This window comes from Microtus oregoni, unplaced genomic scaffold (genome assembly GCF_018167655.1).
Source record: "Microtus oregoni isolate MIOR12 unplaced genomic scaffold, Mior012 000006F_ref0000085, whole genome shotgun sequence".
In the NCBI taxonomy this organism is placed as follows: Eukaryota; Metazoa; Chordata; class Mammalia; order Rodentia; family Cricetidae; genus Microtus; species Microtus oregoni.
This window is the reverse complement of record NW_024543065.1, coordinates 46559727-46692510: the sequence shown is the minus strand read 5'-3', so window position 1 is coordinate 46692510 and position 132784 is coordinate 46559727. Positions and strand designations below refer to the sequence as shown.

General features: G+C 47.9%; 8 protein-coding genes across 24 annotated transcripts; 2 read left to right on the top strand and 6 right to left on the bottom strand.

Annotated features, from left to right (window-relative positions):
* The first annotated feature begins 18560 nt into the window (after nucleotides 1-18560).
* On the top strand, nucleotides 18561-23508 carry Zbtb45 (zinc finger and BTB domain containing 45). Of its 3 annotated transcripts, none has more exons than XM_041653766.1 (3): nucleotides 18561-18789; nucleotides 20866-22177; nucleotides 22885-23508. In XM_041653766.1, the coding sequence occupies exons 2-3, from the start codon at nucleotides 20866-20868 to the stop codon at nucleotides 23139-23141; spliced, it is 1569 nt and encodes a 522-aa protein (XP_041509700.1). In that variant the 5' UTR covers nucleotides 18561-18789; the 3' UTR covers nucleotides 23142-23508. The 3 variants fall into 3 exon arrangements, with proteins under 3 accessions (XP_041509700.1, XP_041509703.1, XP_041509702.1); XM_041653769.1 differs by lacking the exon at nucleotides 18561-18789 and adding an exon at nucleotides 18955-19026; XM_041653768.1 differs by lacking the exon at nucleotides 18561-18789 and adding an exon at nucleotides 19157-19294.
* Nucleotides 23509-25421: 1913 nt separating this feature from the next.
* Nucleotides 25422-36580, top strand: Slc27a5 (solute carrier family 27 member 5). Of its 2 annotated transcripts, none has more exons than XM_041653761.1 (10): nucleotides 25422-26218; nucleotides 27078-27287; nucleotides 28201-28359; nucleotides 30020-30144; nucleotides 33275-33469; nucleotides 33556-33646; nucleotides 35350-35559; nucleotides 35771-35890; nucleotides 36055-36185; nucleotides 36260-36580. In XM_041653761.1, the coding sequence occupies exons 1-10, from the start codon at nucleotides 25531-25533 to the stop codon at nucleotides 36434-36436; spliced, it is 2106 nt and encodes a 701-aa protein (XP_041509695.1). In that variant the 5' UTR covers nucleotides 25422-25530; the 3' UTR covers nucleotides 36437-36580. The 2 variants fall into 2 exon arrangements, with proteins under 2 accessions (XP_041509695.1, XP_041509696.1); XM_041653762.1 differs by having other exon boundaries at nucleotides 25427-26218; nucleotides 35350-35548; nucleotides 35793-35890.
* A 9500-nt stretch (nucleotides 36581-46080) lies between these two features.
* Nucleotides 46081-51254, bottom strand: Znf446 (zinc finger protein 446). 6 transcript variants are annotated; one of them, XM_041653780.1, is made up of 6 exons: nucleotides 50499-51254; nucleotides 49760-50140; nucleotides 49486-49687; nucleotides 49130-49224; nucleotides 47106-47190; nucleotides 46081-46902 (listed from the first exon to the last, which is right to left on the bottom strand). In XM_041653780.1, the coding sequence occupies exons 2-6, from the start codon at nucleotides 50099-50101 to the stop codon at nucleotides 46337-46339; spliced, it is 1290 nt and encodes a 429-aa protein (XP_041509714.1). In that variant the 5' UTR covers nucleotides 50102-50140; nucleotides 50499-51254; the 3' UTR covers nucleotides 46081-46336. The 6 variants fall into 6 exon arrangements, with proteins under 6 accessions (XP_041509714.1, XP_041509717.1, XP_041509715.1 ...); XM_041653783.1 differs by having other exon boundaries at nucleotides 50962-51254; XM_041653781.1 differs by having other exon boundaries at nucleotides 51183-51207.
* A 4430-nt stretch (nucleotides 51255-55684) lies between these two features.
* On the bottom strand, nucleotides 55685-61651 carry Znf324 (zinc finger protein 324). Of its 2 annotated transcripts, none has more exons than XM_041653763.1 (4): nucleotides 61180-61651; nucleotides 59559-59727; nucleotides 59035-59157; nucleotides 55685-57735 (listed from the first exon to the last, which is right to left on the bottom strand). In XM_041653763.1, exons 1-4 carry the CDS (start codon nucleotides 61261-61263, stop codon nucleotides 56321-56323), a joined length of 1791 nt encoding a protein of 596 aa, XP_041509697.1. In that variant the 5' UTR covers nucleotides 61264-61651; the 3' UTR covers nucleotides 55685-56320. The 2 variants fall into 2 exon arrangements, with proteins under 2 accessions (XP_041509697.1, XP_041509698.1); XM_041653764.1 differs by having other exon boundaries at nucleotides 59601-59727.
* Nucleotides 61652-81884: 20233 nt separating this feature from the next.
* Rnf225 (ring finger protein 225) lies at nucleotides 81885-83881 on the bottom strand. Its single transcript, XM_041653787.1, has 2 exons — nucleotides 83045-83881; nucleotides 81885-82960 (listed from the first exon to the last, which is right to left on the bottom strand). Exons 1-2 carry the CDS (start codon nucleotides 83879-83881, stop codon nucleotides 82802-82804), a joined length of 996 nt encoding a protein of 331 aa, XP_041509721.1. The 3' UTR covers nucleotides 81885-82801.
* Nucleotides 83882-84983: 1102 nt separating this feature from the next.
* On the bottom strand, nucleotides 84984-89392 carry Rps5 (ribosomal protein S5). The gene is made up of 6 exons (XM_041653790.1): nucleotides 89245-89392; nucleotides 88387-88495; nucleotides 86085-86294; nucleotides 85830-85958; nucleotides 85179-85277; nucleotides 84984-85100 (listed from the first exon to the last, which is right to left on the bottom strand). Exons 2-6 carry the CDS (start codon nucleotides 88492-88494, stop codon nucleotides 85032-85034), a joined length of 615 nt encoding a protein of 204 aa, XP_041509724.1. The 5' UTR covers nucleotide 88495; nucleotides 89245-89392; the 3' UTR covers nucleotides 84984-85031.
* A 13137-nt stretch (nucleotides 89393-102529) lies between these two features.
* Zscan22 (zinc finger and SCAN domain containing 22) lies at nucleotides 102530-128080 on the bottom strand. 8 transcript variants are annotated; one of them, XM_041653772.1, is made up of 4 exons: nucleotides 111899-112556; nucleotides 111298-111569; nucleotides 106829-107309; nucleotides 102530-104573 (listed from the first exon to the last, which is right to left on the bottom strand). In XM_041653772.1, exons 3-4 carry the CDS (start codon nucleotides 107229-107231, stop codon nucleotides 103498-103500), a joined length of 1479 nt encoding a protein of 492 aa, XP_041509706.1. In that variant the 5' UTR covers nucleotides 107232-107309; nucleotides 111298-111569; nucleotides 111899-112556; the 3' UTR covers nucleotides 102530-103497. The 8 variants fall into 8 exon arrangements, with proteins under 8 accessions (XP_041509706.1, XP_041509707.1, XP_041509708.1 ...); XM_041653773.1 differs by having other exon boundaries at nucleotides 111298-111380; XM_041653774.1 differs by having other exon boundaries at nucleotides 112051-112061.
* Nucleotides 116561-132174, bottom strand: Znf8 (zinc finger protein 8). Its single transcript, XM_041653765.1, has 4 exons — nucleotides 131978-132174; nucleotides 128405-128531; nucleotides 128063-128158; nucleotides 116561-121158 (listed from the first exon to the last, which is right to left on the bottom strand). Exons 1-4 carry the CDS (start codon nucleotides 132041-132043, stop codon nucleotides 119729-119731), a joined length of 1719 nt encoding a protein of 572 aa, XP_041509699.1. The 5' UTR covers nucleotides 132044-132174; the 3' UTR covers nucleotides 116561-119728.
* Nucleotides 132175-132784: the final 610 nt, after the last annotated feature.

The window sequence follows — 132784 nt, the reverse complement described above, 5'->3', positions numbered from 1 at the left end:
TCTTTTTTTTTTTTTTTCATTTCTTTTTCCTAGACAGGGTTTCTCAGTGTAACAGTCCTGAGTGTCCTGAAATTCGCTCTGTAGCCCAGGCTGGCCTTGAATACACAGAGCTTCTCCCGCCTCCTGAGTGCTGGCATTAAAGGCCTGCTCGAACACACCCGCGGCAATCTAAATATTTTAAAGAGTTAATTGGTAGAAAGCACAGAAGTAACTATTAGACACTGTCCACAAACAGTGAACTAGAAATAGGTGCTAAAGCCCACAAGGAGGACGGACACAGGTGGGAGCCCAGTGCATTGGTAGGTACCAGTGCTCCCAGCACTGGAGAAGCAGACAGAACTGGAGGAGTTCAAGGACAGCCTGTGCTATGCAGTAAAGTCAAGTTGGGATACATACTACTCTGCCACAACAACCAAAAAAGTAAAAGTTACACACAGTTAATTGAGGCAGGTTTATAAAGTAAATCTGATGTCAGTGTGGGTTACATAATGAGTTCCGGTCAGCCTCTTCTACAGAATGAGGCTCTGCCTCAAAACAAAAGGATTAAGAGCTCTTGCAACTCGTGCCGAGCCCCAGAGGTCCCAGCACCCACACGGAAGCTCACAACCATCTGTAACACCAGTTCCACAGGATCTAATGCCCTCTTCTCACTTCCCTCTAGCACCAAGCACAAATGTGGTACAAATACATACATGAAGACAAAACTCTTCTACACATAAAATTATTTTTTAAAAAAGAAAAAAATCCAAATACATAAATAAAACAAAAAGTAATAAATACAAAGAAAGTCAATGTATGTATATAGGACCCATCATCAGATAAACTCGGATAACTGGGCGGTGGTGGCGCATGCCTTTAATACCAGCACTCAGGAGACAGAGGCAGGCGGATCTCTGTGAGTTCGAGATCAGCCTGGTTTACAGAGTGAGTTCCAGAACAGCCAGGGATACACAGAGAAACCCTGTATGGAAAAACAAAAAAAAAGAAAAGAAAAGAAAGAAAAGAATACTGAAATCAGACAGACACCTAGACAGAAAGAAGGACACCAAAGCCTTCAGGATTACTTATGCCAGCAACTGTTCATCAGATTCCCAGGCTTAGGACATGTGAACAGCAGCATTGATTGTACCATGTTGCCTTTCCGTCCCACAGTGGAACCTTGTTTAAATATTTTTTAAGGGGCATAGGATGAGGAATCTTATGCATTCATTTGGACAGAAGTAGCTAACAAACCCACCTCAAAATTCAAACATGATGGATGGAAAGGAGACAATCTATGGTGGCTGTGAACGTCAATGCCATATAAATCAAATCAGCATTTGATAGTCTTGACTGTACTATGAGGAGAATACTCATTAAATCAGGTATATCAAAAACCATGCTCGGACTAGAGAAATGGCTCAGTGGTTAAGAACACCGCCTACTCCTTTGGAGGTCCTGAGTTAAATTCCCAGCAACCACATGGTGGCTCACAACCATCTATAATGGGATCTGATGCCCTCTTCTATCTGATGCCCTCCTCTGTCATGCTAGCATACATGTAAATAGAACACTCATATCCATAAATAAATATTTTTTAAAAAGAAGCCATGCTCACACACCAGGCCAGTTTGCTGGGAAGGAAACCAATGATGTCAGAGAGCAATGCCTAGCAAAGGCAAGCAAGCACTTCAACTATAGGACCAGTCACACCACTCACGTCCCAGCGACACTGACTGCAAAAGGCCATGGCCAAATGCTTCCTAGGTTGCTAAATGAAATAAATTATTTATATAAATTATAAAAAAATAGTAGCCAAGTGGTGGTGGTAGTAGCACACACCTTTAGTCCCAGCACTCGGGAGGCAGAGGCAGGCAGATCTCTATGAGTTAGAGGCCAGCCTGGTCTACAGAGCTAGTTCCAGGATAGCTAGGACTGTTACACAGAGAAATCCTGTCTCGAAAGTCAAGTATATATGATTGTGTGCGTGTGTGTGTGTGTGTGTGTGTGTGTGTGTGTATGTGTATGTGTGTGAGAGAGAGAGAGAAAGAGAGATAAATAGACAAATAGAATGACAGAAAGGCAGATCTCTCACTTTTAATCTCAACACTTGGGAAGCAGAGGAAGGCAGATCTCTGTGAGTGTGAGATCAATTTGGTCTAAATATAGTACAGGTCAGCTAAGGTTGCTTATTGAGACCTTGTCTCAAGGTAGATGGGGGGTAGGAGGTAGGAGAGATGGCTGAGAGTTTAAGAGCATTTGTTGTTTTTGCAGAGAGCAGGGTTTGATCCCAGCACCCACTTGGTACCAAACAGCCATCTATAACTCCAGAGTTCCAGGGGATCTGATGGCCTCTTCTGTCTTTCAGTCACCAAGCACACATGTGGTACCCATACACATACAGACAGGCAAAACACCCATACACATAAAATAAAATTTTTTTAAAAATCGGCCGTGCGGTGGTGGCGCACGCCTTTAGTCCCAGCACTGGGAAGGCAGAGGCAGGCGGATCTCTGTGAGTTCAAGGCCAGTCTAGTCTACAAGGCTAGTTCCAGGACAGGCTCCAAAGCTACAAAGAAACTCTGTCTTGAAGAAAAAAAAATCTTTAATGCCAGCACTTGGGAAGCAGAGGAAGGCAGATCTCTTTGAGTGTGAAATCAGTCTGATCTAAATATAGTCCAGACTGTATATTATAAATTATACTCATATAAATATAAATGAATAAATAAAATCAAAGCAGCCAGGTGTGTTGGCAGATTCCCAGCATTAGGGAGGCAGAGGCAGGTGAGTCTCTGTAAATTCAAGGTCAACCTGCTGGACAAAGCAAATTCAAAAACAGTCAGAGCTACAAAACAGAGGTTCCGTCTCAAAACAAAACAAAAGGAAACAAAAAGGTGCAAGGTGGCCAGGCAGGGTGGCACTGCCTTTAATCCCAGCACTCGGGAGGCAGGGGCTGGCAGATCTCTCTGTGAGTCTGAGATCACTCTGGTCTACAGAGTAAGTTCCAGGATAACCAGGGCCACAGAAAAACCCTGTCTCATAAAAAAAGAAAGAAAGAAAGAAAGAAAGAAAGAAAGAGAGCCAGGCGGTGGTGGCGCACGCCTTTAATCCCAGCACTCGGGAGGCAGAGGCAGGCGGATCTCTGTGAGTTCGAGACCAGCCTGGTCTACAAGAGCTAGTTCCAGGACAGGCTCCAAAACCACAGAGAAACCCTGTCTCGAAAAACCAAAAAAAAAAAAAAAAAAAAAAAAAAAAAAAAAAAAGAAAAACCAAAAAAAAAAAAAAAAAAAAAGAAAAAAAAGAAAGAAAGCAAAAGAATTCACAGAAGCTGAGAGGGTAAAAGCCTCAGGTCAGCAAACATAACAATTATTGGAACCCACTCAAAAAGCAAAAGGAGGAAAATGGTTTCATAAGGTTGTTCTCTGACTTCTGTGTGAACATTGTGGTACATACACACATACAACATCCATGTTATACATATACGTTTATATAGACATGTACATACATACGTGTGTCTTTAAAAATATCCACAGAGCCAGGCAGTGGTAGCTCACATCTTTTTTTTTTGTTTTGTTTTTTTGTTTTTCGAGACGGTTTCTCTGTGGCTTTGGAGCCTGTCCTGGAACTAGCTCTTGTAGACCAGACTGGTCTCGAACTCACAGAGATCCGCCTGCCTCTGCCTCCCGAGTGCTGGGGTTAAAGGCGTGTGCCACCACCGCCCGGCTCTTTGAGTTTTTTTTAAATACTAGTGAGAGAAACAACAGCTGTAGAGAGACATTGGATAGTAGGAAAAACTATGGAATGAGATCAGCCAATATTCTTAAAAATGTACTGAGCTCAGAATGGAAACAGGGGCATAGGGTTGGAGAGATGGCACAGTGGTTAAGAGCATTACCTGCTCTTCCAAAGGTCCTGAGTTCAATTCCCAGCAACCACATGGTGGCTCACAACCATCTGTAATAAGGTCTGGTGCCCTCTTCTGGCCTGCAGACATACACACAGACAGAATATTGTATATATAATAAATAAATAAATATTTAAAAAAATAAAGAAACCGGGACATATGTTACATTGGGGAAGGGGTTTTGCTTTTGTTTCCATGGGAGAAAAAGCTATGGATACCATCAAAACCGATAAAGATTCGATTTGAACAAGAGACACCTCTTATTTAGAAGAGATAATAGTTCACCAAACAGCATGTCCTTTTAATCTAAACTAAGCTATAAAACCAAGAACTGCTTTTCATTTGATCAGATATAACTTGTCCAAAGAGAATCTCCCAAAAATTAGGGTTGGGGAAAGGTTTTGTTTCTGTCTTTTCAGGAGAATAAAGGTATCCAGCTAAGGGATCTGAAGACCACTGGACAAATGAGACATCTGAAGAAAAGGCACAGCCGGGTGGTGGTGGCGCACGCCTTTAATCCCAGCACTCGGGAGGCGGATCTCTTTGAGTTCGAGGCCAGCCTGGTCTACAAGAGCTAGGTACGGGACAGGCTCTAAAGCCACAGAGAAACCCTGTATTGAAAAACCAAAAAAAAAAAAAAAAAAAAAAAAGGCACAAACTATCCAGAAAAAATGTCCCAAGGAAAAGAGCAAATTGATCTATTGGTATGTCATTTCCAACAGGATAAAATTTCATAAATGTTCCCAATGTTTGTTTCTCCTGTTCTCTAGAGACACATAATGCAAATGGTCTTTTTTTAGTCCCTGTCCAGTTAAAGATTAAAGCTGGCCACAGAAGACTGCTGTTCTGTATCCCCATGGCTTGCTCAGCTTTCTTTCTCTTCTTTGCTTATTTACGTTGCTTGTTTTGTTTTTCAAGACAGGGTTTCCCTGTGCAGCCTTGGCTCTCCCTATCCTTGGAACTCTCTCGTAGACCAGGCTGGCTTCAGACTCAGAGATCTGCCTGCCTCCTGAGTGCTGGGATTAAAGGCCTGCAGTTTTGTTTTGTTTTTTTAATACACCCCAGGACCACCTACCAACCTAGGAACAGAACCACCCACCTGTGCTCTTTCTCTCATTCACTAAGGTTACAAATGCCCCATGAGCTGGGTGTGGGGGTCCACACCTTTAATCCCAACACTCCCCAAGCAGAGGCAGGCAAGATTTCTGTGAGTTCGAGGCCAGCCTGGTCTACAAAGTGAGTTCCAGGACAACCAGAGCTACATTATAGAAAGACTTGTCTGTTTCAAAAACAAAACAAGGTTTTCCTACAGGCCAGTCTGGTGGGGACAGTTTCTCAATTGAGGTTTCCTCTTCCCAAATGACCTCAGCCTCTGTAAAATTGGCATGAAAACTAGGCAGCACAACCACTCAATTCACCACTTGGCGCAATGAAGCCATGGTTCCCTATCCAACTCTAAATAAGGGAACTAGAGAGAAGGCTAAATTAGAGTGCCTGGGTAGCGCGAGGAAACCCAGGGTTCTGTGTCCAGTGTTGGAGGAACCGGGTACAGGACACACGCTTGTGATGCCAGCACTCACAAACCTTGAGTTTGAGGTTAATGTGTGCTACACATTAAATTCCATACAATTCTCAGCTACATAGTGAGGTATGAGCTCCAAAGAAGAAACTGGAGGTTGAGGCAGGAGGATCCTCAACTGGAGGCCAACCTGCACTCTATCTAAAAACAAACAAAAAAACAGAGGAGCAGTCTTTAGCCCTTGGAGCAGTGGGGACAGAGGTAGGAGGATCACTCCCAAGTTCAAGTCAGCTTGAGCTAAGGAGTTTGTAAGCAGTAGGTACCTTAGCCTGGGTTAGAGTGAGACCTTGGGAAGTGGGGGAGGGGTGGTGTGGTGGAGTTGGGTTCCTAGAACTAAAACTTAAAAATAAATGATAAAAAGAAGTGAGCCAGAAAAAAATTACTCCTTTTGTCACCACAAGGTACTTGCTAAATTGAAGTCAAATGCACTCAGAGAATTTGGCACCAATCTTGCCTTCCCTGAGGGAACAGAATCTCAGAGACACATGGCACTACAGCTTGTGCACAGAACACTGCCTGACCACCAGATGTTAGAATGTGAGAAACAGCATCTTTTAACTTGCAATGAAATCCCTGAGCAACAGGATTATCTGTTTCTGCTTACTCAAGGAGATGCCCAGGGGTATGTAGTGTGTCAGTGTGTAGAAGACAGTCAAACTGGCAACTGCCTACACTAGGGCACACACTGGACGCAAGGGACTTAAAGACAGTGGTGGCGCACGCCTTTAATCCCAGAACTCAGGAGGCAGAGGCAGGCAGATGATCTCTGTGAGTTCAAGGCTAGCCTGGTCTACAGAGCGAGTTTCAGGACAGTTAGGGCTGTTACACAAAGAAACCCTGTTGAGAGAGAGGGGGCAGGCAGGCAAGGAGAGAGGCAGAGAAGCGCCATGGGCAGTCAGTACACCTACCAAAGGGTGCATGTCCTACATAAGTCAGTCAGGATTTACCATCCTCCATCAGTCCTCACAGAGGAGGCCGTAAATCTTTGTAGCCTGATGCCAGATCAGTGACTTTGGGGCTTCAGTCAGACTGAAATGGATACAGACAACACCAAGGAGGTTTCCAGTTGGAAGGAACAGCTCCAAAGCTGGACTATGGTGACTATGAATTCACTAAAAACATTGCAAGTTTATACACCTTGAATCCCAGAGGCAGATCTCTGTGAATTCAAGACCATCTTGGTCTAAATAGTAAGTTACTGGACAGAGAAAACTACACAGAGAGACCCAATCTAAAGCAAACAAAGAACAAGACAATGCAGGCAGGCACAGTGCCATGCATCTGTAATCTCAACATTCGGGAGCAGGAGGAAAGAGGATCAGGAGTTCAAGGCTAGCCTCCCTAACATAGCCAGCTGCAGGCCAGCCTGAGATACATTAAATCCGGTTTCAAAAAGCTGGACAAAACCAGGCTGTGATGGTGCATGCCTTTAATCCCAGCACTCTGGAGGCATCGGCTGGTGGATCCCTGTGAGTTTGAGGCCAGCCTGGTCTACAAAGTGAGTTCTAGGACAGAGGACAGCCTGAACTGGAACTGGAACACAGAGTAACCCTGTCTTAGAAAAGAAAAAAACAAAACCAGAAACAGAGCAAACTTGATGTGGTGATGCACATCTTTAATCCTAACACTGGGAAGGCAGAGGCAGTCAGATCTCTGCAAGTTTGAGGCCAGCCTGTGTACCTGAGTCCTTGTTCTGGTGGAAACACCATCCCAGTCCCTCCCCACCCCCATCTTTCTCCCTAAACCCTGCTGCATCTCAGAAAGCCCGCCAAATGATGACTCCTCCCCCAAAGATGCTCAAGACCACTCCCACAGGGTACTTAAACTGTCCCCTAGAAAACAGACACGTGGTTTTCCAGTCTTTCTTTCCTGTTTCCTCTCAAGGAGACTGGAAAGTCATCTGGGAATGTTCTATCCATTAAACCAGGGCTTTTTCTAATGAGGTTTGATTTAGTCTAATTTGTCTTGCTGTGACGGCGGAGAAGCTTATCAGGGTGCAGAAACGTTTTACTTGTCTTAAAAAAAAAAAAAAGACAGTCATCTAAGTGATTAAAGACACCCTGTTGCTGAATCTCATGACCTGAATTGAGTCCCAGAATCCCATGTAGTAGATAAAGAACCAACTCCTTAAAAATGTCCTCTGACCTTCACAGGTGCTTAGCTGCATGTGTGGTCCATCACACACAAGCAAATAAATGTGGTTAAAAGTATATGTGTGTGTGTGTGTGTGTGTGTGTGCACGTGCGTGCAAACATATCTATGTATATATACAAATGTTTATTTTATATGTTAGTTTTTGCCACATGTATTTCTGTGCACCACTTGCATGTTAAATATCCAAGGACACCAGAAGAAGCCATTTCTCCAACCCTGGTGAAAAGTATTTTATTTATTTATTCATTATTTTATTTTTTGGTTTTTCAAGGCAGGGTCTGTCTGTGTTGCTTTGGTGCCTGTCCTGGAACTCACTCTGTAGACCAGACTGGCCTTGAACTCACAGAGATCTGTCTGCCTCTGTCTCCCGAGTGCTGGGATTAAAGGAGTTAGCCACCACTGGCTAAAAAGTATTTTTAAAAATATTCAAGACTAGGGCTAGAGAGATGGCTCATCTGTTAAGAGCACTGTCTGCTCTTCTAGAGGACCCAGGTTCAATTTCCAGCAACCACATGGCAGCTCCTACCTGTCTGTAACTTCAGTTCCAGGAGATCTGACATCTTTATACCAAAGCATGCAAAAAAAATAATCATAAAAAATATTCATGACTAGGTCAGGCAGGGTTGGTGCTCACCTTTAATCCTATCTCTTGGGATGCAGAGGCAGCAGTATTTCTGAGTCTGAAGCCAACCATAGTCTACAGAAAAAGTTCCTAGACAACCAGGGTTACTCAAAAAAATTCTGTCTTGAAAAACATTAAATAAATAAATAAATAAATAAATAAAGATTCATGACTGGGGATATGACTCAGTAATAGAATGAATAATTGTCTAGCATGTATGAGGCCTTGGATTTAACACCTAGCACCACATAAACTAAGTTTCTTAGTTTCTGGAGAGATGGCTCAGTGGGTAAGAATACTGGCTATTCTTCCAGAGGACCAGCGTTCTTTCCTAGCACCCACATGGTAGCTTGCTAGATCTGTAACTCCAGTTCCAGAGGACCCCAAGTTCTTTTCTGGCCTCCAGAGGCCACTAAGCATGCTTGTGGTGCACAGCTATACATGCAGGCAAACACTCATAGATATGAAAAAATTTTAATTAAAAAGAAATTCTTAACAGGTATGTGGGAGGTATTGGGAGGCAGAGGCAAAGGCAGAAGGATCTCTGTGAGTTTGAGGTCAGCCTGGTCTACAAAGTGAGTTTCAGGCCAGTTAGAGCTACACATAGAAACCCTGTCTTGAAAACTTAAAAAAAAAAAAAAATTCAAGTTTGGGGATTTGAGGAGCACAAGGGAAGGTGACAGGTACTTCAAGGGTAGTTACCAAGACTTTATATTATGTGACTAATGCCCAAAATTACCAGTCCAAAGTGATTTTAGATTAGTGAAAAATCAGAGTAGTGCTGGGCCGTTTATGGAAGTGCACGACTTTAATCCCATCATTTGGGTGGGAGCTTGAGGACAACCTGGTCTTCAGGGTGAGTTCCAGGATAGTTAGGCTACACAGAGAAACCCTGTCCAGAACCCCCCCGCCCCCCCAAAAAAAAAGAAAAAGAAAGGGGGCTGGAGAGATGGCTCAGAGGTTAAGAGCATTGCCTGCTCTTTCAAAGGTCCTGAGTTCAATTCCCAGCAACCACATGGTGGCTCACAACCATCTGTGCTGAGGTCTGGTGCCCTCTTCTGGCTTGCAGTCATACACACAGACAGAATATTTTATATATATATATATAATATATATTATATATAATATATACATTATATATAATACTATTATTATATATTATATAATATATATTATATATATTGTATATAATATATTATATATAATATATATAACATATATATAATATATATTATATATATGTTATATATATATATAAATTTTTTTTCAAGAGAGGTTTCTCTGTGGCTTTGGAGCCTGTCCTGAACTAGCTCTGTAGACCAGGCTGGTTTCGAACTCACAGAGATCTGCCTGCCTCTACCTCCCAAGTGCTGGGATTAAAGGCGTGCGCCACCACTCCTCGGCTATAAATATTTAAAAAAAAAAAAAAGAAAGAAAAAAGGAAAAGAAAAGAAAAACAGTGCTGAGACTGGGGCTCAGGGGTTACCGGGAAAGACAAAACAGCAGGGGGTAAGGTCACATTCCTTATTAAACTTTCTTTTTTTTTTTTTTCCCTTTGGTTTTTCGAGACAGGGTTTCTCTGTGGTTTTGGAGCCTGTCCTGGAACTCGCTCTTGTAGACCAGGCTGGTCTCGAACTCACAGAGATCCGCCTGCCTCTGCCTCCCAAGTGCTGGGATTAAAGAAGTACGCCACCACCGCCCGGCCCTCCTTGTTAAACTTAAGGATAACTTGAATTGAGCAAGTAAGCGGTGGGGTGGGGAACTTGCAAGGCTAGGGCTTGCAAGAGGAAAAGTCAACCTTTGGATGCATGGTGCAAAGGCTTGGACCAGTATCTACTGTGTGTGAAAATATCTCACCTCCATCCTATCCCCAGATCCAGCTGTGAACTGGAACCCTTGAGAGATAATTAAGGAAGGGCCCTTCCTTAAATTATGGCCCTTACCCAGGGCTACAGGAATGTTTTTTTTTCTTTTTTTTTTTTTGGTTTTTCGAGACAGGGTTTCTCTGTGGCTTTGGAGCCTGTCCTGGAACTCGCTCTGTAGACCAGGCTGGTCTCGAACTCACAGACATCCGCCTGCCTCTGCCTCCCGAGTGCTGGGATTAAAGGCGTGCGCCACCACCGCCCGGCCAAGGAATGTTTTTACATATAAAAGCTCCTCCTGTAAACCTTTTCCTTGACCAGCAGACCAGCACACATTCCTCATCTCCACCCCCCTTTGTTGGTCTTTAATCTTGGTCTAGGCGCTATTATTTTTCTGGTAAACCTTGGAGGCAAGGGCCAAGACCTATTTCCAGCTTCTACGATTTCTCAAGCCGTGTTTGGGTCTCCTGTGGTCTCCACACCTTAAACTGCAGTCCTAGAGGCTCTTTCAGGGGGGTACAAACTGTCCTTCCTCAACTCAGGAGCACCCATTTCCTCTCCGTCCTAAATTGCCCCTGCTTGTTTGTACTTCCTTATCTTGCCTGGGTTTCCCCTGCCTCCATCCTGTCTTGTACCAGGAAGCAAATTCCATGGGGGGTACTGTTAAGTGTCTGTACCTGGGTGGAATGGAAACAAAAGGAACAACGTGGGTGTCTGGATCTTGGGGGATGGTCTAGGCCCCTTAGGGTGGGGCTTTATTTGTGGAAGTAGCACCTGAGTTTTGGATTTTGCTCCTGAATAGTTGCTATCACAGTGAGAGACGCTAAATGAGGACCTGACTTGATGGAAAAGAGGAGGTTAAGATTCTATCTAGCAGCTCTACTAGTGAGTTCCAGGGCAAGCTCCAAAGCTACAGAGAAACCCTTTTTCAAGACGGAAAAACAAAACAAAGCTGGGTGGTGGTGGCGCACGCCTTTAATTCCAGCACTCAGGAGGCAGAGGCAGGCGGATCTTTGTGAGTTCCAGACCAGCCTGGTCTACAAGAGCTAGTTCCAGGACAGGCCCCAAAAATAAAAATTAAAAAACCAAAGAAAAACAAAGCAAAGCAAAACAAAAGATGTTAATTAGCAGTAGCCCATAAGCAACACCCCTAACTAGCAGGGCCCAAAGGATCTGTACGCCTCCATCCCTTTTATTTCTTTTTTTTAAAATATTTATTTATTTATTATGTATACAATATTCTCTCTGTGTTGTGCCTGAAGGCCAGAAGAGGGCACCAGACCTCATCACAGATGGTTGTGAGCCACCATGTGGTTGCTGGAAACTGAACTCAGGACCTTTGGAAGAGCAGGCAATGCTCCCAACCTCTGAGCCATCTCTCCAGCCCCCCCCCCTTTTATTTCTTATTAATATTTTTGAAGATCTGGTCTCTGTAACCTCAAAGTTTCTTCCCTTAAGTGTCTGACCCATGCTGTCTGCTTCTTCCCTCTCTTCCAGGGCCTAGAATTTTAAAAATATTTGCAGACCATGTAGGCTGATAAAGCTGTGTTCAGGGCCAGAGAGCTGGCTCAGCCTGTAAAGGCACTCACTAGCTGGGCGATGGTGGCGCACGCCTTTAATCCCAGCACTCGGGAGGCAGAGGCAGGTGGATCTCTGTGAGTTCAAGAGTAGCCTGGTCTACAGAGCTAGTTCCAGGACAGGCTCCAAAGCCACAGAGAAACCCTGTCTCGAAAAACCAAAAACAAAACAAAACAAAACAAAAAACAACAAATAAAGGCACTCACTAGCCACCAGGCCTAAGCTCCTCTCACTTGGTGACATGGTGAAGAGAGAGTACTATCCCTAGTAAGCTGTCCTGCAGACCTGGACATATACACACACACGCATGTATACACAGAATATACAAGTAATTTAAGAAACTGTCTTCAAATATATGCATCTATTCTTTTGTCGTTGTTTTGTGAGATAGGATCCGCTCAGTAGACCAGGCTGCCCTGGATCTCTTGGTAGACCAGGCTGGCCTCAAACTCACAGAGATCACCTGCCTCTGCCTCCAGAGTGCTGGGATTAAAGGTGTGGGCCTTCTGGTTGCTGGAACTAAAGGTGAGCACCACCGCTGCCCAATACTTTTTTTTTTTTTTTCCAAAAATGCCTTCACAACTGTGATAAGGTCTTGAAAGAAACTCCACAAAAGTTTTCTTGAGGCTATTTATAGCTAGGTCCGCCTTTTTAACCCACCCTACATTTCCAGTCTCAACCCTGTCTGTCTGGTATTCAGGTCTCTTCCTCAGGGCTGAAACCTTTGTGCTGTAGGTTGTTCTTGTTTTGTTTTCTGAGACCAGTTTTCTCTGTAGCTTTGGAGCCTGTTCTGGAACTAGCTCCCCCCCCCCCCCCCCCCCCCCCCCCCCCCCCGCCACCCGCACCCCCCACAGGATTTCTCTGTGGTTTTGGAGCCTGTCCTGGAACTAGCTCTTGTAGACCAGGCTGGTCTCGAACTCACAGAGATCCGCCTGCCTCCCAAGTGCTGGGATTAAAGGCGTGCACTTTTCTCTCTCTCTCTCTCTCTCTCTCTCTCTCTCCCTCCCTCCCTCCCTCCCTCCCTAAGTACTGGAATTAAAGGAATCTGTGGCTGGGTTGTTTTTATTTGTTTTGAAGTTTCACCATTGTTTTTTAAATTTATTTATTTTTGAGGCGGAGTCTCACTACTTAGTCATTGCTGGCTTGGAACTTGCTGTGTAGAGCAGGTATCAACTCCAATTTACAGTGATCAATGATCTGGTGCCTCTCCTGGTTTCTCGCTGGGTTGGAGAGCCCAATTTAGCCTCATCTCCAGCCCTCAGATGATTCTGTTTTTTATGGCTGCTGTACAAGTGACCAGAAACTGAGTAACCGTAACTAAAAGTAACATTCTTGCAGCTCATACTGGCAGGCAGGCAAGGGCTGTGCCCACAGCCTCAACTTGAGGTGCTAGTCAGATGGAAGCTTTTTTTTTCCCGGTCTTCTGATACAAGGTTTGTCTATGTAACAGCCTTGGCTGTTCTGGAACTCTCTCAGGCTGGCCTCCAACTCACAGAGATCTGCCTACCTCTGCCACACACCTCTCCACCCCCAGCATCAGGTGGGGTCTTTTGTAAAGACTCCAAAGAAAAGTCTCATCGGGACCTGGGAGCTCAGTCCAGTGCTCCAGTGTGGGTCTCTGTCTCTGTCTCCATCCATCACCAGATGAAGGTTCTATGATATTCGTCAGTATTGCTCTAGGATAGGGTCATTTCAGGCACGGAGGGGGGAGGACCTAGGACTTACCACAGGGCAGGGAAATCTGACTGCTCTTTGGGCTGGAGAGGGAGGGGGAGAGGAGTGGGGGGAGGGGGAGAAGGGTGGGAGGAGGGGGAGGGAAATGGGAGGCTGGGAGGAGGAGGAAATTTTTTTTTCTTTTCTCAATAAAAAAAAAAGTTAAAAAAAAAAAAGAAAAGTCTCAGCTGGGCTGTGGTGGCGCACACCTTTAATCCCAGCACTCCGGAAGCAGAGGCAGGCGGATCTCTGTGAGTTCGAGGTCAGCCTGGTCTACAAGAGCTAGTTCCAGGACAGGAATCAAAAGCTATGGAGAAATCCTGTCTCGAAAAATCAAAAAAAAGCCGGGCGGTGGTGACGCACGCCTTTAATCCCAGCACTCGGGAGGCAGAGGCAGGCGGATCTCTGTGAGTTCGAGGCCAGCCTGGTCTACAAGAGCTAGTTCCAGGACAGGCTCCAAAACCACAGAGAAACCCTGTCTCGAAAAACCAAAAAAAAAAAACAAAAACAAAAAAACAAAACAAAGAAAAGTCTCCCCCCATACAGGATCTTTCTGCGCAACAGCTCTGACAGTTCTGGAACTTGCTTCTTAGACCATGCTGGCCTCCAACTCACAGAGATGCATCTGCCTCCAAGTGCTGGGATTAAAGTTATGCGCCACCACTAGCCCACCTCTCTCCTCTTCCTCCTCCTCCTCTTTCTTCTTCTTCTTCTTCTTCTTCTTCTTCTTCTTCTTCTTCTCCTTCTCCTTCTCTCTCTCTCTCTTTCCTTTTTAATGTTTTTTCAAGACAGGGTTTTTCTGTTAAATAGTCCTGGCTCTCTTGGAACTTGTTGTGTAGACCAGGCTGGCCTCCAACTCACAGAGCTCTGCTTGCCTCTACCTCTGCCTCCCCAGTGCTAGAATTAAAGATGTGTGCTAGCACCGCCTAGCACCTGGTCTTTTTCATATAGTCTCTTTTTTTTGGGCCTCTTGGCTGATGCACCTGGTTTTTCTCTCTTTCCCCTATCCCACGCCCCCTAAGGTCCAGGGGAATGGCTCTGGACTCTCCCAGGTGTGTCTGTCTCTATGTTCTCACTTTTATCTACAATAAATTGTCTCCTCCACCATACCTAGGAGCAATCATGTCCTTTCTTTTTCATATGTTTTTCACTCTGGAAGAGCAGCAAGTGCTCTTAACCACTGACTCATTCTCCAGATGCAATGATCTCCCATTTTAAGAGTATTTGATGAGCCCGTGGTGGTGGTGCAGGCCCTTCATCCCAGTAGTCAGGAGGCAGAGGCAAGTGGATCTCTGTGAGCTCAAGGCCAGCCTGGTCTACAAGAACTAGCTGCAGGACAGGCTCCAAAGCTACAGAGAAACCCTGTCTCGAAAAATAAAACAAGCCGGGCGATGGTGGCGCATGCTTTTAATCCCAGCACTTGAGAGGCAGAGGCAGGCAGATCTCTGTGAGTTTGAGACCAGCCTGGTCTACAGAGCTAGTTCCAGGACAGGCTCCAAAGCCACAGAGAAACCCTGTCTCGAAAAACCAAAAAAAGAAAGAAAAAAAAGAAAACAAAACAAAACAAAAAAGAGTATTTGATGAACAACTTCAATCACTTAACATGATTACAGGTTTGGATTACAGAGTTGGATTTAAGCACCAACTCTTTCAAATCTCTCTCTCTCTGAGTGTGTGTGTGCTTTAAGTCAAGGGTCCTTACTAGTAATTTCCTGATGCTACCAAAGCAAAGTTATGTCATCATTTGTCACCAGGTGCCACTCCACTGTCAGCAATGAGACATGTGCACCCCTTAAAAGTGCCCGCCAGGCACAGCTTCCTCTCTTGCCTTTTGCTCCTCTCCCCTTCCTCTAGTCTCTTCCCTTTCCCTTTGTCTGTCTGCCTGCCTCTCTCATCCCCACCCTAACATGACCTTTTACTCTTTCACTCCCCACTCCCCCAATAAACCTCTTGCACGAATGCTGTGATATACTTTGGCAGGACCAGCTGAAAAGACTCACTTCGCTTTTCTTTTTTTTTTAATCATTTTATTTACTATGCAGCTCTGCCTGAAGTGGCCCTTACTCTTCAGCCCACAGTAATGCTCCTGCTTCAGCCTCCCCGAGTGATGGTGACTGTCACAGCAGTCCATTAAATGCCCCTTATTGGAAAGCTAGCAGTAGAGACCTAATACTGCAAGCTACTCAAAGCAAAACAGAGTTAGTCCAGTTGGGCTGGTTGATCACCAGGCTAAGAGACAACCCCTCAGAAAGGTGGGACCACACCTAGGAAGGTGGAATATCTACATCTTTAATGACCTGCTGCACTCTTCTTCTCCAAAGTCCCCATAAGCCTCCATCCTTTCCATGGGGTCTGCCCACCTTGTTCCTTTTTGGTCTTTTTCTTTCCAGTGCTGGTTGGAGCCTAACTATATACTTTCCTGATATTTTGGGCTTCCTTCTCTTTCTCTAAAGCTCCTGTCCCTGTCACGCATCTGTTTGTCCACAATACGGCTGACTTCCGTGCTGGGGTAACTCAAATAGTAAGGAGGCTGGTTTGTTTTTTCCTCTCCTTTGTTTCCCTCCTCTAGGCATTTATGCTACACCTGTCTTGCTTGGTTTTATTACTATTATTTTTCACTCTAAAATAACAATCTTTGCCAGACAGTGGTGACGCACGCCTTTAATCCCAGCACTCTGTGAATTCGAGGCCAGCCTGGTTTACAGAGCTAGTACCAGGACAGGCTCCAAAGCTACACAGAAAAACCCTATTTTGAAAAATAAAACAAAATAAAAAATCTTTAAAATAAACTTTTCCTGCCTTTTGAATCTTTAGTTCAAAAACACCTTTCCTTCACCCCTTGATAGAATTAATAGGGTTTATTGATGCACAGCAGAAGGTTGGGTACCAAGTCTTAGAAAGGCGTTTTTAGAATCAGGACTCCTTCTTGCCAGATTAGTTTGGTGAGGCCTCATAGATTTACAGGATGGCAGCCCAGGATGGAGTACACAAGTCACATGACAGAAGATGGTGCAGCCTTAAGGTAGGAAAGGCTCTGGTGGCATAGCAGCCAATTAAGAAGGTGAGGGTACAGAGAGGGGTCCCTGAAGCCGGAGAGGAATGAGCAAAGAGAAGACTGGGCCAAAAGTCTCCTTCTTGGGCTCAGAATCTGAAAAAGAGGTAAAGATGCCAGACCATTATGCTTGGTTATTTTGCTGTTTGAACCCAGGGTCTTGTACGTGCTAAGCCATGTCCCCAGCTCTTTTACTGTGTGGGTTTGAGTTTGTTTTTAGATGAACAGGTTCTTACAGCTGAGGGTGCCTTCAATTACCAATTTTCAAGTTTCTTTCCCCCCACCCAAGTGATAAGATTACAGGCATTCTTGGCCATTAAAATTTAAGTTACTGGGGGCTGGAGAGATGGCTCAGTGGTTGAGAGCACTGACTGTTCTTCCAGAGGACCCGGGTTCAATTCCCAGCACCCACATGGCAGCTCACAACTGTCTGAAGATCAGTTCCAGGGGATCTGACACTTCACACCAATGCACCTAAAATAAAGTTAAATAAACCATAAAAATATTAAAAAAAAATAAAAAGAAAAAAAATTTAAGTTATTATTTATTTATTTATCCATTGATTTATTTATTATTAATTAATTTATTTTGTTTTTTCAAAATGGACAGGGTTTCTCTGTAGCTTTGAACCCTATCCTGGAACTTGCTCTATAGACCAGGCTGGCCTCGAAATCACAGAGATCCGCCTGTCTCTGCCTCCCGGATTGCTGGGATTAAAGGTGTGTGCCACTACCGCCTGGTAAAATTTAAGATTTTTTTTTTAGACTGCATCTTGTGTAGGCCACCCTGAATTCAAACTCTGACTTATGGGGATGACCGGAGATGATCTTGAACTTCAGACTCTCCTGCCTCGGCCTCCCAAGTGCCTGGATTACAGGTGTGAATCACTACACACAGTTTCTATGGAAATGAGGCTCAGACCTAGGTTGTCTGCATGCTAGGCAAGCACTCTAGCAACTGAGCTGCACCCCCAGCACTAGGTCTGGATTCTAATAAGGTTTACCTGGCACATGCTTCACTAGACTTTCACACACGTCTACAACACAGCTCTCCATGGCCGGGCGATGGTGGCACACACCTTTAATCCCAGCACTAGGAAGGCAGAGGCAGGCGTATCTCTGTGAGTTCGCAACCAGCCTGGTCTACAGAGCTACAGGCTCCAAAGCCACAGAGAAATCCTGTCTCGAAAAACCAAAAAAAAAAAAAACAAAAAAAAAAAAACAAAAAAAACCCACAGCTCTCCAGCATCTGTCCAGGATGGGGAACAAAAAACCCTGACATTGTCCTCCTGAGGCACCAGCCCTGCTAAACACCACAGTACCAGGTACATGGAGACCCAGGGCTCCCTACATCTCTCCAGCCCTATTTACTGGTACCTGGATGGTCTTAAGTGGTAGCTGACTGGTTGACCTCAAGAATGGAGGGTAGGGGCTGGAGAGATGGCTCAGAGGTTAAGAGCATTGCCTGCTCTTCTAAAGGTCCTAAGTTCAATTCCCAGCAACCACATGGTGGCTCACAACTATCTGTAATGAGGTCTGGTGCCCTCTTCTGGCCTGCAGGCATACACACAGAATATTGTATACATAATAAATAAATAAATATTAAAAAAAGAATGGAGGGTAAAGGAAGGTCAACCTATCTCTTGATAGATTTAGTTAAGGGTGCCTTTTTGGATGACTGCTGTCCTCTCTGACACAACTGGTCCCTGTTTGGTGCCTGTCTACTTTCCACCCCATTTCATGAGCTACCCTCTATTCTGATCTGTGGCCAAGCTGCGGCATTGATTCCATAACCATTCATTTAGAGAGTAGTGAATTTCTGGGGGTCTGGGTGGGATAAGGTGGGAACACCAAATGAGGATGTTTCCCTGGGAAGGCGGGCCTGTGTTCTTTGGGAGACTACAGGGGAGCCCTGTAAAGCGTCCTCATCTGGCTTGGGAGCAGGAGAGACTCAAGAGAACCTTTTTCTCCGCTTTAGGAGAAAAGCCACCAAAGGAGGTCCAGGCCCTCAGCCTCCGGGTTCGTGCGCCCTCTCCAGTCCGGCTGAGAAAACCGAGGGCGTGGCCAGAGAATTGACTGACGGCTCACTCACACCAGTCTGGCGACGGAAGCGTGTTCAGGCCCACTGATCCCTGGCTCCTCCGCCATCCTAGCTTCTGGGATTTGGTTTTGACGCGAACCAGGCCGGAAGACTGCCTAGTCTTAAGAGAAACACCGGAAACGTGTTCCCGACTATCGTTCCGCCTGCGCCGCGGCCATCGGTTCCGTTTCGCGGCCCGGAAGTGCGGCCTTCTAGTTGACAAGCAAGAGGCAGCCACTGCAGGACCTGGTGCCCGAGGAGTCGGAGGTGGGGTCCAGCGGGCATCCCTCGGTCACGTCCCAGAGTCAGAGGGAAGGCCCGGGCGTGCTGGGGGAGGGACGCCCGCGTGAGGATCGGTGCACGCGTGGCGAACGCGAGAGGGCGCTGCAGGATCGGGGCAGGGCGCGGGCAAGGCTGCAGAGGCGGGAAACAGTCGGTGTGGTCCTTGTGGGCCCGAAGGGAGCTCTGGCACAGGGTGGGAGAGAGACAGGTTGATGGAGCAAGGTGCATGGCATGGAGAGGACATTGTGGCGAGAATACAGCAGTAGATGTGGTCGAGAGTGTGTCTTTGTTCTCGAGCATCCAGGAAGGTCCTGAGGCATCTGAGGAGTCCGAGCCCTCCGGGGAGCGGGGTGGGGGTGGAGGGTGGATTTGAGGAGTTTAGGACCTATGGGTTGGCACACAAGTTGAAAAAGGAGGCCGCTGGCAGAGGCAGGTGCAAAGCCTTGTCTGAAGAATTAATTCATCGTCACAGAGGACTCAGATAAACTAGGTTAGCAGGCTCCCTCTGGCTGTCGCGTGAGGGAAATGTCCGGAGGTGGGGGTGTGGAGGGACTTACAAGGTGACTTCCAGCAGTCCAGGCTGGTGGTAACTGGCACAGTGTATAAGATGATTTGAGAGAAAGGGAGGAATCGGCCTGGCCAAAGGGAAGGACGTGTTTTGTGTTAAGGATATAGAACCGTTGAATCTAAGTTCTCAGCCCTGGTATAGGGGCAGGATTTAATGGGGTCCCACTCACTCAGGAGCCAAGGCCCCAGAGAGACGGGTGTTAGGGTGTATCCTGTATCTTGATTCTCTCCCTTGGAGCAGAGTTGTATGCAGTCTGAACCAATTGTAACATTCTTAGAAAACAGGCCCAGAGACCTGGAATTACCCACTTGGTGGCTTACCTGGCAGATCTCAGCTTCTTAGCTCATGTGTGTGTGTGTGTGTGTGTGTGTGTGTGTGTGAGAGAGAGAGAGAGAGAGAGAGAGAGAGAGAGAGAGAGAGGGAGAGGAGTTTCTTCCCTTTTCCAGGGCCTCAGTCTCGTCAGGGCCAGGATGATAGTCTCGGGTGCATAGGAAATATGAGGATTGAAACGCAGTGTGATGGTTTTCAGCTTGCTGGTCTTTCACATCCCTTGTGTGTGGTTTCTTTGCACCTCAGGGCTCAGCTGATGTAAAAAAGAGACAGGGCCGCAGTGCTTTGTTATAAGTAGTATTTATTTGCTTTCCTTGGGTATGAGGGGACACTGATGCCCAGCCTGAAGAACTGCTCCCGTATTTGCCAGGAGGCAGGTGCATCCACCCCCACACAGCAGTTAGTGGCACCTGCTTCTGAAGTAGTAGTCTTGGGCCTTAGTGGTGCTAGGATAAGGAAATCTGGCTAGGGGAGAATAGAAAAGAAAGAAAACAACCATAGAGGAAAGGGTCATGAGTAGCTTGGAGATGAGATAGTAGCGTATTGTTTCCTTGGGAGGTCGTTCTCAATGAGACAGGGTAGCCAGTTTTGAATGGGAGTTACTGGCATTTGTTTCTTCTTCTTTTTTTTTAAATAATTTATTTAACTTTATTTTATGTGGATTGATGTGAAGGTATCAGATCCCCAGAAACTGGAGTTACAGATAGTTGTTAGCTGTCATGTGGGTGCTAGGAATTGAACCTGGGTCCTCTGGAAGAACAGCCATTGCTCTTAACCACTGAGCCATCTCTCCAGCCCCCCTGGCATTTGTTTTAAACAAGACCGCCCCCTTGGGAGGAGGACAATCCTGTGATTTAAAGATATTAAAGTTGGGGATAGATAAGTTCCCAGAAGGAGGCTAAATCTAGATCCTCTTTGGGGCAGAAAACGGGATATATATGCTGGTGTTGCAGGGATGGAGGGCACTGAAGAGTAACTAGGCCAGGAGTGCTGACGTGTTTTATGTGTTGGTTCAGGGACTGTGAGGAGGGATGTATGAGTTCGGCCCAGCCTGGGGATGTGGTGCACCGTTGGGTTCTGTGATAAGGATTAAAGGGACCAGGACATAGGATGACAGAGTCCTTAGCTGATAGCCCAACCCCCATTGTCTCCTCATCCCGCAGATGGCAGCGACCGAGGCTGTGCACCACATCCACTTACAGAATTTTTCGCGCTCACTTCTGGAGACCCTCAATGGGCAGAGGCTAGGCGGTCACTTCTGCGATGTGACTGTGCGCATCCGTGAAGCTTCCCTGCGTGCGCACCGCTGCGTGCTGGCCGCGGGCTCGCCCTTCTTCCAGGATAAGCTGCTGCTTGGCCATTCAGAGATTCGTGTGCCACCAGTGGTGCCTGCGCAGACGGTGCGCCAGCTGGTCGAGTTCCTGTACAGTGGCTCCCTGGTGGTGGCTCAGGGTGAAGCGCTGCAGGTGCTCACAGCAGCGTCGGTGCTTCGCATCCAAACCGTCATTGATGAGTGCACGCAAATCATTGCGCGTGCCCGTGTCCCCAGCACCCCCGCACCTGCACCTCTGCCACCACCCGTGCCCCCTCCACTCGCTCCCGCGCAACTGCGCCACCGTCTGCGCCACTTGCTGGCGGCCCGCCCCCCGGGTCACCCCAGCGCAGCGCACAGCCGCAAACAGCGCCAGCCTGCACGTCTGCAGCTGCCTGCACCCCCAGCACCTATTAAGGCTGAGGGGCCGGATACCGAGCCGGTGCTGACTGCCGCCCCTGAAGATAGAGGTGAAGAGGATGACGACGAAGAGACCGATGAAGAGACCGACGCTGAAGAAGGTGAAGGCGGCGGCGTAGGCCCGGGTGAGAGCCAGGCGCCCCTTGCTTTCCCCGACTGCTCAGGGGGCTTCCTTACCGCCACCGCAGCTGACAGCGCACGTGAGGACCCGCCTGCATCCACTGGCATCACTGATTATGGTGGTACCGGGAGAGATTTCCTTCGGGGGACTACGGTGACCGAGGATGTGTTCCCAGATAGTTACGTGTCCGCCTGGCATGAAGCGGAAGGCAACGGGGGTCCAGAAAGTTGTCCGGTGGAAATCTCTGCCCCACCTGACTGTGCCCTGGCTGGGCCTCGCCCCACTGGCATGAAGACCCCTGGACCCCCCGTGGCTCTCTTCCCCTTTCATTTGGGTGCCCCAGGGCCGCCAGCACCAACACCTCCGGCTCCATCAGGGCCAGCCCCTGCCCCCCCTCCCGCTTTCTACCCCACGCTCCAGCCAGATGCAGCCCCCAGTGCTCAGCTAGGAGAAACCCCGGCTGTACCTGCTGCCCCTGCTGCTCCTGCAACAGCCATCTCAGGCCCTCCTGTGCGCGTCCCCGGTGCCTCGGGTGCTGAGCAACCCGCCTATGAGTGTAGTCACTGCCGCAAGACTTTCAGTTCTCGGAAAAACTACACCAAACACATGTTCATCCACTCTGGTGAGTGCGAGAGGAAAGGAAATCGCCGTCTCTACTCACACAGATTTCTGAACCCCTTAATCGTTGGACATTTGGTTCCTGGGTGGGATCAGGCACTTGAGGTGCTTTGTTTTGTGTTAGTCTTAGAAGTCTAACTTAGTTCCCCCGTGTAAAGCGCTTGATTGGGAAGTGGGAACCTGCCCTTCCAAAGCAGACCTACTAAGGCCTTAGAAAGCTAGCTTCAGCCTGGGCTGGTCAGGTTAAAGGAAGTGTTGGTGGGGAACTGACCAGCTTCGGGGGTGGGAGCTGCAGGAAGCAGGAAGAGAGTTATGGTGAAGGAACGTGGGTTTATTTCCTATAAAAGTGGCTCATAATATGGGTCTGAGTAGAGAAGGGTCTGCGAATGCCAGCCGAGGTGTGAACTGAAGATGAAAAATCCTTGAAGTAGGAGAGATCTGAGTGTAGCCCAAATGGGCAATGGGCGTTGTTCCAGACAGGTAGAGTTAGTTCCCTTTTAAGGGTTCCTGGCAGACGGTGGCATAGTTGAATGAAGATGTGGGTTTGGGAGAGGGCTTCCTGGCAGAGTGGGATCCCAGAGTGGTTTCCTTGACAAGCAAAGGGTTTCCGACCTGACTCGGGAGGGGAGAATAGAGGAGTCCCTACCAAGGACAGGCTCCAGGGAGAGCAGGATGGACTAATGTGTGTGTGGCTTGCTTTGTCGTCTGCAGGGGAGAAGCCACATCAGTGCGCAGTGTGTTGGCGATCCTTCTCGCTGCGCGACTACCTGCTCAAGCATATGGTCACACACACGGGCGTGCGAGCCTTCCAGTGTGCTGTGTGTGCCAAGCGCTTCACGCAGAAGAGCTCGCTCAATGTGCACATGCGCACACACCGGCCGGAGCGTGCACCCTGCCCTGCCTGTGGCAAGGTTTTCTCACACCGCGCACTGTTGGAGCGCCACCTGGCAGCTCACCCTGCACCTTGATTGGGATCCAGCTGTACTCAGTGCGCAGGTGCAGTCAGACCCTTGGACTAGATCCACTCCACCGGAAGGCTCTCACCTGTTTTCCCTGGACTTGGGACCCAGAACCCTATATCCCTCCTACACATGCTTGGCATCTCTGGATGGGATATGGCGGGGTAGAGGATGGTCAGGGACCCTACCGCCTCAGAGATCTAGACCATTTCCAGGTTGAGCTGGGTCCACAGACTCTTGGAACCTGATATGGGATTTTTGCCCTACCCCCTGTCGGGATATGATGTCTAGGGTTATCCTCTGCCCCAGTGCTGGGCTAGAATTCTCTGACCTCACCTGTAACGCCTGCGGCTGCTGTGCTATTTTCGGTATAGTTCACTCACCATTGTAAGTGAGCCGGGCAAGGGCCTGGAGATTGAAAGAACACACAAGAGACCTGGGTCATTCGAAAGAAGATCAGCCGAATGCCGTTTATTCAAGTTTAGGGAAAACCTTAATACCTAGCTGCTGCACAATGAAATACCCCCCAGGCAGGTGGGAAATTACCACGCCCAAGGTGAAGCTAATCACCAGGTGGGGCAGAGGGAGCACAGGAACAAACAGGATGTTTAGCTGGCTGACCAGAAACTGTCCTCAAGATGAAACCCAGGAGCAGGGGTAGACCCATGGGACCTACACTCACCCTCAGTCTGGATTTCCCTTTCCTCATTGGGCGCCTGTGGAGACTCGGATGGACCTACCATGGAACTTTAGGATTCCATTCTAATAAAGGATGTTGGGCCAGTACATGCCTAGTAGGCTTTTTGAGTTATGGGCTTGGGGCTTGGTCCCCACGTTCGTGGGTTGTACCTTTGCAGTCCCTTGAGATTTCCTGGGCAGGTAGGCACAATTTGGTTTGATAGCCTGAACTTTTATTTTGGGATTTAGGTGGGTGGCCTGCATATGTAACAGTCATCCAGTTTTCTTGAAGTGTTCAACCCTGTGGGGAGGGGAATCCCAGTCCCAATGCTGGCGGCTACATACACATTGCAGAAATTGAGTCTCCCTTCCAACCAGAAACCTTTAAGACTCAAGGTTTTCCCTCCCCCTTCCTGATGGACATGAATGTTGGACATCCCACTCGTGAGATGCCTAGGAGGGCTCTTGGGGGCCAGGCTGCTGTGAGGACATTTGAACCCTGGATGTTGGACTCCCAGTACTAGAGAACCCAGAGTGAATTGGATGGCTGTGTCAGGTGGGTGGGAAGCAAGAATTCATAGAACCCAGGTTGCCTGTTGAATAAAGAAGGTGGCCTAGTGTCAAAGAAACCAGCATGATACCTGCTCTCAGCTCAGAAAGGCTTCCTCCCTGTCCCCTTCCCACCTCTGATACACTGATGTCTAACTAAGGATTTGGGGCAGGAGAAGCTGTAGCTTGAAAGGCCTACCTGCTTGTGTCCTGGGCCCATGGGGCTCTTCTGTGGCTCAGTCTTCTGAATCCCAAGGCTCAATCCACAAGAACACCAGAAGTGAGGCAGAATCTCCGTGCCGCAGGCTCATAGTGGAGAACAGAAGTGTGTTAAATCCAGATGATTAAAGGTGTTCTGAGTGTTTACTGAGCTGCTACTGTACCTGACAGTCAACAGGTTTCCCTTGGATAGTTTAGGCCAAGACCTGGGTTTCATGAAATTACCTCAAGGTAGGTAATTGAGACACAGGCTGGACTTCTTATCTTATTGACTGGAGTTAGGCAGGTCTTATTCCCTTCCTGCCTACTTTCTCATCCTTTTTGTTTTCCTGAGACAGGGTTTCCCAGTAGCTATGGAGCCCATCATGGAACTCACTCTGTAGACCAGGCTGGCCTTGAACTGAGAGATCCTCCTGCCTCTGCCTACTGAGTGCTGGGATTAAAGGCATATGCCTACTTTTTATTTATTTATTTTTATTTAGTGTTCATTGGTGTTTTGCCTGCATGTATATCTGTGTGAGGGTGTCCCATCCCCAAGAAGTGGTGATACAGTTGTGAGCCTCCATGTGGGTGCTGAGAATTGAATCTGGGTCCTTTAGAAGAGCCATCAGTGCTCTTAACTGCTGAGCCAACTCTCCAGCCCCCTAGTTTCCCATCCTTAACAGACATGAGATGGAGACAAATGCTAGCCTTCAAGAGGAGGCTGGTTGGTGGTGTCCAAAGGAGGTGGAGCAGGCCTGGCGATCAGGCAGAGGGCTGGAACTGTAGGAGGACTCCCAGCCAATAAGAACTGTGTGGCAAAAGGACAGAGTTCAAGGGACAAGAGCAGTTGCTGATAGTACTGATCATAACTGGGGATTGGGGTAGGCAGATTCCCTTAAAGGCAGGAAGGTAGGGCTTCAGCGCTCTGGACAGAATTGAGACTACAGCGACTTCAGAACGAGCCAGTGCCATGGGCGTTTGGCAGAAACTGACCTTCCTGCTACTGTTGCCGCTTCTGCTGGTTGGCCTGAGGCAGCCCCCATGGCCAGCAGCTGTGGCCTTGGCCCTGCGCTGGTTCCTGGGGGACCCCACATGCTTTGTACTCCTTGCCTTAGCATTGCTGGCCAAACCCTGGATCAGCTCCTGGATGCCCCACTGGCTGAGTCTGGTAGCTGCAGGTGTTACATTAACTCTGTTGCCTCCACAGCCACCCCCGGGACTACGCTGGCTACACAAAGATGTGGCCTACATGTTCAAGATCCTCTCCTATGCCCTGAAAACTAGGCGACTCCTTAACAAGCAGCCTCCAGAGACCTTTGTGGATGCTTTGGAGCGGCAAGCACAGGCACGGCCTGACAAGGCGGCCTTGGTGTGTACAGGGTCTGGGGCCCACTCAATCACCAATAGCCAGCTGGATGCCAGGGCCTGTCAGGCAGCGTGGGCACTAAAAGCAAAGCTGAAGGAAGACAGCAGCCAGCAGGCCAGAGAGATTGCGGCCCTCTTAGTGCTCCCCTCCAAGAACATTTCTGCTTTGAGTGTGTTTCTGGGGTTGGCCAAGCTGGGCTGCCCTGTGGCCTGGATCAACCCACATGGCCGAGGGAAGCCCCTGCTGCACTCGGTGCTGAGCTCTGGGGCCAGTATGCTCATTGTGGACCCAGGTGAGTGCCCTAGGGCCAGTGAAAAGGGGACAAGCTTCTGGGAGCTGGGCAGGAAGCCTGTGTTGTATCTATATCTGCCCCGTGCCGTAAGGGTCAAAATGTTGGTTTACCTGGGAAGTAATTCTAGGGTTGCCGCTTTAAATATTTTCCCCTAAATCTTTCAGGTCCATTTGATTAATTTTTTTTTTTTTTTGTTTTTTCGAGACAGGGTTTCTCTGTGGTTTTGGAGCCTGTCCTGGAACTAGCTCTTGTAGACCAGGCTGGCCTCGAACTCACAGAGATCCGCCTGCCTCTGCCTCCCGAGTGCTGGGATTAAAGGCATGCGCCACCACCGCCCGGCTGATTAATTTTTTTAATTGAAGTTTTTTGTTGTTGTTGTTGTTGTTGTTTTGTTTTAAGACAGGATATTATATGAAGCACCAGTTGTCTGGAACTCCATATGTAGATCAGGCTGACCTCGAACTCACAGAGTTCCACCTGCCTCTCCCTCCTGAGTGCTGGGATTGAAGGCGTGCGCCATGATGCCCAGATTTATTTGACTAAATTTATATTCTATGAATTATGAGGTTCTTTTGTTCGTTTGTTTTTCGAGACAGGGTTTCTCTGTGTAGCCTTGGCTGCACTGGAACTCGATCCGTAGACCAGGCTGGCCTCAAACTCAAGATATCCACATGCCTCTGTCTTCTGAGTCCTGGGATTAAAGGCATGTGCCACCACCGCCTGGCATTATAAAGTTCTTCATCCAGGAATGGGGGAACTTTTCTCTGCTACCTGCTTTCAGTCCCTGGGTTTCTGAGACTCCCTTTTGACTTTGGAGGAAGCTGCGAGTTACCTCTCTTTTCCTCTGATGGTCCCGCAGACCTCCGGGAGAGCCTGGAAGAAGTCCTTCCCCAGCTCCTAGCAGAGAACGTCTCCTGCTTCTACCTTGGCCACAGCTCACCCACTCCAGGTGTGGAGGCTCTGGAGCCTGCCCTGAATGCTGCTCCATCTGACCCGGTGCCTGCCAGCTTTCGAGCCCAGATCAAGTGGCGAAGCCCTGCCTTATTCATCTACACATCAGGAACCACTGGTGAGGAGACTGATGGCCCTGCCCCCACCCTCCGCTCCCACACCCTGACCTCACCTTGCCCTAGCACTGGACACCCAACCTCTGACTTTGACCCTGACCCCAAGTGCGCTACTATTTTGTTTGGATTTATTATCCTCCCCCAACTCTGAAAACCAACCACAGACTGGGATGTGGTGCTGTTCACATGTAAATCTCAGCACTCAGGGGTTGAGAGGCCAGAGAATGTAGAGTTCAAGGTGTGCACCTTCCAGTGGATTGCTTACTAAAATCAAAAAATACACACATTAGCATTTCCGCTGTGCAAGGCAAATTCACCAAGCATTCCATTCCATGTTTTTAAAAAGGAATACAAATTCAAGCTGGGTGTGGTAACGTACGCCTTTATTCCCAGCTCTCTGGAGGCAGAGGCTAGAGGATCTCTGTGAGTTGAGGCCAGCCTGGTCTACAGAGCAAGTTCCAGAACAACCAGGGCTACACAGAGAATTCCTGTCCTGAAAAAAAAAAAAACAAAATAATAAATAAATAAATAAGGAATGAAGGTTCTTTTTGATAAAAAGAAAGGGAAGATGACAAAAAAGGGAGGGGGAGAAGGAAGAAAGGAAGGAAGAAGGGCAGTCTGGGTTACATAGTGAGTCTAAGCTAGCTTGAGCCACAGAGAACGATATTGTCTCAAAAAACAAAACATGCACAAAAAACAAAAAGATACTCAGTGAGTTTTCATGCTTTTTGTTATTTATTTTTTTGGTCTCTTGCAGCTTTAACTGGCTTTGAGCTCCCTTTGCTCTTACCTCACTTTACCCAGAACAATCTTCATGTCTGGTCCCCTCTGAGAGGCTCAGCCGCAGGCAGACCACCCTGCAGTGGTAGTCGGTCTCTCTCCTTGCCCACCCTTACTGCCCCCCTCACCCTCCAGGCCTCCCAAAGCCAGCCATTCTCTCACATGAGCGGGTCATCCAGATGAGCAAGATGCTGTCCTTCTGCGAGGCCACAGCTGACGACGTGGTCTATGTTGTTCTTCCTCTGTACCATACGATTGGCCTCGTCCTTGGAGTCCTGGGCTGCTTAGAACTTGGTAAGTCTTCCAAGGACCACAGTGCGTTAGTGCAGGGCAGTCGAAAGGTCAGGATTCTATACTATGCACCCTGACTTTGTTTTCCCCACCCCAGGTTGGGCCATTTAGCCCAGGCTGGCCTCAGACTTGGTATATAGTTGAAGGTGGCCTTGAACTTCTGATGGTCCTGGCAGACATGTACCGTCATGCCCAAGTTTTAGACACTTTTTGTCTTTTTTGTTTTCCTTGGAAGACAAGGGCTCAGGCCAGTAGTGGCCTGATTTTAATTCCAGCACTTGGGAGGCAGAGGCAGGTGGAGTTCAAGGCCAGCCTGGTGTACACAGTGTGTCCCAGGAGGTGACTAGTGCCACTGAGCTCAGTACATTGCTCGGGAGGCAGAAGCTGAGACACTGCAGATCAGTCTCAGACTGATTACATACATAGAAAGGCCCAAGTCAGCTGTGGATAATAACTCGGTAGAAAAGACCGCCTGCTGCTCTTAACAGGTTTGCTTCCCAGTACCAACATCAGAGTCACTCCAACTCCAGGGGATCTGACGCCTTCTCCTGGCCTCGATAGGTACCCACATGCATGTGGTGCATATACGTACACACATACCCATGCAGGCATGTACACATAAAAAACAAATCTGCCAGGGGGTAGTAGCTCACACCTTTAATCGCTACAGGGGCAGAGACAGGTGGATCTCTGAATTCGAGGCTAGCCTGGTCTATAGAGTGAGTTCCAGGACAGCCAGGGCTACACAGAGAAACCCTGTCTCAAACTGTCCCCCTGCCAAAGAAAAAAGTTCTTTCATTAAAAATGCAACAACAAGGCTGGGCAGTGGTAGCACAAGCCTTTAATCCCAGCACTTGGGAGGCAGAGGCAGGTGGATCTCTGTGAGTTCGAACCCAGCCTGTTCTAGAAGAGCTAGGGTTGTTACACAAGAAACCCTGTCTCAAAATACAAACAAAAAAACAAGGTTAAAGAAAATGTTTTCTAGAGTCTCCATTCCCAAAAGGTGGAGCCTAAGACCTTGAACAACGTAAGCCCCTTTCTACAGAGTTTGGGGCAAGTGCTCTACCATTGACCCACACCACCATCCCCTCACTGGTGGGTTCTAGGCAAAAATGAACCAAACTCTAATGCCTCGCTGGTTGTAGTAGTAAGAGGGGCGGGCTGCGTCCCCAGCACCCGGCCGCCCACATGGCTAGCTCTAGCTTATGCCCCGAAATAAATACACGGAAACTGTATTCTTTTAAACACTGCTTGGCTCATTTCTATCTAGCCTCTTCTCGGCTAACTCTCGCACCTGGACTAGCCCATTTCTTATAATCTGTGTAGCCCACGAGCTGGCTTACCAGGAATGATCTTAACCTGCGTCTGCCTGGAGTGGGAGAATCATGGCGACTCTCTGACTCAGCTTCTTTCTCCCAGCATTCTGTTCTGTTTACTCCTCCCACCTATGTTTTAATCTATGAGGGCCAAGCAGTTTCTTTATTGCTTAACCAATGAAATCAACAGATAGAAAGATGACCCTCCTCCATCAGCTGGTAAATTTTAGGTGCATGGGTCATTTAGGTGAGTGTGCCATTACTATGCCTTTGAAATGCCACGCCCAGGTAATCACATAGATTCTCTTAGCAACATGGAACATGATCACTTATTTTTTCCCTACCAGGAGCAACCTGTGTCCTGGCCCCCAAGTTCTCTGCCTCCCGCTTCTGGGCTGACTGTCGGCAGCACGGTGTAACAGTGATCCAGTATGTGGGTGAGGTCCTACGGTACCTGTGTAATGTTCCTGAGGTGAGGCTCCGAGACTGAGCAATTTTTTGGATAAACATGACTCAGAAGTAGAGCACAGGCCTAGCGTATGTGAAACCCGACACAAAAGACAGAAGGACCCACACCTAGAGGCCTCAAGCAAGGTCACCTCTTGACTACACAAGGGAGCTAAATTAGCCTGGGCTACACTTTCACGTGGTAAATTCCACTTTCCATGTTGTTTTGTACTGGGTGCTTTGATGGTCAGTCACCTGGGCAGGTGTGTCCTAGTTTCCTTTGTTGTAAAATATGAAAACAGCCCAAGGAAGAAAAGGTTTACTTTAGTTTCCAGTTCTAGGTCATAGTGCATTATTGTGGGGAAGTCCAGGCTGCAGGAATTATTTATTTATTTATTTATTTATTAAAGATTTCTGTCTCCTCCCCGCCACCGCCTCTCATTTCCCCCCCTCCCCCAATCAAGTCCCCCTCCCTCGTCAGCCCGAAGAGCAGTCAGGGTTCCCTGCCCTTGGGAAGTCCAAGGACCACCCACCTCCATCCAGGTCTAGTAAGGTGAGCATCCAAACTGCCTAGGCTCCCACAAAGCCAGTACATGCAGTAGGATCAAAACCCAGTGCCATTGTTCTTGAGTTCTCAGCAGTCCTCATTGTCCGCTATGTTCAGCGAGTCTGGTTTTATCCCAGGCTTTTTCAGACCCAGGCCAGCTGGCCTTGGTGAGTTCCTGGTAGAACATCCCCATTGTCTCAGTGTGTGGGTGCACCCCTCGTGGTCCTGAGTTCCTTGCTCGTGCTCTCTCTCCTTCTGCTCCTGATTTGGACCTTGGGATTTCTGTCCGGTGCTCCAATGTGGGTCTCTGTCTCTGTCTCCTTTCATCGCCTGATGAAGGTTAATATCCAGGAGGATGCCTATATGTTTTTCTTTGGGTTCACCTTCTTATTTAGCTTCTCTAGGATCACGAATTATAGGCTCAATGTCCTTTATTTATGGCTAGAAACCAATTATGAGTGAGTACATCCCATGTTCCTCTTTTTGGGTCTGGCTTACCTCACTCAGGATAGTGTTTTCTATTTCCGTCCATTTGCATGCAAAATTCAAGAAGTCCTTGTTTTTTACTGCTGAGTAGTACTCTAATATGTATATATTCCATACTTTCTTCATCCATTCTTCCATTGAAGGGCATCTAGGTTGTTTCCAGGTTCTGGCTATTACAAACAATGCTCAGGCTACAGGAATTTAAAGCCGCTGTTCACATCACACCCACAGTCAGGAGCCTCAGCAATGCATTAATGTGTGCACGCCACTACACACTCAGCTGTTTCCCCTTGGTCTAGTCCCACCTAGAATGATGACACCCGCGTTCAGGATGGGTCTTCCAAAGTCAGTCTGTCACAGGCCTGCTGCAAGCCAATCGAACTTAAGTAGTCCTTCACTAAGACTCCTTTCCCACTTGGTTCTAGATTGGGTCACAATGGCAAACTCACAATGGAGGTGACTCTAACTTGTCCAGTTTCAGTAGCTTCATTTGAAAACCGTAACCAGGTGGTGGTGGCGGCACACCTTTAATCCCAGCATTTGGGAGCCAGAGGCAGGCGGATCTCTGTGAGTTCGAGGCCAGCCTGGTCTACAAGAGCTAGTTCCAGGACAGGCTCCAAAGCTACAGAGAAACCCTATCTTGAAAAACCCAAGAAATAAATAAATAGGAAGAAGAAAGAAAGAAAGAAAAGAAAAACATAAATGAGAACAATTCCAATCTGAACCTTAACTAGCTCTGGATCTCAGTTTACAAATATAATACTGGATACTGGATACTGGAATAAAAAGAATATCCCCTACCTGAAACATGAAATGAATTGATTATGTAAAGTACCTGGAACAATGTGACGCAGGGTAAACACACTAGATGCTAGATGCTTTTATTTTTATAGAGCTGAGCTGCAGTCCCTAGGAAACTGTCTCTAGGCAATATGCTCCACTTCCCAGTCTCTCCCCCTGCACCCTGCAGTTTCAAATCAAAAGCCCCCTGAAAATCCGTCCTGATAAGATCCCTTCCTTAGGTAGGCACTTCTAGATAAGGTTTACCTATAGATGAATGTCACCCCTCCACGGAAACCCTTGTAGGTAATGCCTGCAGGTAACAGTTCTCCTAGATCAGGCTCCTGGAGACTACTCCCAGCAGTGCCAGCCGGTCAGATGCCTGCCGAGGGAAGAGCAGAGGGCTTGTTGTCTCTAGTTACTCCTAGCTAGGTAACTGCGCATTAGCAAAGTTCCTCTATACTGTCTGCAGAGATAATTTAGGTAGAGATGTCAATAATACTTTTTTTTTAAATTAATATATTTATTATGTGTACACATGCCAGAAGAGGGCACCAGATCCCCCCGTAGATGGTTGCCCACCGTGTGGCCACCGGGAACCAAACTCAGTACCTCTGGAAGAACGGTCTCTTACCCTCTATGCCATCGCTCCAGCCCTACTTTTCTTTTAAGATGGGGCTGTCCCTATATAGCCAGGCTGGCCTGTAATTTGCTATGCAGCTCATTTGCTCTCCAACTCATAATCCTCTTGCCTCAGTTTTTTTTAAGATTTATTTATTTATTTATTATGTATACAACATTCTGCCTCGATGTATGACCTCATGCCAGAGGAGGGCGTCAGATCTCAGTACAGATGGTTGTGAGCCACCATGTGGTTGCTGGAAATTGAACTCAGGACCTCTGGAAGAGCAGCCAATGCTCTTAACCTCTGAGCCATTTCTCCAGCCCCCCTCCTGCCTCAGTTTTGTGAGTGCTGGATTATAGGCATCTCCAGCACCCATGTTTAACCCTTTTTTGTTTGTTTGTTTTGTTTTCTTAGACAAGGTTTCTGTATATAACAGTCCTGGCTGTCCTAGAACTTACTCTGTAGACCAGGCTGGCCTCGAACTCACAGAGATCTCTCTGCCTCCAGAGTGCTGGGATTAAAGGTGTGTGCCACCACCACCTGGCCAATGTCTAATTCTTAAGTACCTCATGTAGATTCTATAAGTATAGGTCCCACCACTTCCACTTCCTAGGTAATTCCCAAGATTAACACTTAAAAGATACTTTCTTCAGAAAAAGTTCTCAGCCATGCCTTCTAGGGCATCACCTTCTGACCTTTCTCGGGATGTTCCTGCAGCAACCAGAAGACAAGACACATCCAGTCCGCCTGGCAATGGGTAATGGACTTCGGGAAGAAGTGTGGAAAATCTTCCAGCAACGCTTTGGTCCCATTCGGATCTGGGAATTCTATGGCTCCACAGAGGGCAACACGGGCTTAATGAACTATGTGGGACGCTGCGGGGCTGTGGGCAAGACCAACTGCTTCCTTCGCGTGAGTGTACGGGACTCCCGGTGTGATGGTGGTCCTGAGACTGAGCCCCCAGGACCTTAACCGATGCTCCCCATCCTCCATCCCAGATGCTGAGTCCCTTTGAGCTTGTACAGTTCGATGTAGAGACGGCAGAGCCTATAAGGGACAACCAGGGCTTCTGCATCCCTGTGAGGCCAGGTAAGGAGGTCAGCAAGCCTTCTGTGGATGTCTGAGGGGTAGTTACCTCCACCTCTTTGGCTGGAACAAGCTGCCCCAGGGCCTTTGGTTAACTTCTTCCAATTTTTAAGTGTAAGTCCTCATGTAGCCCAAGCTGGTCTGGAACTCTCAATCCTTTTCCCTCTACTTTCCAAGTGATAAAATTACAGGAGTGTGCCACCATGCCTGGCCCAAAGTCTTAACATGGTGATAGGTCTATAACCCTCACCTTGAGCTCAAGTCACTGGCCCGTCTCACCATCACTTGGGGACCTTTGCCTTCCAGAGTTCTGGCTCGGCCCAGTTCTCCTGCTTCAGTCTTATTCTGTTCTACTGCATTGATGTGTATCTGTTGGTTCCCTCGAGCATTCTGTAGGGTCACAACCTCCTAGACATCAGTCCCTTACCCCGCACTTCCTCTCCTGGGGTTTTACAAGTGCTCTGGCTTATCTTTCTTCCAATCCCCATTTGTCAGTTCCCCACCCTCGCCCTGTTTCTTATGGACACCCTGATGCTACCTTCTCTTTTTCAGAGCTCTCCATTTTCCAAGTTTCTCTGTCTTTTTCTTGGTTTCTCTCGCCTTAAGTGTGTCTCCCATCAACACCTCTTTTTTTTTTTTTTTTTTTTTTTTTTTTTTTTTTTTTTGGTTTTTTGAGGCAGGGTTTCTCTGTAGCTTTGTAGACCAGGCTGGCCTCGAACTTCCAGAGATCCACCTGCCTCTGCCTCCCGAGTGCTGGAATTAAAGGCGTGCGCCACCACCGCCCGGCTTCAACACCTCTTTTAAATTTTTATTTTATGTATATGTTATTTGCCTGCATTTATTTTTATTTTATTTTTTTTAAAGTTTTTTCGAGACATGGTTTCTCTGTAGCTTTGGAGCCTGTCCTGGCACTAGCTGTTGTAGACCAGGCTGGCCTCGAACTCACAGAGATCCACCTGCCTCTGCCTCCCGAGTGCTGGGATTAAAGGCGTGCACCACCACCGCCCGGCTTGCCTGCATTTATGAATTGCACCATGTGTGTGCTTGGTGCCTGGGGAAGGCAGAAGAGGGTGTCGAATCCCCTGGAACTAAAGTTACAGAAGGTGATTGTGAGGGACCGTGTGGATGGTGGAAATCTAACATTAGATACAGCCGCCAGTATTCTCTTTCTCTCCCTCTCTTTCCTTTTCTGTTTTTTTTAAAAAATATATATTTATTTATTATGTATACAATATTCTGTCTTTGTGTATGTCTGCAGGCCAGAAGAGGGCACCAGACCTCATTCCAGATGGTTGTGAGCCACCATGTGGTTGCCGGGAATTGAACTCAGGACCTTTGGAAGAGCAGGCAATGCTCTTAACCACTGAGCCATCTCTCCAGCCCCCTCCTTTTCTGTTTTTTGAGAACAGGGTTTCTCTGTACACAGAGATAGCCTTGGCTGTCCTGGAACTAGCTCTGTAGACCAGACTCACCTTGAACTCACAGAGACCCACCTACCTTTGCCCCCAAGTGCTGGGATTAAAAGCGTGTGCCACCACTGCCAGCCAGCCGGTGTTCTTAACCACTGAACTCACAGTCTCTCCAGCCGTAACAGTACAATTGAGTTCTGCCTTTGGCCAGATGAAAAGTGAGGAACCTGTAGTATGGGCTGCTTCATGAGCTGGTGGGGTTCTCACTTAGGGCTTATTTGCCATTTATACCTCCAGGGGAGGCAGGACTCCTGCTGACCAAGATACTGAAGAACCAACCCTTTCTGGGCTACCGTGGTCCCAAGGAACAGACCAAGCGAAAACTGGTTACAGATGTGCGGCGTGTAGGAGACCTCTACTACAACACTGGCGACGTACTGTCCTTGGACAGTGAAGGCTTCTTCTACTTCCAGGACCGCCTTGGTGACACCTTCCGGTCAGGCTTGGGTGGGTTGGGGTATGGGGCTTCTGGGGTGTCCAGCCTCTCTAGGGATGGGTGTGGCCCTCTCTTCCCAGGTGTATAACATCCCTTTCTGGAGTGTGTTCTCTATTCCTGGGATGTGGCTTCTCTTCCCAGGGACAGAACATCCCTTCCTGGGGCTGGGGTCTCTCAGGGATGGTAGCATCCTTTTCAGGGGGCAGCCCATTCCTATCCTAGGGCATGACCTCCCACCCTGCAGGTGGAAGGGCGAAAATGTATCCACGCGAGAGGTGGAGGGAGTGTTGTCGAGCTTAGACTTCCTACAGGAAGTCAATGTCTATGGCGTGCCCGTGCCAGGTATGGAGAATTTGCCTGACTTTAAACATCTGTACCTTTGTGGGTGGGGGATTGTCATTATAAATTGGGGGTCCTGTTGGGGTCCAGAGGGGTTAAGAATTACGTCTAGTTGCACAGCCAGTGTGTAGAGCTGGCCAGCTGAGAGTGATCAGCGTGCTTTCCAGGGTGTGAGGGGAAGGTTGGCATGGCTGCTGTGAAGTTGACTCCTGGGCAGAATTTTGATGGGCAGAAACTATACCAGCACGTCCATTCCCGGCTCCCTGCTTACGCCGCACCTCATTTCATCCGCATCCAGGTGAGGGCGAGGTAGCAGGAGTGGATGGATAAGGGAATTGATGTCACAATTGGGTCACGATTACTCCTTTGCAGGACTCCCTGGAGGTCACAGGCACCTTCAAACTGGTGAAGTTACAACTGGTGCGTGAGGGTTTTGACGTGGGAGTCATTGTTGACCCCTTGTACATACTGGACCACAAGACCCAGACCTTCAGCCGTTTAATGCCAGACGTGTACAAGGCTGTGTGTGAAGGAACGTGGAAGCTGTGACCACCTCATCAACTGCAAGGCTATCCAAAAGTGTGGGCATCAGCGCTGGCCAGGGTTCTCAGCGTCAGCTTCACAAAGTTGTCAGACTTCCAGATGCCACAGCCTAGCAGCCCTTAGAGAATAAACTTGAATGCATATGCAGAAGCCTGTGTGTGGATTTGAAGTAATAGATGAATGCAGCACTGCCCCTTCCCCCACCCCTCACTCCTGCTCCGGGGTTCTCTGCCAAGGACAATATATATATATATATATATATATATATATATATATATATATATATATTTGGAGCTGTCCCCATCAGCCCAAGGTGAAGGGTATGGGAAGAGCAGCTCTGAAGCTCTGAAGCTACCCCAGTGACGAGAAGAGAGTGTTGACCGCAACTTTGGGTCTCTGTGTGTAGCCTCTGTAAACCAGGCTGACCTTGAACTCAGAGATCTACCTGCTTCAGCCTCCCGAGTGCTGGGATTAAAGGCTTCCATCACTATGCCCAGCTCTCTGTGTGTGGGAATGTGCATGTGAGTTCAAGTTCCCTTGGAGATCAGAGGCATCAGATCCCCTTGGAGCTGGAGTTCAAGCAGTTATGGCTGGGGACTAAACCCGGGCCCTACTGCAAGAGCAGCGTGTGCTCTTAACCACCAAGCCATCTCTCCAGCTCCTCATAGGTTATTTTAAAGCCCAAGGGAGGGTCAGAAGTGATGTCTACCCTTCTAGTGTTACCAGGTGACTTAGGGTTACTATCAGTATGGTGAAACACCATGACCAAAAGCAAACTGGAGAGGAAAGGGTTCGTATGGTTTACACATCCGTACATCATCGGAGGAAACCAGGGCAAGAGCCTAGAGGCAGAAGCTGACCAGAGGCCATGATGCACCTCGTGGCTTGCTCGGGACTACCAGCCCAGAGATGGCCCTCCCACAACAACCACTAATTAAGAAAATGCTCTACAGGCTTGCCTATAGCTGGATTTTTATGGAGGCATCTTCTCAGTTGTATCAAGTTGACATAAAACTAGCTAGCACAATAGGCAGGTGGGGCAAGTGGGGTTCAAAGCCTCAGTGGCCTCTCATGCTACCATAACATTCCCCTGTCAAGAATGAGAACCTAACATCATTAGGAGATGGGTTAAAATTTGGGAATTGAGACTGGCTGGTGGTGGCACACACCTTTAATCCCAGGACTCTGAAGACAGAGGCAGGTGGATCTCTTTGAGTTCAAGGCCAGCCTGGTCTATGGAGAGAGTTCCAGAACAGGCTCCAAAGCTACATGAAGAAACTGTCTCAAAAAACTGAAGAAAGAAAGAAAAATTGGGAACTGATATAACCTATTAAAACCTAGAGATCCACTTTTTGTTGTTGTTGTTTTGTTGTTTTGGTTTGGTTTGTTGAGACAGGGTTTCTCTGTCTATCTCTGGCTATCTTGGAACTCACTCTGTAGACCAGGCTGGCCTCAAACTCACAGAGATTCACCTGCCTGCTCTGCCTCCCTCGGTGCTGGGATTAAATAAAGGTGTGTGCCACCATCGCCTGGCTATCATCCACTTTTATTTTTTTTTATTTTTTTGGTTTTTCGAGACAGGGTTTCTCTGTAACTTTGGAGCCTGTCCTGGTCCTGGAACTCCCTTTGTAGACCAGGCTGGTCTTGAACTCACAGAGATCCGCCTGCCTCTGCCTCCCGAGTGCTGGGATTTTTTTTTTAAGATTTATTTATTTATTAAGTATACAGTGTTCTGTCTGTATGCATTCCTGCAGGCCAGAAGAGGGCACCAGATCTCATTACAGATGGCTGTGAGCCACCATGTGGTTGCTGGGAATTGAACTCAGGACCTTTGGAAGAGCAGGCAGTGCTCTTAACCACTGACCCATCTCTCCAGTCCCCGAGTGCTGGGATTAAAGGCGTGCGCCACCACTGCCCGGCTATGATTCACTTTTAAAGGTGTTCACTGGACGGGAATAGTATCTGGATTGAAGGTTAGGTCTCACTCTCATATACTGCCTCTGGGCAGGAATACTAGTTTAGGAAGAACACAGACCAGGAATCAAAATGCTCTCGCATCTTTGGCCTCCAGCGAAGACAGGACTCATGGCATTTCTGGCTAAGAACAGAACAGCTGTTTAGGGGTCTCTACTGTGAATTACATTTCTATCTCCTGTCCTCATCACCATGGCCTCTGGAAAATAAGGCCTAAACTGTCAGGGGGTGAGAGTACTTGTATGACTTATGGTATCTAGACAGGATTATGTGGGTGTCCCCAGCTTAGAAATACTGGCCCTGATGGTGACTCTAAGAACCACAGGCTAACAGAATGCTGAGCCGCTCTCGCTGTAATCAGGAGCCGAAAGTGTTTTAAGAGACTCAGTATTGAGTGATAGGCATGATGACTTCTGGAGTTGTGGCATAGCCCCAGGGCCAGTTAGTGGGTGAACTCCAGACCAACTCTCCTCTACTTCTTCCCTGCCAAAGAAGTGTAACGAGTTGTTGAACATCCCTAGCCATTGTTCCCTGCATAGGAATCACAATTGGTGTGGATGCACAAGGCATGGCCCTCCTGTCTTCTACAAGGCCTGTCTACACCGTCCACACCAAGCCCTGGCTCACCAACCCTGCTTCTTACAAACTTTCTGCCCCCTCTTCTGTGATGTTTCCTGAATTATATTGGGGGGGGGATATGAAGGACCGATTTGGGGCTGAGTAACTCCACAATTATTTAGGGTTGAGAGCTGCACTAATCTATGGATATAAAGACATTCATAAAGGTATTCATAAAAGTTTTCAGAAGACAGTTTGATACTATGTTCTTAGAATACCTGGAGCATCTACTACTATTACTAGATAGCGCAAGTTGACCTGAAACTCTAGTTGGCCTGATATGTGTCAACCTAACAGGCTTCCAACTCATTGACTTCCACCAGCCTTTGCTTCCTGAGCACTGGGCTTAAAGGCATTTACCATTTTTAATTAATTGATTAATTTTTATTTTATGGGCATTGGTATTTTGTCTGCATGTATGTCTCTGTGAGGGTGTCAGATCTTAGAATTACAGATAGATGTGAGCTGCCATATGAATGCTGGGAATTGAATCCAGGTCCTCTGGAAGAGCAGCCAGTACCCTTAACTGCTGAACTATCCCTCTAGCCCTTGTTTTTTTTTTTTAAAAAATAGATCTTTCATGTAGTGCTTATGGCAAATATTTGCCCCAAGTGATCTTTGTGTATTTTGGACAGAGTCTGACTACTTACCCAAGCTAACCTTGGACTTTAATCATTTACCACAGTTTTTCTAGTATTGGGATTCCAGATGTGTCTCCCTGTGTCTGATCAGAATTAGTCTCGTATATATTAACATGAAACCCCCCAGTTTCATTAAAACAACTGGGTTTCTGTGCCTTTGCATTTCTTCTCTCATTCTTTTGTTGTTGTTGTTTTGTTTTTAATTTATTTCTTATGTATACAGTGGTCTGCCTGCATATATGCCTGTACTCCAGTAGAGGGTACCAGATATTACTGCAGATGGTTGCGAGCCACTGTGTGGTTGCTGTGCTCTGGAAGAGCAGTCAGTGCTCTTAACTGCTGAGCCATCTTGCCATCTTTCCAGCCTTTTTTTTTTTTATCAAGACAAGGTTTCTCTGTGTAGTCCTGACTGTCCTGGAATTCACTCTGTAGACCAGGCTGGCCTCAAACTCAGAGATCTGCCTGCCTCTGCCTCCGAAGTGCTGGGAGTAAAGACCTGTGGTGATGACTGCCTGGCTTGTCCTTTGCATTTCTGGTGGAGAGAACCTGTTTCTAGGGAGGTGTGGTGCTGTCCATGGAAAGTGAGAACAAAAGGCTCAGGAGCTCATGGCTAGTCTGGGCTGCATAATATCTTTTCCAAAAAACAAAACAAAAATCAGGCTAAATGTGGTTGAGATATGCCTAAAATCCCAGTATTTAGGAGACAGAGATAGGAAGATTATTGCAAGTTGGAGATAAGCCTGCTTTACATAGTGAACCCCAGGCCTGTCAGGGTTACACAGCAGGACCCTATCTTGATAAATATATAAACAAATAAATCAGTGAGAAAATCTGCTTCTAATCTGGACAGTCGTGGTGCAGGCCTTTACTCCCAGCACTCAGGAGGCAGAGGCAGGCAGATCTCTGAGATCAAAGTCATCCTGCTCTACAGAGTAAGTTCCCAGACAGCCAGCAGCCAGGTCCATACAAGGAAACTTTGTCTCTGAGGAAGGAAGGAAAGAAGGAAGAAAGAAAGAAAATCTGCTTCTAGTAGATTTTTTTCTTTTCTTTTTTTTATTGAGAAAAGGAAAAAAAAAAGTTTCCCCCTCCTCCCATTCCCCTCCCCCTCCTAGTAGATTTTTTAAGAAATGTATTGTACGGGTGGTGGTGGCACACGCCTTTAATCCCAGCACTCGGGAGGCAGAGGCAGGTGGATCTCTGTGAGTTCGAGACCAGCCTGGTGTACAAGAGCTAGTTCCAGGACAGGCTCCAAAACCACAGAGAAACCCTGTCTCGAAAAAAAACCAAAGGAAAAAAAAAAAAAGAAATGTATTGTACTGAGGTTGTTAAAATACTCTTTGGGAAAAAAAAAAAAACAGGGGCTGGAGAGATGGCTTAGAGGTTAAGGGCACTGGGTACTCTTCCAGAGGTCCTGAGTTCAATTCCCAGCAACCATATGGTGGCTCACAACCATCTGTAATAAGATCTGGTGTCCTCTTCTGCCCTGCAGGTGAAACACTGTATACATAATGAAAAAATAAATCTTTCCAAAGAAAGATGCTGAACTTCTTAATAAGTTTGCTTGACATACATAAGCCATCAGCTAACGTAAGCTCTCTGGTCCCAGCTTTCCCGTCTTCTTTTTTCTCATTCTCAGTCCTCCCTCTCAGGGCCTTCTGGTTCAGGTTGGGTATGTACAACCACACAGTTTATGCAGTACTGAGGAGCTTTGTGCATGCTAGGCAAAACACTGCTAGTTAGGGTTATTATTGCTGTGATAAAACACTGACTGAAAGCAACTTGGGGAGGAAAGGGTTTATTTGGCTTACATAACCCAGGTCACAATCCATTAAGGGAAGCCCAAGGCAGAAACTCAAACCAGGCAGGAATCTGGATGCAGGAGCTGATGCAGAGATTATAGAGGGGTGTTGCCTACTGGCTTGCTCGGTCTGCTTTCTTATAGCTCGCAGGACAGCCAGCCCACAGTAGTACTACCTACAATGGGTTGGGCCCTCCCTTGTCAATCACTAAGAAAATGCTCTGTAGACTTTTACAGCCCAGTTTCATGAAGTCATTCCTTTCGAATGAGGTTCCCATCTCTCAGATAACATAAAACTAGCCAGGACACTCTCCAAATGCACCGCAGCCCCAACACACCACCCTCTCTTCCAAAAAAAAGACAACAAAGATGTATATCTCAGCTATGGAGGCTCTAAATTCCAGATTAGAACAAGGGCAGGACAGGTTCCATGGCTTTCCCATCACCACAGATGGGTGTCTTCTTACATGCCTCACGGGGTGAAGTGTTCCTCTTTTCGTTTCTTTCCTTTTTTTTTTCAAAACAGGGTTTCTCACATGGGTCAATAATATTTCTCTTTTCATTTCTTCCTTTCTTTTTTCTTTTCTTTCTTTCTTTCTTTTTTTTTTTTTTTTTGTATTTTGAGACAGGGACTCTGTCGCTGTCCTGGGACATTCTCTGTATACCAGGCTGGCCTCACACTCACAGAGAAGGCTGCCACCACCTCCCAGCTCATTTATTTCTTTTCTTTCTTTCTTTCTTTCTTTGGTTTATTTTTTATTTTTGAGACAGGATTTTTCTGTAGCTTTGGAACCTATCCCAGAACTAGCTCTTATAGACCAAGCTGGCCTCGAACTCACAGAGATCTGCATACCTCTGCCTCCCACCACTGCCCAACTGCCCCTGGAACTTTTTTATAAATATTTATTTATTATGTATACAATATTCTGTCTGTATGTCTGCAGGCCAGAAGAGGGCACCAGACCTCATTACAGATGGTTGTAAGCCACCACGTATTTGCTGGGAATTGAACTCAGGACCTTTGGAAGAGCAGGCGATGCTCTTAACCACTGAGCCATCTCTCCAGCCCCCTGGAACTTTTTATCCAAGAGAATATATAAATTGTTGGGTTGGGGAGATGGTTCATCTTTTTTTTTTTTTCGAGACAGGTGTGTAACTTTGTCCTGGAACTCTCTCTGTAGACCAGGCTGCCCTCAAACTCATCTTATTTTTTAACATAATCCTTTTTTTATTGATTCTGTGGGAATTTCACATCATGCACCCCAATGCAACTCATTTCCATCTCTTCATATCCACCCTTCACCCTTGTAGTGTACATCCCAAAAGGAAATTTTAATTAATTAATAATAATTAATACAAACAAAAGAACAAAAAAAGCAAAAAAAAAAAAACCACCACAAAAACCCCACTTTACTACTCTATCTTTCCCAAATCTCCATCCCCTCTTCATTCATCTTAGTGTCCTTGGAAGCTGCAGTGTGTCGCACAGTAGACCCTTTTGTCCAAACAGCTTTACTTGCAAATGTTCATTGTGTAATGAGTTGTTAGGTTGGTCAAGGCATCTGACTTCTGGTACACCATCCATACCACCCTGCTCTGATGTTCCGCTCAGATATCCTACTGATGCTCCAAGCCATGGAGATGCTTTGACTGTGGTTACAAACGATGTGTTCCAGGTCATGCATGTAGATCTTGGGCTGGGTCAACTCAAATCCAGGATTGTGCCTGGGTGGCAGTGGGACGGCTCATCTCTTAAAGTGCTTGTGGTACAAGCAAAGGGATAAGAGTTTGGATCCCCAGAAGCCACATAAATGCTGGGTGGGTATGATGGCTCCTTTGTCATCCCAGCCTCAGAATTTGGAGACAGTCCCCAGGGCAAGATGGTGGTGAGATGAGACATATCAGCAAGCTCTGAGTTTGATTGAGAAATCCTGCCTCAAAGAATAAACTGGAAGAATAAGGAAGATTCCCCAAACCCACTTCAGGCCTCCACACTATACCTAGACACATGTGCACCCACACATTCAAACACACACATACCACACTCATATACATATGTGTGTGTGTATACACTGTTGTCAAACACACACATACCACACTCATATACATATGTATGTGTATGTACACACTGTTGCCAAACACTGTATTCTGTCTTTTGTTCTAATTTATTATGACTGGAAAAATCCACCAAAAAATGATACTCTTGATCCTCCTGCCTTTACCCTATCTGCTGGGATTACAGGTTTGTACTGTGTCCATCTATGAAAAACACAAACTGTACAACAATTAAGACAAATTAAGACAGTCTTCTGGCTGAGCAGTGGTGGTGCACAGCTTTAATCCGAGCACTTGGGGGGCAGAGGCACTCAGATCTCTATGAGTTTGAGGCCAGCCTGGTGTACAGAGAGAGGTTTGTGACAACCAGGGCTACACAGGGAAATCTTGTCTTGAAAAAAACAACCAAAAACAAAAACCGAAAACAAACCCAAAACAAAACAACAAGAATAAAAATTGGAACGAACTGCAGGACGAGAGCCAGGGAGGCCTTATGCTGAGCTGCAGAGGCTCCTGGTCCCACTCAAGGATGTGACTGGCTTGTTTGGAGGTCTGCTATCAGGCTTAAGTTTGATTGAGGGGAGCACTTTCTTTAGCAATCCCTGTGGGAACACAGTGGGGAAGGGAGCTTGCTGACTGATGTTTGAGGCTCTCCTCTCTTCCAGTTTCTCTTATTTACATTCCCCATAATAGTTGGCTTTAACGTTATCCATCTCATCACTCCCAGGGATATTTCCAGTCAGACAAGCCCAGGACACATCCCAGCTCTATCAATCATTGGGTCAGCTAGGCAACTGAGGGTGGGGAGGTATCTGAACTCCAGAAGGTTTAAACAGGGTAGTGTGGAGGAAGAAAAAGGTGAGGCTATCATGAGGACTGTTTAAGATTACAGAAAGACTCTGTGGAAACTCACAGTAGCTGGAATAGTGCAGAAAGACACCTTCTCCCTGGTCTTTGCCCAGCTTAGCCCAAGGAAAAGATGAGTGGTTATTACAGCAGCGGCCACCTGGTAAGTGTAGAGGGCTAGGTGTGAGCTGGGTGGCGTGGTGGCACACACCTGTAATCTCACCATTCAGAAGGTGTAGTAGGCAGGCGAGGATCTGGGCTACATGAATTCTTGCCAAGAAAAAAACCTCCAAACAACAAAACAACAACAAAAAGAGGGTCAGGTGTAGTGGTGCACACATCTGTAATTAAGATGCCACCAATGATGGGTGGTGGTGGCACACATCTTTATTCCCAGCACTATCTCAAACACACATACAGAGAATTTAAAAGTACCAACCTGGGTTTGGTGGTACAAGCCTATAGTTCCAGCACCCAGGAAGCTGAGACAGGAGGATCACCAGTTAGAGACCAGCCTCTACTACACAAGGTGGCCCTGTCTCAAACAAAATAAAATCTCCTGCCTCACCATCTGACCTAAAGATGGTGATCACCCTGGAATATATAAGCCCCCCCCCATGTCCTGCAAGTGGAAATCAATGATCCAACGAGGAAAAGAACTGCCCACTGCTGAAGATGGAAGAAGAAACCATAAGTCAAGGGCCTCAGGTGACCTCTGCACCTCCCAGGGGGAGCCTGCCACCCTACTAACACCTTTGCTCTAGTGAGATCTATTTCAGAGTTTTGATGCTGAAAAATTAGCAAATAAATGTTTCGAGCCACCTAGTTTACAGACATAGTTAATAGGACACCATGCATGGACAAATCATGAGTGACTGTCCGGAGGGTCACAGTTCTCTGGGCAGCAGGGAGCTGCTCTTTGCCCTCCAGTTTAATGATGAACTGACAGGTCGTGTGGGGTGTAGGGGTCATGCATGGCCTGAAGCAACCATGTGTTGTCTAACTTCTCAGAAGCTACTCACGTTCTCTCACATTCCCCAAGGAAAGTCCCTTATTGTTCATCCAAGTCCAGGTTCAGGAATTCAAAGACCAGGGAGGTGGCGAGCAGTGCGTGGGGTCAGGCAACTAGGCAGGCTGGAGCGAAGTGGCTAATTGAAGTGTCTGGCTCAGCTGCTCTGTGGTTCCCGTGGCTCGTCAGCCACACACAAGGCTGTTCTTTTGATCAGTGGAAGCTGGAAGTTAGAATTCTTCCTCAAAGCCTTTAATCCAAGCACTCGGGAGGCAGAGGCAGGCGATCTCTGGGAGTTCGAGACCAGCCTGGTCTACAGAGCTAGTTCCAGGACAGGCTCCAAAGCCACAGAGAAACCCTGTCTCGAAAAACCAAAAAAAAAAAAAAAAAAAAAAAAAAGAATTCTTCCTCAGAAATTCTAGTTCTAGACATAACTTACATTAAAAACCTGGCACGTTAGTTGAGAGTCACATGCAAGAGGATGAAAAGGCAGCTGTGGTTTTCTGTACCTTCCGCGGAGACTTCTTTCTCCTGGTCACTGCAAGAAGGAACCTAAGGCAATTTCTGAGAATTACGAAGCAGGGAGCTCTCTTCCCTTGCCGAAGCCGGACCCCAGGACCCCAGCCGTGGATTAGTACCGTCTGACCTGGCTGGCTCCATAAAGCAGGGACAGAAAGTGAACAGCCTCTTCTCATACTGGGTGGTCTGGCGTTGGACAGGGGATCTTCTTGGGGTTCCTGACTCACTTGGGGTGCCCCAGAGCCCTCCTCTTGGCTGGAGGGCTGATGGATCTTCCTATGAATGATCAGCTGAAACTTCCAGTCAAAACTGCACCCACAGTCCCGGCAGAAGTGGCGCCGCTGGCCTGCATGACTCTTTTTTTTTTAAATATTTATTTATGTATCATGTATACAATATTCTGTCTGTGTGTATGCCTGCAGGCCAGCAGAGGGCACCAGACCTCATTACAGATGGTTGTGAGCCACCATGTGGTTGCTGGGAATTGAACTCAGGACCTTTGGAAGAGCAGGCAATGCTCTTAACCTCTGAGCCATCTCTCCAGCCCGGCCTGCATGACTCTTGCGGTGGATGACCAGCTGTGACTTCCAGTTGAAGCTGCGCCCGCACTCCACGCATGCATAGCCCCGAAGGCCAGTGGAGTGCCCAACGGCTGGCTCCCGGTGCACCTGTGGCGGCCTTCCCAGGCCTGACCCGCCCAGGTGTGTGCGATGGTGGATGATGAAAACAGACTTCCAATCGAAGCTGAGGCCACACTGCTCACAAGTATACAGCTTCCGAGGTGCAGGCCTAGCAGGGGCTTCCAGCAGTGGTGACGGAGATAAGGCTGAAGGGTCCTTGCAAGGGCTCTGGGTCTCATCATTTGGAGAGGATGTGCAGGCTTGAACAAGCCCTGGACCTGCAATGGCTCCCACTTCTGGGAGATGTCTCCTGAGGGACTCCGGTCCTGCGGCATGAGCTGGCCTCAGCTCAGACTCAACATGCACATCTGGCTCTAACAACGGCAGGCTTGCTGGGGTGGGGAAAACGTTCATTTGGGGGCTTGGTCACACGGGGACTTGCACAGAAGAATGGGGGTGGGTACCTCCTGGTAGGAGAGATGCAACCAGATGCTGGGTCACTGCACCCTGGAGCCCCAGTGGGGGCCTAGCGCATGCAGGGAGGAACGTGGAGGATGGGGCAGGGAAGACAGGGCAAAGAGCCATTGAACCTCACCCTGGGACACCACTGTGCCGTACTTCTCCAGCATCACACCCCAGTACAGCTCTTTTTGTGATGAGTCCAACAGGTCCCACTCCTTCTGCAAGGATGTAACCAGTCACTGCCTCTCCCTCCCAGCCTTACATCCTATCCATCACTCAGTGGGTGACAGGCTACCTAATCTCCAACTGCAGCAGGCTAAGGACCAAGTCAGACTGGCATTTGTGAATACTGGGTCAGCTTTCATCTGTCAACTGTCCTCTCAGTGGCCTGTCTCAGTGATGGCCAGACATTGTGGGTGGGTTTTCAACAGGTCACTAAACTGTGTGCAGGATGTGCTGGCAGGAGAGTAAGAGGCCAGGCGACTACCAGGATTCAGTCACTTCCTGTCAAGACTGGTTAACAAAACTGAAACTTCCTTGGGGTGAGAAATTTCTTCTTTTGGCCTTTACTGGGGTGTGTACATGTGAGACCGGGTCTGAGTAGCCCAGGTTGGCCTCAAACTCACTCTGTAGCTGAGGATGACTTTAAACTTCTGACTTTCCTGTCTCTACCTCCTGAGCTCTGGGATTATGGGTGAGCAGTACCATCCCCAGTTTATGCAGTGCTGGGGATACAGCCTAGGACCTTGTGCATGCTAGGCAGGTACTCTACCAGCTGAGCTACATTCCCAAAAACCTTTATTTGTTTTGTTTTGTTTTATTTTATTTTATTTAGAAAGAGGGTGAAGGAGCCAGGCATGGCAAGGAACACCTTTGATCCCTGTGCTCAGAGGCAGAGGCAGGCATATTTCTGTGAGTTTGAGGCCAGTCTGGTCTACATGGCTAGTTCTAGGACAGTCTGAGCTGTGTAGAGAGATGCTGTCTCAAAACAAATGTAACAAAACAAAAGCAAAAAGGTTAGGGCAGGATAACACCAAGGTTAAGATAATGAGGAATTTCAGGGCCCTGAAGACCTGAGGAGGCAACCATGATAGAGAAGGCTCGGGAGTTTTGTGCCAGCTGGTTTAGGCAAGGTCTGAAGAGGGTGAATTTGGTGGCACGACGGGGGCTTACCTATAATAGCCTTCCCAAGCAAAGAATTCCTTGCCTAAAAGATCTACCTTCTTCCCTGCCCTAAGATCTGCCATGTAGGTCTTTGGTATGTTGGAAAAAATAACCCCAAAGCAAATCTGGAGGAAAAGGAAGTGGATGCCACAGACAGGTACATCTATAGGTGATGCTGGCTGGAAGTGAGAACACCAGAGAGGGATCCTAGAGGGGTTTCTTAAGTTTCTTAATCTTTTTTTTGTTTTGTTTTGTTTTGTTTTTCGAGGCAGGGTTTCTCTGTGGCTTTGGAACCTGTCCTGGAACTAGCTCTGTAGACCAGGCTGGTCTCGAACTCCCAGAGATCGCTTGCCTCTGCCTCCCGAGTGCTGGGATTAAAGGCGTGTGCCACCATCGCCCGGCTGGGGTTTCTTAATCTTGAAGCATAACTTAACTAGATATCCTATTGAGGAAGGGCGCTCCCACCCAAGTGGAGGGGCTCAGGAACAGAAAGAACCTGGAGAGGCCAAGATCCCTACTCCCACTCCACATTAACTATGCACACTCAGGTGAGGGGCTTTACACTAAGGTTCCAGGTCACTGAACTTTGAGAACAGTAGAAGGGACTTGAGGCATGCTCAGGGAGAATGTCTGATCTGCTCCCAGGAATACAGGAATCCTGCAGTGGCAGTCTCCCTTCCAGCTGCATACACAACAGCTGGCCCATGGCCCCTGGGTATTGCAAGCCTCTCCAGTAACTGGCTTCTCTGGAGGCAAGTAAGCCATGCCCACCAGTTCTGGCCACGCCGGACCAGGCATGAACCTCAGGCCTAAATCTTTTCCAATGAGAGACTACCAGTCTAGTCTTCAGCTCTCAAGACCTGAAGTAGTAAAACAAAACAAGACACAGGAGTCACTGGCAGAGGAGCCTACAAAACCACAGGGCAGAACACAACCATAATACACTTCCCCTCCCACAGCCATGGCCTGATTTTCCTGCTGGAGGCTGCTTACCTGGATCCTTCCTGGATGGAAGGCTGTGGAGGCTGGTTCCTGGTGTCCAAGATGTCCCTCAGGCTTCTGGGCTGGAAGGAGAGGGCTTGGGGATACTGAGAAAGATAGGAAGATGGGAAAGAGTGTCAAGCTGCATTGGCCTTGGCCTGCCTCTGTCACGTGACATAGTGGGAGGTCAGCCTTGTCTCGTTGCTCCATAGGAATCCAGCTATATAGTTTCTCCAGGGTCCCCATAGCAGCTGGGGACATCCAGACTTATTTCAGGAGTCTCAACCCTGACACAACCTCTCTTAGGCTATCCCGCCCCGCAACACACACACCCAGGGATTTGAAATTTTGATGCTGCATCCTCTCACCCATCTCATGTCCATCAGCATTGGCTTCCTCCTTCACACCGCAATTGATCTGGGTAGCTCTGTCTAACCCCACATCCTGTGCCGCCCCTGCAGGGCCTGCCTCAGAGGACTCTGTTGCTACTGAGAGGTGGTGGCTCTCTGAAGACTCCTTTGTCTTCTGGACTGTAAGAAGCACCTTTGGCTTCAGGATGTGGGCTGTGATCTGAAGAGAAGCATGTCACAGGGGTTCTACCTCCAATCTATCCCGCTAAGAAGCTGACGTCATTACACTCACCCAGCTCAGCAGCTGCCCAGGATCATGCTGCAGCTCCTCAACCAGGGCTGCAGCCTCCTCAGGGCTTCTTGGCTGCTGCCCTCGCACCCAGGCCTGGATCTCAGAGGGCAACACACCAAGGAACTGCTCCAAAACCAGCAGCTCAATCATCTGCTCTTTAGAGCATGACTCAGGGTGCAGCCACTGGTGACAGAACTCTCGAAGCCGGGACAGCGCCTCTCGGGGCCCCTCTACCTCCTCATAGCAGAAACCCCGGAATCGGAGTCGTGCAGCCTCAGGTTCCTCAATGGTGGTGTTGGAGTCCCTGAGGGATACGTGTGAGGGACCCAGAGGAGATGACATTCTTGTTTTGAAGGGTCTTTGGGAGCTGACAAGAGGGACCTACAGAAAAGGAGGAATGAGAGTGTCATCTAAGGCCAAAGACACACACCAGACCCTTCCAGGAAGCCAGAAAAGAGAACCCTGAGGCCAGGAGTGCTTCAAGGAAGGTCATGGGAGGTGCGAGCTTATAGCAGTGGAGACCTGGGGGATGCCTTGATGTAAATGCCTGGGTGGAAGGTGTCCATTCTAGGACACTGCAAATGGCCGGCTCAAACATTTGGGTACAACAGAGGACTACTGGAACATGAAGGTGGCTCCCCCAGCAGACAAACCATCAGGAGGACACAGATAGGACCGTCATCCAGGGTAACCTGAGGCTTCAGGCAGAAGAGTTGGCTCTGAGGTCCAAATACATCACCTGGGACAGAGCTGAAAGCCTGGGTGCACTCTCAGGGGCCTATATAGGCATGGTGACACTGCTCGCTGATCACAGCCTAACTGTGGATGCCTCACGTTGTCCGTGAAATTCCCAAGCAAAAGACAAACCAAACAGCCCTGTATTGTGTGGAGTCACAAACTGGAACCTGCGTCCCAGTCCTTAAGAGGTTCTGGATTGAAACCGGCTCTCCTGGGGCACCTGTCCTGTCCAGGAGAACTTTAGAGTTGGGGATGTCGGAAAGGGAGGGTCCCGGTGTTTTGTGTTCGAAGGCTGGGGGGCGCTCCTGGAGCTCGGGATGCCATGAGAAGCTGCGCCTTCCCGACCAGGAGTGCACACACCTCTAACGTCTCCGGGCGCACCAGGAGCTCAGGGCACTTCCGGGAAGTGACACCGCGCGTCCCACCGCCACTCACAGAACGCCCCTCCTTGCTCGTTACCCTACCGGTCTGGCCAATCCTGCGCCTGCTCCACAGGCACGGCCCCCTCCGCTCGGACTACGTCTCCCGTGAGCCTCAGCAAGGACGACAGCGCGTTTCCAAGGCCTCTCACGCGCGAGACGTTTCGTTTCTGTCCTTGAGCCCGCGGTGCCGCCGCAGAGTTCCGGGGGTACCCTCTTTTGATTTGGCAACGGTTCTGCCTTTGCACCCCAACCGAAGGACTCACCCACTGCGGACCGGACTGCGGGATAACCTCCTTGCGCATGTGCACAGCGGACCTGGTTTCTATTGGCTGGTGAGGTGTCCTGACCAATTAGAGCTGGCGCTCAGCTCCAGAAGGTATCGTCGCTCCGTGTGTCGCCTAGGTAACAGCCAGTGCACAGCCCTTGCTGTTCCCAAAGCAACACTGTAAGCGTCGCCCTAGGGCGGATAAGGCCTAGGTGGCTGTTCCAGACGATCCCGGTGGGAGACAGTGTTGGGTGAGGAAGACCCAGTATGGCCTCTGTTACACCCCCTTAAGCTCCCGGGATATTGTGGGGGCAATAGGCCCATGGGGTGGGCAAGCGTTCAGAGGAGGTAATCATGTGATTACCCCCTCACTAACAGTCTTAGATAACAGTACTCCAAATGAGGATGGAGGTTTCTATCTGAGATAATGGGACACACTTAACCTTTAATTTGGAGGCTGCAGTTAGACAAATTGACCTATATTAATTTTTGGGAAAAAAGCTTTTTAAAAATAAGTTAATGGGGCTGGAGAGATGGCCCAGAGGTTGGGAGCACTGGCTGCTCTTCCAGAGATCCTGGGTTCAATTCCCAGCAGCCACATGGTGGCTCACAGCCATCTGTACTGAGATCTGGTGCCCTCCTCTGGCGTGCAGGCATACATCGAGGCAGAATATTGTATACATAATAAATAAATAAATATTAAATAAGTTAATGGCTTTATTTGTTTGTTTGTTTTGGGGGAACAGGGTCTCAAAACCAAACCAAACAAAACAACAACTATCCCCGGCTGGCCTGGAGATCACTCAGATATCCTCCAGCTTCTTCCTCCTGACTGCTGAGATTAAGGGCATGGGCTACCATATGCAGCAGTTAACGGCTTTTAAATTGAATTGTATGTGGAGTTAGTTTTGTTTCCATATACCATGATATAATCATTCAGTCCTGAACTGGATATGTTTATTCTAGTTTCTTCTGATTCCTGGGGACCCCCTCCTTGGCTGCCAGCTGCTGGCGTACAACATCTGAAACTCCCAAGCAATTGTGTGGGGAGTTTGTCAACTCGGCTTACCAGCTGGATTGCCTTGAGAGATGAGGTCTCTGCTGTAAGATAGCTAAGTGGCCAACCTGGGGAATTTAGATCCTGCCTCAAAAAATATTTTTTATGATTACACTGGTCAACCCAATATAACCATAATATGTAATGGAGTTGGGACTAGCTCAGTGGTTGTTTCAGGAGGAACAGGTATACCACAAGATTCAACCAGGTCTACCCTGCAGCACAGTGAAGGCTTGGGAGCCAGCCAACCAGGAAGGTGAGCCCTAGAACAAAGGTGTTTCCAGGGGAGAGCTTCCTGGGAAGCCCCTTAAAACTCAGCCTCTCCCCACTGGCTGGTTGTGAGAATTACATCCAGAGAATCTGTAAAAGACCTCACCTATGGTCACCTACTGACCTTGCCCTTAGAGTAATGAAATAAAATTATACGGCACAAAAAATTATACAGCATAATGTTTCTGAGCCCTCCTGGCATTACACAGCTCCATCCAAGAGGAGCTGAGTATGCCCACTGGGTATCACAGGAGGCCTAGCTCAGAGAACTTGCCCCTACAGGACCTTGGGCATCTGGGTTCTGCACAGCACCCCTCCCTGCATGAACTATTGAGGTTTAGTGGACAGATTTCATTGGCAAAAGGGTGGGATAGGTGTGTCTTTTTATTTATTTATTTATTTATTTGTTTGTTTGTTTTATTTTCAAGACAGGGTTTCTCCGTAGCTTTTAGTTCCTGTCCTGGAACTAGCTCTTGTAGACCAGGCTGGCCTCGAACTCACAGAGATCCGCCTGTCTCTGCCTCCCGAGTGCTGGGATTAAAGGCGTGCGCCACCACCGCCCGGCTTCAACACCTCTTTTAAATTTTTATTTTATGTATATGTTATTTGCCTGCATTTATTTTTATTTATTTATTTATTTATTTTTAGTTTTTTCGAGACAGGGTTTCTCTGTAGCTTTGGAGCCTGTCCTGGAACTAGCTCTTGTAGACCAGGCTGGCCTCGAACTCACAGAGATCCACCTGCCTCTGCCTCCCGAGTGCTGGGATTAAAGGCGTGCGCCACTACCATCCGGCTCAGGTGTGTCTTAAGTACAGCGGACAACTGCAGGTTGTTCTGTTTGTGAGACAAGATCTCACTTTGCAGCCCCAACTGCTCTAGACCTTGCTATATAGACCTGCTTGTGTCTGTCTTTTGAGTGCTGGAGTTCTGGGATTAAAGGTATCAACACATCTGATATCCCCCCCCCCCCCCGCTCTAAACTGTCTCAGTAGCCCCCACACTGGCCTCAAACATGCTATGCAGTCAAGTCTGGCCTCTTAAGTGTTAGCGTCACAGGTATGCACTGCCATACCTGCAAGGATCCTGAGACGATGGCACTGGAGCCTTGATAGCAGGTCCCCTCACAGCACTGCCTTGGTCTTCCCAGTCTTCTGCCTCCCATAGTCTGACCCACAAAGGCTCATCTGTCAACAGAGCCGCTGTTCTGGGACTGTCCCACTCTGCCCAGGTCTCCTGGCTTCCCCCACCCACCTGTGGCCACCAAGGTGTAGATGATCCCATCCTACACTGGGATGCAGACAAGCTGTATCTCTACCCTATGGCCCCCCTGAGAACCCAGATTAAAGCCAAATCTGTGTTGACACTCCAATGGCATGTCTGTGTGCTCCGCTTAAACTCTGCATTGTTTTAAGGTTAAAAACAACTATTACTAGCTGGGCTGTGATGGCCTACGCCTTTAATCCCAGCACTTGGGAGGCAGAGGCAGGCGGATCTCTGTGAGTTCGAGACCAGCCTGGTCTACAAGAGCTAGTTCTGGGACAGGCTCCAAAGCTACAGAGAAACCCTGTCTCGAAAAAAAAAAAAAACCAAACTATTACTGTTCATACAGATGTCAAAAATGTCAGGATAGTCAGGTGGTGGTGGCACATGCCCTTGGAAAGCAGAGGCAGTGGATTTCTGTGAGTTCAAACAAAACAAAACAAAAAAAAAAGAAACAAAAAAGTCAAGGTATCTCAATTTTTGTTTTTCAAGACAGGATTTCTCTGTAGCCTTGATTGTCCCGGAACTCATTCTGTAGACCTCGCATCTGCCTCTGCCTCCAGAGTGCTGGGATTAAAGGCATGCACCACCAACACCTGGCTAAGTTTTTTCTTCTTAAAATAGGGCCTCAGCCGGGCGGTGGTGACACACACCTTTAATCCCAGCACTCGGGAAGCAGAGGCAGTCAGATATCTGAATTTGAAGCCAGCCTGGTCTACAAGAGTTAGTTTCAGGATAGGCTCCAAAGCCATAGAGAAAGGACTTAAAACTATCCTTGAACTGCAGAGGTGGAGATTCTAAGCATGCATCTTCAAACCTAGTTCTTTGTTTTGTTTTGAGACAGGGTTTCTCTGTGTAGCAGCTCTGCTATCCTGAACTCACTCTGTAGACCGGGCTGGCCTGTAACTCTTCCTCCTGTGTGCTGGGATTAAAAGTAAGCGCCCTCATGCCTCCATTTCCCTGGTGGTGTGGCCTAAAGTCCAAATGGGGCCTGGTCTAACGAAGGCCATAAGAAGCAAACTGAATCTCACCCACTCATAGGAAATGTCAAGTCCTCCCAGCTCAGCTCTTTATCTTCCAACCAAGGTGGGGACGACAATAGGGAAGGTGTGTGTGTGTGTCTAAATGATGGCCAAGCCCAGCAGAAACTAGCAGTGCCATCGTATTTCCTCTAAAGTTACCGCACTTCAGGTGTAAAGGCTCATGTAGCATGGGCTTTGGTAATGACTGATGACAGGCTTGGGTGAGAATGGGAATGGATGCTGATGAGCAATCGGCATCCTTGATCCAGCTTACAGTGCTGAGACCCTGCCTGTCTCCGTTTCCTACTGGTGGGTTATACCAGCCCTTCAAGCCTGGCAGACTGTAGGGAAGTGGTTGTGAGACTCAGTCCTGGTTCTGTACTGTGCTCCAGGCCACACTACCTCTTCTGTGTCCCTCAGTTTTCTCCCTTGAAGCAGAGTCATAAAGCTGCTTACTGTGCAGCACCTAACTCATGCCTGGCAGTGAGTCTACCTGGACTTTATTTGGATTCTGTTAGAGCGCCATCCATCCATTCATTTATCTACTTATTGTTTATGTGGAGTCTCACCATGTAGCTCTGCTTGGGGCCGGAACTCATTATATAGACCAAGCTGACCACAGAGATATGCCTACCTCTGCCTCCCAAGCACCGGGTTTAAAGACTTGTGTTGCTACATCCAGTTGCTTTTTTTTTTTTTAATGTATACAGTGTTTTGCCTGCACTGCATGCCAGAAGAGGGCACCGAAATACATTATATATGGTTGTGAGCCCTTATGTGGTTACTGGGAATTGAACTCAGGACCTCGGGAAGAGCAGTCAGTATTTTTTAATACTGCCCTCCATTGACCCAAATCTTCCCTCTTCGTTTTCACAGAGGAGAAAGCCAAGGTTCAGAAACAAACCATTTATTTGCCTGAGGCTTGCAGCAAGGAAACTGTTTGCACTGCACCCTGGGGGTGCTTCTCCAGCTGCTAGCTTGAGCAGGCAGATTCTTCAGCCGTCTTTACCTACCACCTGCTCTTTTCCTCTTTTCCTCCTTTCTTTCTTTTTCTTTTTTCTTGAGATAGGGTTTCTCTATAGCTTTGGAGCCTGTCCTGGAACTAGCTCTTGTAGACCAGGCTGGCCTCGAACTCACAGTCGTCTGCCCACCTTTGGCTCCCAAATGCTGGGATTAAAGGTGTGCACCACCACCACCATTTCATAGCTAGTTAGGAAATACAGAAGTGGCATCAACATGAAGATAATGTTTGTGGGTTACCCACCTATTCTGGGGGCAGTCCTTGTCTGCTCCACCAGTTCCAGGGGGCACATGCATACTCCGGATGCCTCTCCAGAATGGCTTCTTTCAGGGTGTGGCTGAACAACAGGTCTTGTCATGTGTAAATGGTACCAACTGGCAAGTCTTCCCCATACATGGCTCACATAACAGGGCTTCTCAGTGGGTTTGCTGAGGACACAGGCTCTTCAACAGTGAATGAGAGGTATTCAGAGAAGGCAGGGAAGGGCACAATTGTGACCTCAGGCCTCAGCTAGCTTTGGGACTGCTGCCAGAGTCCAGGGTAGTCTTGGGAGGTGTACCATCTAAGGATGCTGCTAGAGACCTGACTTGGGAGTGCATGCCGCCCCTGGGCCTCCGAAGGGCCTTCTCTCCGGTGTGGATCCTCTGGTGATGGAAGAGGGCTGGGCGCTCACGGAAGGCGCGGCCACACTGCGTGCACACAAAGGGCTTCTCACCCGTGTGGATGCGCCGGTGGCTGAGCAGCACTGCGCCTTTGGCAAAGGCCTTGCCGCAGTCCCCGCAGCGGAAGGGCCTTTCGCCAGTGTGCAGCAGCTGATGCTGTGTGAGGTTGGAGCTATGGCTGAAGGCACGGCCACACTGTGGGCATGAGAAAGGCTTCTCTCCGGTGTGCACACGCTGGTGCTTGAAGAGTGAGGAGCCCTGGCTAAAGGCTGCGCCGCAGAGGGAACAAGCATAGGGCTTCTCCCCGGTGTGTGTGCGCTCATGCTGGATGAGATGCGAATTGCGGCAGAAGCGGCGGCCACACTGAGCACAGGCATAGGGCCGCCCTCCCATGTGGATCTTGCGGTGCTGGCTGAGGTTGGAGCCATGGCTGAAGGCCTTGCCACACTCACTGCAATGGAAGGACTTCTCGTCCGTGTGGATGCGCTGATGGCGCACCAATGAGGAGCTGTGTCGGAAGGCCTTGCTACATACCATGCATGCATAGGGCGTTTCCCCGCTATGGATGCGCTGGTGCTGAGTCAGATGTGATGTCTGGCTGAAGGCTTTGCCGCACTGGGTGCACTCATAAGGCCGCTCTCCCGTGTGGGTGCGCAGGTGCTTGAGGAGGTCTGAACTCTTCACGAACACTTTGTTGCATGCCCTGCATTCAAAAGGTTTGTCCCCAGAGAGAAGTCCTGGGCCAGCCTGGAAGGCCTCCCCCAGCTTGTCCCATAGTGGGGGCTCTGGAACACTGGAGTCTCTCTGAGATTCGATCCAAGCCCCACTCATTCCACGTTCCTCCTCAGCCCCATGGAGATCTGGGATACTTGGGAAGACTCTCCCTGGGGTTAGCTGCAACTCTGGCTTTTGCTCCCCAGCTCCTCGTGGCTGCTTCTCTGGGGTCAGGAGGTCAGACAAGGCCTTCACTCTGGATGAACCCTCTTCAGGAATTCCCACTGGGGAAGTCAATCGCAGGCTAACAGTTGCCTCATTGCTGGAACCTAGCAGTAGCTGCTCCCAATAGATCACAGATACTCCTGTGGGTTTTCTCTGCAGAGATGGGGAGGCACTCTGGTGTCCCTCTAGGATTTTTGCATCAGTGCAGGCACCAGCAGGGGGAAGGACACTAGTGGGATTTCCATCAGGACTGTCACAAGTGGCCCCTAGAAGTGCCGCATTTCCAGACGCGTGTCTATCCCTTGCATTGTGATTGGATCCTGAAGACAGAGGAAAGATAGTTACCTGGGTCATCTGGCCAGGAAGTGACCAGGGCAGAGTGCTTGGGCAGTCAGGGGGACCCTATGAAGTAAGTGTAAAAGGGCAGAGAGAAAAGCAGAGGTGTAGGCTGGTCCTGGGGTAGGGAAGAGCTGACAGCTCTTGGCCTTCCTGACAGCAATGGCCCTCCATGGTTGTCAGGAGTCCACAGTTTTGAATCCGAACTCCTTCAGTCAATAGCCTTTAAGATACTGGCCCACTTTGACCATGCTCTCACATACTATAAATGCAGATGAAAAGCCTTTGCAGGTCTCCTGGCTGCTGGATTCAGTTCCAGCTCCCAGTACACGCAGAGGACTGCGGATTCCTACTCTTTCTGTGAGTTTATCCTCAGACTGTGGAACTCTGTTGTAGGCAACACAGGTCCATCAGAGTTCAAACCTATTCTTGCTTCTGAAGGACAAATAATTGACCACTCGGCCAAAGGTGTGGCTACCGGATGTCTGGCTACTCAAAGACCAGACAACAGGATGTTTGACTTAGGACATGGTTACTAGGTGTTTTGAGATTTAAGGAGGTAATTACGCTTGTTTTTTCTTTCTATCATTGGGAGAGAAGTCTTTTGCCCTCCCCTTTTGTTTGGGATATAGAAGGGCTATGAATAATAAACTTGAGCCTCACTGGAAGCACTCCTGACTCTATCTTCTGTCTTTTGCTTATTTCTTCCCTCAATCCTCACTCCCCTTTTCAGGAATATGCAGACAGGTTGGGCCGGACCTGACGCGTGGTCAAGACTTTGCACTGGTGGGTGGGTGGGGAACGGCACTTTCTCCCAAGCACACGCTTCTAGCTTTCTCCTTGTTGCTCATCTCTTGAGGATATGCACTACTTATCAATACTGTTTGCTGACCGCTTTTCCCTGGCACTATCCCCCCACACCACACAGCAGTGTCCTGGCCGATGCTGTGTCCCATGTCATGAACATCCCAAGCAGAAGTGTTCAAACAACAGCTGAGCAGAAGGAATGGCCCTACAGATGTGACAGTCAGTCTGGAAAGTCAACCCACACAGCACAGGTGAGGGAGGGCCTCAGAAGGAGTCATTTCCTGCATGGATGCAGCAACCTGTGCCCTTTAAGTTTCTCCTTTAAGGGCAGGAAAGGCCACAGGGTGAGAAAAGGATTCAGCAAGAGAAGGGAGCTAGGTTGGAGACAGGAAAGGAAGGTGTCTGTGATACCAGGAAGGGGAGAAAGGAGAATCCCATGTTGGCCCCGAGTTCACCTTTGGTGGAGCCCAACTCACCAAGGCTGGGTCTCCTGTGGGTGTTCCTGTGAGTGCCTGGGCCTGTATTTGTCCTATTGGGAACCCAGGGTTCCTCGCCACGCTGGAGCTGGATGATCACACGAGGCCGAGAGACAGAGAGTCCTATGAAGGGAGAAGGAGCATGTGAGGCCAACCCCAGCTCAGGATAGTCCAGCCCCAATGAAGAGCAGGATGAAGGAGGGCATGGATATCAACCATGTAATCTGTGTACCCAAAAGGCCACCACACAGGAGAGTCACAGGGCCAGCTCAAGAGTTCCCATAGGGAACCACTGGGTCAGCAGCTCCAAATGAAGGGGTTAGAACTCAGGCAGGGAGGAGAATGTAGCCAGCGAGCACCTCAGGGATACAGGAGATGGCTGTGTTTATCAGACTGCACGTATTCAGGGCCCCAGCTTTCCTCACATGGCCCATAGATAGCGGACCCTACTCATAGACAGCTAAGGAGCAGAGGGGACAGTTGCAATGGCCCCCAAACCTAGTACCCTCAGCTGGCTGCCATACCTGGTCCCAGTTTTGCTTCCAATGGAGGATTCAGGACTTTACCTATGGAGTCTACAAGTGCGAAGTTTTCCAGCATTACATGGCGGTACAGGGCCCTCTGGGCTGCATCCAGGTACATCCACTCCTCCTGGGAGAAGTACACAGCCACATCCTCAAAGGCCATCAGGCCCTACAACAGCAAAAATAAGATCATGTCTATGCTATGGCTGTGTGAGGCAGGAACCAACTCCTTGTCCTAATGGCTGTCTCTCCTTGATGCTTCTCAGACACTTATATTCCTTCCCTGTAGTACTATACTAGCTCAAGAGGCAGAGACAGGCATAGCTCTGTGAGTTCAAGGCCAACCTGGTCTACAGAGTGATTTCCACACAATAGCTGAGTGATGGTGGTGACAAACACCTTTAATCCCAGCACTTGGGAGGCAGAGGCAGGTGGATCTCTGAGTTTGAAGCCAGCCTGGTCTACAGAGCTGGTCTTTTCCGCATCTATGGTAGTTCTATCCTCCCGGGTGCTTAAACTGACCATTGGGAGAGTTCTTTACTCAAAACTGGTTCACATTCAAACCTGGCAAATCAGCTTGTCTAACCATAATTCAGCCACTTTAACCACTACTATTACTAATCTGGTCCAGGGCCCATTATTCCCATGTACTTTGGGGGATAATAGCCTTTGTTCTACATAGTGGTGCCTCCTCTGTGTCTGTTATACCCTCAGAAAAAGATAGAATGCTTTTAAAATCCTAACTAAGGGGCTGGGTGTAACGATGCATGCCTTTAATCCCAACACTCAGGAGGTAGAGGCAAGTGGATCTCTGTGAGTTAGAGGCTGGCCTCGTCTACAAAAGCTAGTTTCAGGACAGGCTTCAAAGCGACAGAGAAACCCAGTCTTGAAAAACCAAAAAGAAAAAAAAAAGTGTTTACTGTTTTCCCAGAGGACATGAATTCAGCTCCCAGCATCCACATTCTTCACAAGTGCCTGTTCCATGCTCCAGAAGAACTGACACTCATGTGCATACCCACACACAAGTGCACATAATTAGAAATAAAAAAATCTGTTTAAAAATTCTAACTGGGAAACTGTCCAGTCTATGTTTAAAGCACTCCATGTCTTCCAATGCCTTTGGGACAAAGTCCCAACTCCTCTGCCTGGTATTTCAACACATGACCTCCCTTCCCTGTTCATTCCACATCTAAATTGCTAAGTTCCAGGCTGGGAATGTAGCTCAGTTTGTAGCATTTGCATGATATGCACAAAGCCTTGAGTTCCATCCCCAGGAACATATAAACGGTGCAGGCCTGCAAATCCAGAACTTGGGAAGTGGAGGCAGGAGGACCAGAAGTTCAAGACCATTCTTGGCAACATATCTAATTTGAGGTCAGCCTCAAAAGAGACACTGACTTCAAATTATAAACGTTTCCCTTTTGCTTTTGACGTGTAGGTTCTTCTTTTTAACTTTCTTCCAGTCCTTAACCCCCTTGGCTATAATAAGCGAGGCTTCCACACCGGTCAGCCTCACCGACCTGGGCTACAATGTTGGAAAAAAACTGCTTCCCTCCCCACAGCACAGCAAGAGGGTAAGCCAGGACGCCTGGTGGGTCCATGCGAGGATCCCGAAACTCACCAGCGCTGCATCTTTTGGTGGCCAGGTCGCCGCCGTCGGAATCTGTAATGGGGGCGGGGCACGGCGGGCAGAAGACCTGGGCATAGCCCGTCCCCGCCCACGGCCTCGCGCAGCCCGCCGGGGCCTCAGTTTCCCGGTTTAGACAAGGACGTTATACGCCCAGAGGACTGCTGAAGGGTTGCAGCTAAAATGGAGAATACGTGGCTCTGGGAACGGCCCTAAAGGTCTCAACCGTCACCTACAAATCAATGGGGGAAACTGAGGCTCGGAGGAGGGGCCGCCGGCTTGCAGAGCCGACGTGTGCTGAGCCACGGCCCGAAGCGGGCAGCTGCGAGTACCTTCGTCACTTGCCCTAGTCTTGGGTTCCAAGAACCTCTTGGAGAGGGTAGAGTCCGCCCGGTTCCTCCCGCACCAATAGGGACCACCCCTGTGGCCCGAAGCCGGTCTGCGAACAGACAACCGAGACCGCCGGAAGCCCCGCCTCCCAGGCTCGCGTTGGCCAGTGCACACTACCGCTGCTCGGGTAAACGTAGTTCCTGCAGGCTTTCCTGAATGACAGGCGGTGCCTTCCCGGTAACCATGGCCACGGCCAAGCCTCTTTTCCCCTGGCGGAGTACTGGAAAGAAATTGACGACCATCGTCAGATTTCGATGGGACCTGAACACCAAAAGGGTCTGTCCCCTGGGTGGGTTCCCGCGCCCGGTAGACGTCCCTGGCCAAAAAAAACCTAGAAACTTAGCGGTTTCGGGAGGCAGGCGACACTAACTAGGCGCACAAAAGAAAAAAAAAGGAAGGAAGGAAGGAAGGAAGGAAAAGAGAGAAAAAGAAAGAAAGAGAGAGAGAGAAAGAAAGAAAGAGAGCGAGAGAGAAAGCCCCCCCACCCCCGGAGTTGGGAGACTCTCACTCGAGTCTCGGGATAACACGACCCCCCAAGAACTCACGAGATACCGTCCTTGCTGTAATCACAGGAGGTTTATTGACAGGAACCAGCGCACTGGGGCCAAGACTCATATCCCACGCAGGGGTAGAGTTCGACCCCGAGTAACTGGGAGAAGGGGTGTTTAAGGGAAGAAACCACAACCCAGAGTGGGTAGAGAGGGTATCATTGGAAGATTCCGAAAATACCAGTGATAATCACAAGGGGGTAACTCGTATTTCTCAAGATTGTTCTCAATATTATAATCTAACTTTATGGTCAGCCAGTTCCTGGAACAAAGTCACTAGGCTCTACTCTTCCTGCTAGGGGGTCTGGATTTATTCTGGTCTTTCAAAAGAAAGAAAGAAAGAAAGAAAGAAAGAAAGAAAGAAAGGAGGGAGGGAGGGAAGAAGGGAGGAAGGAAGGAAGGAAGGATGGATGGATGCAGGAACTGCGCTCTGCAAGTCAGAGCAGCACCCAGCGTCGTAGCTCACACCTTTAATCTCAGCACTCTGGTGGCAGAGGCAGGAGGATCTCTGTGAGTTCAAGACCAGCTTGATCTACAAAGCAAGTTCTAGGACAGCCAGGGCTATTACACAGAAAGAAATCTTGTCCTGAAAGAACAAACAAACAAAGGAAAATGGAAAAGGTGTATGTGTGCACGCGCAAGCGTGTGCTGGAAAGATGGCTCAGTGGTTACCTGCCCTTCTAGAGGACCAGAGTTTAATTCCCAGTACCCTCATAACTGCTCACAACTGCCTGTAACTCCAGTTCCTCACACAGACATACATGCAGGCAAATGTACACCAGTGCACTTGAAATAAAGATAAAAACAATTAAAGGGGGAAGGGCACAGCAGCTTTAGACCAGATCCAAATTCAAAGCCAAATCTGTGCCCGGCATGGTGGTGCCCCCCCCCCCCAGCACTCAAAAGGCAAAAGCAGGAGGATCCTTGTTGAACTTGTGGCTCACAACCATCTATAGTGGGATCTGATGCCCTCTTCTGGCAAAAAGTTCTACATGCAGTTAGAGCACTTATAAATAAATAATGTTTAAAAAATGTCATAATGAACTGGGGGTGGTGGTGCACGCTTTTAATCCCAGCCCTCGGGAGGCAGAGGCAGGTGGCTCTCTGTGAGCTTCAGGCCAGCCTGGTCTACAGAGCAAGTTCCAGGTAAGCCTGACCTGTTATACAGAGAAACTCTGTTTCAGGAAACAAAACAAAACCAAAAACCAGTAATTAAAAATTATAATGTAGCCGAGCAGTGGTGGCGCACGCCTTTAATCCCAGCACTCGGGCGGCAGAGGCAGGCGGATCTCTGTGAGTTCGAGACCAGCCTGGTCTACAAGAGCTGGTTCCAGGACAGGCTCCAAAACCACAGAGAAACCCTGTCTCGAAAAACCAAAAAAAAAAAAATTATAATAAAATCCACGGGCTGGAGAGATGGCTCAGTGGTTAAGAGCACTGATTGCTCTTCCAATTGTCTATAATTCCAGTGTCAAGGGATCCAACCCCTGGCTTCCATGTGCACCTGTACAATGTAGTGCACATAAACTCATGCAAGCACGTGTTACATACACATAAGTAAAATGTTATATGTTTTAAAAATAAAAATATAACAGCTGAAGAACCAGCCTGCCTCCATTTTAGGCTTAAAAGTCACTTTATAGTGGTAAGGTTTAAAAAATAACTTGGAGGAGGAATGGGCAGATGCACCAAAGACAGCAAGCCAACCATGAAAAATTGTGTGTTGGCACACATGTATGCATGTTTGGAAGGCAGGTGGGTCACAGAATTCCTAGAACACCAAAGGATATGGTCCAATGTCTTTTCAAAAGAAAAGATATCTCCAGAGATTCCAGAGTTGGGGAACACACAAAATAAAGAGTCCATAAGGAAAAAAAAGTCATCTTACAGTAAAGAAAAACTAGGTTCATTCCAGCTATTAGGAAGGTTGAGACAAGAGGATTACAAATTTAGTCTGGGCTGTGTCCTGAGTTCAAGGTCAGGCTAGGCAACTATTTGAAAGCTTGCTCAAAATAAGAAGTTTAGAGTGTCGGGGGGTGTAGCTCAGTGGTAAATGAGACAGAAGGAAGGAAAGAAGGAAGGAAGAGAAAGAGCCGAGAGGTGATCTCTACAAGCTACCACAGGTCTCTAGGACCTGCCTGAAAGGTATAATGCTCTGTTTCTTTTCTGCCTTTTGTCTTTGAGGTACTGTCCTTGTATGCTTTCTCTGATACTTTGGTCTTCCTTATTTTCTTCTTTCTTCCTTCCTTTCTTTTCATTTTCTTTCTTTCTTTCTTTCTTTCTTTCTTTCAGACAGGGTTTCTCTGTGTAGCTTTGAAGTCTGTCCTGGAACTCACTCTGTAGACCAGTCTGGCATCGAACTCACAGAGATCTGCCTGCTTCTGCCTCCCCAGCTAGGATTAAAGGAGTGTGCCATCACCACCCGATGGTCTTCCTTATTTCCTGATGCTCTCCTCCCTGCTATGTCACCTCTCAAAAGGAAGGCTGTGGTGCTGGGAAAATGGGTCAGTAGTAAGGAAGAGTACTTGCTGTGTAAGCAGGCAGGCCTGAGCTCAAATACCCAGCACCAGAAGGGCGGTGGTGCACACGCCTTTAATCCCAGCGCTCTGGAGGCAGAGATGGCAGATCTCTGTGAGTTTAGAGGCCAGCCTGTTACACAGAGCAAATTCCAGGATAGTCAGGGGCGCACACAGAGAAACCGAGAAAAAACCCAAAACAAACCAACTCCCCACAAAAGAAACCAAAAGCCCCCAAACAAAAGCAAAACCTTTTCTCTTTTTAAAAAAATATTCTTATTCTGTGATTATCTTTTTGTTGCAGTATTGAGTCTCTCTCTCTCTCTCTCTCTCTCTCTCTCTCGGTTTTTTTTTTGAGACAGGGTTTCTCTGTAGCTTTGGTGCCCGTCCCAGAACTAGGTCTTGTAGACCACGCTGGTCTCGAACTCCCAGAGATCCGCCCGCCTCTGCTTCCCGAGTGCTGGGATTAAAGGCGTGCGCCACCACCGCCCAGCAGTATTGAGTCTCTTGATGAAGATATATACACACACATATCACACATATTTCTATATGTTAATGTTGAGTAAAGACTTCAGAGCTGACCAAGAATTTTTCAAGTTAATTATTATTTTAAGATTTATTAGGGGCTGGAGAGATGGCTCAGTGGTTAAGAGCACTGGCTGCTCTTCCAAAGGTCCTGAGTTCAATTCCCAGCACCCACATGGTGGCTCACAACCATCTGTAATAAGATCTGGAACCCTCCTCTGGCTTGCGGGCGTACATGGAGACAGAATGTTGTACACATAATAAATAAATAAAATCTAAAAAAAAAAAAAGATTTATTACTTGCCGGGCGGTGGTGGCGCACGCCTTTAATCCCAGCACTCGGGAGGCAGAGGCAGGTGGATCTCTGTGAGTTTGAGACCAGCCTGGTCTACAAGAGCTAGTTCCAGGACAGGTTCCAAAACCACAGAGAAACCCTGTCTCGAAAAACCAAAAAAAAAAAAAAAAAAAGATTTATTACTTATCTGTAGGCAATGTATAAAGGGGGAAAAAGATTTATCACTTATACAGTGTTCTACCTGCATATATGCTTGCCTGCCAGAAGAGGGCACCAGATCTTGTAGATGGTTGTCAGCCACACCATGTGGTTGCTGGGAATTGAACTCAGGACCTCTGGAAGAGCAACCCCTAAACCATCTCTCCAGTCCAACAAAACTTTTTCAATTTTTTTTCTTCAGAAAAGAAGCTGGGTGGTGCACACACCTTTAATCTCAGCATCTGGGAGGCAGAGGCAGGTGGATCTCTGTGAGTTTGAGGTTAGCCTGGTCTACAAAGCAAGTTCCAGGAAGCTAGGGCTGGTACATAGAAAAACTTGTCTCGAAAAACAAACAAATCCTCGGTGCCCTTGCTGGAGAGAGTGATCTGAGTTCAGTACCACAGACTGGTTACTATGAGCTGTCCTCACATAGACACCATGGCAGGCACACACAGGTAAGTGTAATTTTAACATTATTATTTCCACGCATAACGGTTCATTCTTTTAATCCCAGTACTCAGGTGTCAGAGTCAGGAAAGTCTAGGCTATCCTGGTCCACGTAGTCAGTACCAGGGCAACCTGGGCTATATAGTGAGACCCTGTCTAAAACAACAAAACAGTCCCCATCACCCATTTATAAAAGCCCGGCATGGCTACACAAACCTGTAACCCCAGCACGGGCTGCAGGTATGAGTATCGGGTCGGGGGAGATAGAGAATCCCGGATTTCATTGGCCAGCCAGCCTCGTGAAAATGGCGAATTTCAGGTTCAGCGAGAGAGCCTGTCTTAAGGCAATAGAGCTGAAAGGACACCTAACGCCCCTTCTGGCCTCCAAGAACATGCGCACCTCTACACACACCTTCAAACGCATACCAGACACACGACATAGAAAATTAAGTTTGTAATATCCAAAGTTCATCACCAGACCACAAATGACAGCAGCTTCTGTGTGAGCTCAGAATCCCCCAGAGTCTCCTCCAGGCCTGGGTGCTCAAGTCAAGCCAGACTCAGTGTCAGAGGAGTCCCGTGAAACTGAATAACTAGCAAGTTCTTCAACGATGCTGAAGCCTTTAGGTCAGAAACCGCTGAATTAGAAGGACACTCCATGACCATTAAACAAAGGAGCTCAGGGCACTGGGCACTTCTTGGGTATCTCGAAAAGGAAAGTCCTAAATTAAACTTAATCCACATTCATGCCACGTTTTATTTCGGAACTCCATTTTTCAATGGCCTCTGCGTTGTAGCCTGGGCGTTGCCATGGAGAACACAAAGCTTGCTCCTCGGGTGCCAGGTTGAAACTATATTTACCAGAAGGCTGTGAGGCTCAATAGACTCTGAGCCATTCACAGCCCAGATGAAGAGTGTACGAAGGAGGCGTGACTTCCTGCCACGGCCCAGCGGACGTTTACTTTGCAGGGCTGTGGTTGTAGACGGCTCTTTGTGGCCCTGGAGCGCTATCATTGCTCTTAGTAGGCGCCTCCTCGGGACCTCCGGGAGCGATAGCGAACAGGATGATACTTACCGCGGGTGCCTTCCATCCTCCCCGCAGCCTTGATAGTGGTGCCCAGGCGCGCTCACGGTCACCTCGACCCGTAAAGTAAGGGTGCTGCTGATCCCTCAGGGTATGTCCGGGTTCCTCTGGCGGCAAGTAAGTCGGGTTTGCCCCGAGGCCCGCACTCACACCTCGCAGGCACGTCGTTCCACGGTATCAAGCTGGAAAGGGTGTCTGTGGACTTCCTTCCTTCTGCTTTTTGCTGTCTTTGCCTTGCTACTGGGATTCCTAGATTCACATCAGGCTCAAGTCCCAAAACTGCCACTACGTGTTATGTGGAGGATTTCCCACTTCTGGAAGACTGTGAAGCACAGAAACAGTGAAGCCGTAGGGACGGCTTGAGCAATTGCTTGAAAGCGAGGCTGAGCTGGAGTGTTCAGGGTCTGTTAAGTTGGGGGAGAGGGAGGCAGGGAAGAGTAGCAAACTATTTTTTCCATTTTAAAATTTATTTTATTCCCCAAAGCTACAGAGAAACCCAGTCTCGAAAAACCATAAGAAAAATTTGTTAATGTGTACAGTGTTCTGCCTGCGTGTATGCCTGCACACCAGGAGAGGGCACTAGATCTCATTATAGATGGTTGTGAGCCACCGTGTGGTGGCTGGGAATTGAACTCAGGCCTAGAGTGGCCGTCTAAAGAACTTTGAGAGATAGAGTGGGAGCCATGGGAGGGCTGAAGCTCCCTAGACAGGCGATCCTATGTTTCCAAGCTCCCTCTGGTTGCCCAAGATAGATGCTCGGGGTGAATGCGAGGAAGGGAGGGAGACTTCTGGCTTCTAGTTACTAAGGATAGACTCTATGGGAACATTCCTAATTATTCCTTCCTTATTTCCGCACCATAAAGTCTGGCTACCTTAACAACAGATGCAAATTTTTATTTCTCCTTCCTCCAAGCTTACAGGTACATCAAAGCTACAGCCACTTCACTTCTTCTTCTTCTTTTTTTAGACAGTATTTTATGCAGCCGTGATCCAATTCCCTATTTTGCAGCGAATGTGCAAAAGCTTTCTAGTCTAGCTCTGACCTATCCAAGCCCCAGAAAGGCCATGCTAGAGACTAGCTTTCCAAGGGCACTGGACTAGGACCTCTTTAACCAAAGCTGCAGTTCCTCTCAGCACCAGAAGTGGCACACTGGAAAGGGGTCCGTGTGGGAATCACTCAGCCAGAGCCTTTCTTCTGCTTTACTGTCAAAGGACTCCCTCACAGGAAACCTCAAGTCAGAAGACTCTCTGTGAGGAAGCCATCATTCCATGGCAACAGAAACTGAAACATACATTCCAGTATCCCTCCACAGAAAGGGTCAAAAATGTGGGGTGCTTTGAGCTATTTTACACTTTCTTTTCTGCCTAGCTTCTTTGTCAGATTATGTCACTGCCAAATGTCATCTTACTTGGAGAGTCTCATGGGGTGCACCTCCTATAGTTAGAGAAAACAGATCTCCGTGCTCTCGCATTCTGGAATAAGTGAAGGGAGCCCTTGGGGTCACCTCAGTTCCCACTTGTCCCCATCTTCAGTGGGTCAGGCTCTTCCCTGACCTAGGTCTGTCCGAGAGGACCTGAACCCAAGTCTGCTAATGACATCCAAAGATTTTCCATCTTGGTTCTTGAGTCTCGTGCAGTAGATTTGTCTAACCTGCAAATGACTCGACCTTGGACCCAGCGACCTTCAGAAGGAATAATAAAAGCCTTACTGTTAAAAACCGTCTGTTCATTCCAGGGATCGCTCTCTGTGGGGAGGAACTGAAAAGGTAATCAGGCCCTAACAGTAAAGACAGAAAGGAATGGCTTCATTTACTTCACAGGTTGTTGCTGGGTCCTAACTCTTCCTCAGGGGAGGGGGTGAAAAGGCGCGACGTCAGCTAACACAGACGCGGGGAGTCAGGAAGAAGGCTTACAGCAGGCTCATTTATTTAACGATGGGGGGAAAATTTGTATGAAACCCTTCCAGCACCCAGGCGGTTGGATCCATTGGCAGCTGACATCTCATGCTCGTTTCTCATTGGTTAGGCACGATCAGGACCTCTGACAGTGCCTGTTGCTAGGCACTCAGGAAACACTGCTTGGTAGCTCCTTACTGGCTAGGCACAGACAGGACCTTTGACAGCTCCAGGCAGACTCCAGGTTGGCTCCTTTTGGTCAGGTAGGCCTAACTTCCTACAACAGGGACAGCAAGATGGCGGCAGCAGCTCCCAGTTCATGTTAGCCCAGATTCTCTTGATGCTCAAAGTCTGGGGATGGACTAAAGGTAACTGTGCCCCATATGTCCGGGGCCTCTTGAGTCGCAAGCTTTGCAAAGTGGTATGGCAATCCCCAATATATTCAAGGGCAGCATGAGTTGGTGTGGTGATATTTTTCTTGTGCCTGAAGATCAGACTGTGGAGTTAGCCACACTAGTTAGCCATGGAGGCAGGCAGTGGTGGCACACACCTTTAATCCCAGACAGAGGCAGACAGATCTCTGTGAGTTCAAGACCACCCTGGGCTACACAAGATTGAATTAGTCTAAAAGAGAAACAGGGCTAAGTGGTGGTGGCTTACACCTTTAATCTCAGCACTAGGGTGTGGGAAAATGTCTTGCTGGCCTGAGGACAGCAAGCAACCTCCACTAACCATGAACCCTCACTGGGCCATACCCGGCCTAGCTCCAGGGTCAGCACACAGCCCTAGTCCATCCTCTGTATTACAGATACCTTTTGTTGCCCTATGTGAACCTTGACTGGGAGTTTCCCATGGATACAAAGCCTAAGCAAAACTTGGTTAGGGGAAACCCAGAAAACCGTGGTACCTCATGAACCAGGTATTTGCAGTTGGCATTGTATTTTTGGAAGCTTCATTTAGGTTGTTTTGAGAATATGAAAATCTACTGTCTGAAGTGTGAACACAGAGAAAAATAATAATGCCATGAACGAAGGGAAAGTGCTTCAGTCCACTGAGACTGGGGACCCCTGCAGTCACAAAGGGTAAGTTCATCCTCAAAATGTCTCTGAGTCTTCATTTCCCAGACCCGCGTGAACCCACACACCTGCACAGTGTTACCATGACACTAGAGAGGCGGATATGGGATGTGATATGGCGGGGGGCGGGGGGGGAGAGGACTTCAGGATTCAGTCTGAGGTTTCATAGGCACAGGATCACCATTTTGGTCTGGGGATTCAGTAGAGGTAAGAATTTGTGGTTGGCTGCTCTGCTCCTCTGATCTTTCAGCATTTACCCCTATATCTGACTCCAGGTTTTACTACTAAGTCCAATTAGAATTTGCACAACAAATTGGTCTCTTTGTTCTCAAGAATCCCTACAGCAGTGTCGAGGGACCTCTGTCTCCTGGTCCTACACCCATAAATATGGCCTCTTTAGAACAAGGCCACTCTTTCTTCCTCCCTCCCTCTCTCTCTTTTGTGGTTTTTCGAGATAGGGATTCTCTGTGTAATATTCCTGGCTGTCCTGGAACTCACTTTGTAGACCAGGCTGACCTTGAACCCACTGAGTCTGTCTGTCTCTGTCTCTGCTTCCTAAGTACTGAGATTAAAGATGTGTACCACCACTGCTTGGCTGAGAACATCTTTCTTAATCATAATCAGTGCAGAACAGAGAAAAAAAATCTAAAGTTTTGTAGAATCCATTCATGTCCCACCCGGATCTATATACCATATGTGTTCCTGTCCCAACAATGAACGAGAGGCAAATCAGCCTGGGGATCTCCAGACACGAAGAACCCATCGGCCTACAGTATGTAGCCAGTGTGTAGCTCCACTCACAGTGCCTCTTCCCAGATGCTGAAGCATGAGACAAGTTGACCACTTACAGGAAAGCATCAGTGAGCACAGGGCAAGTCTGTATAACCTCTCCTGAGCATCCCAAGACAGCAGAGATCCTAATTCTAGGCTGTTCCTTCTGGGTTTAATAACTGTCCTCCATCAAGTAGAATGAGAAGTGATATTTGAAATTATTAGAGGTCCGGTTGTGTCAGCCTCAGAGTAGAACAGATAATGGTCAACGGAACTCAGGCTTTTGTATCCTGGCAGCTATGGGTAGACCCTGTGAAGCAAACCCTACCCTATTGGAAAAGGGTTCGGGACTTGAGCTTGCCTCAACTAGCCTATACGTAAGGTATTTGGCCTGCTCTATGTTTATGCGTGTGTGTCAGAGAAGCCCAAGCCAAGCTCCCATGACTCTGGGTGACGACAAATTAGTCTGCTGACCATCTGTCTTGACTGTAAAGGGAGGCCTGCCTATCAACTGCCATTGAAGAAAGCAGTGTTGAGTAAAAGACAGAAAAGGTCCTGGGGCAGGGGCATTGGTTAAGTAAGCTCTTGCCAAGTAGCCCCAGGCTCATCTTGTACTTGCTATGTAGTAAAGTCTGGCCTCACATTTGCAGTCTTCCTGCTTCAGCCTTCTAAGCACTGTAATTACAGACATACTGCCTAATCCTGGCTCCAAGAATGCCTTTTGCTCAGACTTGAGCCCCAAATCAAATTAACCTGAAGCCAAATACTGAATAGATATTTTGATTTCATTCACCACTAATGATGATTTTGTTGGAGTTATTTTGATTAGGGTTTATGTCGTCTGCGAGTAAGAGAGTTCTCTACCTCTAACTGTCCCCATGGGATCAGTGAGCCCTTCACCTACCGGAGACGCAGGGCTCAGAGCAGAATGATCCCTGAGCTCCATGGACAGGATGGAGGATAGTCTTGTCTCTACAAGTTAAGAAGCTGCAGGTGGATGACGATGTCCAAGTTGCCTCCTTTTCTCCAGTTTCCATTCCGTGTTCTGACACCTTGTCTTCAGTTCTGACACCATGGCATCAAGCCACAAACTCATTGTCAGTCATCTCTAGCACAAGGAAGCATATAAACAAAACTCTGGAGGTTGATAACCTGGGCTGTTACATAGGTGGCCTCTGTGGCAGAAAGGATTACAGTGGGCTAGGCCAGTCAAAGCACAAGACAAAAGGCAGAGGCTTGGAGCACTGAGGTTTTCATTTGCACAAAGGGACTTGGGAATCAGGCAGTAACACCCTGTATCCTCAGGGGCAGTGTGAGTGGCAAATCAAGGTCTAGGCTTTGGGAGAGAATGAGGGGGCCCAGCAGTGAACACACTAACCACTGGATGGGTTCCCTCAAAGCTTCAGAGGAGCCTCAAATCCAGACGGTGCTATAAAATCACTTTTAGATGGTGGCATTTAACATCTTTGACTATTCTCAAGCTCCCTGGTAAACCTTCACATTAAATGTGACTCCAGGTATGGGTTTCCTGGAAGGCCTTGGGTGAAGAGGAATCCCAAGGGACTGAGAAGGGCCAGGTTCTAAGAGCAATAAGCTGTTACTGAACTGGAGACAGGAAAGACTATGATGAGTGAGGGGCTTAAAATATGTGACACACATTTCTAGGACAATTGGAAGATGACTGGTGCCGACCTTGACTACAGTTACTCCGACACAAACCAAACCCTTACCCTTAGACCCTCAACAAGTTGGTCCCAGAACTCTCCCAGCAAACTGTGTTGTGTCTCATGCATGTGACTCTACATATCCTCTTGCAGGACCTTTGTCTCTTGCCTTTCACGGAGGGCCGCCCTGCGGTCACCATCTCATCCTTCCACAGGCTTTGATGACTCTTACCCAGGGCATGAAAGCTCTCGTTCTTTTTTTTTTTTTTTTTGGTTTTTTCGAGTCAGGGTTTCTCTGTGGTTTTGGAGCCTGTCCTGGAACTAGCTCTTGTAGACCAGGCTGGTCTCAAACTCACAGAGATCCGCCTGCCTCTGCCTCCCAAGTGCTGGGATTAAAGGCGTGCGCCACCACCGCCCAGCTGAAAGCTCTCGTTCTTGAGACCCCATGGCCACCCTCCAAAACCTCCACTTTAGCACCTCCTGTCCCCTGACCTGACTCCTCCTGGGACACCCTCCTACGAGGGGAGGTCCTTGCACCCGGAGGGCAAAGGCAAGGTGAGTTGACCTGGACCAGGCCGGAAGTGTTGGTGTCTGCTGCATATTATGAAGTCACTTTCGTGCCCCCTGTGTGTGTGTGTGTGTGTGTGTGTGCTTGGTTGTTGCCAAGGCAACTGAGAAGGCTAAGAGCAGACTACATTTCTACATTTCTCACAAGCCACCTTAATGTCTGTCCACCCACGGAAACGCCGGCCAGGAAATCAGGGGACTCGGGAACTGGACCGATTCTTACCTGCATCCTGTCTGATGAGATCCCTGCAGATCCCGGTATCCTCATCAACAACCTCTGCTGCGGGAGAATCAACCCTCTAGAGATTGTGTCCAGTGTACTGTATGCAGAACACGGAGCTAGACCCGCGACTCAGAAAAGTTAGGAGTCAATGGAGTTAAAATTTTGGGGTAAAAGAAGTGACTAGGGCCTCAGCATAGGCAGCGAAGTGAGCTGCAGAGGCCCGATGTGGTAGAGCACGGCTGTAATATGAACAGGGTGGAGTCGGGCAGGGGTGGGGGGGGATGCAGGAGGATGGAGAGTTACAGGCCAGCCTGGACTACAGAGCAAAGTCCTGCCTAAATAAACCACACTTGGCCTGACGGTGGTGGTGCAGCCTAGCTGATTAAGGCAGAGGCAGGAAGATCTCTCTGAGTTCGAGGCCAGCCTGTTTTACAGAGCCAGTTCCAAGGACAGCCAGAGCTACACAGAGAAACCCTGTCTCGGGGCTGGGGTGGGGTGGGGGGGTGGGGGGGCAAACTATCTTAGGTGATATGATCTGTGTCTTCCAGGCATCTGTAATAGCCATTGGCTTCCTCATTCTCCCCAGCTGGCTTTTCTGATTTGTCCCATGCTGTTCCTGGGAATCAGTTATTGGGGTGAAGGAATGCATGAACACCCTCATACTTTTACACATTCTGCCTACTACAGGTCATACATTGTCAATATTGGAACTTGAAAATCTAAATTTCTGGCAACAGGTGGAGGCTTATGCCTATAATTTGTCCATGGGGTGGAGGCAGGAGGATCAAGAGTTCAAAGTCATCATCCTTGTCTACAAAGGGAGTTGGAAGCAGGTCTGGAGTATGCTAGGCTCAGAGGTTAAGACGCTGCCAAGCCTGAAGACCTGAGCTGGATCCTGTGCTGGCTAGTCTTATGTCAACTGCACACACAAGATAGAGTTACATGATTGGAGGGAACCTTCATTAAGAAACGTCTCCGTAAGATCTGGCTGCAAGCCAGGCAGTGATGGCGCACACCTTTAATCCCAGCAGTAGGGAGCAAAGGGCAGGCACATCTCTGAGTTCGAGACCAGCCAGGGCCACACAGAGAAACCCTGTCTCAAAACGAAAAAAAAATCAAATAAAAAGCATTTTCTTAATTAGTGATCAATGGGGGAGGGCCCAGCCCATCGTGGGTGGTGCCATCCCTGACCACAGTGGTGCTGGGTTCTATAGGAAAGCAGGCTGAGCAAACCATGGGAATCAAGCCAGTGAACAGCTGTTGCCTCCAGAATCCCACCCTGCTTGAATCCCTGTCCTGACTTCATTCAGTGATGAACATCAATATGGAAACATAAGCCAAATCAACCCTTTCCTTCCCATTACTGCTTTTGGCCATAGTGTCTTGTTGCAGCAATAAGAACCCTAAGACTGATCCCATTCCCACATGGTGGAAGAAAAGCGATTTCACACGTTATCCTCCAGTCTGCACACGTGTGCTGTGCGGCATGCACATGCATAATAAAATGTAGCAATTATTTTAATGGACTGAAAAGACAGCGCAGTTGGTACAGTGTTTGTCATTCAAGTATGAGGACCTGACCTCCCCAGCACCCATGTAAAAGCAAAGCACTAATGACAGGCTGGTGGTGCCAGGTCCGGGAGGACCAAGCTTTCTTTTTGGGGGGCTATCAGCCAGTTCTGAAATCATGATACAGAGACTTATTAGTTATGAATGTTCGGCCTTATTTTCACTCTCATTTTAATCTGTTCCTCTTTACGTTTTGCCGCAGGGATTTTTCCCTTTCTTTCTGTATGTCCTACTCTGTGTCGCTGGCCGGCCCTGGGTGTTTCCCTTTCTTTCTCTCTCGTTCGTAATCTCCTTTCTTGTTCTTCCCTAGCCTAGATTTCTTCTCCTTTTTATTCTCTCTGCTCTCCAGCCCTGCCTATGTCTCTTCTGCCGAGCTTGGCCATTCAACTTTTTATTAGACCAATCAGGTTCCTTAGGAAGGCAAGGTAAAACAGCAACACATCTTTTCATAATTAAACAAATGCCACAGAAATAAGAGGAACACACCTTTACACAGTTAAATATGCCACGGCATAAACAAACGTGGCAGTCTTTACACAGTTAAAAGCTTGAGCTGACTGGACAGTCAGATTAATTGAAATGGTGAGGTAGTTCAGCAAGAGATCCTGACCAACAAAATGGGGTTGAGAGCAAGTGTGTGCAACACACACACATGTAAATTTCCAGAATGGGTGACGTCATCTTAGTCATCTTCCTGTAAAATACAAGGCACTGGTTATTGTTTGGGGGGGTCCTCCTTCTAGGGGTATTCAAGTCTTGAATGTTTTGTCTGTAAAGTTTAACATTTTTCTCTATGTACTCCTACGTCTTCCCCACTGGGAAGGAGCCGGGATTAAAGGAATGTGCCACCACCGCCCAGCTTCATCTAGCTTTCTTATACATCCCAAGACCACCTGCCTAGAGATGGTGCCACTCACAGGGAGCTGGGACCTCTTACATCGGTTAGAAACATGAGCACAAGCAATACTTCAGTCAAGTTGAGATTCCTTCTTTCCATATGTGTCAAGTTGTACTAAGAACTAATCAGTGCCTGATCTGATTATCTAATCACAAGATGTCAAGTGACCATCAAGGCAGTGTTATCTGACCCATGTCCATGGGTCAGCTAGGCACGGGCAGCAATCTAACATAACGTGAAAACAGTATAGTGGAACTCAAACTTGACCTAGGCCATGACAGGCCCCACATGAGGACTTGTGGAAAAGTTGAGGATGCAGCTCATCAGTAGGATGCTTGCCTGTCACCGTAGGGGCCCTGGGTTTGATTCCAGCATCATACACATAGTTTATAGGGGAAAACTTAATAGCACAGAGGGGTCCTAATTAACCAAGCCAGGGACAGTCTGAGATTGGTGGGACAGGCTGGGCACACTGTGAGAGACCTGGCCTCCCTAAGTTCTAGGCTACAAAGCATCGAGTCAGTATCTGGGGTTGTACGTGAGGCTGTTCAGAGGGAGACAAGGAAGGAGACACAGTCTCATCCCATACATAGCTCATTAATCACATGGGAAATGGAAAACTAAGGCCTGGTGTTCTAGCTTGGGGGTGAGCAGAACTATGGGGACAGGCAGAAGGCTTGGTAGAGTGGTGACAGGTGCATGGAGCTTCCCAAGTGAGTGGTGGGCTCTGAGTTCCTGAGTATCCTGTCATGCTCCAAGAGACAATGGCTATATGAAGCAGCCTCTGTCCTACCTTGCCAGACTCTCCGATTGTAGTTTCATCTGATGCAGTGGTCAGTGAGCGGACAACACTCACCGCAAACACCAAATGCAAGTAGAGGACCACACCCATGTTCGAAGAGTCTCGTCACAAGCACCTATTATAAGCACCTACATATTCTCTCTCTCTCTCTTCCAAGACAGGGTTTCTCTGTAGCTTTAGAGCCTGTCCTGGAACTAGCTCTTGCAGACCAGGCTGCTGGCCTTGAACTCTCAGAGATTGTCCTGCCTCTGCCTCCCTAGTGCTCGGATTAAAGGTGTGTACCATCACCACCCATTGTTGGTTGTTGGTTGGTTTTTCTTTGTAGTTTGGCTGTCCCTGAACTGGTTCTGTAGACCAGGCTATCCACGAACTCAGAGATCCGCCTTTTACACACACACACACACACACACACACACACACACACACACACATAAAATAAATCTCCAATGAAAAATAAAAATAAATAATCTTGAATCCAGGGTACTGCCTGGAAAAAAACAATTTACATCATGTGGTTTCCAGGGTTTGAACACAGGTCACCAGGCTTGGCATCAACTTGCTTTTTGTGCTGAGACATCTTGAAAGCCCTGGAATAATTTCACTGGACTCTCATGGGTGCTCTATCTTGAGTGAAGAGACTTTTTTTTTTTTTTTCCAGGAAACGTTTACACCACAGTTGCCCACAAGGGGCCCTCATTCTAGTCTTGGCGGACATCCATGGTTTTCTCCTGGAAACAGTAACAGAAATACCTAGCAGCCCCTCCCTGCACTTACTCTCCAGCTGCCCACAGATCAATTTGATAGTGTGGCCAAGGCTCAGTAGGCAGGCTATTCCAAGGCTTTGAGATGATCTCCCGGAATCAAGGGAAGGAAGGGCCAGGCCTCTCTGGAATGTGCAGGGTTTGAGCAATCCAGGACTGCAAAGTTAACCCTTTACTGGACAGTGCTACACAGGACCCAGCTGACTTCAGTGACCTGAGGGCTCAGTGATGTAGGTGGCAGGTTCAGTGAGTCACCCAGTCTGCACGATAGATCCTGGCATTGAAATTTCCGCATGGTCTGGTCACTCTGTCTCAAAAAGTGTTAGAATTGTATCCATAATCATTTGCTCCACGTTCAAACAAACCGCTCCAGTGTATTAGCCCTCCACCTCGAGGACGGCAGAAGGCTGAACAAGCACATGATGACTAGCATTTTGACCTGTTGTTCACCTCTTTTTCTTCTGGGGTCTGGAAACCTCAAACCCCACAAATCCAGGACCAGCCATCAATGGTCTCCGGGTTGTCATGGCAACACTGCTCCCAAGTTCCTAATTGGTCATCAGGTTTAGCGATGACCAATTATTATATTATATTATATTATATTAATTATATAATCATAATATAATTATTATTACAGTGAGGAATAAATGCCTAGCTCCTCAGTGGTGTCCAACATAGTATAGCAATGCCGGTTTTGAGTTCTTAAAGGTTCAGCGAGGCCCTATTTTGGCCTTAACCACAAGAGGACCCACACAATAGCAGGGGATCTTTATGACCATCCTTTTTTTTTGTTTGTTTGTTTGTTTTGTTTTTCGAGACAGGGTTTCTCTGTAGCTTTGGTGCCTGTCCCGGAACTAGCTCTGTAGACCAGGCTGGCCTTGAACTCACAGAGATCTGCCTGCCTCTGCCTCCCGAGTGCTGGGATTAAAGGCATGTGCCACCACCGCCCGGCTTGACCATCCTTGAGAAAGTCTGGAACCACCTGGTAGAATGGAGCCCCTTGTGTCCCTCCCCTGACTTCAGGAGAAGAAAACTGGTGACAGGGCTTGGGAAAGGTCTTGGGAACTGGGGACCCCATGATCATAATAGCTGAGGCATTGGCCAGACATGGTGGTGAATGCCTTTTATCCCAGCACTTGGAAGGCAAAATGACAAAACCAAAACCAAAGAAAAACCTTGAGACACTGTGGTCAGAATGATAGATCTGTCTGCTTAGACCTCTCTTCTGCCTCTTGAGGTCTGGCCTTGTTCCCAAGATGTCCTGATGCTGCCTCTGGTACACTAAAAGAGCTCAGGAAATACCCACAGGTGAATGAATTCCCTGCAAGTGTCTTTTTGTCACCCATTTTATAGAAGACCCAAGGGCATACTTGGGAGACACCGAAGCTTCCCCCACCTTCTGGGATCCAAGGCACCATGACCTAGGAGGAGGAACAGTTCTGGAATGAAGTGGATGAGAGTGGGTATCTGCCAGCACGGTGTGCGTGACAGAGGTCCAGGGCTCAGGAGAAGGACTGGGCTGGTGCGATGGCTCAGTAGGTAAAAGCTGTAGCCTAAATTCAGTCCTTAGAACTCCCATGGTAGAAAGGGAAAATGACTCCTGAAAGTTGGTTTATGACCTCCATATACATGCCATGGCGCACATGCACGCGCGCACACACATCATAAAATATATATATGAGACAAGGTCTCTATGTTCTCCTGGCTATCCTGCAACTCTCTATGTAGACTAGGCTGACTTTGAACCTTTGAACTCACTTTCCTCTGCCTCTGTCTCCTGAGTAAAGGCATTGGACACCTTGCTTGGCTTACTGTGAGGTTTCCTAAGCCCCGTGTAGGCAGTAGTAGGTAGGGAGGCACCGAGATAGTACTTAGCAGATGCTGGGCAACCTCTGGGCTCTGACTCCTGCCTCCTCTTAGCGGAGGAGAGATGACCGCAGGTTTCAAGCTCTGGGATGAATATGGTGAAGATGCTGCAGTAGCATTTAAGAGGCAGTAGATTAGGACTGGAAATGAAGGGCCCTCAGCGTCTACCCAGCTTTCACATTGTCCACTCATCTTTGCATAGGCTACCCTAGCTCCTAAACGCAAATGCAGATCCACCTGTTGGGTCCCTCTCTTTAAAAAAAAAAATTAAAGATTTTTATGTATTTGATGTATGAGTGCTCTCTCTATATATATTTGCCTGCATGCCAGAAGAGGGCATCAGATCCTACAATAATCATTGTGAGCCACCATGGGGTTGGTGGAAATTGAACTCGGGACTTCTAGAAGTCTCTTAACTGCTGAACCATCTCTGAGCCAGCCCCAGGTCTCTTCGTTAAAGCAGCTTTCATGGACCACCATCAGGCTGAGACTCTTCTCTCTCTCCCCTGTGCATTGCCATCCGAAGACCCCTTCTGACCCGTCCGGACCAAGTCTACTCTTGCCTACCCCTACTCATCCTGGGTGGGATGGAGGAAGGGCTGAGGGCGGTCTATCTCTGAGACCCCACTCCCCACTCAGTGGGCCGAATAGCGGTTTCCAAAAACATTCACATCTTAATCCCTGGACTATACCTTATGTGACAGAAGAGACTTTGAGCCTGTGATGAAGGATCTGAAAATGGGATGCTGTGACTGGAGGCACAGGCCTGTAACCCAAGCTGCTCAAAAGGCTGAGGCATGAAGGGAAGGACTTTAAGTTCAACAAGGCCAGTCTGGAAAACTCAGTGAAAAACTGTCTTTAAAATAAAAATTCAGAAGCTGGGCGGTGGTAGTGCACGCCTGTAATCCCAGCACCTAGAAGGCAGAGGCAGGTGGATCTTAAGGTCAGCCTGGGCTAGAGAGTTCTAGAATAACCAGAGTTACACAGAGAAATCCTGTCTCTAAAATATATTTTTCAGAGGCTGGAGAAATGGCTCAGTGGTTAAGAGCACATGTTGTTCTTGCAGAGGACCCAAGTTCCATTCCCAGCACCCACAATCAGGCAGCTCACAACTGCCTGAAACTCTAGCTTCAGGGAGCTGACTTCTCTCACCTTATTGGGCACATACACAGACACATATGCATACACATAAATCAATAATAACAATTTTTAAAAATTCAGGATGGGTGGTGGTGGCGCATGCCTTTAACCCAGCACTTGGGAGGCATAGGCAGGTGGATTTCTGTGAGTTTGAGGCCAACCTGGTCTATAGAGTGAGAGTTCCAGGACAGACAGACAGACAGACAGACAGACACACACACACACACACACACACACACACACACACACTTGAATTGTCTTGCATTATCTGGCTAGGTGGGTCCAGTGTACTCCTACATTTTTTTTTTTTTTGAAACAGGGTTTCCCTGTGTATAGCTTTGGCTGTCCTGGAACTCACTCTGTAGACCAGGCTGGCCTGAAACTCAGAGATCTGGCTGCCTCTGCCTCCCGAGTACTGGGATTAAAGGTGTGCACCATCACCTTCCTACTTGCTCCTAATATCCTGATAAGTGAAAGAAGATAGCTAGCGGGTCAGAGACATTTATAGATGTTGTATTGCTGACTCTGAGGAAACCACAAACCAAGGAAGGCAATCCTAACAGCTGGAAATCTAAGGAAATAGATTCAGAGTCTTCAGAAGGACCTGAGACTGTCGGCTCCCCAAGTTTATTGATTGATTATTAATTTTTATTTTGCAACAGAATCTCACATAACTGGGCTGGCCTCAAACTCCCTGCACAGCTAAGGGTGGTCTTGAATTATTGTTCTTCCTGCCGCCACACCCCAGATGCTGGGATTATAGTTCTGTGCCGCCACACTTAGTTCGGCACTTCAGTTTTGGCCCCATGACAAGGTCTTAGGCTTCTGGACGCGGAACTGTGAGGTAATGTGTGTGGTTCTAAGACATGGTGTTAGGGGTAAATTTTACAGTAGCCAGAGGAAACTAAAGCAGAACAGCCACTCTATCCCCACTGGACCAGCCGTAAAGCTGGGCAGTGGTTCCCAGTGACCCACTGCACTGATCCCAGTCCCTGTGGGTGACGTTGGCACCAGGTGTGAGCCAAGAACTGGTCTGGGAAGACACACCCTCAGACTCCCTGATGTTCTTCCTCTGGCTCCCTACCTGGAAGGTCGCTGAGTTGCTCCCACAGGCATGCTAGGGCCCCTGTCAGCTGGGAGCTTGCAAGCCTACGGTGCCCATGGGCATTCCCAGGCTGCCTCTCGGTCATCCCTGATGTTGTCACTTCCCGGGCAAGCATTCTGTATAAGCCGATGCCTAGTGCCAAGGACACACATGTAAATAAACCACACAGAGCCTCCAAATACACAGAAGTCACACTTCATTCTGGAAAATGCTGCTCGCCCTTAACACACATCGTCTCATGCTAGGTGAGGTAAGGCAGGACACGGGGTTTCAGAGGTCTATGGTCAGCCTATGCAGAGAATAGTTGTCTTCCTTCTACTCTGTGTCTAAGCCAAGAGTCTTTTGGAAAGACAGGAGCCACCTTCCATTGACACTGGAAAGGCTTCGACTTCAGCCGAGGCACAGAGGGAAGCCTGGGCAGAGCTGGAGGAGCCCCGGAGAAGGGGGAAAATGGGGGATAAAAGGGTTCAAGAGAGGACGAGCAGCATCTCTCATATTATCTAGGGAGGACCAGGACCTCCCGCTCTGAATGTTTCTGTCTGAGCCACAGGGAGGCCTTGGCTCTCCAAGTCATGATGACCACAACTGTTCCACAAGGTATTGAGTAGGTCCCAGAAACCAAAGTCTGGGGGAGACATCGAGACTCCCAGACCAGTTTGGGTTTTACTTCAGAAGTCACAGCCATCCCTAGCCCTAGCCAGGCCACCCCCGTCCCTCCAAGTCACAGTCCTGATCAGGTGCGCAGGTACTGAAATTTACAGACTGGCTGTGGGCAGCGAGGTGCATAATCAGAATAGTAAACAGTTTTGTATTCCAAAGATGGGAGCCCCGGCCCCAACTGTGGTGAGTCCAAAGGACGAGTGAGCCAGAATCCTTCATCCCCAGGCTGACCAGGAATGTGTCTCCCTCAGTGGGCTTCCAACAGCATCTTGTCAAGGTGAAGGATAAGGTGCCCTGACACGGCCCTGTAGAGATGTCATTAGGGGAGAGGCCACCTGGACTTCCACAGAGATGAGAATCAGGGGTATCCCAACTAGACCTACACAGGGATGTGGTTCACAAGTAACCGTCATTGGCCAGGGTACCTTCAGCTTAGATGGCCTGGGGAATCAGAGACATTCTCAGCGGATTCTTGTAGAATGATTACAGTAGTTTGAGAGAATTCGTGTCTTTCCAGTCCCCAATCTGGAGATTTCTGTTAATGCCCTCCGGGATGACATAGATATCTTCAGGCAGGGAGCCTGGGCCTGGAGCACTGAGGCATTTATTACTGTAGTTACACCATTTTCCCTTCATCCTGTGCCTGCAGGTTCCAGCCAAGGTCAGTCTCTGTCTTCGGAGTTTGCTGAGGTGGTGTAGGAGGTGTATCCAGGGTCCCCTGCGAATCTACTGGGTCCTTGGCAGCTTCCTCAAGCTCTGGCGTGTCCTTGGTAGCCTCTAGCGTGTCCTTGGTAGCCTCTAGCGTGTCCTTGGTATCCTCTGGCGTGTCCTTGGTAGCCTCTGGCGTGTCCTTGGTAGCCTCTGGCAGGGTATCATCCGGGTCCAGGTCAGGCTTTGTGGGGCGCGGTATCCAGATGTGGGTCCAGGGTGTTATTGGCGTGGGCCGTGGTGGTTGCCAGAAGCTAGGATCAGGGCCCAGAGCTACGACCTGTGGCCGTACAAGACCGGAGGTGGTGACACGAGGGATGAGGAAGAAGATGTAGACACCAGAGACAACAAGGCCTGCGGCCACCAGCACAGCCAGCGCCACTGCCGCGTTGAAGGCCCATGTGGGGCTGCTCAGGGATAGGCGACGAGACAGTGGGCGGCCAAGGCGCAGTGGAGGTGGAGGCGGCTGGGCACGCACGGTGCGGCTCTTGCGTGGCCCAGGAGAGGGCGGCGGTGGCCTCAGGTACAGGAGCCCACGGCGGCGATCGAAGCGCACGGAGCCCTGGCGTAGGGGTTGCGCGCGTGCGTCGCGAGGCAGCAGACCTGGCTGCGTGGGTAGAGCGGGAAGCCCCCGGCGCGGGGCCAAGCGTGTGGGCGCACGGCACATGGGGCAAGCCACTGCATCTCCGCCACCCGCCGTAGCCAGCGACAGGCGTGCCAGGCACTCAAGACAGAAGACGTGGCCGCAGTCCAGGCGTTTTGGCAGTTTGAAAATGCCGTCGAAGGGTGACACACAGATAAGGCACTCCATGGGAGATGCGGGGGGCAGGATGGGGCTGTCGGCTGGGGTGCCATCGCCCTCCTCTTCTGCGTCCTCTTCTTCACCTCTGCTAGGGGACGTGGGTGCAGACAAGGTACCTGGGGAACCCGGGCTCGAGCCCTGGGAGGCTCGGTGGCGGCGGAGCCAAGGCGGTCGAGGACAAGGCATCCAGATTGTACCTATGGGGAGAAGAGCTCAGGTAGGGATCTGGAGGCTGTGGTTGGTTGACAAGATTTCAGGGAAGAGCAGGAAGAATAGTTATAAGAGTAGGTTCAAGGAGGCAGAAGAGGAGTCCTTGGTTGGATCCACTGTCACCAAAAGTCTATAGACAAACTAGGTTAATCAACTGAAGCAGTTTTAATGTTTTGGAGGAGCCATGTCCTTAAGGGAGACGTAACACCAAACCAAACCAGAATAGTACCACAGGAAACAATAGTTAAGACGCCAGGGCAGTGGTTCTCAACCTGTGGGTCGCATCCCATCAACAAGGGTTACCAAAGACCACAGGAAGAGATTTACAGCTCTTAACAGTTATCAAAATTAAAGGATCCCAACGCTAAGGTTGAGGACCACCAGATTTCAGAACAGTAAGAGGTACCTAATAACTGAGAAGCAAATTAAGAAACCCAGAGACAGACCAAACCCCACACCTACCTGTTGATACCCGTCCCTGTGGAGTATCCTAGCAAGTCCCTCCTGTTCTGACCCCAATTCTGGCTTGTCTGCTAGTAGCTTGTCAAATGCCCCTCCCTGGAGGCCACCTGACCTTGGGCCAGCCCTCTCCTGGTTCCCACGTACCTGTCAAACCCGTCTGGCTGCTTACCTCACCACCAGGCTCCTCCTACTAGAATGAATAAGTCTGATCTATACTGGATGCAGGGGTGGCCTCTCTGCCAAGCCTCTGCAGTTGGGCTACCAGGGATAAGTGAAGCCTGTACACAAATGATGCTAAGGGAGGGAGCAAACTAGATCCATCATACCTTGACCAGACACATGGGCCATCTGAAACACAACCTCAAGACCGTGCACCCCAGCCTTCCCCATCAAACTAACACCTGTCAGACTGAAGGTAGGAGCAATGGGCCCCATGCACCCTCAGTATTTGCTGGGTCTCAGCACTGGGCTTACACCCTGTGACCAGCAGTAGTCCTGAGAGCCAGGGAAATCAGATTTCCACAGGAAAACACAATACCAGGAAGGTGAGTATCCCTTATGGCCATGGGAGGCCACCCACCCTACCCCCTCAATGACAGACAAGCACACAGGCAGGTGAAACTTTCCCAAAGGGCACACAATTTATTAGGCAGCAGCTGGGAAATCAGCGGTTAGACTTGGCCACACGCTCCAGTTCATCCTTCTTCTTGATGGCATAGGAGTTGGAGGAGCCCTGCGAAAGACAGGTGGTTAGCTCTGAATTGTGGACAAACACCCAGATGTCCAACCCACCCTGTGTGCCCTAACCCACCTTGGCAGCATTGATGAGCTCATCTGCAAGGCACTCAGCAATGGTCTTGATGTTGCGGAAAGCAGCCTCACGAGCTCCTGTGCACAGCAGCCAGATGGCCTAGAACAGACAGACAGAGCTCAGGTCACAAGAGGGCCCCGGTCCTCAATGATCTGGACTCAGCTGTACAGATGTTAGCCTTTCACTATGCTGTCACCCAGATATGAGACACAAGGAAGCAGACATTCTACCAGATGCTGATCACATAGAGGGCAAAGAAAACATGGCCCTTACTAAAAGGCTTAAGAACTGGCAGCAAAGTGTGAGGTGCTCTTGACTTCATGGTGCTCAGGCATCAAGCAATCAATCCTGTGCTCTCAAGTAGCTGTAACTACAGAAATGTGCAACCGCTCAACAGGCTCATAAATGGATCAAAATTTAAAAAAAAAAAAAAAACCAACCCACAAACCTAAACCTCATGTTAAACTATATAGACTAGGAATGAGATGAACCAGAGCTAGGAAGGCTGGGGCTCCACCTGCCCCATTACAGGGTAGAAATACAGGAAGGTTTCCTGGAGGAAGTGAGGCTCTGGGTAAAACACGCAAGAGAGAACTCCACCCACTCATGCTGGTGGTTCCTGCCCCAGCCCTTCACAAGCCTCCGACACACCTGATTCACTCTGCGCAGTGGCGACACATCCACAGCCTGCCGTCTCACTGTCCCGGCTCGCCCAATGCGTGTTGAGTCTTCCCGGGGGCCACTGTTGATGATGGCATTCACCAGGACCTGCAGAGGGTTCTGCCAGAAAGGGGGGGCCATGAGTCTGCCATCCATTCCCAACTTCCCCCAAAACAAGGCAGTTTCATAGGTGATGAATCGGGCATGTGTACTGTGAAGTTTTGCATGAATCAAGGGCAGTCTTACCTCACCAGTGAGCAGGTGGATGATCTCAAAGGCATGCTTCACAATTCGTACAGTCATGAGCTTCTTGCCGTTGTTGCGGCCGTGCATCATCATGGAGTTAGTAAGGCGCTCCACAATGGGGCACTGGGCTTTGCGGAAGCGCTTGGCGGCATACCGCCCGGCACTGTGGGGCAGGTACTTGGCATACTTCTCCTTCACAGCAATGTAATCCTGGGCGGCAAAGGATGAAGGGACAGTCAGCGATGGGACCAGCCCCCAGATGGGCATCAAAGGAGACTGAGAAGTGGCTCAAGGCATGGCATTCCCCTAGCAGGTTGGGAATGTGAGCCTTGAGCAAAAGAACCAAACAAGTGACTGATTAAGTCATACACACAAAAAGGGAAGAGTGCTGCCCCACTGGGCACACACACCTACATCCCAACATTCAGGAGCCAAGAGGATCCCTAGCAGTTCAAAACCAGCTTACACAGTGAACCTTGCCTCAAAAAAGAGGGAAGGTACTTCTTTTAAAGGAATTTAAGTTTTGTACATTATGGAGGCTGGGGAGATGTCTCAGCATTTAAGAGTATTGGTTGCTCTTCTAAAGGATCCAAGGTCAATTCTCAGCACACACATGACAGCTCACAACTGTAACTCCAGCAGATCTGACTCCCTAAGACAAAACACTAAGATACAGAAAACAGAATCACTTATGGACATTTTATCCAAAACAAACAAAAGCATCCCACCCCTCTTTTTTGGAGACAGTCTGTGTAGCCCTAGATGGCCTGAAATCCACTATGTAGTTCAAGCTGGTCTCAAACGCAGAGATCCTCCTGAGTGTTGGGCTTTAAAGGCATGTGCCACCGGCTTGAGGTAATTTTGATACTCTGGAGCAAACACCCTGAGTGAGGGGAAGGCTGTCCTGTGCACCATGACACCTGACAGCACATCAGCACTTGGTAGATTATTCTGGGCCACATGGGGAATTCCAGGCAACAACTACATAGTAAGACTGTGTTTCTCTTTCAAAAACGAAAAAAATAATTGAGATTCGATGTGACCTGTGAATCAAAATACATTTACAATCTCACCTCTTACCTAAGCAGTTCTTGGGTAGACACACACTGCAGTTGGGTGGAAGTTGGTCCAGCATGTGAAAACTCCCGGAGTTCAATCCCCAACAACATAGCAAAAATAAGATCGCAAACCTCCCCAAACAAACTCACAAAGACCCACCAACAAGCCTGAATACAATGGGTTCTATTGTGTATGTTTCTTCTTTATTTAGTTTGTCCATGCTGTTTGTGAAAGCTGGAGGACAATTTACAGCTGTCAGTTCTCTCCTCTGCCTGTGGACTCCAAGGGTTACACCTTTGTTGTCAGGCTTAGCAGCAACTGTCTTTACAAGCAGAGCCACCACACAGGCTCATTCTGTGGCATCTTTAGAAGTTAACAAAAGGGACAACTGGGCCTAAGGATGTACCTGAAGTCAGTAGAGGGCTTGACTTGCACGCACAAAACCCTGGGTTCAATTTCCAGCAGTGTGTAAAACTGGGTGTGGTGGTATATGCCTTAAATCGCTGCATGTAGGCAGAATGCAGAAGAGATTACCAGCTCTTTCCACCAGATGAGGGCTTTCAGGCCAGCCTGAACAACGACTGTCTCAAAGGGGGCATGAGTGCAAAGGCAGAAACAGCACAACTACTTAATTCGCACCTCTAGTAACACCGCACTAAATAGTACCCACACACCCGTAAGCCAACTGATATTTTGGGGGAGGGGAGAATAGGGGACACCTCACTATGGAGCTCCAACTGGCCTGGTACTCAAAATCCTCTTTCTGCAGCCTCTGCGCAGCAATACAGGGATGCACCACCACACCCAGCTTACCAACTGACTGTCAAAGATGCCAACACTGTTCAGTTGGTTAAAAGTGGTTTTTTCAACAGAGGATACCTGCCAACTGAATGTATGAATGCAAAATGATACCAAGCCAGATGCAGTGACACATGCCTTTAGTCACAGCAATTGGGGAAGAGGCAGGAAGATCTTTAAGAGTTCCAAGCCAGCCAGGGCCACATACCCGAGACCCTGTCTCAAAAGCCAATGGACTCAGGAATAAAAAAATAAAATTGCAACACATTGTAACAACTGGTGGTACAGGTTATAATAAGGCATATATGTGGCTGTTAACTTATTGTTCTTCTACCTAATTGTAAACATAAACTGATTTCAACCTAGGTGTCACATCTTTTTCTAAACTGGAAGACTCCACATCTGCTCCCAACCCAAAGCCAAGAATACCACCGAGTTCCTTTACCTGCAGAGAAATATCGTTGATTTGCACATCATCAGTGCTCCATTTCCCGAAGAGCTTGATGTCTGGGGTCTCTGCCACGGCAGGTGTGGCTGTCTCCCACTCAGTCATTCTGGGGACAGGATAATGACAAGAAACCGTTATTGCTTGGCCGTCCTAGAACAGTCGCATTCCCGCCAGCTGGTGAGAGTAATCGCCACTTTGTGGAAAACTGAGAAGTTAAAATGGGACCCAGAAAGCTTTGACCATCTCTCCAAACCTAGGAAAACCACTGAGTTGTAGGAAGAATCTGCTCTTTACTGCGGAAGGTCTAAGTCCCGACAGTCACCAAGCTAAACAGCTGGTACATGGAACCCAGTTGGATAGCTCAAGAAGCCACGCAGGTACCCACCGGCACCTATCCCGTACATTTATAAAGCAACGAAATGCTTTCAGAGTTCCATCAGTAAAATAAAGGAATAAAGACCACAGTATGAACCCCGAGGGATAATCAATACCCATGTTTCAATCCTTGTCTAACTCTATGGAGAAGCTAAAGGCTATTATCGAGAAAAAAAATGTATACCGAACAAAAGGGTCACCGCGAAACTAGATTTCGGGTTGCTATATAACTCTAGAATCCAAGTAATTCCCCTAGGGCCCCGAGTGTTAAAAGTTCGAAAAGTTCGGAGTCAATACTGTATAAACTGGAGGCGAGGAGTAACCCGGCCCGCGCGAGTTTCCTGGACACTTTTCCGATGAGGGAAGAGGTGAGGTCCAAACGGAAAGGCCCAAGCCTCGGGTCCCGCTTGCGGGTCTCCAAATGCCCCTCAGAACACACAAGTCCGTCTCTTTGGAACTCCGGTCCCCTCGCAGCCTCACCTGAGGGCGCAGACCGGGCTTCTCGGTCGCTCGGCGTGGACCACGCGCCGTCCTAGCACAGACAGGAAGAGGCCGCGCGCAGCGGGCCGGCGCTTTTAAGTGAAGCAAAAACTTCCGGGTCAGAGGCAGGGACGCATGCGCAAAGGAATAAATGTGCTTATGGACCAATCCGGAGTTAGGATGAGACGTGCCCTTTGAGCCACACAGAGCATGTGCACTTTTAGAAACAGCGCCACGACCGTCTTCTGGCGGATGTCTGAAATATTTGCTAAGCTTTTGAGTCGGTGCACATGCGCAGAAACGTCCGCGGAACGAAGGCCGCCATATCTAAAAAGGGCATTCCAAGCTCACATCAAAAGGGCTGCTAAACCAAGGCGCTATGGGCCGTGGGTTCCTAGCTAAGGCAGCCAGCTCGGCTCAGTAGTTCTCGCCAAAATAGTGGGGTCGGGTTCGGTGGTAATCACTGATCCGGGTTTGCAAGCACCGGCTCCACCCTCTACCCTCCGGGCGAGCCGCGCTCTGCGAGTCCCAGGCTTCCGGTACGGGACTACTTCCGTCTTAATACTCTGACTTCTCTTATCCCAGGCTCTTTTCTCAGGTCCAATCCCAGACACGACACTTGGCTGCCAATCAGCAGCTGTGTGACCAGGGGAGGGTTACACAGAGGGGAGTTCTGGAGGGTGGTGAGATTGTCAGCCCCTGGGATCTCTCGCGTGACACCCAAAGTCTAACGACGTGGTGCTTATAATGGGGACTCATTGCCTGTAGACTCACTCCCCGTCCCCAGGGATATTTTTTGTTGTTTTGCTTTTTCGAGAAAGGCTTTTTTTTTAATTTTTAAATTAAATTTAATTTTTTTTATTTTCGAGACAGGGTTTCTCTGTAGTTTTGGTGCCTGTCCTGGAACTAGCTCTTGTAGACCAGGCTGGCCTCGAACTCACGGAGATCCGCCTGCCTCTGCCTCCCGAATGCTGGGATTAAAGGCGTGTGCCACCACCACCTGGCGAGACAGGGTTTTTCTGTGTACCCCTCGGCCGTCCTGGTGGAAGTCACTCTGTAGACCAGGTTGGCCTTGAACTCACAGCGAGGCTCTGTGCCTTTTCCTTCCTGGTGCTGGCGTTAAAGGCGTATGCCACCCCCGCCAGGCTCAGGTATGTTGTTTTAACTAGGCTGATCTCTGTCTGCATTTTTGGCCTAAGGATAGAATGGGAAATAGTCTTCAAACAGAAATAAGCTAACCACCCCACACAGGCCTCTATCCTCTTCCCCACCTACTCCTAAAAGGGTTTCTGTGAACAGGTCAGGTGTGGGAGCGGATAGCTCCCTGAACCTTTTTAGGGAGTCTGGTGGGATAAGGTTTCCTTCTCTTGATTTCAGTGCACACGTAAAGTGTGCGGAGGGAGGGAAATGAGGGAATGTTAGGAATCTTACCTAATGAGCCAGTCTAATGAGCTGCACATTTTAAGGCTGAGCCCATATGGGCAGGTTGCGATGGGCTGTCACCCTACTTTGAAAGATCTCTTTGCACCACAATGGTTGATAGTGGATATTTTTAGAGACCTCATGAGAATTACCTACTAGGTGGCAGAGGGTAAGTGAGGGGCTCCTGAATATGGCCCATAGGTTAAGAGAAATACTTCAGAAATTGATTTGCACAGGTAAAATTCACATTGCTCAAGCCAGGTGTGGTGGGGCATACCTGCCACCCCAGCATTTGGGAAGTAGAAGCAGGAGGACCGAGAGTTCAGGGCCAACCTCTACCATGTAGTGAGTTTAAGGTCAGTTTGGGCCACACGAGATTCTATTTCAAATAACAACCAAAGTGGTTAGACTTATTATTAGTATTTTGAGACAAAGTCTCATTATGTCGCTGTGGCTAGCTTGCAAATTGCTGTGTAGACCAGATTGGCCTTAAACTCAGATCTGCCTATCTCTGCCTCTCAAAAGATGGGATTAAAGTATCCCTACAATTAAATTCTTTTCCTTTCTTTCTTTCTTTCTTTTCTTTTCTTTTTTTTTTTTGTATGTAAGTCAACTGTGTGTTCATGGGGGTCCAAGGAGGCCAGAAATGGTGATCGATCCTCTGGACTAGAGTTATTCGTGGTTGTGAATGTTTTCTCGAGATAGGGTTTCTCTGTGCAGCCTCGGCTGTCTTAGAACTCGCTCTGTAGACTGGGTCGGCTCAAACTCACAGAGATTCACCTACCTCTGCCTCCCAACTCTTGTGTGGTATCTATTAGAGAAGAGTTCTTGGGCATAGCTTTAAGCCAACAGAAAGTTTTTTTAGTCGGCTGGTGACTAAACACTGTGTGTTTGGGATCCCAGTGTAGCCCCAAGCCTTCCTCAGGGTGAGCTTTTAAGCACAAAAGCTATATCTTGGGTTGACACACTTCATTTAACAAGAACAGTTAGCTAGAAGCAGAACTGCAGAAGCCAGAGAGCAAGGTTAGAACATTTAGAGACATTCCAGGAACTATGGACTTCGAGGGATTAAGTCTTTGTTTCTGTTTTGGCAGGTGGTGCTGTCTGTGTGCTGAGTTTTATGACCTGCATGGTTTTTCCATCATGGAGTCAGTTGTGCTAAGGTCTGGGGGCCTGTTACACCCCCCTCATGGAAGGTATCAGGGCAGTTGGGTAGTTTATCTGTGGATAGCGCTACATTCCTGCCTTCCTACAGTTTTCTATCTTATGATGGCTTCTGGCTCTTGCTGATGATACCATGGGTGCTTGTTAAATCACTAAGCTGATTTTCATCTGGTTTGAAAAGTGTGGATATTTGGTAAGTCCATCTACCTGGTAGAGGCCAGTCCAGGCCTACTGAGTCCCAAACTTGGCCTTGTGTTCATGGCAAACTCATCATCATTGTCCACTCTGGCCTGGCTATCGTTTGCTGTCAAGGGAGATGGAATAGCGTTCCCCTCCCCAAAGGTCTTTTCCTGTTCTATAGTCAGACTGTGGACGTACCCTTTTTGAACTAGGATGTATGGAAGGATCTCATGTTGAAATCAGTCTGGATTACTGAGATGGGCCTTAAATCCAATGACAGCCTTTGTAAGAGGCAAAATCTTTGCCCACCAAATAAGAAATTGGTAGCGCCACCATCCCTTGAAAAGGGGGTGGGGAGGAGGGGGTATTGTGCTTGTGCTTGGCCATCCTCAGAGCCAAGAAGTCACCATTTTGGGGAGTTGAGCTGAGCCCTTGGAGAAATATTATACATTCTAGACTTGACTGTTTACACTCCATCATTCAGAGTTGGGAAGTGTCATAAGATCTCATAAGTAGATAGTTGTATGCAGCCTTAATTGCATGAGGTCTTGGAGGGGCTAGACTCTATAGGCCAGGAAGACTAGGGGAGGGAGGCTTCGTCTATGCAGCTATGGCTATGGGGAAACCATCCTCTCTGCTGAATAAAGACTTTTCAGGTGGAGGATGTTGACAGTGGAGTAGCGACACCTCTGTAAGTCATCCATCACCTGTGCCTTGTAAGGAAACCCAGTAACTCACACTGGTTCCGCAGAGTGAACTTCTGTGGAGTGAGCCTTCATTTCCCATTGGAACATTAGCAGACTGAGTAGACACAGCTTACATCTTCCCCTTGGAAGGAATTTTAGTGGTAAGAAGGAAGGAGATGGGGAGAATAGGAGGAAGGAGTGGATGAGCAAAGGCCATGTGGCCATAGAAGCAGAGACAGGAGTGATGCAGCCAACAAGCTAAGAAATACCTGGAGCCACCGGAAGATGGTTTAGTGTTTTGTTTTTGTTTTGAGAGGGTCTCTTTATGTAGCCTTGGCTGTGCTGGAGCTCACCATGAAGACCAGGCTAACCTCCAAATCACAGATCTGCTTGCCTCGCTCTCCTGAGTGCTGGGATTAAAGGACTGTGCCACCAACCACCAGAAGTTGAAATTAGTATGAAAAGATCCTTTCCTACAGCCTCCGTGGGGCACAGGATCCTACAATACCTTGATTTTCGAACTTCAGGCTTTCAGAACTCTGAGAGAATAAATTGCTGTTGTTCCAAGCCACCAGCCACAGGAAACTGAGATACCTGAGAAACCCACCTGTGCTTCATTGGCCTTTGCTTCCACCTCACTCAGAGGGACTCCTGGCAGCTTTGTGGCATCAGTCTGGGTTGCCAGCCCCCCTCATTCATTGACCCCGTCCTAATTGAACTCATCCTGTGGTAAACCCCTTACAGACTCTACGTAGACATTAGGAGTCTAGGAAGCAGATCATTTACTCTTCAGGACAACGTTATGACACAGACATCCCATTTTACGTGGCCATGACAGACTAGAGAAATGAAGTACTGGTTAGTCAGCAGAAGAAGGTAAGGCCTGTGAGTGGAGGTGGCTGGCTCTAGAACATGAAGTCTCCTATCTCACCTGGCCTGTCCTTCCTCCTGCACTGCATCTCCCACAGCTCTGTAGGCACCTAAATTTGGTCCTTTTTTAATAGACCTGGCAGGACCTAGGGAAGAATTTACTCTGTTCCACAACCTCTTCCAAGGAAATTCTGCATATTGCATAATCATGTTATTATTTGTAATGAGATGGGATGAGGAAACAGGAGCATTAGTCATGTGGTGGCAGTCTCAAGAGAACCTACCTCAAAAGAAGGTGGGAAGAGCCACCGGAACCTTAGAAGACTGGTGGTGGTGCAGGAAGCAGGGGAAGGTGGGTCTCTGCAAGTTCAAGGCCAACCTGGTCCACAGAGTGAATTCCAGGGCTGCCAGGGTTGTTAACCCAGAGAAACCCTGTCTAGAAAAAAAAAAGGTGGAAATAGATAGCTATCCCAAAATGGTCCTCTGATCTCCACATGTATGCTGTTGAATATGCATCCCTCCCCACAACAAAGAAACAACTTAAAGACATGCAGACAAGCAAAATGGCTTTGGTGAAATGGTTCTGCATACACCCACACAAGAGATTAGTAGATGTAATAAAAAAAATTAAAAACAAAGAATGAACCAATGACAGGCATCTCTGTTCCTCCTCCAGCTCCTCCAGCTCCTCCCGCACAGTTTTGTCTCCCCCTCTGTAGACTCCATGGTAGACAAGCTGAGCAGTCCCACTGCTCTGGGCCTACCAAAGCTGGCCTCCCATGTGTGGGAGGCATACTTGTTAGAGGAAAAGGACTTCAAAGCAGAGAACTGTGGCGTTCTATCCTCTGGGCAGAACATGGCCATTGCCCTCAAACTGTCTTAGAAGCTATGATTACCAGGAGATTCTTTCTGCCAAGGAAATGGGGGGGGGTGTTTTATGAGGCTACTCTCCTCCTAGAGAATTTATACACAGTTAATAGGTTGCTTGGTTTAAAGAGAGATTTTCTTCAACAAGTTAGCAGCATAATTTTCTCATGCTTCAGTTAAACTCATGGCTTTATTAAGCTTCTACTTTTTTTTACTTTTGTGGCATCCTTTGTTTTTGTTGGTGGTACCCTGTTTTAGTTAGGGTTTTTATTGTGAAAAGACACCATGACCACAGCAACTCTTATAAAGGAAAACATTTGATTGGGTGGCTTGCTTACAGTTTCAGAGGTTCAGTCCATTATCATGCTGGGGAACAGGGAGGTGTGCAGGTAGATGCCTTGCTAGGGCTGAGAGTGCTACATCTTGCAGGCAACAGGAAGTTGAGTGACTCACTGGGCAGTATCCTGAGCATAGCAAACCTGAAAGCCCACCCCCACAGTGACAAGTCAACAAGGCCGTACCCACTTCAACAAAGCCACACCTAATAGTGCCACTCCCTATGAGATTATGGGGGCCAGTTACATTCAAACCATCATGTGCCCTATCTGAAGTGAGTGGATGTTTGGTCACCTCTCTCCAGAAACAGTTCACACAGCACAGGTGCGCTCGCTGGTTGCTCAGTTGCCTTCGCTGTAAATTGGGACCACATGCAGGGTGGCTCAGTGGTACCGGGAAATGATAGGAAGAATGTTTGTTACTGGGGTGGTGATGGCAAATGGAACCAAGTCCCACCCCCACACTCAACTGGAATATTGGGATGAAGAATGACATTGGCTGGGGATGAATCTCAGTGGTGGAATGCCTGCTTAAAGTCTACCAGTGCTGTTTTAGCTCACTTAGATAGATGTGGGCTTGACAGAACAGCCAAGATGGCCCTTTGACTTCAGGCCAAGCATGTTTATGTCATGTGTCCTCTAAAGCCCTATCCTGGTGCAGGCTGTACTCCTAGGTCTATAATAGTGAGAGGGAGAAACAGCAAGAGGGTAAAGGTATTAAGAACATGGTTTCAGAGTGGAGGTGGTACACGCTTTTAATCCCAGTACTCGGGAGGCAGAGGCAGGTGGATCTCTGTGAGTTCGAAGACAGTCTGGTTTACAGAGCAAGTTCCAGGACAGCCAAAGCTACAGAGAAACCCTGTCTCAAAAAACAAAAATAAAACAAACAGCAATAAAAATATTGTATCACTAGGTGTGGTGGCGAACGCCTTTAATCCCAGCACTCCAGAGGCAGATGCCAGAAGATCTTTGTTGGGTTGGAGGCCAGCCTGGTCTACATGATGAGTTCCAGGCCAGGCAGGGGTGCATAGTAAGACCCTGTCTCAGAAACCAAAATAAATAAAACAAGGGGAAAAAAAAAGACAGTAAAATATTTCCAGTCTATATTATTATTGCTTATCCCATGATATAAAATGTGCATATGTGGGAATGAGAGACAGGAAGTGTCCATGAAGCGTACTCTGCTCTTCTGAATTTTCCAGTTAGAAATTCCAAGCATAATGGTTTCAGCAGGGCACTCCCTAGTTGAGTTTTGGGGATGTTTGTAAACCTCCGGTTTGATGGTATTACCTTTCCTTTGCTCTTCCAGTCAGGCTACTTAAGTTGCCTCTCCAGGATGTTCTGAACACTCAGTTTGATGATGTTATCTATCTGATGCTTCTCTCTGCTACTCACTGAATGAAAAAATGAGGACATGACTGCTTCTAGGTATGATGGAGAAGGCTTATTGTAAATATGGGGGAGATTTCAGCCATAGGCACCTGGAAGGGTATATTCCCAAGAGTGGTATTGCCGGGTCCAGGGGTAGGTTGATCCCGAATTTCCTGAGAAACCGCCACACTGCTTTCCAGAGTGGTTGCACAAGTTTGCATTCCCACCAGCAATGGATGAGTGTACCCCTTTCTCCACAACCTCTCCAGCAAAGGCTATCATTGGTGTTTTTTATTTTAGCCATTCTGACAGGTGTAAGATGGTATCTTAAAGTTGTCTTGGTTTGCATTTCCCTGATCGCTAAGGAAGTTGAGCACGACCTTAAGTGTCTTTTGGCCATTTGAACTTCTTCTGTTGAGAATTCTCTGTTCAGCTCAGTGCCCCATTTTATAATTGGGTTGATTAGCCTTTTACGGTCTAGTTTCTTGAGTTCTTTATATATTTTGGAGATCAGACCTTTGTCTGTTGCGGGGTTGGTGAAGATCTTCTCCCAGTCAGTGGGTTGCCTTTGTGTCTTAGTGACAGTTTCCTTTGCTTTACAGAAGCTTCTCAATCTCAGGAGGTCCCATTTATTCAATGTTGCCCTTAATGTCTGTGCTGCTGGGGTTATACGTAGGAAGTGGTCTCCTGTGCCCACGTGTTGTAGAGTACTTCCCACTTTCTCTTCTATCAGGTTCAGTGTGTTCGGACTGATATTGAGGTCTTTAATCCATTTGGACTTGAGTTTTGTGCATGGTGATAGATACGGATCTATTATCATTCTTCTACAGATTGACATCCAGTTTTGCCAGCACAATTTGTTGAAGATGCTCTCTTTTTTCCATTGTATACTTTTAGCTCCTTTATCGAAAATCAGGTGTTCATAGGTTTGTGGGTTGAAGTCAGGGTCTTCTATTCGATTCCATTGGTCGACTTCTCTGTTTTTATGCCAATACCAAGCTGTTTTCAATACTGTAGCTCTGTAATAGAGTTTAAAGTCAGGGATGGTAATGCCTCCAGACAATCCTTTATTGTATAAGATTGTTTTGGCTATCCTGGGTTTTTTGTTTTTCCATATAAAGTTGATTATTGTCTTCTCCAGATCTGTGAAGAATTTTGATGGGATTTTGATGGGGATTGCATTGAATCTATAGATTGCTTTTGGTAGAATTGTCATTTTTCTATGTTGATCCTCCCAATCCAGGAGCAAGGGAGGTCCTTCCATTTTCTGGTGTCTTCTTCAATTTCTTTCTTCAAAGACTTAAAGTTCTTGTAAAATAGATCTTTCACTTCCTTGGTCAGAGTTACCCCAAGATATTTTATGCTATTTGTGGCTATCGTGAAAGGTGATGACTCTCTGATTTCCCTCTCTGCTTCCTTATCTTTAGTGTATAGGAAGGCAACTGATTTTTTGGAGTTGATCTTGTATTCTGCCACTAGAATATACTTTGATATGTTAAATAGCCATTTGTCCTGAGTTTGAGGCCTAACATTCACGATTCTTTTGCTTTTCTTTGCTATATAGTTAAGAAACTTACTCATTTGAAATCAAAAGCATGGCTATCACTTTATAGACCAATAGAACAATAATCTTGACTTCTAATCTTCCTCCCTCTATCTCCTGAGGGCTGGAATTACAGGCACATGTTACCATGCCCTACTTTATGCAGTGCTGGGGATTGAACTGTACATGCTAGGCAAGTACTCTACCAACTGAACTATACCCACAGCCCCATCCTTACTTATATTTAGGTCTTATTGAGACAGACTTGGGTAGCCTGGTCTGGTCTCAAACTCACTATGAAGCTGAGGCTGACCTTGAACTTCTGATTCTCCTGCCTCTTTTTCCTCCTAAGTATGGGATCGAGGGTTTTATTGTATGCTAGGCAAACATTCTGCCAAATAACCCGTACCCCAGGTCCTCACTGGGTTTCTTTAACTTGGCACATTGCATTTATGGCTAGACCTTTCCTGTGCATTTCAGGATGCTTAGCAGTATCTCTGGCTTTCATAAGCAAAATACAAGTAGTGTTGTATCACCACAGCCTCATATCTCCAGACACGGGCAATTGCTCCCTAGAAGATAGAACTGTCCCCATGTTGAGAACCACAGATACACACACACACACACACACACACACACACACACACTCATTTGCTTTTATTCAGGACACAGGAGTAAACAATACTAAAAATGTAAGACTAGCATCAAATGCTTGAGTCACAAACATAAAAACCAGGGACAATGGTTGTGACCTTCCCTGCTCCAAAGAGACATGGATATTGGTAAGATGATTTAGCAGGTGAAGGGACTTAGCACCAGGCCTGATGACCTGAGTTTGATAGCCCAAACCCACATAGTAGAAGGAGAGAATCAACTCTCACAAATTGTCCTCTACCTCTTGGGGTGCTCCAGGACATGTTAGTGTGCATGCCCTTACTCCTGCTAAATAAATAAATGTAAAATAAAATAAATAAAACATAAACTAAAACAGCCAATATCCAGAGCCTGCCATGGAGATGCATGCCTTGTCACAGTGTTTAGGAGGCTGTGACGGGATCATGGTGAGCGTGAGGCTAGCAGAAGCTAAAGAGGGAGACTTTCAAAAAGCCAGCAAAAACAAACAAACAAACAAGACCGTCCCAAGTGCCCAGGAGCAGTTTCTTGTTTGCTGTTGTGGCAAGTGTGATGTGATATAAAACGACAGGCACATTGTCTTGCAGCACTTTAGAGATGAAGACAGCATGTGTTACTGGGGAAACCAAGCACAAGATTCAAGATGGTGACTTCCATTCACCTGAAATACTGTACTTTCTTCAGCTTCTCCTGAAATTGTCGCTCTTCTTTTTATAGTTTTCAAAATTCTTTTTTAAAAATATTTTTATTAATCCCAGCATTCAGGGAGGCAGAGGCAGGCAGATTTCTGTGAATTTGAGGCCAGCCGGGGCTACAAAGCAAGTTTCAGGATAGCCATGGCTACACAAAGAAACCCTGTCTCAAAAATTCAAAAAGAAATTATTTTATATGTGTGTGTATTTTGCCTGCATGTATGTTTTATTTGCTGGCCTGGTGGCCATGAAGGTCAGAAGGCAAAAACTGATCCTTGAAACTGGAGTTATGGGTGGTCCTGAGCCACCATGTGGATGTTTTGAAATAAACTCAGGTCCTCTAGAAGAGCAGCCAGTGCTTTTAACCAGGAACCATCTCTTTAGGATCAGCTTTCAAGAGTCTGGTATAGGTAGGTAGGTGTGGTAGTTATTGCCTGTAATTCCAGCACTTGGGAGGCAGGAGAATCAGAAATTCAAAGTTATCCTTGGTCACATAGTGAGTTCCAGGCCAGCCAGTCTCAAAATAACAAAATCGGATGAAGGCCGAAATCAAAGACTAAATGGGGGAGGGAGGCATTATGAGAATTGCCAAAAGGGAGTTGGCTCGACCAGGTCACTCTATCCAAGACCAGGAGAACAAATAGGGTTCACGCCGCCTTGGGGGCTTTACTTCTTTATACTGGTTGCACTTAGAGTTATCAAGGGAACTTTTTTTTTTTAATATTTATTTATTTATTTATTTATTTATTTATTTATTTATTATGTGTACAATATTCTGTCTGTATGCCTGAAGGCCAGAAGAGGGCGCCAGACCTCCCTACAGATGGTTGTGAGCCACCATGTGGTTGCCGGGAATTGAACTCAGGACCTTTGGAAGAGCAGGCAATGCTCTTAACCACTGAGCCATCTCTCCAGCCCTCAAGGGAACTTTGATACTCAGTGTTCCGCACTACTTTTAGACCAGGCTTCAGATGGATATTTTAGTACTTTCCAATCTAACTTTTACCTGAACCTGGCAGGGGACTGGTATGCCGTTTCTGCAGTCACTATCTCCTTGATAACACAAGTAACTATTCCACTTATGGGGAGCTCGGGGAATCGCCTGGTCCTGTAGCCACAACATACAATCCCTCCTCCCTCAATCAGTATACAGGAGGGCGTCTACAGGACTACATTTCCCACCAGGTTTTGCGCAGCCCCCCCCCCCCCCCCAGGTCCCAAGCCCTGAAGACCGAAGGAAAGATGGTGGTCCACTGCACGTGTGGTTCCGTGCTGGCAGCCTCCATGATTATGTGGCATTCTGTTTAGTCCTGCTGCTCTGGGAACAAGGTTCAAAACGGGAACCTTCAGGCCCTCAATGAGTCTGCCATCCCCTCCCCAAACGTTGACAGAGGCGCGAAACGCCACACTTCCGGTCTCAATCTTTTGCTCCGTTCTTGCCCCGTGTACATATCCGTAAATTCCTGGAACCTACTGCGACTGGGAGACGGTGAAGGGAAGTGCCAGGCTTATTACTCGCCGTGGCCATGGTGACCAACTTTGGGGTCCCCTGTCCCCACTGCTTCACCTGGTCTTTGCACTTGCTCTTTCCCTGGCGCCTTAAGGCGTTTTCTTTCTGCTTCAGATTCAACTACAATGTCCTCATTTCAAAGAGGCTGGAGGAACCCTCTATCTCCCTTCCTGCAAATTCTAGTGCTCCTCTCAGGTAGATGGTCCTTTAAGTTCTTTGTGCAGAAGGGACTCAAGCCTGAAAAAAAAAGGACAATCATGTCCTGTGGTGTCACTGAGTATACAGTAGGACAGACAACCTAGGCTTGAGCTTGGGAACTGTCGATTGGGGTAAAGTTGATCTGTGACCTAGAGAAGTGGGGCTGCCTGGGACTAGGCACTTTTGTGTTAACCATCAGCCATCTGTGGTGCTTCTGTTTTACCCAGACAGAATCGTGGTTAGGCTAGTGCTGGTCTTGGTAGCGTTGGTTTCCCTTGGTGCTTGCTTGCCTGCCGCCTCTGCTCAAGCCGCGCGTGAGAACAGCAGCAGACGGGCGCCCCCTAGTGGTATAATCCTTGTGAAGCCCTTGAGTATCTCCAGTCCTGGCCTCCTCACTAGTGTCCGAGCTCTCCTGTTGGCCTGCGTCTGGATTCTTCAGCTCTCAGTGGCAATGGGCATTGTGGGTAACAGGCAGTCTTAGGTATTGGGATTCCTTAACCCTCCACAGCAGTCTGCGTTACAGCTCTTGGCCCTGGGTCTGAGAGCTTGTGCCTAAAGACCTGGCAGCTTTTTATTCTAGAGATCAGAGCCCAGTGGGTGCCAGCTGGCCTGAACTGTCCATTTCAGTTATCACGGACATCTTGTGAAGAGAAGGCCTGTGTGTGCGAACTTCGTAAAGCAGGGCACAGCTATACCATATACACAGGGACCAGGAACCCTGCAAACTGGGGGGCGGTTCTCAGTCCTACCTAATTGCCCTGCATCTAAACCCTCCGTGGAGTAGCCGTGCCTGTGGGCCTGCAGTATGACCTTTGCTCGGAGGACCCTCCCTACTGGCCACACAGAGGCAAATGCAATTGTTGGAGCAGCCCAACCTGTTTGCAGTTTCCACCCATGTGGTAGGAATTTCAGTACTTTTATTGGAATTCTCCAGTTTGCAACTCTCCTGGTGGTCTATGTTCTTGTGTGTGATAGTCAGGTGAGGCCACAAGAACAGACACGGGAGCCTCAGGAAAACAAAGTGTATTATGCTAATGGGTCTAGATACAGTAGCTCACATAGATCCATGACTGAGGACCTTGTGAAGTCACCCGTGTTTGTCAAGAGGCACAAGAACCAGGGGATCCTCGGGAGGCAGAGGCAGGTGGATCTCTATGAGTTCGAGGCCAGCCTGGTCTACAAGAGCTAGTTCCAGGACAGGAACCAAAAGCTATGGAGAAACCCTGTCTCGAAAATCCAAAAAAAAAAAAAAAAAAAAAAAAGAACCAGGGGATCCTCTTTCTGAGGGAAAGGAAGTCAGGCAAAGTAAACCGGTTCTGATTTTAGGATTAGCAGAGTGCTGGCACCACCTAAGTCTATGGCACCCAGGGCTTGAGGAAGACTCCGTATAGCCATGTTTTGTTCTGACTACTGCAGCCGGGCTTATGTGCGCACAGGGGCTCTGGGTGGAGAACAGTAGCTACCCAAGGGAGACCCTGGGAAAGGTCTGTGCATCTTGTGCCCTGTCCACAGCATGGACTATTTTGTGGCCTTGGGAGCACTGGCCTGTGCATTCTGCAAGAAGCGCAAGTACAGTGACATGGTGAGAGGTTTAAGACAGAGGTGCATGGGGCCCCACAGCAGCAAGGGAGGGTCAGGTCAGAATGGCTGGGGAAGCTCCTCAAGGACATCTGCGGGGGGGGTATCGGAGGACAGAGGGCTTCAGGGCTCCAGGGACAGGCAGAAAGGCACACGGGTGGGAGAAAGTGGGCTGGCGTGTGGGAGGTGTAAGAGGAGGCCAGGTCTGCAGCAAACACAGACAACAGGCAGACCAGTACTTTGAAACCACTTTTACATCACTGTGCAACCAAGACAAGCATTCACATACACAGTTGAGGGTAACTAGAACAATTGCTTGGGCTGAAGTGACATGGACCCTGGCATACTTGTACCTCATTCACCAAAGTTTGCTGAAAAGGTGACTCACCGGGAAACTTCCTATCCTGGAGTGACACAGGATGACTGGGCAGCAAAAACAGCCTCAGCAGGAGGAAAGTGGGTGGGGATGGAATTAAGGCCGGAAGGAGTGAGAAAGAAGAGCCCTGATCAAAATCCAGTGGGAGGCCACGAAAGCTCACGGAAGGTGATGTGGGAGGAGGGGCTAGATTAGAGGTGAGCCCCGAGGTGAATCCACAGGGCTGGAGTCTGGAAGGGAGACGATACTGGGCAAGTGTCAAGCACCATGGGACTGAAGCCAGGGAAAGCATGAGTGGGCCGGCATGGAGGAGGCTTCACCGGAGAGGAGGCCTCACAAGTGTCTTGGCGTTGGTATACACTAATATGGTGGGGAAGCAGGAGGAAGGCACCGAGTGAGCCTGGCAGGCATCCTTTCTAGGATGGACAGCAAAGGAACTGGCAAGAACAGTAGCCGCGTGAGAATGTGAAGCTCGGGCCTTCCTACCTGGAGGATCAGCTAGAGGTGACTGAGCCACATAGACACTCAGCTCTACTTGCTCTGGTTCCAAGAACCAACGCACATCTTTAGCTCAGGTTATCTTTTCTCTGGGACCAGCCTGAGTGGGAGAGAAAAGGCAGTAGGAAGCTTCTGGAAGTTTCACCGATTGGTCTGAATCTCTATGTTCATTAGGGGACTTCACCTGGGACCTCAAATGTAGAGGTGTTCCCAGATGGCCCCAGTCTGCCATTAGACACTGGGTGACACAGTTATCCACCAGTGGGGTTCCTGGCTCCTGTGGAATTCAGGGTTTCTCTGAGGGAGGCTGTGCTGTGGTGCTTCCAGTCACTAAAGCACAGTGACATGGATCTTTAGATGGACCATGAGAGCTGAGCTGCGGCTGAAGGCCTTCCCACAGTCACTGCACTTGTAGGGCTTCTCTCCCGTGTGCGTGCGCTGGTGCTCAATGAGGGAGGAGCTCTGCGCGAAGGCCTTTGGGCAGTCCTTACACCGATAGGGCTTCTCTCCAGAGTGGATTCTCAGGTGCCGGACCAGAGCTGAGCAGTCACTGAAGGCTCTCCCACACACGTCACACCTGTAGGGCTTTTCCCCGGTGTGGATGCGCTGGTGCTGTGTCAGGTGGGTGCTCTGGCTGAAGGCCTTGCCGCACAGGTCACACTCATAAGGCCGCTCCCCGGTGTGCACCCGCTGATGCTGGGTGAGGTGGGTGCTGCGGCTGAAGGTTTTGCCGCACTCCTCACACTTATAGGGCTTCTCCCCAGTGTGAACCCTCTGGTGCTGCGTCAGGTGGGTGACTCGCCTGAAGGCTTTCCCGCACTCCTTACATGCATGGGGCTTTGCTCCTGTGTGGACAACCTGGTGTTGGGCAAGGTGGGTGCTCCGACCGAAAGCCTTCCCACACTCGACACAGGCATAGGGCATCTTCTGAGAGTGGCTCTTCTGGTGGGCCTCCAGGGCTGACGTATTCTGGAATGTTCTCACACATTCACCGTACGTGGAGGGCTTCTTTTCTGAGTGTGTATCTGGAGGCACTGTCCCATAGTCATACAATGGGCCAAGTTTCTCCTCTGAAGAAGCCTTGTCTTGGGAAGGGAAGCTAGGCCACGGGTTGGAACTCTTTCCTGAGACGTCAGACTCATAGCCAGGCTGGTTTTTGGGGGCACCCATGTGAGACCCCAGGTCTCTTCTGAAATCCATCTCTTGGGCAGCAGGCTTCATCCAGCGTGCTCCTAGGAGCTCTGGCTGGCTCGCAGAGCTGCTCTCAGGTTTCCAAGTGTGGGCAAAGGTGGATTTTGGGGAAATGACTCCTGCGGGTGTTTCAGTGGCCATGTCTGGTGGGTGTGACTCGTCTGTGCTGCTCTGTTTACAACTTGCCTCTTCGTGTTGCACTCCTGGTTCCCACCCTGGAATCAAGCAAATCATACTGTTACTTCCCCGCCACACAAGCCTCTCCATCTGCCTGAGGCCCAATCCACACATTTGTCACATGGTCCCGTTTCCAAGGGGAAGTTTCCCCTTCAGTGTCTTGAGTAAGGAAAAGGATTCAGGACTGTCCTCTTATACGACCCTAAACTGCCATCTGTCTCGCCAAGGCTCCTGATCTGGCTAAAATGCCCAAAGGAAAACTTACGTATGGATGAGATCTGAAAAACAAGCGTGGAGGAAGCTGGGCCTTGTCAGGTACCTGTGCATTTGCTCCCGGCAATCTGGGGCAGGGCCAAGTTCTGTGAGTCCAGGCTCTGTCCCTTAAACTCAGAGGCTGTCTTTGGGAACAGTGGCTGAATGAGAATCAAGCCAGATGCCTGTGACTGTCACTTCTCACAGCAGAACTCTAGGTAGACATCTGATTTGCTCCTGAAACTCCCCGATCCGAGTAAACAGGAGGGAGAGGCGACCTGCACTGACCCGCCCTCCACAGGAGCAAAGGGTACCTGAGGATACTTCATCTGGCAATGTCTACGGATGAGTCAGAGCAGTATGCAATAGCTGTCCTTCCAGCCTATCCTTGGGCTGAGTAGACTCAGAAACAGGGGCTCCAACCCCAGACTTTGAGGTGCCAAGTCATTAGTCCTTAAGTTTAGCTTGCCATCATCTGGACCTCAGTTTGTGATAGTGCTTGCTTGCCAGGGCCGCTGGCTTATGTCTCCAAGTGCACTGCCTCATCCTTTCCAGAGGAGATGCTAGTGGTTCCACTGTAGATGAGGAGACTGAGGCCCAGGGGAGGTGCTGAGCCCCAGGTACACCATCACAGGATTATGCATGGTCAAGCATGCCTTTAGTCCCAGCGGTCAGGAGACAGAGCCAGGAGGCTCTCTGAGTTCAAAACCAGCTGGTCTCTAGAGCTTGTTCCAAGATAGTTCTACATTGTAGTTCCAAGCCAAGAGCTACATAGTAAGACCTTGTCTTAATAAATGAATAAGTGAGTAAAATCATAAGATTAGTAGAGATTCTGAGGGACTTGTACTTGCTCAGTTAGCTTGCAGCCAGACTGGGACTTGCTCTGGAAGTTCCTGGACTAGACTGTACAGCGCTTGGACCCTTGCATCCTACCAGACATCTCTGGGTAGGGAATACATGTGTGGGTCTCCTTGAATGACCAGTACCCACTCCAGTTCAGGGCCATCTAACCATCCCCCAGATCCTGTAGGCGAGCACAGGGAAGGCCACAAGAGGATACACAGGGATACCTATTTCTCTCTCCCTCCCTCTCACTCAAGACATTCAGTCATTTCATCTGGGCTAGGAGCTACACTTCCTTTGGGGAAGAGCTCCAGGCTCACTATGAGTTCCTGGGATTTGACGCTCCAAAGGCAAACACAGATCTGATTGGTTCAGTGAGGCTCACACTAGACATTGCTTGCTGTTTTCCCCGTCCACTTGATAAGTCAGGAACTGATGGACTGACTACCTTTGGGGAGATGGTGATAAGCTAGGGATATAGCTCAGCTGGCAGAGTGCTTACCTATATCCCTAGTACCAGCATCTGAAGCTGGGTGTGGTGGCACAAGCCTGTAATCCCAGCATTTGGGAAGTGGAGGCAGGAAGATCAGAAGATCAAGGTCATCCCCGATACGTAGCAAATTTGAGGTTAGCTTTGGTACAAAAGACTTCTCATCTTAAAAAAAAAAAAAATAAGGGCTGGAGAGCGATTAAGAGCACTGGCTGCTCCTCCAGAGGACCAGGGTTCAATTCCCAGCACCCACATGGCAGCTCACAACTGTCTGTAACTCCAAGATCTGATACCCTCGCTGGGCCGCTGGTTGTGTACACCTTTAATCCCATCACTCGGGAGGCAAAGGCAGGAGTCTCTGTGAGTTCAAGTCCAGTCTGTTCTACAGAGCAAGTCCCAGGATAGGTTCCAAAGCTACATAGAGAAACGCAGACCTAAAGGAGATATGGAACGTGAGAGTAGGTGAGAGCAATCAGGCTGGGTATCAAGGCTCCCTGAGTGTATCTTCTGGATGCTGCTGTGTCTAAGCCCCTTACTCATACCTGCGTGGGATTTATTTGGTCACGTGTACCCATGGCTAAGGTACAAAGGTGAGAATGAGCACCCCAGCAGCAATCCCTAACTAGAGCTAGCTTGGCCTACATTCCAGCCAGGCTGTGCCAGCGCTCTCCGTGGCCGACTACCTCCTTACCTGCTGCTCCTCCTTACCTCTCTTGTCCAGCAACTGAGTCAGATCCTCCACCAGAATGGCAGCCTCCTTTCCACTCTTTGGGCACTGAGCCCCGACCCAGGCCTGGATCTCAGGGGGCAGTGCACCCAAGAATTGCTCCAGCACCAGCAACTCCAGCATCTGCTCTTTGGAGGACGACTCTGGCCTCAGCCACTGGCAACATAGCTCTCGCAGTTGTGCCAGCGCGTGATGGGGGCTGGATGCCTCCTCGTAACGGAAGTGCCGGAAGCGCAGGCGTGCAGCCTCAGGATGGGCAGTAGGGCTAGGGCTGCATCCCTGGCTCTGGCAGAGGTTAGCTTCTTCCTCCTCTTTCACCTTCACCTGAAGGAAGCTGTCCTGTTCCCAGAGTACTGGGTTCAGAGGGCACTTGGGGATGGCCATTGGGCAGATGAACTCAGTGAGACACGGGATGGCTGGAGTCTCTGAATTGGGTCTGTAGAAATGTTAGAGCTTCACCATCTGAAAAGAGGGAGAGGAGATGCAGGTTTGAGGTAGCCAGACTGGCCTCCAATTCACCATTCTCCTGCCTCATCCTCTGTGCATGCACTACCATGCCTACTACCTTGCTTCTTTTTAGATATATGTATTTGGGTCAGTGAGGTGGATTATCAGGAAAAGGTGCTTGCCACCAAGTCACTTATTCTCACATGGAAAAAGATGAATGTACAATGAGAACCCTAAGAGAGACATACATGGATCGAATCTACATGGGAAGTGGAAAAAAGACAAGATCTCCTTGAGTAAACTGGGAGCATGGAGACCATGGGGGAGGGTAGAAGGAGAGGGGAGAGGAAGGGAAGGGAGCAGAGATAAATTATAGCTCAATAAAATCAATAAAAAAATTTAAAAAATCAACTTGAAATAAAAGCCTCAGGAAAAAAAAATGAATGTAATGGTCATGGCAGTGTCTGTTCAGAGCTGAGGATGATGCTCAGTGGTCCCATGCATTCAGAATATACAACAGGGGCTGGAGAGATGGTGCAGCAGTTAAGAGCACTGGCCGCTCTTCCAGAGGACCTGGGTTCAGTTCCCAGTAACCACATGGTGGCTCACAGTCATCTGTAATAGAATCTGATGCTGTAGGCATACTGGCATGCAGGCATGCATATAGATAGTGCACTCATACCAAAAACCAAAACAAACAAACAAAAATCAAAACAAAATCCACAACAGAGAGGAAGTCATTAAGCTCCGGCAGAGACTTTCAAACCCATAATTACAACGACCTTGGTTAAATTCGGTGGGTCTCAAAACCAAAACAGTTATGAATGTGGGAAGGTCTATAAGGAGGAGCATAATGGGTGGGAGGAAGACTGGGAGTTTAAAGTAATGAGAATGCATGTTATATGAAATTGTTATCAAATAACAAATCCAATAAAGTTAAAAAGAGGGGAGCAGGCAATGGGATGGCTCCACAGTAAGGGTGCAGGAACCACACGAGTGGAGGAAGAGAACTGACTATTGTGTGTTGTCATTGGATTGAGTACCACATGTGAAAATAAAAAATCTCAGGGGCTGGAGAGAAGGCCCAGCATGCACATGTGAAAATAAAAAATCTCAGGGGCTGGAGAGAAGGCCCAGCATCCACATGTGAAAATAAAAAAATCTCAGGGGCTGGAGAGAAGGCCCAGCATCCACATGTGAAAATAAAAAATCTCAGGGGCTGGAGAGAAGGCCCAGCATCCACTTCATGGCTCACAACTGTCTGTAATTCCAGTCCCAGGTCTTCTGACACCCTCTTCTGATTTTCACCAGGCATGCATCTAGTACACAGACATACATGTAGGCAAAACACCTACATACATAAAAACAGAACTATAAAAACAAAGAATAAAGTAACTTCATCAGAGCTAAGGAGACGGCTCGGTCGGGTAAAGTGCTCGTTGAGTGAGCACGGCCTGGGTGTGGATCCCCAGCACGATAAGAAGCCTAGCATGGCAGTACAGGTCCATAACCCCAGCACAGAGGGGAGCAGAGACAGGCAGATCCCCAGGACTCACTGGCTAGCTGTAGGTTGAGAGATCTGGTCTCAAAACAACAGTAGTAGTAGCAGCAGCAGCAGCAGCAGAGGTGGAAAGTGATAGAGGCGTCAACCTCTGGCCTTCACGTGGAGTAAACACACACACACACACACACACACACACACACACACACACACGAACTTATAACAAACTCAAGGGACATAAGCTATATTCCTATTTTAGGTGAAGACAGACAGAAAGAAAAGTCTCACAGCTAGGGAAGGATTTAGCAGGAGAGTGAGCTGCAAATGCAAGCAAATCCATGGCTAGCCACAGAGCCATGTCTCCTGTCTCTTATACATTACCCATTTTCCTATCTTTTGAGCTGATAACCACATAGTAAATTATTCACTTTATCTGCTGTTTCCCTGTGGAACTATGTAACGAGACTGGCCTCCAGTCTTCATCCCCAGTGCATGTCCTACCATGCCTGACCACCTTGCTTCTTTTCAGATGCATGCATTTGTGCTATTGAGATGGCTTTTCAGGTAAAGGCATTTGCTGCCAAACCTGATGACATACATTTGATACCTAGGACCTATATGGTAGAAGGAAAAACCTGACTATTAAAAGTGTTGTGCTGTAAGAGAGACTTACATAGATCTAATCTACATGGGAAGTAGAAAGTAGAAAAAGACATGATCTCCTGAGTAAATTGGGAGCTATGGACCTTGGGGGAGGGCTGAAGCGGGGAGGGGAAAGGCAGGGAGGGGAACAGAGAAAAATGTAGAGCTCAATAAAAATCAATAAAAAATGCCCCCCCCAAAGTGTTGTGCTGTAGTATGCATGCACATAAAGAAATAAATATAAGTTTGAGATCAGCTAGGTGGTGGTGGGGCATGTCTTTAATCCCAGCACTTGGGAGGCAGAGAGAGGTAGGTAGATCTCTGTGAGTTCAAGGCCAGCCCAGTCTACCGAGCAAATTCCAGGACAGCCAGGGCTACACAGAGAAACCCTGTCATGGAAAAAAAAAAAAAGTCAGCTGGGCAGTGGTGGCGCATGCCTTTAATCCCAGCACTCGGGAGGCAGAGGCAGGCAGATCTCTGTGAGTTCAAAGCCAGCCTGGTCTACAAGAGGTAGTTCCAGGACAGGCTCCAAAGCTACAGAGAAACCCTGTCTCGAAAAAACAAAAACAAACAAACAAACAAACAAGTCTAAATCAAGTGCATGTGTTTAAAGCTATACATTTTCTTCTAAACAGCTCTAATCGTATATCACAATTTTGTTAAGTTCTATTTACATTTTTATTTATTTGAGGCAGGATCTCTTATGTAGCCTAGGATAGCCTTGATATGGAAATCTTTATGCTTTAGCCTCCTGGGGTGCTGAGATTATAAGCATATACCACCATAGCCTACTTCATAATAATTTAGTTTAAAATATTTTCTAATTTCTGCTGTGGTTCTTTATAATTCAGGGTTTATTTGGAACTCTGCTGCTTATGACTAGGGGTGTGGTTTACTAAAAACTACTGAATTGTATACTTTGAGATGGTGAGTTTTAGGCTGGGTGTGGTGGCACATACCTCTCATTTCAGGACTATGGTGGCAGTGGCAGGCAGAACATTGAGTTCTAGGCCATCCAGTAGTACTAGTGAGACTTTGCCTCAAAAATAAACAGATAGGGCTGGAGAGATGGCTCAGTGGTTAAGAGCATTGCCTGCTCTTCCAAGGGTCCCGAGTTCAATTCCCGGCAACCACATGGTGGCTCACAACCATATGTAAAGAGGTCTGGTTCCCTCTTCTGGCCTGCAGACATGCACACAGACAGAATGTTGTATACATAATAAATAAATAAATATTTAAAAAATAAAAATAAATAAATAGATAGATAGATAGATAGACAGACAGACAGACAGATAGAAGTTTAGCCAGGTATGGTGACACATACCTATCATCTCACCACTCAGAAGGCCAGGGCATGAAGATTTAGAGTTCAAGGCTATCCTGGGCTAGAGAGCAAGACTCTTTCAGCCCTAAATAAATAACTAAATGGTGGGTTTTGATTATGAGAATCTCAATAATGCTGGCTTTTTAAATGTATTTCTTTTCAGTCCTGGGCAAATGCCTTCTCCTTATTAGGCATTCTCTCCCTTCTGTATGGCAGGCCTCTATACAAAAGACAACTCTGCAAAGGTTCTGCCCCCTACCGTGCTTTATTTCTTATTACTCTTCACCACTTGGTGGATAGCACAATTGTATGATTATTTGTTATCCACCTGCCAACACTGCAGTGTCAACACCTTAAGAGTTGGGGACTTTTCAGTCCAGGCATGGTGGCACATGCCTGTAATTCCAGCACTCGGGAGGATGGAAGCAGGAGGATTGCAACTCTGAAGGCGGTCTGAGCTACCTATCAAGACATGGCTTGTCCCACAAAAGGGAGAGGGGGGGCAAAGAGATGGCTCAGCAGGTAAAGGTACTCACCATGGAAGCCTGCTGTCCTGAGTTCAATCCCCAGAACCTGCAAAAAGCTGGATGCAGGAGAACACATCTGTAATCCCAGCACTCTATGGGAGGATGGGAGGCAGAGAGCAGAGAATCACCAGGAAGTTTGTGGGCCAGCTAGTCTGGAGTATGCAGTGAGCAGAAACAAGGAGACCGACAGAGAGGGCCAGCCAGCTTTCAGAAGTTGTCCTCCGACTTCCAGGCCCATCCCACAGCATGCACATGACCACATCCACACATGCACATATATCCTACAAAATAATTAAAAACAAATAAGGTAGGCATGGTGGCACCGTCTTTAATCCCAGCACTTAGGAGGGAGAGGCAAACAGACCTCTGAGATTGAAGCAAGCCCGGTCTACACAGTGAGTTTTAGGCCAGCTTCGAAAAGAACGTGTGCGACACACCAGGCTGTTAATACACATTTTATGGTGGAATAAAAGCAGCTCAAGTATTGCTGTGGCTGTGTACACCCAGTGCTTGGGAGGCAGGAGGAACATTTTATTCAGCATTTCAGACAGAGGGTTTCACTCACACTTGAACTCAGTCACAAACCCACTGGCTCCGTCTCACAACCCACCTACAAAGTCCATCAAAGAACTATTTCCTTCAGTCGCTTCATCAGTTAGTCACTGGACGTGATATACGAGGCCAAGATGCTTTAGACACAGCACAACCTGTCGGGCACAGACGACCGGTCGGTCAGTCCCACTTTTTGTTTGTCGGTCTTACATTCGTCAGCCGGGCCACACTCTGCCGGTTCTTACTCACAGGCCGTCAGCTTCGGCGTGGGCGTTCGCAGCTCAGCCCTCAGTGCCACGGCTCCAGCTCTCACCGGGTCTCCCTAAGTCCCAGCAGACAATTCCGGAGATACCCTGATGACGAACACACAGGCGCCTTCATGCCCAGGAACCACAACTCCCAAGATGCCTAGCTCAGGCGCAAGGCCACAGGGTACGTCACCTGGACTACAAGTCCCAGAAAGCACAGCGCCAAGTCCCTGGACGGGCTGGGAGCTGTAGGAGTGCGTGCTTGATTCGCGGAGGGCTCAGGGAGGGGACCGACCCTAGGTTGGTGTTTGTTGGGACAGAGTTGTCTGTGAGTAGTGGTCGTGGTTTGCGCGGGAAGTTGAAGCATGCACGGTGCAGGTGAATCCTCAGATGGCTTACAATCATCTCACTGTAGTTCCCAGGAGTTTTGGTGCTCTTTTTTGGCTTTCACAGGCACCAGGCACATAAGTGCTGTACAGATATACAAGCAGGCAAAATATCCATATACATAATTTTTAAAAATCACATTTAGCCGGGCGCTGGTGGCGCACGCCTTTAATCCCAGCACTTGGGAGGCAGAGGCAGGTGGATCTTTGTGAGTTCGAGACCAGCCTGGTCTACAAGAGCTAGTTCCAGGACAGGCTCCAAAGCCACAGAGAAACCCTGTCTCGAAAAAACAAAAAACAAAAAACAAAAATCACATTTATTTGGTGTGTGTGTGTGTGCTGTATGTGGCATGATGCAAGTGAAGAGGTTGGGAGACAGCTTGTGGAACTCAGTTCTCTCTTACCATGTGAGTTCTGGGGAATCAAACTCAGTCTCGGCAACAAGTACTTCTTTTACCCACTTAGCCATCTTGGCTGTCAGAGGTTTTTTTTTTTTTTTTTTTGCTGGGGAATCCAGAGATTTACTCACATTAAGCACAACCCCAAGGCCCCAGCCCCAAGCTATAACCTTCCCCAGTCTTTATAATTTTATTTGAATTTAACCAATCTTAGCCAACTAATACTTAACACATAAGACAGTTCAGGGCTAGGATGTTTCAGAACCACGGACAGCTCCGAACTCTAGGCAAGGTGCTTGTCTCAGAGGTGATTACTGCTGGCATTTGTGAAACTGCTCATGACTTTGCCCCCCCCCCCCCCGTCTCTCTCTGTCTCTCTCTCTCTCTCTGTCTCTCTCTCTCTCTGTCTCTCTCTCTCTCTCTCTCTTTCTCTCTCTCTCTCGTTGTTTTGTTTTTCGAGGCAGGGTTTCTCTGTTTCTCTGTAGCTTTGGAGCCTGTCCTGGAACTAGCTCTTGTAGACCAGGCTGGTCTCGAACTCACAAAGATCCGCCTGCCTCTGTCTCCTGAGTGCTGGGATTAAATGCGTGCGCCACCACCGCCAGGCGACTTTGCCTCTTTTGAGCTCCATACAAACAAAGTAAACAGTGCGCAGTGTAACAATCTGTGTAACGGCCTCAGCTCCATGCCACCAAATTTCATAAACGGCAATGACAGGTTATCTGTATGGGGACTGTGCAGACAACAGCAAGACACACACTGTCGAGTTAAGGAGAAAGTCGCTAGTACAGCAGATCCTTACTACTCTACTTAGGGTCTTTCTCCTATCTGGAAAAGGGAGTAACAACATGGAAGACTTCTTGATCAGGCATTTAATATTGTGGACTGGGCACCACGCCATGAAACTCAGTCTGAGATGGGTGATAACAAGTATTTTCTCATAATGTATGCGATGTACTGAGGTGGGTGTACTGAGGGGACCTGCGTACTGCAGGGTGCTTCCCTCTGGACCCTGAATTGGGCGCAGACAACACCTAAAAGCCATGTCCCAGCACAAGCGACATGCAAAGAGGTCCATTAGTAAGCAAGACAGAGACAAAGTGGCTGAATCTGAATCTGCACACAACATCTTTGCACATGTTAATTTTAAGAGAAAAAAAGAGGGAGGTCTATGCTACAATGAGTTAGCTCTATTGGGTATTTTAATTAGGTTAGTCAAAATGATGAATTTTGATTGGTGAACCCTGATGTTTTGTTGGACCTTGATGATCAGTCTCAGGAATGAGTCAGGCATAACAAAGTGGTCAAATAAGGAAATAGGAATGTAATCTACTGGCATAACGAGGGGGAGAAGGGCGATATGCTTGCCATGCTCTGGCCTGTGTTTGCCACGCTTGGGTATGCTAGAACACTTCATGTACTACCTGTGTTTTTGGATGGGAGAGGAGGGACTCTGAGGTTGAAAAACGAGTTTATAGCTCAAAGAATGGATAGTAGAGGTCATAAGCAAGAAAGTGGGTGAGCCTAGACTGTATGGGAAGGAAGACAGATTTGTTCTAAATCGGGGGCCTATGAGTTCTGGCCTAGCTAAGAATCCCCACTATTGCTTTTTATTTTATTTTTTTGAGATAAGGTCTCTATAGCCCCGGCTAATCATTCAAGATCTATCTGGAGTACTTGGCTGCTGCCTCTAACATCCTGGGCTTCTTGTGTTTGGTTGGCTAATAAGGGAAAGGACAAAGGAACCAGGAAGTCTGTCTGTCTGCATTCTAGCCTTTTCACCTTTAGTATTACAGAGTTAAAGCTGTTCCACATGCAACTTCTTTTGTTAAATGAACACACATTTAGGCGTACACAGAACACCTATGACAAAGACACGCTGTGGTTCCTGCTCATAGGGAAATTCTGGCAGGATGAGGCAGACCATAGTGATATTTTATGTTTTATAAATTAAACTTGCCCGAAGACCAGAAGGTAAAACTAAGCTACTAGAGTCTAGGCAGTGGCATCACACACATTGAGTTCCAGGATTTGGAAAAGAGGCAGATGGATCTCTGTGAGTTTGAGGTCACCCTGGGCTACAGAAGATCAGTGCAGAAATGGATCCAGGGGGTGGTGGCTCATACCTTTAATCCCAGTACTAGGGAGTCACATGCCTTTAATCCCAGCACTAGAGAGAAATATAAGGTTACATCTTACTGGTTTCCCTTAAGATGTAGACTTCTTCCTCATTAATAATGGCAGTCTCCACTAAGGCTCTGATTTTTATTGTGCCACAAACCACAGTGGATTTCTTTTTTGAAATTCTTATTTTTGAGAAACCTTGTACAAATGATCTGCATATGAACAAATAAATCCTGTGGATTTCTCCCCAGTAGGTTTACTGAGAATACATTCATATGATTTATTTATTTATTTATCTATCTATTTTTATATTTATTTATTTATTATGTATACAATATTCTTTCTGTGTGTATGCCTGAAGGCCAGAAGAGGGCACCAGACCTCATTACAGATGGTTGTGAGCCACCATGTGGTTGCTGGGAATTGAACTCAGGACCTTTGGAAGAGCAGGCAATGCTCTTAACCGCTGAGCCATCTCTCCAGCCCCCGCATATGATTTAATAACTGATGAACTGCCCTCCACCCATTCATACCCTCACAGGAAATGTATAGGAAACACTCAGAGCCCTTTGAGAAAAGTTTTGCAAAATAATTGGATGGAGGGCACAATGTTATAATCTTCCAGCAATAAAGCTACAATAAATTTATTAGGGAAAATGCTCAAAATATAGGAAAAAGCATGCTACAAGAGAATGAGAATGGTTTTTTCATTCTAAACCTTTAAATGAGAGATAACTGCACACACACACATCTATGTTGTAGATTCAACATAAGTATTTAAGACAAAATTATACTGGTGGTGGTGATGCACACCTTTAATCTCAGCACTCATGAGGCAGAGGCAAGCAGGATTTCTAAGACTGAGGCCAGCCTGGTCTACAGAGTAAGTTCCAGGACAGCCAGGGTTACACAGAGAAACCCTGTTTCAATAAACAAAAACAAAATAAAAATTTCAATGAAAAGTAGCAAAGATCATCTTCGGATATTTGAAGGATGAAAATTTTAAATGCTTTAAAAAGTTTCACGGTCGTGCCAAAAAGGGCCGCGGCCATGTGCAGCCAATTCGCTGCACTAACTGCGCCCGCTGTGTGCCCAAGGACAAGGCCATTAAGAAGTTCGTTATTCGGAACATCGTAGAGGCGGCTGCCGTCAGGGATATATCCGAAGCAAGTGTCTTCGACGCCTATGTGCTCCCCAAACTCTATGTCAAGCTGCATTACTGTGTGAGCTGTGCTATTCACAGCAAGGTAGTCAGGAATCGATCCCGGGAAGCTCGGAAGGACTGAACACCCCCACCACGATTTAGACCTGCTGGTGCTGCACCACTACCTCCACCAAAACCCAGGTAAAGTGGCTTCATAAAGATAGAAGAAAACACCTTGGAAAATTAAAATGGAACTTAAACTCTAAAAAAAAAAAAATTTCACATTTTTTTGTGCATTTTCCAAGTTTTGCTATAATGAATTTATGTCAGTTTTATAAAGAGATAGAAACCACTATCTAATTTATAGTAATTTCCCTGAGAATCTCTTTCAAAATATGTACAAAGAAATCAGTGGGGCTATCATTCCTGGATGTGAATTGAAAAATGAAAATTGTTGGTTGTTCTGATTCACTAAGCCATAACTCAGCCATACAACATCCACCATGAGAAACAGGACTGGTTTTGGAGTCATGGTGATGAGTACGACACCTGGCTTCCAGAGTATCGGTATTATGGTATGAGTGCTGGTGTCTCCCCCCCATTTTCATTTGCTTTACCTAGACTAAACATTTGATGGAGCAGTTAAGGAGTTATAGGTAAAGGCAGGTTTCTATTTCTCAGAGTCTGGTTCACTTCTTGGGCAGGTCATTTTGTGCAGTGCCATCCCTGTCATCTGTTTGCGCTGTCAGTGGTAGCTGGGATGAAGATGTTTATATGATAAAGGACTGATGAAGAGGAAGAGTCAAAGGCATGTTTTCTGGCTTCAGTGATGGGATGGGAGAGAGTGATATCCATGAAAGGGGTTGGGAAGCAGACTGTTGGATAGAAAAGGGCCGTTTTCTTCAGGGTAAGCTGGGTATATGAGTTCATGGTTTACCTGATGGAGCCAACAGTCATGTCTACATCTGAATCTCGGAAGTCAAAAGCAGAGACTCAGAAATAGGGCAAACAATGTAAAGCCAGGAGTGTGGATGCTACCTGGGGAAGGTGTAGGCATGGCCCCATAGACCATATCACCAGGGACGACCCCAACCCTTGGAGTGGGAAAGAGAAGACCAGAAGCTCTTGAATAGGGTTATGCATTTCAGAACCGAGGGGGCAGCCTGCTGCCACGATGCCAGCAGCCTCAGGTGAGAGGTCGTGGAGATGGATGGCAGCACCCAGTGGTGGGCACAACAGATTTTGTGAAGCAGCGGGTGAGGGGCCCGAGGTGGAGGCTGGCACTGAGGAAATGGGAGCACAGGTAATTCTTTCGAGGGACTGGAAGAGAGGAAGCCTTCCAACAGTTCTCTTGCAGAGACTTCATGCAAAGTTTGGGATGGGGAGAGGAGCTTTGAGAACAAAGGGAGTCACGTGACCATATGCTTCAACCCACACTTTAGCAAGCTCAGTGGTTTGAGACCAAACCAGAAGTCAGTCCACCATATCAAAAGCGAGGAGGATGGATTGGATCAGAACATTTAAGTTACTCAAGTAACAAACAAAAGACTAAGAAACAGCACAACTAGAAGATTTAAGAAAGAAACCAAACACACAGCATAGATCATGGTTAGAATAAAACAAATACAAACTTTATGAAGCAACCAGATACATCTTAATACTGGATATTTGATGGTATCTGCTAGATATAATATGTTTTTTCTTGAGATGTAAAAGAATAACTTTTCCTAATATTATTTTTGCCCTAGTTAAGAGGAGTATAGTCAATAACCTCAGAACACTGCTTTCATTCAAATTCTGGCCCAGAAGCACTACCCAAACAACATAGCAAAAACCCAAAGAAGATGGCTTAGTGTGATTATGTAAATGGCTTTGTCCTTTTGGAAATATATGCAGAGAGATGAACAAAAAGTTCTCTGGGATGGATGTGAAAACAATACAGGGAGGGATGGGGTGAGGAGATGGGTGGGAGATCCAATGAAAACATCATTCATCTTTTAGAATATCCATTGTAAGTGCTAAAAGACTACACAGAAAGATAAGGGGATTCTTCACCATAAATATAAACATGGCAAAAATGGTGAAAGATTTACTAAGCACTACTTTGTATATATAAATTCATGGCTCTATTTGTTTAAAGATTTATTATGTATACAGTGTTCTGTCTGCATGTATGCATGCAGACCAGAAGAGGGCACCAGATCTCATTATAGACGGTTATGAGCCACTATGTAGCGGCTGGGAATTGAACTCAGGACCTCTGGAAGAACACCTAAGCCATCTCTCCAGCCCCTCATGGCTCTATTTGTTAAGAACAAACACATGATTGTTAATACAACTTTGTTCAATTTACAGTTTAGAAAAGGTGGGCTATTGTTCGTGTCTCTGGTACTGGGGATGAACTCAGGGCCTTCTACATGTTAGGAACGTGTTCTGTTACTGAGCTACCCCAACCCTCTGGGTCAAGTTTATATCAAGGCTTCTCCACCTTAGTACTATTAATATTTTGGGTTAGAAAATTCTTTGAGGAGCTGCCCTGGGCACATAAATATGTTGAACAATATCCTTAGCCTCCACACGAAAGCCAGTAGCATCCTTCAAGTTGCAGTGACAAAAATGACTCCAGACATTACTAAATGTCCTGTGAGAACAAATTATTGCAGATGGGTACCTCTGACTAACAGCAGTATCTCAAGGTACTGGCTTACAGAGGAGCTGTGACTCCTTTAGAGAGTGCTGTAGAATGCTGTGGCCACTTCTCTGTCAGATGACTTACTGAAGAGAGGACACATGCTGTGAAGTACAGAACTGAGTCATGTGTGACGTGTGAGAAAAGTGAACTGAGATTCTGAGTTGAATTCACATAGAAACACATATTACTTTGTGTATATTTCGATTTAGGCAGAATTTCCCACAAATGCAATAGTATTTTGGTTTGTCCAAAACTTTCATAGGCGTTTCATCACTACTCTGCAAAATCACTTTGGGCATAGCAACGTCCCTTATGGTATTTTTGTAGACAACAGTATGCCTCGCAGCAGACTGAAAGTTACAGGTCAAGGACCTGGTGAAAACGGGCCCACATAAGGACATGTCAAGATACCACACTGACTCAGTACATATCATTCTATTATAAATTAAATTAGCTATGTTTTACAAAAAGGGGTCATATGTTATTTCCATACTATGCCTGTGCAGAGGTTTTATTACTGGTAAACTCATTTTAGGGTAATGGAGAAAACATCTTAAGATGTCTATTGTTGCCGGATATAATGGCACATGACCATGATCCTAGAATTAGGGAGGTGAAGGCAGAAGGATCAGAAATTCAAGGTCATTCGACGTGGTGAGTTCAAGGCCAGCCTGGGTCATGTGAGACCTTGTATCAGAAAAACAAAGAAAAAGTCTGTTGTTAAACAGGAGCCCAGTTTGATGCATTTCAGCATCACGAACCTCAAGTATCTGGGAAGCACCACTTCCTTATGAAGTCATAGGTCACCACTGACATTATGCCATTTCTCTTGCCACCAAAACACGGTGTGCACTTATGTTGTACCTAGTAACTCAACAGTTTTCTGAAGAGTTTCCTTCCTACGTAGATTCTCTGATGTCAAATAGCATAGAATTGCTCAGTGAAGGTTCTTCCACCCCAATAACACGCACAGGGGTTTTCTCCTGCATAATTTCATGAAGGTCAAACAAGGCCAGTGCCCTGCTTGCTTGTTCTGCCTTTGTCTGGGCCACAGTGATCTCTCTTGAATTTGAGTGTGGATTCCGAATAAGCTTTGAGCCCCGCCCACAGGGCTGTTCTCGTCTTCGGCTACGTCCACGTGGTTCTTCCTCTCTGTTGTGGGTTATCTGATGTCGGATGAGGTGAGAGCTCTGAATGAAACATTTCCCACACTGACTACATTTAAAGGGCCTGTCACTCCGTTGAGTTCTTTCTTCTTGACTCAAAGGAGGGTCACAGCTGAGGGTTTCTGTCCACTCGTGCTTTGTTAAAACCGGTGTCTGCTCAAAGATCAGCCTCTGTTGGCACTCATAGGGTTTCTCACCAGCATGCTTCCGCTGATGCTGAGCCAGGGAGGAGCTGTGCCTGAAGCCCTTTCCGCAGTGATTACACTCATAGGGCCTCTCCTCAGTGTGAGTTCGCAGGTGCAAGAAGAGACAGGTGGTCCGAGAGAAGGATTTCCCACACACACTGCAGGTGTACGGCTTCTCTCCAGTGTGCGTTCTCTTGTGTCGCCCTAGGGATGAATTCTGATTGAAGGCCCTGCCACAGTCCTGACACTCATAAGGTTTCTCTCCAGTGTGAATTCTCCTATGGACTGTAAGATGTGTACTGTGACAAAAAGATTTCCCACACTCGTCACACTTATAGGGCTTATCTCCAGTGTGGATGCGCTCATGTTGAACAAGGGAGGAGTTCTGGCTGAAGGCTTTCCCACATTCTTTGCACATATAAGGTCTCTCTCCTGTATGAATCCTCTTGTGCACTGTGAGGTGTGCATTATGGTTAAATGACTTTCCACAATCAGTGCATTTATAGGGTTTATCTTGAACCTGACTTTTTGTGAGTTCTGTAATGGGCACAGTCTGATCGAAGGATTTCTGGCAGCCACTGTCATCAAAGGGCTGTGTTGCCAGGGAGTCTGTGTGCTGACTAACTAAACTTGTGTTATGTTTTGAGTTTTTAACTTGTGAGCCATTAGTACAGCCAAGTTCTTCTCTAGAATCATCTGATGACAGATCTGTGTTTAAGCTAAGAACAGAGGTTTCCTCAAGTCCAAGACTTCCACAGCCTTGACTTTGAATTGATATTTCCTTGGGGCCTTCCAATTGCCCTAAGTTACTCTGGTCCTTCTTGGTCCTCTGGCAATCACTTTTCCGATCTATCTCTGTCACGGGATAACAAGAAATAGCCACTTTGAACCCATCCCTTTCTTTAATGGGGGATAGTTCCTTCTCATGAAGGCCCTGCTCCTTGTGTGATGTGTGGGCTTCAGGTCCAAGTATCCAGCCTGAAAGAACAAAGAGCTCTGAGTAGTTAAGGGAAAAACAGAAGAGGGGCAGGTTCCTAATACCCTGGAACTTTGTCATTAGTTTAGGATCTTAACAACCTGCTCTGATAAGTCCTGAGTCTCCTCTTGACACGATCCCTGCCCTCACCATAGTTTCACCCTGGGGGCAGGCACTGGAAATGAATTAAAAATGTACCAGTTTCTTGCAGAATTTTGTTACAGCCCATCACAAACCTAGTGCCCAAAAGCAACACTGCTTACCATCTTACAATATGAAGTGCTAAAATCTATATCAGCAGAGCTGTTTTTTCCTAGAAGCTCCACAGAAGGACATAGTAGTAGTATAGCATCTTCAAATCTCTCAATAACCGCTGCTTCTGTTTCCACATATCTTTTCTTGCTGTGACCTTTTTGTTTTTTATAATTACTCTTTTGAGGGGCTGGAGAGATGGCTCAGTGGTTAAGAGCACTGACTGCTCTTCCAGAGGTCCTGAGTTTAATTCCCAGCAACCACATGGTGGCTCACAACCATCTGTAATGAGGTCTGGTGCCCTCTTCTGGCCAGCAGGCATACACGCAGACAGAATATTGTACACATAATAAAAAATATATTTAAAAAAATAAATAATTACTCTTTTGATTACATTGGGCCCACCTGATAGACAAGTGATTTTAGGGATTAGGAATTAAACTTAATTGAAGACCATACTTCATTTGGTTGCTCACCTTTAACATTAAATATGTGTGTGTGTGTGTGTGTATACATACACAAACATACATGTCCTGAGTGTATGTGTGTGTAAGATGTCCATGCAGGAGCTCACCGAAGTCAGAGAGGGCAATGGATCCCTGGAACCTGAGTTATAGGTTGTTGTGAGCTAACTTGGGTGTTGGGAACAGAGCCCAGGTCCTCTGCAAGAGCAGTATAAAAGTTCTCAGTTGCCGAGACATCTTTCTAGCCCATCCTTAACATTCTTGAGGCCTCTCATTTGCTTAAGACACACATGAACATGTTCATTAGCTCAATATCCATCTTATCACACTAGTGTCCAGTCAGGGCCTGGGACCTATGGATGCTAAATGTTCAAAACATCTGTCTCAGTGATATTGGAGGGATTCAAGGGAAAACCAAGAGTCTGGTCATGGGAGAAGAGCTGGAGAAACTGAGGCTTGCTGGGTACCAATCCCTTTACCGCCTTTGCACAGACACAGGGGTTTTAGTAAAATGCAAGTGATTCCACACAAAATTTTATATTTGAAGGCAATATGCTGAATATGTTATATAGTTTATGGAAATGTTCTCATTTAAAACAGCACATGTACACTAGGTATACAAAGAAAATCAGAAACAGAAAAACAAACAGCAGCAACATAACAACTTACATACATTTATGTCCACAGCAGCACCATTTTTTTTTTTTCCGAGGCAGGGTTTCTCTGTAGTTTTGAAGCCTGCCTTAGAACTAGCTCTTGTAGACCAGGTTAGCCTCAAACTCACAGAGATTCGCCTGCCCCTGCCTCCTGAGTGCTGGGATTAAAGGTGTGCGCCACCACCTGGCTCAGCAGAACTGCTCTTCATAGCCCCCAAATGGAAACAACTCCATGAATTGATGAATGAAAAATTGAAACATGAGTGTAGGGAATATAACTTAGTGGTAGAGTACTTGCTTAGCATGGTGAGGCTCTAGGTTCAATTCCCAGAACTACAACAAACAAACTAACAAATAATGGTCCACCTATTAAATGGACTATTTAGTCATAAAAAGGAATGACATGTGAATATACACAACAACATGTGGGAACTTTGAAAACGTTACACTGAGGAAAGGAAGCCAGACACAAGTGTCACGGACCAAGAGTCCACTGACTAAGAAAGGCCCTAAACAAGCAAGTCCATAGACAACCCAAATGAACGGTTGTCAGGATCAGGGAAGATGGTGGCGGTTGCTAGTAGGGACAGCTAAGGCCTGAATGTTTGTGCTCTCCTAAGTAGTGTGTGTGTTTATGTCCTAATCCCTCCGTTGATGGTATTTAGAAGTGGGGCTTTCAGGAAAGTATTAGGTCTTGAAGGCAGAGCCCTCATGATAGATTAATGTCCTCTTAAAATGGGACACTGGAGTCCCCCACTTCTGAGGAAAAGGCAGCTTTTTTATAGATGAGAAAGGGGCCTCCATCAAGAACCAAATCAACTGTCAGCCTCCAGAACTGTAAGAAATAAATGCCTGTTGTTTAGACCACCTGGACAATGATGACATGTTCTGGAAGTGGAAACTGGTGGTGCACCATCTGTGAACACACTCTGACCCCACGGGATTATACTGGTGGTGCACCATCTGTGAACACACGCTGACCCCACGGGATTATACTGGTGGCGCACCATCTGTGAACACACGCTGACCCCACGGGATTATACTGGTGGCGCACCATCTGTGAACACACGCTGACCCCACGGGATTATACTGGTGGCGCACCATCTGTGAACACACGCTGACCCCACGGGATTATACTGGTGGCGCACCATCTGTGAACACACGCTGACCCCACGGGATTACACAGGAGGTGCACCATCTGTGAACACACGCTGACCCCACGGGATTATACTGGTGGCGCACCATCTGTGAACACACGCTGGCCCCACGGGATTACACAGGAGGTGCACCATCTGTGAACACACGCTGACCCCACGGGATTATACTGGTGGCGCACCATCTGTGAACACACGCTGACCCCACGGGATTACACAGGAGGTGCACCATCTGTGAACACACGCTGACCCCACGGGATTATACTGGTGGCGCACCATCTGTGAACACACGCTGACCCCACGGGATTATACTGGTGGCGCACCATCTGTGAACACACGCTGGCCCCACGGGATTATACTGGTGGCGCACCATCTGTGAACACACGCTGGCCCCACGGGATTATACTGGTGGCGCACCATCTGTGAACACACACTGGCCCCACGGGATTACACAGGAGGTTTTTTGCTTTTGTTTCTGTTTTCTGTTTGCTTTGCTGAACCAGGTGTCACACCAGGGCTTCATACACACAACCTCCCCTGCCCCCAAGCACGGTTTCTATGTGATAATAGCCCTGGCTGTCCTGGAACTCGCTCTGTAGACCAGGCTGGCCTCAAACTCAGAGATCCACCTGCCTCCGCCTCCCGAGTGCTGGGATTAAAGGTGTGCCACCACCGCCCGGCTCCAACTGAACTTTTATCTAATTTTAAATGGGAAAGTTTTATGGTATAAAGTTGTTACCAAAACCCTTTCCTCCACCCTGGCTACCCTTCTGCGCACCATGCCAATCACTTCTGATCATTGACTGTGACCTCCTCCCCTGCCTCCCATTCTCATTGACGTCATCTCTTCCCTCAGTCTGTTCACTGCTGGTTTCCTTACCATTCCTTTCAACATATCCCATGCTCCTTTGCTTATGCTGCCTTCTCTGCCTTTCAGGCATCTCCAGACAGCTACCAGCTCCAGTGTTATCTTCTAAAAGAGGCATTCTTATGTGTCCTGGGGGCACTGTCTACCCTATGCTTCTCAGGCACATTTTTGTTTGTTTCAACCATCACCTCCTGATATTGTTATTCATTCCTCAGACCCCTAGATGACTGAGGCCATTTTATTTTTTTTGATGCTACACTCTTAGCATCAAAGGCATTATGTGAGTGAGTCCTCAGGAATCTTTGCTGAACGGGCTTCTGAGCTGATACTATTGATACAGCCTCAGACAAACTCTGGTCCAGACCAATGTTGCCAGTGGGAAGGAGGTTGAAGAAGACCCAGTGTCAGAGACCTTAGGCCACTGCCGAGGGCTGAGCTGCTGTAACCAGGTCAGGTCAGCAACAACTGAAAGCATCAATGCTGAATTCACCTGGGGTCCCCACAGATCCAGCCACCCCACACCTCAAACAAGCGATCCTGCTGTTTAGGAAGTCACAGTGTCTCCAGTGAGAAACGGTGGGAAGAGGAAGGGTTGAGGCGATAGTTCACCAGGTGAGGTCAAGTAACTATAGGAGGGAAACAGTAAGAAACAAAGCAAGTTGCAACAGGAAGGGGGTGGGATCACCTCCACGGTTACCTAGCCCACCAAATCATATGGATGCACTGGGAAGGGGTCATGGATGAGCCTTCTTTTCCTTTAAAACAAAAGGGAAATTGCTCTCTTGTTGAAGACAGTGTGTGGTAAGCTGAATGTGGCCCCTCGAGGACAGCCACACCCCAGTCCTTGGACCCTGTAAATGTGTGATGCTACATGGCAAAGAGGATATTGCAATAAAATTAAGATATTTATTTCTGTGTTTGTATATGAATGTATGGCACATTTGTGCAGGGGTCTGAGGTCAGAAGAAGGCATCAGATCCCCTGGAGGTAGAGTTACAGGTTGCTATACTATTAAATTCTAACATCACATCTATACCCTCATACAGGTATATACAGGTTACATGGACACAAATTCAGTTTTTTTTGTTTGTTTGTTTTTGTTTTTGCTTTTTTTTTTTTTCTTAACTGGTGAGCCATCTCTTCAGGTCCAAATTAAGAATCTTAAAAGTGTGCGATTATCTTTATATTCTAAATGTCACTAAAAGGCTCCACATAGGAAAGGCAGGTGAGCCAGAGAAGACCATGTGACGATGGAGACAGAGCTGAGTATGGGCTCTGAAGAAGGCCTCATGAGTCACGGCATCCAGGCAGCTCTAGACACTAGGAGAGACAAGAACTAGAACTCCTCCGCAACTGCCAGGAGTCTGGCTTGATGAGCCCCCTTGGACTCCTACTTCTACAGGTTTGAGCAAAGACATGAATGAATTTGTGGGCTCTCTTTTGGAGGGGGACGACAGAGTTTTACAAATGCAGCTGGGGCTTCCTGCAGAGTTCTTGGGATTACAGGAATTACCTATCATAACCAGCCAAATCTTTTTTCCCCATCCACTTTGCCACAGTACTTTGCTACAGTAGCTGTAGAACACCTATACGAAGTATCAATGCAAAGTAGTTTCCACTTTAACAGGAAGCCTTTGGTTTCTAGAACATTTATGATGGTTCAGATATTAAGTTCTTCAAACTCTCTGTAACAATTCTGATGCCATACCTGCCGTGTGAGCCAAACAGGCAAGGTTCAGTTATTTCAGAACCTAGCTTCTGTGGTAGCCTAAGCCCATCAGTGAAAAGCATGTGTACGGATGAGCAGGTTTGCTTCTGACAAATAAGCAGGAAGCAGCATTGGCCACAACCAATAAAAGAGGGAGAAGTGGGTCTTGCCGCAGACTCAACCAACTGAGAGTGAGGGTCAGAGCCCATCACAGAGGTAAAGTGTTTCTCTGCAGCCTGGGAAGGCACCAGAAGCATTTGAGTGGGTGTATCTGCAGGCTGCAGCCAAACCATACTAATTTCAGCTGTCAGCATACCAGTGTACCGGTCCCATCTACTTATAAAACTTAGACCTTCCCTACCCTTCTCCCCACTAAACAGGGCAGGACAAGCGCAAGGAATCCAGTCCTGACTGAAGAGTTTTGAGACAAGAGGATAGAAACCTGGTGCTGCTGTCCCCACCACTTCCCTTCTGCTGGAGCCACTCTGTAACCCTGAGCAACACAGAACCATCAGTCCCAGCAAATCTCGAAGATGCCAAGGCAGCATGAGCACCAGCTAAGTCAGAGGTCCGGCTTTTTAAAAATCGTACTTTTCTTTTCTTCTGAGCTTCTCTTAACATGGCTTTAAGGATTTTTGTTCTATTTTTGAGGCGGGATCTCTATCTGTCTGCCTATGTATGTATGTGTATGTATGTATCCATCCATCCATCCATCCATCCATCCATCCCTAGCTTGCCTGGATCTCATTACATACCAGGATAGCCTTGAACTCACAGAGATCCACTTGTTTCTGCCTCCAGAGCGCTGGGGTGAAAGGCATCACCATGCCAGGCCAAGTTTTTAATACCTCCATAGAATCTTTTCTGATAAGAGACTAGGAGAAGGGTGTGAGGAACAGGTTTATAGAATATAATACGAAAGAACTGAATGGAACACTGGGATGAAAGCAAGGAGGAGAATGCTGGGAAGGCTGATGAGAAAGAGGTGGCCTAAAAAGGAAGATGGAGCAGAAACACAGGCAGGGTCTCACTGCTGGAGAGGAAGAATGGCTTTGGTGAGCGCAGGAAGGTGAGGCCATGAGGCACCCTCCAGAAATGCATGACAACTGGCCAAGCTGACAGACAGGCTGGCCTTGGGAGTATTAGGGAACTTAGATTTGGAGAGGGTTCCCACCACCCTAATCGGTAAGAAAAGTTCACTGCTCTACTGTTGGGGCTTATTTCAAGCACCAGAATCATGGTATGCACGAGGCAGAGGGTGCCCGCAGGAGAAAGCCTGTCTTCCTCTTTGGAGACAATGGTCCTCACCATAGCTCACTGCTGGGGGAACTGAGCACATTCTGTCTGACTCCACAGACTGAAGAGATGGAAGCTCATGCGTGGGTCCTTCCAGTGACTCTCAACCTGGGGGTCACAACCCCTTGGCAGGGGGTATTGAATGATCCTTTCACAGGGGTCGCCCATGACCATTGGAAGTATCAGATATTTACATTATGATTGATAACAGTAGCCAATTACAGTTATGAAGTAGGAATGAAAATAACTTTATGGTTGGGCATCACAACATGAGGCGTTAAAGGGTCACAGCATTAGGGAGATTAAGAACCACTGCTCTAGACTTTGCCTCCTGAAGCCTTTTCCCTTCATGGGTTTTGCTCTGTATCTTTGGCTATTATCAGTAAACACTGTGAGTAAGAAAGGGAGGCTTCCAAGGGCCCTGAAACATCATTCTTTCCAGAAGTGTTATCTCCAGTGGCCTCCTGGAAGCTCGTCAGTGGGGGTACCCACTTGGTGAGGTTCTTACCTGGATGGCAGGCCCGGGTGCCTCCTCTCTCTGCGACCCAGAGTTCAGCACCTTGCTCTAGCTGGGAGATAACTGCAGGCTTGGGAAGATCAGGACCTGGAAAGAGGAAAAGACCCAGGAGGTCAGAGGCTGCTCTGGGGCAAACAAGCCTAGACTACAGCTTTGGTTCTTGCCCATCAGAACATGTGGGCATCATCTAAGCACATGAGGGGTTTGCCTGGTGACAGAGAGGGCAGCTTCCTCCCACCAAATGTATCCTTTAGCAAATGAGGACTCCAGGTTAAGTTAGAGTCCCATACCAGAGGCCCACAAACGTAACTCAGTCTAAGAACTGGGCCTTACCCACAGAGAGAAGGTGCCCAAAGGTCTCCAGCATCACATCACGATACAGGGTCCTCTGGTAAGGGTCCAGCTGCCCCCACTCCTCTTGGGTGAAGTCCACAGCCACATCTCGGAAAGTCACCGGCTCCTGAAACATCACGTGTATTCTCGATTAGTTGGACCATCTACCTCTGCGGAAGAGGAAGGATGGGAGAAAACAGGCAGGCATGGGTTCTGAAAAAATGTACACTCTGTGTGATGTCCCTCAGGCCTCACAGAGAGCCTACAGGCCATTATAGGTAGGTATGGCTTACCATGGCAACACATGAGAGCTCTCGGCGGGCTCAATAGAGACAGCCACAGCTGACCAGACAGACCAATGACATGCAGGTTTATGACCTAAAGAAATGGTTACTAGGTTTTTTGTTTCTTGAGTATGTTTGTGAGTGTTCGAGTGCACGCACACGTGTCTGTGGAGGTCAGAGGATAACGTTGGGTGGTCAGCTCTTTGTCCTCCACATAGTCTTTTACTGATGACCAGGCCACACCAGCATTATCTGTTACCTGATCATCAGTTTCTACCTCCACCCCACTTTTTTTTTTCCCCCTGAGACAGGGTTTCTCTGTGTTGCCCTGGCTGTCCTGCAACTCACTCTGTAGACCAGGCTGGCCTCAAACGCACAAAGATCCGCCTGCCTCTGCGTCCCAAGTGCATGGATTAAAGATGTGTGCCACCATGGCCAGGCTTACTCCACTGTTTTAGCTCAGTTCTCGGTCTCCTAACCCATGTCCAAGTGGTTCTTTCCAGCCCTATACCAGTTCTTCTCAACACTTTCCCTCCCCTTTCCATTTGCATGTGTGTGTGGGCACACATGAGGGAGAGTATGCCTGAATGTGTGCACGCCTGGAGGCCCCATGTTGATGTGAGAATCATCATTTTCTCTACCACCTTATTCACTGAGCAGGTCTCTCAATCAAATCCAGAGTTCACTGATATTGTTAGTCTCAACAGCCGTCTTACTTTGGCGATCCCCTTTGAGATCCTCTTCTGAGACTGGAATTCTAGGTGGGTCACGTGTCCATCCAGTGTTTATATGGTGTCTGGGGATCTGAGCGACAGTCCTCACACTTATGCAGTAAGCACTTTGACCCCTGGGCCATCTCCCCAGGCCCCCTTAACATAAAAAAAACATATTTTTTTCTCCTGAGACAGGATTTTAAGTGTCCTGGTTTGCCTCAGACAGGTTATATAGCCAAAGATGACCCTGAACTCTGATTCTCCTGTTTTACCTGCCAGGTGCTGGGATTGCAGGTGTGTACAACCCAGTTTTTTGTTTTCTTTTGGTTTTTAAAGTGGCACCAGGGCTTCACTCGCTAGGCAAGCACTCTTCCCTCCAGCTACAGCCCCAGCCCTGAACACCTGAATGACTCCTGGTCACCTTCCAATAGTGGATGGCTGCCCCCCCAAGGACATCCAGGTCTCCTGAAACTGATGAGAATCAGGACAGTAACAAGTACTTTGCAGATGTGATAAAGACACCAAGACACACACACACACACACACACGCACGCACGCACGCACACATACTTAGATTTACAGTAACTTTAACAAACTGACAATCTCCTATATTGTAATTACAGAAGGCAATCATGAGTTCACCTGGACACACACGCGCGCGCGCACACACACACACACACACACACACACGCACACTCCCTTGGATTCACAGTTACTTTAAGACACCAAGACAGTAGCTGTCCTGTGCCATCCACGTGGGCCCAGATGTACTCACACGGTTAGGAGATTGGTGTGAGACTGGAGAAGTCAGAAGGCAGTGTGATCACTTAAGCAAGGTGCTACATTGCTGCTTTGAAGCTAGACAAAAGGCCGTAAGGCAAGGAGTGCCTGGGCTGTAGCTCTTATAGCTGGAAAAGCTAATCAACTGATATCTGCCCCTAGAAGCTTGGGAGAAGTGTGGTTCTGCTCGGTGGTGCTCATTTCTGACTTCTATCTCTAGACTGTACCTTTTTAAAAAAAATTATTTTATTTTGAGACAGGGTCAAGCTTGGCTTTAGTTTATCATCTTCCTGCCTCAGCCTCTGATGTGGTGCTGGGATTATAAGCATGTGCCACCATGCTTGGCTTACAATATACATTGTCTTTAGCCAAAGTGTGCAGGGACTTTTAACGGCCACAAGAAACTAACGTCCTGGTCCTTGTTCCTGTGGAGGCTAGCCTCTAACATAGCCTCTCAATGATATCCCGACTTGCATGCAGCCATGTTGACTTGTAGAACAGATAGGATACTGTGGAAATGACAGTGTGAAGTTCAAGCTGAGGTTCTAACACAGCTTCTACCTTAACCAGCTCCCGGGTCACCGTTCCACAGGAGTCCACACATTGCGCTGTGTGACCTCAGTGCTTCCACGGCGAGGCCTACATGGAGAAACACTGAGTCCCCCTGCCAACGGCCATGTGAATGAGTCATCTTGAAGGCGGGTCTTCTGGGCCCGGTCAAGTCTCAAGGAGTAATTGTTAGGCTGTCATGGTGACTGTCACTTTAAGAGCCTAGGGCAGATCCATGAGTTCCTACCTATCAGAAACAGTGAAGCAGTATTTACTTCAGGTCACTACATTTTGTGTGTGCTGTTACACGGCACTTCTTCTAGAGTCTTTCATATTGCTTATTCCCTGACAATCTGACAGCTAATGACTGTCACATGAGGCTTGACTGGGTCTGGGAATCCACCTTCAGCATGGCTCATTCCTATGGCTGTTGACAAGTATCAGTTTTCAGTTCTCCACAATGGTCACATTTCATGGAAAACTAAGATAACACAAATCTGATAATCTGCAATCTAAGGCTATCAATAAACCCATTTTGCACACCAAGTGTAAAATAATGCAAATCTTCCCTAAGCACCAAAAATCCCCCACCCCCCAAATACATACTTTCGAAGTTGCAGAACTTACATATGAATTGATTTTGGCTTTTGCTAAGCGGACTGTGGAGAACAGAATAAGCAGCCAGTTGGTCTACAAAGTGCTTGAACTTTGATGACCAGAAGTTAGACAAACTGGCAAACACTAACAGCCCTGCCTACCACAGTTCTCCCATAGCCCCGCCAAGGCCCCTTGGTAGTTACTCCTGTTTTACTAACTTGGTGCCTGTGCCCCACAATGTTGTGCCTTACTTACAAAATAAGGGCTTCACAGTGTGGAGATTTCCGTCTGTTGATTCTACGTTTTAGGACATGTCCTAAGGACAGTACCCGCAATGTGGGTGCTAGCCAGTCACCTGTCATCACCGACAAACATCTCTCTGGATGTATGGGAAGGTGTTGGCCCGAGGGGGGTAAACCCCCGAGTGGGGTCTCTCCTGTGACCATCCTCCTCTTCCCACCCCGTAGCAGGGAGACAGGAGGTTGGAGCATGGGTACTGGACAGGGGGGTAGGAGTTGGGGTGGGGACTGGGTTCAGACCTGGGCTTGGCGGCTGAGCTACCGCGTTCGCTTCCCCCTGTGGAAAAGGGGCCGCAGGTTACAGGCCAGTCTTTGGGGAAAGAGGGGCGGAATCCACTCCGTTATTGTTACCTTAAGTTGTGTTGCTTGCGGCCGCGAGGCCATCGCCATTGTTGCCGCTTGATCCTGCGGGTCCATCCCGAGCGAACAGGTCAGCAACAGACGTCCAAGGCGATTCCTAAGCTAAAGTGCACGCCCGTTGTAGAGACCACCCGACCAGCCCTCCCGCTGGACAATGGCGGCAGTGCCAGGGACCCCGACACTACAACTCCCAGAAGGCTACGCACTGAGACGCAGCACTGGACCAATGAGAGCTACCGCCAGCCCAACGTTGACCAATGGGGAAGTCCTGTCCTCTGAAACCACCCACAGCTGTTGACTAAGGAGCAGGTCCGGGTAACTGCGGAGCCCAATTTCCATCCCTTACCTACGGGGCGGGCATCACTCGGCCCCGGTTACCCTGAAAATTGTCCTCCTACCCTGATGACTGAGTTTAGAGCACATATACATCTGAGCAGTGAGGTACTGCTGTCAGAGAGTTGGTCAATCTGACCTGCTGTAGGAATTAAATGCACAAGAGACCCCGGGATTTCTTCTTTTTATTCTGTGTACTCCGATTACACTGACATTTACCTGAAACAAAACTACATGAACATTTTAGAGTTTTCTTAATGTAATAGACGTCGAAGGACTAATGACTGGAAAGGGGAAAACGAGACCTCCCAGATTCATTTTCAGGTAAGATGAATATCAATTGAAGGTGTAATTGTTACAGCTCGGATGGAAAGATATCCTGGCAGTCAGGAGCCAAGGAATACCAGAGAGTCAGGCCACACAACAAACTTCACACAGATTTATTGGGAGGGAAAAAACCCAGGA

What these genes read in the sequence shown, in the direction of transcription:
- Slc27a5 (XM_041653761.1), top strand. Translation starts at nt 25,531, where the DNA reads ATGGGCGTTTGGCAGAAACTGACCTTCCTGCTACTGTTGCCGCTTCTG. An exon ending in ACCTGTGTAATGTTCCTGAG is followed by an intron (nt 30,145 to 33,274) that starts GTGAGGCTCCGA and finishes ATGTTCCTGCAG; the next exon opens with CAACCAGAAGACAAGACACA. An exon ending in AGACCAACTGCTTCCTTCGC is followed by an intron (nt 33,470 to 33,555) that starts GTGAGTGTACGG and finishes CCTCCATCCCAG; the next exon opens with ATGCTGAGTCCCTTTGAGCT.
- Znf446 (XM_041653780.1), bottom strand. Translation starts at nt 50,101, where the DNA reads ATGTCATCTCCTCTGGGTCCCTCACACGTATCCCTCAGGGACTCCAAC. An exon ending in TGCTGATGGACATGAGATGG is followed by an intron (nt 49,225 to 49,485) that starts GTGAGAGGATGC and finishes TATCTTTCTCAG; the next exon opens with TATCCCCAAGCCCTCTCCTT. An exon ending in TCCATCCAGGAAGGATCCAG is followed by an intron (nt 47,191 to 49,129) that starts GTAAGCAGCCTC and finishes ACATCCTTGCAG; the next exon opens with AAGGAGTGGGACCTGTTGGA.
- Zbtb45 (XM_041653766.1), top strand. Translation starts at nt 20,866, where the DNA reads ATGGCAGCGACCGAGGCTGTGCACCACATCCACTTACAGAATTTTTCG. An exon ending in ACACATGTTCATCCACTCTG is followed by an intron (nt 22,178 to 22,884) that starts GTGAGTGCGAGA and finishes TGTCGTCTGCAG; the next exon opens with GGGAGAAGCCACATCAGTGC.
- Znf8 (XM_041653765.1), bottom strand. Translation starts at nt 132,043, where the DNA reads ATGGACCCGCAGGATCAAGCGGCAACAATGGCGATGGCCTCGCGGCCG. An exon ending in CGCAAGCAACACAACTTAAG is followed by an intron (nt 128,532 to 131,977) that starts GTAACAATAACG and finishes GTGATGTTTCAG; the next exon opens with GAGCCGGTGACTTTCCGAGA. An exon ending in TGGGCACCTTCTCTCTGTGG is followed by an intron (nt 128,159 to 128,404) that starts GTAAGGCCCAGT and finishes TCCTCTTTCCAG; the next exon opens with GTCCTGATCTTCCCAAGCCT.
- Rps5 (XM_041653790.1), bottom strand. Translation starts at nt 88,494, where the DNA reads ATGACTGAGTGGGAGACAGCCACACCTGCCGTGGCAGAGACCCCAGAC. An exon ending in TCAACGATATTTCTCTGCAG is followed by an intron (nt 86,295 to 88,386) that starts GTAAAGGAACTC and finishes TTTGCCGCCCAG; the next exon opens with GATTACATTGCTGTGAAGGA. An exon ending in AGCTCATCAATGCTGCCAAG is followed by an intron (nt 85,101 to 85,178) that starts GTGGGTTAGGGC and finishes TGTCTTTCGCAG; the next exon opens with GGCTCCTCCAACTCCTATGC.
- Znf324 (XM_041653763.1), bottom strand. Translation starts at nt 61,263, where the DNA reads ATGCCCAGGTCTTCTGCCCGCCGTGCCCCGCCCCCATTACAGATTCCG. An exon ending in GGAAGCAAAACTGGGACCAG is followed by an intron (nt 59,158 to 59,558) that starts GTATGGCAGCCA and finishes CTCCCTTCATAG; the next exon opens with GACTCTCTGTCTCTCGGCCT. An exon ending in CCACAGGAGACCCAGCCTTG is followed by an intron (nt 57,736 to 59,034) that starts GTGAGTTGGGCT and finishes CTCTGTCTTCAG; the next exon opens with GATCCAATCACAATGCAAGG.
- Zscan22 (XM_041653779.1), bottom strand. Translation starts at nt 107,231, where the DNA reads ATGGCCATCCCCAAGTGCCCTCTGAACCCAGTACTCTGGGAACAGGAC. An exon ending in TCAGTTGCTGGACAAGAGAG is followed by an intron (nt 104,574 to 106,828) that starts GTAAGGAGGAGC and finishes GCTTGATTCCAG; the next exon opens with GGTGGGAACCAGGAGTGCAA.
- Rnf225 (XM_041653787.1), bottom strand. Translation starts at nt 83,881, where the DNA reads ATGCCTTGTCCTCGACCGCCTTGGCTCCGCCGCCACCGAGCCTCCCAG. An exon ending in CGGATGATACCCTGCCAGAG is followed by an intron (nt 82,961 to 83,044) that starts GCTACCAAGGAC and finishes GACACGCTAGAG; the next exon opens with GCTACCAAGGACACGCCAGA.